This window comes from Stigmatopora nigra, chromosome 16 (assembly GCF_051989575.1).
Source record: "Stigmatopora nigra isolate UIUO_SnigA chromosome 16, RoL_Snig_1.1, whole genome shotgun sequence".
In the NCBI taxonomy this organism is placed as follows: Eukaryota; Metazoa; Chordata; class Actinopteri; order Syngnathiformes; family Syngnathidae; genus Stigmatopora; species Stigmatopora nigra.
In genome coordinates this window covers 11,553,865-11,698,043 of record NC_135523.1, presented here as the reverse complement: position 1 = coordinate 11,698,043, position 144,179 = coordinate 11,553,865, and the positions used below count along the sequence as shown (strand labels likewise).

Here is a 144,179-nt window from a genome sequence, read left to right as displayed (position 1 = left end):
GATTTACAGCAGCTGAACAGCACCCTAGTAGTTTGTCCTTGCTTGGCCTGAATAAAATACTGAAAACATTTTGACTTGAATGCTTTCTCTGGATTGCGTATCTTCCTTGAGGGACAAATTGGGCTGGCACCGGCTTACATCCAGGCTGCAAAGGAAAAAAAGTTGTTTTTCTCTTAAAACAGCCCAACATTAAACTGAGGCTATCATTTGAACTGGGACAGTGGGAAAAAAATGAATGTTTCCTGCCAACCCTCCTCTTGAAACGGATCAGATGTCTATCTTCGTCAGTGGATTAAAAAAGGTCTAATGTCTCACCGTCGTACTGCGTTTGGCCTTGCGGGGTCTGCTGGTTCCCACCGGTGAGGACGAAGCCCGACACGCGGCAGCGTTGAGTGGCAGCTGGACCGGGAAAGGGGAAAAATATAATGTAACTAGTAAATGACTAATAACTATTTGCACTAAAGTAAAGAAATGTCTTGTTTGCGATTGTTTGTTCATGTCATTAGTTTCGAAATAAATGTTGCAGTCGTTTGCGAGTGGTTTGATTTACACCAGCTGAACAGCAGTAGTTTGTCCTTTTTTGGCCTGACTAAAATAACGAATACATTTTGACTTGAATGCTTCCTCTGGCTTGCGTATCTTACTCGATGAGGGACAAATTGGGCTGGCACCGGCTTATATCCACTCTGCAATGGAACACATTTTTTTTCCTCTTAAAAAAAGCCCAACATTAAACCGAGGTTATGTTGAGTATTGAAAAGTGTGTGTCAGACCATGTACACCTTATCCAGTGTGAGCCCTTGATTGGCCTTGGGTCTAATGGCCCAGTAGAAACCCTCTCGTTGGGCGACATCCTTCGCAGGAACATTGTGCCTCGTGAGAGTCTGCGACGGATGGATTTCTGCCACAAACAAAAAAATGTCACTGAGGGTTTGTATTCAACGTAATGGAATGTAATGTAAAGAGGTGGTAACCACTTGCCATCTGCGCTTAATTCCATCCCTGAAGAAGTCAAATTTCTCCATGATCGCGGCCATGTCTGGTCTACATTATCCACGATATTCAATGAATTACTGTATCTATCTATATGATGGTATATGCAAACATGATTTTGACAGATTTGACTTTTATTCAACAAAATACTAGGAGATGAAACATATGAACCTAGACAACACAAACTGTAGGACATATTTACCATTGAACTTCATATTCCTTCTTGACTTAAACAGGCCACAAAACGAGCGACTAAATAAAAGTAGCCAATAAGTACAGGGAGGCCGAGAACGGGCTGGGCCAGATCATCTCAGGAATCGAACAGTCAACCAAGAGACGTGATGTGGGGCCATTCACGCGCGAAGACTGAGTCTGGTGATGGGGAAGCACAAACACTAATTGGAGTGACCGCACTGATATGCGTGTGCCGAGGCGTTTACCTAGATTCCACAATGCGTTGAGCGCAGCCATCTTTTTGGCATCATCCAGCCTTGCACATAAGCGGCGAGGTAAAAAGCTGCTGTGTGTTAGCAACATCACCACCTGCTCGCAAACACAAACAAACAGACACACAAAAGTCAATAACAGTAATCACTACATTAAAAAAAAAACGGAATAAAGTAATACCTTGACCTACTCATAGCGAGGGGCAATTTAGAGGTTCTAATCAGCCTACCGTGTATGTTTTTGAAATGTGGGAGGAAACCGGAGTACACGGTGGAAACCCACGCAGGCCGGGGGAGAACATGCAAACTCCACACAAGTGGACCGACCGAGAATTCAACCCAGGATTACAGGGACTTCGAAAATTAACGAATGAATAATAAGTTAAAGTGGTTACCTCGTAGACCAGCCACAACTTCCCGCCCTGATCCGGCAAAGAGTAAAGGTTGTATTGTGGCGGTGGTAAGTTGTGCAGACCACAGTATAACTCCAGCAGGCTGACAGCAGAGGTGATCTGATCACGCTGGAGTTGCGCCAGCCAGGTGTAGGACTTGGTCATGACCGGAAGTACCGATGTCACAGGCAGGTTGCCGTATGCTTTACAGAAATCGAACTACGCTGAAACCAAAAGTACTGAAGAGATAGTTTGTCGGATTGTTCACCTGGGCCTGAAATAGGACGAAAGGTCCACTGGAAAGAAGGTGGATTGGTGGAATCCACACCTTCTACGATGTGCCCGCCAATGGTAGTGCCATAGTTGCCCCCCATCGCACCTGCTCCGACGGGCTCCATCTCCTCCCGCTGCAACGTTTCCGCTGTTGAGCTTGGCGACGGGTTGTAAAGTGCCTGAAAAGCCCACTCGACTTTCACGATAAAAGAATATTGCTGCATCTGCTACTTTTAGCACAATGTTTCTTATGTTGATGTGACAGGGTGAAGTAGGTGATGTTATAAATGAGTGCAGGTGTTAAGTTTAAAAGGGACTCATGCCGCTTAGCATGCGTAGAACACGCAGCGATGACGTAATGGGCACGCGCAAGTCACGCAGCGATGACGTAATGGGCACGCGCAAGACACACAGCGATTACCTAATGGTCATAGACCTTGGTATAGTATAAAAACGGGCTATTCAGACATTTCTCTAAGTTGGTTTGAAATACAACAAAGGACCTGTCTGATTATTTCACCCGTCTTTTAAAGGTATGTTGCTTTGTTTTGAATATCGATTGAGTGTGAGATGTGCAAGAGGCAATAGGAGCATGTGAGAAAGAACGTAATGCTTAGTGATGGTTGTTTACTTTTTTTTATGTGTGTGCGTGAATGTGCGAGTCTCGGGTGCATTGTTTACAGCAGGCTATTTTCGGCCGCCGTTATAACGGTAGCATAATAAGTATGCAAAATATGACGGCCGGAACAAAAGGTAACAAGTTTCTATACATATAAGTTATAATCGTTTTTGCAACAAGTACATTGTTTGGATTATAACGGGTTGTTAATATGTTACTATGTATATATTTGAGTGTTATTGTATATTATGTTTTGTGTGAATTGCTTTGATATAACTGAAGTTGGTTTGAAATGCAACAAAGGACCTGTCTGATTATTTCACCCGTCTTTTAAAGGCGAAATACTGCTACCCATGAAAAATTACGGGTACAACATTGACAACAACTTTTGGACACTGATAATCATGGAATTTACACACGTTCTCCATTCTTTCTGAATAAATCTTTCCAATTCAGCAAGATTTGGCTTACTTGGCCAACATTGGCTTGTGGAATTTCAGCCTCTTTTCTGTCGTTGGGCTTGGCCCAGTTCACCCACAGGGTCTTGCCCCACAGCCTCATTCCTGTGATGCGAAGACAAAAGTTAGAAACGTAATACATCTTCATTCTTAGCACTGCAACTACGGCAGGTTTTGGGGAAAAACAAAAATAAATATTAAAGACAGGAAAGATTTTGTCTGGAATAAAAGCATACATTGCCATACCACCCAAAAAAATGCAATTTTATTTGCCAGCATAAACTCTCCCAATACAAACTTCGATTTATTTCTGTCCGACAAAGCGTTGAAAATGAATCAGTCGGAAAACTCTATCGTTTTGATCAAAACATCTTCCCTAAGACCACATTCGCCAAGTGCAAGATGATGTGTTGCCAATTTCACCAGATCATGGGAAACAATTTTGTATTCTGACTCGTCACACGGTTCATGGTTTTAATCGGGAGTACAAATGTGTTACTTTGAAGATCCGACATCTACCCTATAGTATTAAGGTTGACTGAAGTTGTAATAATTAATCCAACACTTTTTTGTCCTTATTTGCATTTTTGACCTTTTCTCCCAATAATACGCTCACAGAGACTTTACATCACCAACAATTGATGCCCCTGAAACCAAACAACTTCCGGTTCACGTACCGCAAACAAGAAAATGACTTGAATCACGTGCTATTAAGACATTTTCCCTCTTAATATTACTTAACCACCTAACATTACGAAAAGAGCCGTTTTGTGTTCACAAACTTAACGTCGACAAAAGTTGAAGCCGGAAAACCAAAGAGCTTCCGGTTTACTTTACATGAAACCAAGCAACAAAATGACTTCTATGATTTCATATTTCAATTTTAACCTTGTAATAGTTGGATTTTAATCTCTTAATATAGAAATTTCTCTCTTGGATTATGACGATGTTTGACTTCTTGTAATTTCCCATGGCACACTTGAGCATCGCTCACGGCACACCATGGTTGGGAAACACTGCCTTAGAAGGGCAGAGAGCATTAGAAAAGACAATACGCATCCCGGCTCCCACCACTTAAACCTGCTTCCCTCTGGGTAGCGCTACAGAGCTAGAAATGGCAAGACAAACAGACTAAAGGACAGTTTCTTCCCAAGAGCTGTCACCATGCTCAACTCGAGTTCTGCACCTAAGACCTAATCAAGACTACTTATACTTCTTATGTTGACCACTTATTTATGTATTACTATTTTGTGATTATTTATTTATCATTACTGGACTTCACACTGAACAATCCAATAAGATTTCAATAAAGTAGTCTTCACAAAACGAGATTCAAGAATTAGCGTCACTAAAAAAGTCGGACATCTACTTCAAATTAAAAACGATATTGGGATTTACAAACACTCAGTTGAAGCTTAGAACAAAGATGAATTAGCGTTTTAAAATATTCGAGGAATTGTAATTGCAACTGGTGATGAACCCATTACCAATCAATTCCTTGCGAGCAAATGCAGCCTCCTTGTGTGTCGGATACAGAAGAAGGGCAAAACCTCGGTTTTTACTAGTGGCGCTTGGATACACGATGACATCCTGCAGGCCTTCTGTCACCTAGAAGAGAACATGCGATGAGGAAACAGTGCTGCGTTTATTCAAATAAACCCTCGTGTGCACCTTCGTGACCTCCTCCAAGATCTCCTCTTTACTCTTGAGGGTGGGAATGTTCCCAAGTAAGAGGCGGCAATTATTCCGAGAGGGGCACACGGCAAGAAACTTCCCTGGACGAACTTTGCGATGGTGAAGCGTCCGAAAAGCTCGGAGGGCCTCCTCCCTATATCACAGTCGGCATTATGAATGACCTCAAAAAATTGCTCCTCCACAAAAAATAGAAATGCAATTCGATCTAAAATTTCAACTTACTTTTTGGTGTACAGGACAAAGGCATAGCCCCGGTTGTCTCCATTAAACTCCATCATCAGCCTCAGCTCGTAGATGGTTCCAGCTGTGTTGAAGAGGGGGACCAGCTCATCTTCAAACATGTCTCTGGGAATGCGTCCGACAAACACCTCACACTCAATCCCAGGTGCCGGACCTTCCCATTCTGCAAGTTAAGAATTTAGTCTTGAGTAAGTTACTTGCATATAAGCAAATATAAATATAAGAATGTTTTGCGTATAAGGATCCCCTCTGATTCCCAATTTTCACCTCCATATTCATGGTTTTATGAGTACAAATGTGTTACTTTGAACGGAATATCTTAAAAAAATCCTCACAAAGTATTTCTGAGGTACTGTATGAATCAAAAGTACATGATTAGTCAAGTACACTCACCAGGTGGCGGTCCGCCATACTTCCTCTGTCCATTCACCTGCAGAACTTGATGTCCCGTCTTGTCCATGAGCGCTACTAAGGCCATGTGTTTGGAAATTGACTTCTTGTACTCTTCTGTAAGCATCACTGGGTGGTGCACCCCTGAAGATGAAGCCATCTGTCCTGTCAGGTCCGGGTGGCTCCCTGGAAGACCATATTTTTGCAATATACAAATACAGTGGTACCTCAACATACGAGTGCCATGACATACGGACAATTTGAGATACGAGTACAATTTTGGGAAGATATTTATCTTGAGATACGAGACAAATTTTGATATACGAGCATACAGCGAACGTGAGCGGCTGCTCATAAGAACATCACGGCACTGTCTTTCTGGTCTCAACTCCCTCGTGTAATGTCTCTACGAGCACTGGGCGAAGCGTTGCATTTTTTCATTGTTTTTTTTTTCCCCATCACAGTGCGAATTGCATATATACTACCCGTTGGCAAGTGGTCGTGTGTTATCTTATTGTGGGAACATTTGTGTGCATCATTTTCAGAATATTTTGAAGGGAATACAAAAGTAAACAACCCTTGATAGGTTGCATCTGAAAGTCAGGGAAGAGGCGGGGCAAATAGAGCCAACCCGGCCGGGAGGAGAAAAGTATCCAAATTTAAAACAAAATTAGAATTAAGTTTAGTGTAAGGTTAGATTCAACTTATTTTTGAGTGTATCGGCATTGTAATCCAAGTTCATTTAAATTTGTTTATGTTATGTTACGTGCGCATTGCCGTGCAATAAAGTACCCCCCCCCCCCCCCCCCTCTCTCTGTCCGTCTCTCTCTCCCTCCGCGAAATCCGTCTAATTTTAGTAAAATTAAACACATTTTAGTACTATTAAATCACTAGTTGTTTTTTACCTTGTTAATAGATTGGGAATTAGACCAATTCAAAATGTTTTTCCAATCCAATACCCTGTTTTGGGTGTTTTTTCGGGAGGTTGGAAGGAATTCATTTGTTTCTAGTTCATTTCCAAGGGAAGTGTCCATTTCAGCTACGAGTAAATCACCACACGAGCTCAGTTCCGGAACGAATTATGCTCGTATCTTGATCTGTACATGTTTAGGGTTAAATTAATCTTACATGTTCAACTGGACAGATTGGATTAAAAACTTTCAATCCAGTACAGCACACTGAATTTTTTTTTTTATGTAAGAACTAAATTGACATTTTAACCCTATTTTATAACATTAAACATGTTACTGTAACTGTATCTTTAATGAGGTTGGCGAGTAGTAATTCATTAGATCTATGGTCACTATAAACACATAATAAATGGTTTTTATTCCATATTCCGTCCAAAAAAATGTTGCCAACAATCTCTCGGTCGGTATACAACTCAAACAATAGCGTATAAAAGTTCGAATAAAGGTATAGACTTTCATTTAGACTTATGGAGAGTAAAAAAACAAACTTTACCACATCATTAGTTATTCCAGAACGGGTCTTCAATTTCAGTCAGGTGACTCCGGCTATGCTAGCATGCTAACGGTTAGCTAACGGTTAGCAATGTGTTTTTGGTTTGTAAACGATATTTATGAAGACTTACAAAACACTTACCACTGGTGTGTTCCGCCATCAGCACAAACTCCTTTTTACAATCTGAAATTCATTCCAACTCTAGCAAGGAAGCCGTTTAATTTTCTTGAACAAAGAAGACCCCCAGCACTGTTGACCAATCAAATGATTTATTTTACTGACATAATGTGGGCGAATCAGAACAAGCGTCGAACCAGCATCCGTTTAGAATAATTTCGATATTGAAAAAAATAATAATAATAATAACACACATAATCCTTGGGGAGTAAATTAAATTATATATATATATATATATATATATATATATATATATATATATATATATATATATATATATATATATATATATATATATATATATATATATATATATATATATATATATATATATATATATATATATATATATATATATATATATATATATATATATATATATATATATATATATATATATATATATATATATATATATATATATATATATATATATATATATATATATATATATATATATATATATATATATATATATATATATATATATATATTCATTCTAAATACATTCTTAACAAAATAACTGCTAGCTCGTTAACTCATTCATTTTCTGTTCTTTTCATGTTTCTCAAACATTCTGAGTGTATGCGACCGTGTGAGATGTCGATGCTTCTCAAAAGAATTGAAAGTCTTTGTAGCCAGCTGCAACTAGCTTCGAGTAGTTTTGGTTACTTAAATGCGAGCATTACTCTTGCAAGAGATTTAAAATGCTAGTAAAGCAAATCATTTTTCATTGTGAGCAAATATATAACAAATGTGAGACTAATGACCCTAACATTGCCACCTGTTATTATATATTCGTAAGTAATTGCATAATCTGTTTTTATTTATGACAAATACAAATACACTTTGGAAGTCAGTTGTCTCGATCTTTACCAGAATTCACCTTACTTGCATATGTGACCTGAAAAAAGGAAGAACAAAAGCATTTTCGTTCAACTCTTTCATAATTTGCATAATCCTGGACATCAATGTTATCACCAGTAGGCTGTCCAATAAGCATATACAATCCTTGCTATTAGGAATTTGTTAGAGCAATTGCGCCAGCCATAAGTCGGTCTAGTAAAGAGCGTAAGCAGGGGATAAGCAAATACCCACACATTGTCAAAGTATTGGCCAAAATAGCTATTGATATCACCTCGGTAAAGGCCATTTTTTACATGTGACGAAGGGCTTATCCCACCAGTCTGCCAGAAGGTGGACTGTTCCAATCCAGAGTGCCTCTTCGTTTCCGTTTCAGGGTCTGCAGGCCTTCAACGGCTCTAGTTAGGGATCCATTGAGGGACGTGTTGTTGAGTGCAACATTTTCAAACATTGCATAAGCTCCCTGCTTCCTCAAGAGCACATCAACCGTCAGAAGCATATCAACCGCTGTGCGGTCTTAGAAAGTAATGAGACTGGTGGCTGCCAACTTCATTGCACATCCAATTTCTTTTTTCAACATAGTTCAAACTATTGATATTTTTATTTGGCGTAATCCAAAGAAAAATAGACTCCTGCTGCAATTTGTCAAACCAACCCATAACTCGCCATCCCTCGATGAGGCTCAATGTCGTCGAGGGAGCACAGCTGCTACACTGAAATTCCGAGTTGCCAATTGCAACCCCTCACTCTAAAACAGACATTGGTAAAAACAGTGAAACCAAAACACATCGTCCTGTTTCTTTTTTGACATGAGTTATATTATATATTTGCCCCACTTCACCACCATAAGCCAACATGTGGAATCAGTGTCGCAGTTTGTCTTGGACAATGGGCATACTCCAGTGAGGCAACACCAAAGAGGTCTGGAGGAGTTTGAGGACCATCTCGGGCCATGGAAGCAACAGTGAAAGAGACCCGGAGACAGGGAGTGGGCCAATGAACTGAACAGTTCTTTAACAGATTCAGTCCTGCCCCCATTCCCTTGACTCCCCAGACCAGAAGCAACTATCCCCCCTCGTCCCCCCCGCCCCCTTCCACCGATCTCTGCATCACTGTCGATCAGGTGATAAAACCGTTAAAGAAGATCGAGGCAAGGAAGGTTACCGGTCCAGATGGCCTCAGCTCCAGACTACTGAGAGAGTGTGCGGATCAGCTTGGAAAAGTGATTCTGCATATTTTCAACCTCAGCCTCAGTGTGCAGAATGTCCCCACCTTGTGGAAAACTTCCTATGAGGTCCCAGTTCCAAAGACTATAAACCCCAGGGAGCCAAACCACTTCAAGCCGGTAGCATCAACCTCTCACCTGATCAAGATATTGGAGAGTATCATCCTCAATTACCTCAGCCCCCTCAAAAATGCAGAGCTGGAGACTGCAGTTCGCCTATCATCCAGGCATTGATGAGGAAGATGCTACCACCTACCTGATGCACAGGTCTCTTTCACATGACATTGGAAGCACGGTGAGAATGATGTTTTTTACCTCTCCAGTGCGTTCAACACCATTCAACCGGTCCTACTGAGAGGGAAACTGGAAGAGGCTGTAGTAAGGAACCACCGAGCCGCATGGATCATCGACTTCCTCCCTGACATTTCACAATATGTGAGACCCCAGGACTGTACGTCTGATGTGGTAGCTTGCAGTACGGGGATCCAGACTTCAGACATAATACAGACACCAACCACCTCCAGAAGTTCTCTGACAATATCGCTATTGTTGGACAAGTGACAGACAGGAACGACCTGGAGTACAGGGGAGTCATCACAGCCTTTGCTTACTGGTGTAGGCAAAACCACCTCTACATCAACACCAGTAAGACAAAGGAAATGGTCATCGACTTTCGGAGAAATCCTCAACAGACCACTCAGCTGAACATCCAAGATACAGACATTGAAATCGTGGAGAATTTTAAGTACTTGGGTGTTCACCTCAACAACAAACTAGACTGGTCCACAAACACAGATGCCCTGTATAAAAGGAGCCATAGCCACTTCTATCTACTGAGGAGTCTACGGTCCTTTGGAGTGTGCAGGACACTGCTTGGGACTTGCTACAACACTGTGGTGGCATCCACAGTGTTTTATGCAGTGGTCTGTTGGGATGCAGGAGCACGGAAAGAGACATGAACTTATTTAAAATTAAAATATATTTAAAAGGTATATATTTCTACATATCTCGAACTCCAAAGAGTTATCAATTAAACAACTACTACAAGTTCAAATATGGTGCTGGTGCTTAATAAAAATATTTCTGAATACTCTTCCCATGACAAAAGTATTCAGGAATATTTTTATTAAGCAGCAGCACCATATTTGAACTTATAGTAGTTGTTTAATTGATAACTCTTTGGAGTTCGAGATATGTAGAAATACATACCTTTTAAATAATATTTAAATAATTTCCCAATATTTTAGGAAATATATATTCAAAATGATTTGCTGAGAACCTTAATTCAAAGATTAATCTCAATGTGATCTATTCTGTTGTAAATTACAGTATCTACTGTTATATCTCCCTTTGTTCCTCTGTCATTATAGTACTCAATGTTGTCTATTCTGGTGTAAATTCCAGCATCTACTGTTATAACTCCTTTTTTTCGTCTGTTATCTATAACTTGTTATTCTAAGTGAATGTTGTTATCTGTAACTTTTTATTCTAAATGAATGTTGTTATCTGTAACTTTTTATTCTAAATGAATGTTGTTGCCACGGGCCGAGGTTGAAAAACTTGTACACACACACACACACGACCGGGGGCGGGGCGAGCGCGTTGGCTAGATAGTCGACAAATAGTCATTCAGCTAATTCTACGTTTGGCCAGATGGTCTTTCGGGGAGTTGGCTGTCGGCCAGATGTCAGTCGGCTAAATGTCTTTCGACAAGTAGACCGGCCACGGTCCAGATTATAATAAAAAAAAAACGCAGGTTGGCAACCCTGCAAAACATTTAACTGGCCGTTTTGTATTTCTTTTCGTCTTTTGACCACCATATTCCCATTAGCGGACAGGATCAAAGTCACACTAAGCTGCAATAGGCCATCTCATCCCAGAAAATTGACAGTATATTCAGGTACTACTAACACAGATATTTTATACGTCTCTCCATTCGGATCTCTTATCCTGACCGGAATTGTTTCCAAAAAATGTTCCCCTTCAGCTGAGGAGGCCCCGCTATCCTTTTAATTTTTTCATTCTTTTACACAACGGACCTGTCTTATCAGCCAGCAAACCCATTTTTGTTCATCCATAAGTTTAGGTCTTTAACCCTTGAAGCGCTTTGATTTTCAACAAATTTCAAATCTTTACATGGCAGACACTGTTTTGGATTATCTCTACCCGCCTTATTATTCAAGCTCCCCATGTTGAAGTGAGTTGGTGTGCAATAAGGTAATAACTTCCTTTTCCGCCTTCGTTTGTTTTCCCTTTGGTTATCACTACACACGCAACACACAAGTATACCCTCCCGCCTGATATACTTTCGGAGTTTAAGTACCTACCGGACCTCAGTACAGGACACCGAATGCTCAAATTTTTATAGACTCATGCTATGTCTCTCAACTGTGAAGGACTAGTATTCACAGGGTTTTAATAGTCGCCGTGCCCAGGACGCGAGTCTCATTTCTCAAAATGGACTTTCACATTGCATTTGGCAACCGTCAACAAATGCAAACATTCATGTGGCTCACCAGAGATGTCTCTTTTAGTGGGATTAGTCTTCAACCGTTGTGAATCCAGGCGCTCCGCCGAAAATCCTGCCTGTAAAGGGTTTTAGACGCCGTGACCACGGTCTTTCCCAGAGGTTTCGACCAAGCGCCCGGACTCCTCCGATATGTTGACCCGCAGGCTCGAAGGACCAAAAATAATAGCTTCACCAATGGGCATTTCCAAATACATGCCGTAGAAAAACAGACATCTGACTCATAACCGGGTTCTTGCAAGAGAGAATCGATCCACACCCGTCTTCGGTCAAGGTCATTGTCTTGAATCGAATCTCCTCTTGGTCATTTATTGCATAAGATTAACAACAAACATCTCAGTATTCAAAACAATTGAAGGTCTGTCGGATCTTCAGAAGTCAAAACGATTGCAATTCCTCCGGAACTTCGATGTGAGCGACCGTGTCAGAGGTCGATGTTTCTCAAAACAATTGAAAGCCCTCAGAGCCAGCTGCAAAAGGGATTGGCCTAAGTTTCGGTTACTTAGGAGCGAGCATTACTCTGGCAAAAGATGTATTAAAAAAGACTTTTTTTAATTTTAATAAGCTAAGTAAAGCAAAGCATTCTTCATTGCAAGCAAATATATAATAAATGTGAGACTAATGTCCCTTGCACTTCCCATACTGAAGATAAGAAATGCTACTCTAATGCTAGAGAGTCCAATCTGCCCCGCGGCATTTTTCTCACTGACAGGCAGTTTGAAGTTTGTTTATTCAATCAAATGCTTTTATTTTTTGACACAAGTGTTGAGAAACACAAATTTTGTGAGTTGTTCGATCCCGCACTTTACTCAATTTTCTGTCCGGTGTCACATTGGTTAATTTGCTCCTGCAGTCAAAATGGCGGCATCAATGGTGGCCAAAGAGTAAACAAGAAATCCTTAAAATGTCCCAAACCTAATAGGAAGTAGCTTGAAAATGACCCCCAAAAATCGTCAAACAAACAAGAAGCATCTCACAAACTCCCTCAAAATCAATAGAAAATTGTCCAAAATTTAAACGAAGTGACCTGTATGTACCCTAAAATGGCACGGAGGTGATGCAAAATGAATTTGTTTGACCCTCACAACAAAAGGAATCATGATTGAAATGTGATGGCGAGCAATTTGAATGACCTCGTGTTGAGCAGATGACAAGATAAAAATGATTACAAAATGGTCCTGGGGAAATATTACAAAAAGTGGTGAATCATTTTGGGTTCACATGATTGCAATTACAGATACATAAAATTTTGTTCCTGTGTTTCAGATGCCAGTAAAGTGCATCATCCTGAACGCCAGGAATCTGCTCCAATGGTAGCAGAAGAAAATGAAGAATTAGTACGGATTAAAGAGGAACAACATGAGTATTTTATTACAGTTGGGAAAATCCACATTGAGGAGCAGCAGCGTCTCCTCATAAAGGTAGAGCAAGTCCCTCTGTCCGTTAAAGAGGAGGGGATAGTTGTCCCCATGTGCACTGTTGAGCCCTTGAGGAGTAAAGATAAAGGTCCGAGTGAGGCTAGCAGAGGGGCAGAGACTCCGAGTTGCAGCAGCTCAAAAGCAAGTTTGCAGGCACACAGCCTCGTGGCTCCACCACCAGTTAGCCGCGGCGCCACATCACACTTGCAGTTATGTGAGTATCAAGTCACCAACATAGCGAGGACCCTCAAGCACTTCAATAAACTCGAACACAGGAACACACACTGAGGCAGATAGAATGGAAGTTAAGGCCGCGTGTGCAGAGGCGGGGGATGAAACAATTCAGATGCCGGAGAGTGTGACTACTCTCCGAACTCCTCAAAGCTATTTCCCGCCGAAAAGATGCTTCAGCAGTGTTTTTAATAGAGATAAGACAAGTCATAAAAATGGGAGGCAAAAAGCTGCTTCAGCAGTGTTTTTAATAGAGATAAGACAAGTCATAAAAATGGGAGGCGTTAATAAAAATGAAGGAGGTGGAGTACAAAAGGTGTAGTGCACAGTTCTATTAAACAATTTAATAATATTAAACTTTGTGAATAGATAGCGATTAGACATAAAATAAATTCCAATCCAATATTCTGTTTTAGTGTTTTTTTCAGAGGGTTGGAACGAATTAATTTGTTTTTAGATCATTTCAATGGGAAACGTTCTTTCGAGTTGCGAGAATATCGACATATGAGCTCGGTCCCGGAACGAATTAAGCTCGTACATCGAGGTACCACTGTATATGCAATCGGAAAACTCTACTAACAACTTTAGCTTCGCTGCGTGTTTTGTAGAGGAGACCTTTCACCCAATTTCACTGTTTGTTCCTCTATTTCAGTGGTTTTCAAAGTGGGCGGTACCGCCCCTCGGGGGGTGGTGTGAACTTTCAGGGGGGCGCTGACGAATAAACAGGCGAATGGGGGGCGTTGAAATAGTGAAGGGGGCGATGGAGCAATTACAGTAAAATGTGACGTTGGTGTTTGTAGAAAGACCGGAAAAATTGATTGTCTGTCATAAAAAGTCGACAAAAAACAAGCTTTATTGAAACAAGAAACGTTGTCTGCTCGAGCGCTCACGAGCAGCGCGCATATACCGTATATCACTAATTGTCGCGAGTTTATCGTCGATGCAGGCGACTGGGGAAACCACCACCATCCAGTCAGCCGCAGAGGAGCACACAATAGCGCGCCGGCAACGCTTAACCACAGACGTATGCGCACAGCGACCGGCTTAATGCATCAGCTATCAATTTTTATGATTCGAGGTGAACTGCGCATTGGTCTATTAAAAGAAACGAAATTAGCGAATAATATCTGAGGCGCCTGTCTTCTATTTATTTAAGCTTCGTTCGTTGGAAAGGGGTAAAGAGGGGGGCGTTGGCATTTTGGCCCGGCGGTGAAGGGGGCGGTGGCCAAAAAAGTTTGAAAATCACTGCTCTATTTGCACACACTCCGACAGCCATTCCATCTTAAAAGAACCGGATTGCTTGTTTTACTTTGCCTTGTTGAGTGGCTCTGCCGCAGCTCGGTCGTTTCGCCGTAATTAAGGCTTGACAGCAGCTCAGACAAACTGTTAGCTAAATACTAACCTGAAATACAGGCAAAATGTGTAAATGTGAAATATATTTGTATTCTTATATTTAGTCTTGCACCCTTTTCACTATGATGTATTAAAAGTTACTAGAATAGAATTTAACTTACACCTATTGGTTAAAATGTGCACTACACCTTCTGCACTCCACCTCCTTCATTTGTATTAACGCCTCCCATTTTTATGACTTGTCTTATCTCTAATAAAACCACCGTTGAAGCAGCTTTTCGGCGGGAGACAGCTTCGAGGAGCTTGGAGAGTAGTCACACTCTCGGGCCTCAGGATGGTCCACTCCCCCGCCTCTGCAGACGCTGCCTTCAACTTTCATTCCATCTGCCTCAGTGTGTGTTCCTGTGTTCGAGTTTATTTAAGTGTTGGCCAGTAGCCCCAACAGTAAATAACGCAGCCAATTAATTTCATTAACATTTACTCATGCTGTGAAAGAAAACACACAGGAAGCTAATCATATCATTGGCTAGATCAGACATGGGCAAACTACGGCCCGCGGGCCGTATACGGCCCGTTAGACAATTTAATCCGGCCCGTCGAGCTTGTCCAATAAATAAAATAATAATGCTTCATAAATCATTCATTACATCTTGTCCATGCAATACCGTGTTTCACCAATAAATGGCGCGCTGAATATTTAGGCCTTTGTTGAGTCGCGCCTTTCTCTTTATTTATCCCTCTTTAATTTTCTCATTGTCATTTGAGCCCTTCTGTAAAAATGAGCGGACCAAAGAAAAGGAAAGTGGACAGTGAGTGTCGTGTATTTAATAAAGAGTGGACAACTAAATATTTCTTCACTGAAGTCCGATCAACAGCTGTATGTCTGATATGCCAAGAAACTATTGCTGTTTTCAAAGAGTACAATATCAGCCGTCACTTTGCCACGAAGCATGCAAACTACGCTAGCAAGCAATCAACACAACAACGAGCGGCTACTGCTCAGAGATTGGTGGCTAATTTGCAGAGTCAGCAGAATTTTTTTCACCGCCAAACTGCAATTCAAGAGGCAAGCACAAAGACAAGCTTTTTGCTGGCCTTCAAACTGGCAAAGGCTAGCAAGCCTTTCTCCGAAGGCGAGTTTTTGAAAGAATGCATGATAGAGACAGCTGGTGTTTTGTGTCCGGAGAGCAAAGGCAAGTTCGAAAAAATCAGCTTATCACGCAGGACAATAACTTGCCGTGTGGAACTCATTGATGAAGATATAGTGAGCGAGTTAAACAAAAAAGCGGCAACCTTTGAGTTATTTTCATTAGCGCTTGATGAAAGTACGGACATTAAAGACACTGCTCAGCTCCTCATTTTTATCCGCGGGATAAACAAAAGTTTTGAGATAACTGAGGAACTTTTGAGCATGGAGCCGCTGAAGGGGAAAACGCGAGGCGAGGACTTATATGAACATTTGTCTGCTGTCGTTGAGAGAATGAAACTACCATGGAATAAACTTGCCAATGTCACCACAGATGGATCGCCAAATTTAACTGGAAAAAACGTCGGACTGCTGAAAAGAATCCAGGATAAGGTGAAAGAACAAAACCCTGGGCAGGATCTTATCTTCCTTCATTGCATAATTCATCAGGAGTCTCTGTGTAAGTCTGTATTGCAGCTTAATCATGTCGTGGATCCAGTTGTAAAACTTGTTAATTTCATACGCGCACGAGGACTTAATCACCGTCAGTTCATTACGTTCTTGGAGGAAACTGATGCGGATCACCAGGACTTACTCTACCATTCCCGTGTCCGCTGGTTAAGTTTGGGCAAAGTGCTACAACGAGTATGGGAGCTCGAAGAGGAGATCATCTCCTTTTTGGAGTTAATTGGGAAATCCGAAGAGTTTCCCGAGCTGAGAGACGTGAACTGGTTGTGTGACTTTGCTTTTTCTGTTGACATTTTTTCGCACATGAATGAGCTGAACGTGAAACTACAGGGGAAAGATCAATTTGTACACAACATGTACACAAATGTGCGAGCCTTCAAATCGAAGCTGATTTTATTCTCCAGACAAATGTCAAACAAATCGTTCTCTCATTTTCCCACTCTAGCCACGCTAAAAGAGGCCACCCGAAACATAAAGAAATACTGCAAAACACTGGACGACCTGCACAGAGAATTCTGCCGTCGGTTCTCAGATTTTGAAAAAATTGAGAAGTCACTTCTGTTGGTCTCCTGTCCATTATCACAAGACCCTGAAACAGCGCCACTGGAGTTGCAATTGGAACTGATCGATCTTCAGTCCGATTCCACTTCAAAGGAGAAGTTTAACTCTTCTAAACTGGATGACTTTTACGCTTCACTTAATGAAGCCATGTTTCCAAACCTGCGGAGGATGGCACAGAAGATGCTGGTTTGTTTGTTTGTTTGTTTTGCACTACAAGCGCCTGAGGATTGCCCTCAGATAGCGCTAGAGCTGCCACTGGAACGCGGATTATTTCATCCGGGGGGTAGTCGGAGGTGGGGGCAGTCAAATGTCTCCGGCTGGATGAAAAACGTAGGGTGCCACGGTCCTTGTTGGCAGCTCTGAGTGGTATTAGTTGGAATTCGCAGGCCGCGGCGAGCGGCCTCTCAGGAGACACCACGTGAAGGTTTCCAACTTTGTCTCCCAGAAGATGCTGGTGTTGTTTGGCTCGACCTACGTTTGTGAGCAGACGTTCAGCATCATGAACATCAACAAAGCCCGTCACAGATCCAAGTTAACTGACCAACACCTCCGATCTATCCTGAGACTTTCCACAACAAAACTAACACCAAACTTTGATGCACTGGCAAAAAAGGGAGACCAACAACACTGTTCCCACTAAAAGTTCGAGTTTTTCTACTATGATAAAAAAATTGAAAGTTTGAAAGGGTGCATCTTTTAATTACGCACTGCAGCGGGACAGAAAGGATTGAGGTTAGTCGCCTATGTTGTTGGGTAGTAATGTTTTGAATGTTGAAAGTTATATTCATCAAGATTTCAATAAATTTTGATATTTGTTTTACTTGGTGCCTTCAATTGAATTGTATTAAAAACAGATGCAATCTCCAGGGCTGATAGATCACAGTTTTCTATTCTAATCTATTTGGCCTACTATTTCTCTTGTACATTTGGAAAATGCAGTCCTCAATGTTAGTAAAACGTGTTGAACATTTATTTGCATGTGCTTGCTGTACTATGAGGTTTGGATACTACAAGCAACGCTTTATTATATTTGGCCCAGCAGTCAATGTACTGCTGTGGCCCCTTGTTCAAATTTTATAACCCATAGTGGCCCGCAAGTCAAAAAGTTTGCCCATCCCTGGGCTAGGACCTCAAGCCCAGGGTTAGGTAAACATTAAATACTATTTACAATTTTCTGTCTGTCCGTCCGTCCATCCATACATACATATATACGTACATACGTACATACATAGAGCTAAAGTGAGAGTGAACTATATAATTTTGTAAGATTATACCATAATGTAACCTATGGAATTGATGCAGGTGTTTTTGTACAGGAACACAAGTGAATGTTTTGGTGTGGGCTGCACGGCACAGTAGAAGACTGCTGAATCTTTTCGATTTAAGCGGTTGACATGCAAAGGAGCTTGCAAGGCAGTCACATTTATGCTGGAGTAAAATCTGTCATATTTATCCCCCTTTTTGCCACGGCCGATCGTAAAGACGCTCAAAACAAAGCTGGGTGCTGCATTTCCTTCCTGTTTGTACCAGAAGATATAATCGTTGCTCTGGGAAATATTGTAGCTACAGTCCAACATAATTGTCGCACTCTCCACAGCGTGGACATCCTCTTTTGGCTGGTGCACCCTTTGTTCGCCATTTCCTGTAAGAAAGAAAATAAGGTTTCAGACAAAACGAGAAATTAGTAAATACCTCAAATGACCTTACCAAGGCTCAAAGCAGCCATTAGCACCCATGGTAAGTGTGAAGAATTCATCTTTCTACTCACAGTCATTGTGAATGTTTACATGAAGCTGAATGGGCGTGGCTATGACTTCCTGTTGCAATGACGGCGGGCTCGCGGTTTTGCCGGTCCCGCCTGCTTGTTTAGAACCAAAAGACATGTGTTGCGCTATTGAAAAAAACTCTTTAGAAAAATGGGTGTTCAACAAAAAATAGATTGAGTTTAAACAGGTGGAGAAATGCATTCAGCCTGCCATACATGTTTTTTTTTGAATATGGGGGGAAACTGGACTACCTGTATGAAACCCATGCAGGCCTGGGGAGAACATGCAAACTCGACACAAATGGACATGACATGGATTTGAACACGGACCCCAGAGCAGTGAGGCCGACGCGCTAACCACTCTCTTCATCGGGCCACCCACTTTTCACCAATCATGCCGAAAAAGAGGAGTATTAATTTTTATCGAGTTGCGAAAGGCGTAAACAATTGAAGCACACCAAGAAGGCAGACAAATGAACTGTTGGAGACACAAAAAATAAAAATGTAAAATTGTCCAATTAAAGTAAATTATTTATTAGGCATCATTCCAAGTGATAGAAATTAAGTTTTATTGAAAATTATCATACTTGGCCAAACTGTGCTTTTAAGCGCATAAAAAGCACACTTTGACCATAATAACTGAAATTGTCCCATATATTAGGATCTGATATCTGTTTCTGGCCACGATAAAATATTTCCACTCTACGATGCACGGTTTGGGCAAACGTAGTGAGAGAATTTTAACATTGACACAACCGTGCATGTATCACGCTTCATAAAGATTATAGATGAAAGCCGAGGTCAAAGCTTAACCACCACTTTGGAATGAAGGAGATTGTGCTGCCATCTTGTTTCCGCCTTTCCCAACTCTATAGTGACTGAGTGCTTGAGAGTGAGCGAGTGAGCGAGTAAGTGAATAAGTTTTAGCGCATAAAAAGCACGATTTGACCGAGTATGATAATTTTCATTAAAACTTAATTTCTCCCTCTTGGAATGATGCCAAATGAATAATTTACTTGAATTGGACAATTTTACAAAATGTACATTGAAGATTTATGTCTCCGACAGTTTGTTTGCAGAGGACAGCTTCAGGTAATATGGCCATAGCCTCTCATGCGCTGAAAAGCATGATTTGGCCAAGTATGATCCTTTTCATTAAACGTGAATTTCTATCACTTGGAATGATGCCAAATGAATAACTTACTTGAATTGGAACATTTTAAACTATATACATTGTAGATTTGTGTCTCCGACAGTTCATTTGTTTGCAAGGGACAGTTTTAGTTATTTTGGTCAGTGTGCTTTTCATGCACTGAAAAACATGATTTGGCCAATTACGATGGTTTTTATTGAAACTTAATTTCTATCACTTGGAATGATGCCAAATGAAACACTTCCTTGAATTGGACAATTTTACACTATATACATTGTAGATTTGTTTCTCTGACAGTCTGTTTGTTTGCAGGGGACAATTTCAGTTATTATGGCCAAAGTGTGCTTTTCCTGCGCTGAAAAGCACACTTTGACCGAGTATGATAGTTTTCATTAAAAATTCATTTATATCACATGGAATGTTGCAAAAATAAATAACTTACTTAAATTGGACATTTTTACACTATATACATTGCAGATTTGTGTCTCTGACAGCTGATTTGTTTGCAGGGACAATTTCAGTTATAATGGCCCGATGTGTGCTTTTCATGCACTGAAAAGCACGATTTGGCCCAAAATGATAATTTTCATGAAAACTTCATTTCTATCACTCTGAATGATGCCAAATGAATTACTTAACTTGATTTGGACAATTTCACTTTTTTTTTTAATTGTAGATTTATGTCTTTGACAGCTACTTTGTTTGCAGGGTCAATTTCATTTATTATCGCCAAAGTGTGCTTTTCGTGCGCTGAAAACCACGATTTGGCCGACAATGATAATTTTCATTGAAACTCAATTTCTATCACTTGGAATGATGCCAAATGAATAACTTGCTTGAATTGGAAAATTTTACTCTATATACATTGTAGATTTGTGTCGACAGGATTTTTGTTTGCAGGGGACAATTTCAGTTATTATGGCCAAAGTGTGCTTTTCATGCGCTGAAAAGCACGTTTTGGCCGAGTATGATAGTTTTCCTTAAAACTTAATTTCTATGACTTCGAATGATGCCAAATGAATAACTTACATGAATTGGACAATTGTTGTTTGGTTGTTTCCTGGGGACAATTTAAGTTTTTTGGCCAAAGTGTGCTTTTAATGCAATGTAAAGCAAGATTCGGCCGACTATGATAATTTTCATTAAATCTCAATTTCTATCACTTGGAATGATTTGTTTTTAAAATCATATCTATATTTTAGCATGTTTTAATGTTTTAGTGTGATTTTCTTTACTTCGCTTGCTTGTGTGATTTTGTAATTCTATGGCACTCATTACATTTTTTTTTAATTATGGCACTGAAAACCTTATAAAACATTTAGCACTTGCTGGATGGGGCACGAGCTTTTCCCTAGACACCTGTTTCTCATTTTTAATTGAACATGTTTTCTATGGTGTTTCCTTTTTAAAACTAATAAGGTTTGTAGTTTTATGAAGAGGCATCAGTTATGGCCTCCCCAGGGGATATGCAATTGACACACCTGTCCGTCTAAATCCTTTATGAACAGAATAACAATAAAAATGACCCCATTGGCCCAATACTGGCCTCTTGGCCTACATGATTTGCCCCCTTTGTCTTGGCATTCGTAAGGCTAGTGGTTAGAATTAGGGTTAGTGGATACTGGTTAAGGTTAGGGTCAGGGGTTAAGCCCGACAACGAAATGTCCGTCGACGAAATGTCCGGCGACGAACTGCCCGTCGACAAACTGTCCGTCGACAAAGTTTCCGGGTAACTCCCTATCCGGGACCATATATTAAATTAATTTTTGGAACTGAGAGATGGAAAAGGGTGCTCGATTCACTCCATGCATCCACTTGATTTTGCAGTACCTCAAGGAAAGGTGCTCCCCCCTCTGTTTACTAAATGTATAAAACCCAGTGAGTTCTAAGACTGACCTCGACTGTCAATTTACTCAGATCTTAAATCTGATTACTTCCCGTATGAATGACCTAAATATGAAGGACTAATTCTTCCCCACCCTCTGAAAATACACCATAAAACCGGATATTACAACGGAATACAGTAATCCCTCGCTTATCGCGGTTAATGCGGACCGGGACCCCTCGCAATAAGTGGATTCAGCGAAGTAGGCAGGCGCCATCAAAAACGCTTATAGAAACGTATAACACGTGCACAAAACCACCACCAGGCTAATATGCTGTTCATTCAGGTGTTTTATTCCACATTAGAATGCAGGTGTTATGTTGGTGCATACAAAAGAATCACTGCAAATGTAATAAATGTAAACTTTTATTCAGAAAACTCAGAAATTCAAAAACATCATAGCAGAAATTCAAAAACAGCATTCCGGATGGATCTCCCGCAGTTCTTTGGCGCATAAGAAACATTGTTATGGGGAGTTGGGAACGTTGTTTTTTTTGGTCGATGAGGATGCGCCTGTAAACAGCCATGACCTCATCGATGCGATTGCTGAACTGGACTGCCCTCACCATGTTATCGTCCATTTCTTTGGCCTTTCTTTGGAGGTCTTTGGCAGTATTAAAGAGGTGCTGCAAATTATGCAAAGTAAGGCCACCTTCGTCAGCTTCGTCACCCTTGTCGTTGGCAGCAGGCTCCTCTTCCTCCTCACTCGCCAACTTGGTCATCTCCTGTAGGTCCTCCTCTGTCAGTGGGTCTGAGTGACAGTCGATGAGATTTGTAATCTCATCAGCCGTCATATCCGAGAAGCCTTCAGTCTGCACCAACCGAGCCAGCCTGACAGCCTTATCAACGGCAGAGTGATGGCATCACGAAGGGCTTCACAAAACTTTTGCGCTTAACTTGGCGAGAAGCGTACTGTACAGCACGAGATAAGCGTGGACTGAGAATGGGCATCGGGAGAAGCTTGGGCTTCCGTGGTGAATGGGCCAATGGGGAGTCGAGTACATTCAGTGAGCAATCAGCTTGCGCGCTTATGCCCGTGATGCGGCTGTGGTGCGGGCGTGATGCGGCCGTGATCCCCCATGATGCTTTGCGCATACGTGCATTTTTTGTGTTTTAAAATTTATAAAATGATGAAATTACTAATTCTAATTGAATATTTTGTTTCCACTTCTTGTAAGACGATGTAATTTATAATTTTAATTTGATATCTTTTAAAAGAAAAATCCTGAAAAAAATCTGCGAAGCTCTGAGTCCGCAATAGCTGAAGCGCGAAGTAGCGAGGGATTACTGTAACATCTTTTTATTGTTTCTATTTCACCACCTACTCACAGAGTAACGAATACCTATTTAGTGGTTATGATCTTCAATCCTAAAATGTGACATTCTCACTCACTACAGACTGATGAGAGAAAAGGCAGTGAGAGAAAAGGGACAGGAGAGAAACTTGATGGACGCGCTCGTAACATAATATGAATGTTAAATTTAACTTAAAATAACTTATATTAAATACATGCACTTCAAAATAAGTTACACTAAATTTAAACCTTCTTGTGCAAGTACCGAGGCAAAGAGGTCAATTTATTCCACCTCGGCCTCACAGCTTCGGGGTCTTGGGTTTAAATCCATGTCGGTCCTGTGTGGAGTTTGTACGTACTTCACGGTCCTGCATTGGTTGTCGCCCGGCGGGCGAAGGCTGCGAGTCTGGTTCTTGAATCTTTATTAGAATCGTCCAAGAGACAGGTAAAAGCACAAGAGGGGATAGCGTACGCGAGTCGTTAGTCGAAGAAGGAACGTCGGTAGCCGTGAAGTCCAGAGTGTAGGGTACAAAGGTCGAAGCGAAGTCGTTGTCCGTGGTCGTGGAGCCTGGCGTGGTCGGAAACCTGGGAGCAAAACAAGAGGTCGTAGATCAGTGAAGGGAGGCAAGGTGAAAATGCAAAAGGGTACCTAACAGTAAACTGATAAGATGATCTAGTGGCGTGGTCATGTTCCTGGTGGCTTTAAATACTCTTCACTGTCGAATGACTCACACCTGGAAGTGCTTGAGTCAGTAGGGGCTGGGCCTGGGATTGGACGGCAGGAACAACCAGCCACCAGTCTGGTCTGGGGCCTGACAGGATACTCTAAAATTTCCCAAGGTGTAAGCGTGAATGACCCCCAATTCAGTGTGTCCCCTGCCTCTGGCCTGAAGTCAGCTGGGATAGGCTTAACACCCCTCCGTGAGGATAATAAAGCTGTGCAGAAAATTAAAGAATGAATTAATGTGTAATAAATCAAGTGTTTGTCATGGGCAAACATGGAGGGCTTTTCAAGCAAATGTGAGGGAAAAAAATGGTTTAAAGATAATGCATTTAGTAAAGAACTAATTAGGAGTCTGCACCATGTTTTTTTAATTTTCTTATGTCCTGAGATGAAAAATGTGTTTGAACTGATATACTGTAACGTAGACTTTTGAAATGCAGTGTTATTTTTTTGGTAATAGTAAGAAAAATCTCTGGGCGGCCCGGTGACATGAATGGTTAGCGCGCCGGCCTAACTTTGGGTGACCTGGGTTAAAATCTAGGTCGGTCCACCTGTGTGGAGTTTGCATGTTCTCCCCAGACTTGCATGATTTTTCTCCAGATACTCCTTTTTTCACCTACATTCCAAAGACATGGATTGTAGGCTGATCGGACACTAAATTTCCCTTGGGTATGAGTGTGAGCGTGAATGTTTTTTTTGGATCCCTGGAATTGTCTGGCTACTGATTTAGGGTGTCCCCTGTTTCTGGGCCAAAGTCAGCTGGGATTGACTCCAGCACCCCGCGTGACCCTAGTGAAGATAAAGCGGTTCAGAAAACGATATGAGATGGTTTACTTAATCATGGGTAAATTCTCTAAAGCAGGCTAGCTCTGTGTAAGCCAGTGGTCTCAAACCGGTCCTCAAAGGGCCGCAGTGGGTGCAGGTTTTCATTCCAACTCAACAAGGATACCTTTTGCAAGTGCAATCAGTTAATTAGAGCCAGGTGTTACTTATTTTAAAGACACCTGATTGGTTAAAATGTCGGCACTGGATCGGTTGGAACAAAAACCAGGACCCACTGCGGCCCTATGGGGAACCGGTTTGAGACCACTGGTGTAAGCTATTAATGAACGACAGAGCTAAAGCTGAGACAAAATCATGAGCAACTTGGTAAAATGTATGAGAAATACAATTCTGCAGTCAACAATCTGAGGCTGCTTTGGGTAAAATACACTCGCTACTCTGAGAATGTCCTCTGTTTCAAGAAATGAGGCAAAGCTGAAAAAATAAACACAGAGCTCTCTAAATGTTGATGTGTTGATTTGGTCTTCCGTGGAGCGAGTATATTTTCAACACCGCCACATCATATATGTTAACATATATGTGGGTTATTTAGATCATATTTATAAGTGCGCTTGTTGGGTTTATTCTGTATTACTATTATAAATATAGTTGTATTAAGTCATTTCTTTGTTAAATTATTCTCTTATTATTCTCAAAGTGTTGCGAGGTCACGAATAACCACCAAGTCATCTTTAACCTGGACTGCCTGTTCCAGGATGTTTATACAAACAATTCACCCAATCTGGGTCTTCGAGATTCGGTGGTCCCTTTTGTAACGATGTCAGGGTCATTTGGCCAATAACAAGAATGTTGTTTCTGCCACGTCCATAACATTCGTGACGCACTTCGGGCTTCTTTATGTAATTGTTATATGATTGTTAGGTCAAATGAAGGCGTGATTGTTTTTGTTATAATGCCTTAAAGCTGTACGCAAAATACTGTTCGGGAGGGATACTTTGGAAGATCGCCTCCCTTAAGGTTACTTATCTGTGATCCAATCTATTTAATTAAATGTCAATAATTGAATAAGATGTCTGCCTGCAGTTATTGATAATTACAAAGGGTAATTATTAATGAACCTAACAGCGCTTCCTTGACATATCCCATGCAAACGCTGCTTCTGGCGATCTTGCCTTTTACTGGGGAAAGAACAAGCGATATTTTAAAGTACTTTTAGTTGACAATATATATTCAGTCCATAATACTATGTAGTCTTTTAAGAGAATTAAGAAAGCCGGGCTAGTGTCTGCGTATGTTGATTTAGTGGGCTTGAATAGCAGAGAATAGACTCCACATTAAAGAGAAGATTCGTTCTTTTGAACTAATCATTTGTGAGCGACCAAACACTTGCTCGTGCATGCGGAGTAGCTGATCACAAACATGGACGGACATCCAGCAAAAATGCACAATTCAAGCGTGGAAAATGTTCAGAAGACCAACACCGGCTGCAGTAAAGTCCCAGGAGGAACTTTGTGGGGTAAAAGATGTCATCAAAACTTGACCGGATGCAAATGTTCGAAGACTGGAAGCTTGGTTCACTTTTTTGTATTAAGTGCTACTTTGAAATGCTACATATATTTTTGGGGGAATTCGTGATAAGTGAAGTCAATATAATCAATTGAATTAAATGCCTTTATTGTTTTTATAATTTGTTATTTATTTATTATATTTGTCTGTTTGTTTGTTGTTATTTGTTTTGTGCTCTATGTGGTGAAATCTTTAAATGTCATTATACTTGTATATTGAAAAAAAGCAATCGATTCCATGAAAGTCAAGTGGATTTCAATTAAATTATACAAGTATGTAACCGTCACGCCGCGTCGTCGTGGCACGACGGGGGGTTGTTAGACCCATTCACGGGGATGCTGGATGGAACGAGACGGGCTGTTCTCATGATGGTAGATTTTAATGACTCAAACAAGGTTTACAAATAAACAAGGTCTTGAATATCCCAAAAGTAACTGTAAGGTAAGACATAAGTAAGTTCATATTGTATCAGTTTTTGTAAGTATAACAGCATCGTAATCATCCTTATGGCTGGCATGTCAGCATAAACACCCAACTGTCTGACTGAATTATAAATCTTAGTCTTGTGACAACTCTCAAGGCAATGAACGACCCAAACGCGGAACAAGGCAAACAGGAAGATATCCATTCGAGGTTCTGAACATGGATTTCACACAACTGAACCAAAGTGGCACATACAAGTACCGTCTTGTGATCATTGACACACCAAGTGGATTGAGATATGCCCGTCAAATAAAAGCTCACCCACGTCACCTGCGCCCCTGAAACCAAAACAGCAGTTGACAGAATGAGGTGGTGGTGCTCAACCTGCATCCAACCACATATCACACACACAGACAATATCTGTGATAACAGAAAGGCCCAACTCCCCCCCTGCTCTCAACCCCACCTAACCATTGTGCAGTGGAACTGTGACTCACTTGCAGGAAAAATCACCGAACTAAGCGCCCTAGCAAGAAGGCTGGAATGTGATGTCCTTCTGCTACAAGAAACAAAACTGGGCTAAGAGGATCCCACCCCGTCCATTCCTGGCTACGACGCCGTCCGACAGGATCGGTCCTTCAGTGGAACGAAAAACCATCGTGGGGGTGGTCAACTCACATTCGTCCGTCAAGGCATCCCGTATTCTCTGGCACCGCCAGTCAACTCGGGCCCGGCGGAGATACAACGCATCTTCACTCCCACTGCAAGACGATCACAGCTCTCACTCACAAACTTTTATGTCCCCCAGTTACATCCTCTCTTGCGGGCCCGCCGAACAGCCATACAACATGGCTACCGTGTCTATCCACAAGTCGTGGACTTATCTGCGGAGACTTCAATGCCCACCACTCTGCCTGGGACGACTTAGTGCAAACTGACCCCAGGGGGCAAGCCATCCACGACTGGCTTGAAGATCAAGGCAGAAATCTCCTAAATGACGGCACACCCACGCGAGTATCCCGACACCTGGACCCCCATCGTCGAACTCTCTTCAGACCACCTTCCAATTCTGGTCAAGTGGAAAGAGGAGATCAAGAGAGAGGCAGAAAAGCGAAGAGTGACTCCAAACTTCAAGAAAGGGGGAAATATAAGAAGGCTGTCATCCGAGAGATCCCTGGTGTAGATCCGCCTACAGAACCGAAAATGCTTCTCCAAGCATTCACCGATATCCTCAAAAGGGCGATGACGGAAGCCGTCCCCAAAAAAGTTTTTCGTCCCAACAACATCCCATGGATGAATGACGCACTAAAACAACTAATAAAGGAGAGGAATCGATTAAGAAGAAACTTGAATGTGTCTACCCGATCCCAATACCTGCAACTCTGCAAAGAGGTAGCAGAGAAGTCATCTGAGGCGAAACGTGCGGCTTGGCATCTCCACCTCCAAAAAATTTCGGAAACCAGGGACTCCAAACAAGCATGGGCGGTGGTCAAATCCCTGACGAGACCACAATCGAGCAAAGGAAGCAAGACGCTCATCTACAACGATCGCGAGTACGCCTCTGACAAGGCCAAGGCAACGGCATTCGTCATTGAATACGCGAAGGTGAGTGGGCGCAAGAGTGATAAGTCGAGTAGGAGGACCGTACGAGAGCTTCGAAGAGATGCTCGTAGACTACAGGGTTCCCCTCGGCAATTACCCGAGTGTCCATTTTCCGAAGATAAACTCCGCTGAGCTCTCAACCAATTGAAACCAGGCAAAGCTGCTGGCCCAGATGGAATCGCCCCAGAGATGCTGAAGTACCTCCCCCCTGAAGCACCCAATGGTGTCCCCAATCCTGGTGCTCGGCGGAGATCATCCCGTTCCACAAAAAAGGCAAGGACCCTCAATTAGTCGGAAGTTACTGCCCAATCGCCCTTACTTCCACCATTAGCAAGACCCTGGAAAGACTCATAGTAAACCGCCTGTCCAACTGGGTGGAGGAGAAGGGTATTCTTAGTCCGTGGCAGGCGGGTTTCCGTAAGGGCCGCTCCACCGCCGACCAAGGCCTACGGCTGTCCCAATTTGTCATGGATGGGTTCCAGTCTAAACCGCGTTCCATTGCTGCTTTCTTCGACTTCAGCAAAGCGTACGACAAGGTGTGGCGTGCCAACCTACTCCAGAAGATGCTGGCGATCGGTGTTCCTCTCCGGTATGTTGAGTGGATCAAAACCTGGTTCACCAACCGAACGGCACGCGTGAGGGTCAACGGTAATACAGGACGCTGCCGCATGTTCAAGGAAGGCCTCCCCCAAGGTTCGGTGTTGTCGCCGCTTCTCTTTACCATCTAAATCAGTGGTTTTCAAAGTGGGCGGTACCGCCCCTCGGGGGGTGGTGTGAACTTTCAGGGGGGCGCTGACGAATAAACAGGCGAATGGGGGGCGTTGAAATAGTGAAGGGGGCGATGGAGCAATTACAGTAAAATGTGACGTTGGTGTTTGTAGAAAGACCGGAAAAATTGATTGTCTGTAATAAAAAGTCGACAAAAAACAAGCTTTATTGAAACAAGAAACGTTGTCTGCTCGAGCGCTCACGAGCAGCGCGCATATACCGTATATCACTAATTGTCGCGAGTTTATCGTCGATGCAGGCGACTGGGGAAACCACCACCATCCAGTCAGCCGCAGAGGAGCACACAATAGCGCGCCGGCAACGCTTAACCACAGACGTATGCGCACAGCGACCGGCTTAATGCATCAGCTATCAATATTTATGATTCGAGGTGAACTGCGCATTGGTCTATTAAAAGAAACGAAATTAGCGAATAATATCTGACTGCTCCTGACAAACCTTCATCCTGATGTTGACAGTCTGATTGCAATGCACCAAGCCCACCCATATCATTAGGCAGGACAGTTGTTAATGGTTACTCGTTCAGTTTTACAATTTATTTCAAGTTCAGTTCAAGGTGTTGTAATTGAAGAATAAATGATAACCATTTTAGTTTATTAAAATTGTTTTTTTTAGTCTTCAAACTGTTTGTGATTGAAGAATCAACCAATTCTTGTGACATTTAGCAATATAGTCGTTCTAGCGTTCGTTGGAAAGGGGTAAAGAGGGGGGCGTTGGCATTTTGGCCCGGCGGTGAAGGGGGCGGTGGCCAAAAAAGTTTGAAAATCACTGATCTAAATCAACGACCTGCTTAACTCCTTTGAGTCTACCACCCTCGTCTCCGGCTACGCTGATGACTTGGCGCTGGTCTGTAGTGGTAACGAGATTAGAATCCGAGGCCGCCAAAGTCCACCAATGGTCTGCGAATAACCACCTCACCCTCAATACGTCCAAGTCGGAGGTTGCCTTCTTTACAATGGACGCTGCCGAATCCTCATGGTGCCCAAACATCACCATCGGGGGTGCCAGACTGAAGCTCAATCCAACCCCTACCTTCCTAGGAGTCCGGTATGACCGCCGTCTCACATTCAACGAACACATACGGCACTTGAGTCAAATCATGAGGCAATGCACCAACATATTGCGACAACTGACGGGGACGTCTTGGGGATGGCGACCTATGGACATGCGGACGATCTACATCGCAACAATCAGATCGCTCGCAGAATATGCAGCACCTGCGTGGGCACCATGGGCCTCTTCAACCAACATCCAGAAGCTAGAGAGGGCACAGTCGGACGCGGCACAGACCGTTACGGGTCAACTACGCACGACACCCATTGATGCCGTCCTCCACGAGGCCCAGCTCCCACCTCTATCCAATCGCCTACGACTAGCCAGTCTGAAAAAGGCGGACGACTGGTCCCCCCCCCAACGATGACAGGAGAGTGTTCTTCGAAACGCCCTGCCCTAAACGCCTTGACTGGCGAACTCTTACCACCCCTACACTCACCAACCTCAACCTCATCCCGGCAGGCGCGGAGACCGTATACAACCCTAATATCCCGTGGCCACAGCCTCTCCCTCCACCTATTCATTTTACACCCATACAGAAATCCTCATCCTCCACCCAACAATTAGACGCAGCCACCAAAACTATTGCGGCACTAGATAAAACTGACTTATACATCTACACCGACGGCTCCACCCACAACGGTACGGAGAATGGAGGAGCTGGAGTAGCAGTCTTCCGAGGCGACTCCCTGATCCACTCCTGGCACGCACCAACGGGGTCCCTTAGCAGCTCTTACCAAGACGAAAAGACTGCACTGAACGCAGCCATTGACTGGCTCGGGCAGAATGAAGACTGGACCTCGGCCTCCATCATCACGGATTGCAAATCTCTTCTCCTAGCCCTCAATAACCTGAACAACCTTGACCCCCCCACCATTGCCCTAAACTCCAAATTTGCGGCCTTTCCCCCATCCAAAAAGATCCAGCTAATCTGGGTCCCCGGTCACTGCAATCTCACAGGCAATGACATAGCAGATGAGCAGGCGAAACTTGGCTCCACCCTCCCCCAACCAACGGCTCCGCTAGAACAACAAACACGCCTAGCTATTATTCACAGGAGCTGCAAACCCCCCTCATCAACCCATGCCCGCGTCATTTCCCCTCACATACTCCCGTCCCAATCTGGAGGAAGAGTCCCAGCTATCCAAGAAAGACCTTCATGACCTTATCCGATTCCGGTCCGGCCACCATCCCTCCCTCCGAAGATGGCAACATTTGACGGGGAAGTGCGAAAATGATCAGTGCCGTCTCTGCCGTGAAGAAGAAGAATCGGCCGAGCATCTCTGGCTCCGGTGCCCAGCACTTCAGAATGCCCGTTACCACCGCCGGCTGGGACTCTCTTTCGGAGAACTACGGAGCCTCCCACACACGAGTCTAGCGCTTCTGAGGATTATCCTCAGGCGCCTCGGGTGATTCAACAACAACAACGGCAGTATGGCCCACCACAGCAACAACGGCCTATGCGCGGTGGAGGGCGAGGCACTGGCAGACCATGGCAGCCCAGGCAAACGGATCAGTCACCTGGACAATATTACCAGGACGGAGATGATCCCTATGGTCCATGGGATCCTACATGCTCCGAATTGGGGTGCCCGAGAGGATCAAGAAGCAGTGGTACGGCAGACCCAATGCTTCACATGAAAGTCAACGGCGTACCAACATCAGCTTTGGTGGGCAACGCACTCATCTTTGAACATCCCGCTCGCCCCCGTTGTCTCTCCTCTTCCGCCGTGACTTTGGTCGGCTTCTCAGGTTCTCCTCAAGCTCTGCCTATTAACCAACCTCTCCGAACTGAAATGCCACACCCGAAATAGACTCTTCCATTCCTACTTTCATTCACCCCGAAAGCCTGTGAATTTGATGGGAAGAGACTTGTTGATGTTTATTGGAGCTACCATCCTATATGGGCCGAATGGCCTCACACTGACTTTACCAAATGGCGCAAAGATTCCATGTTCACAACCAGTACGAACAGGTGGACAATGGTTGATGTGTCCTTTGCAACAAGATTAGAAGGTAGCAACAGTCTATCGGTCACGTCTTGAGCCTGAAACTCCGGCCACTGGGCGACTGTTGTCTGTTTATTACCTGTGGAAAACATTCATTGACTCATTCCGACCTTACCATTCGCCCAAGGATGATTTTCATTGTACGTTATTTTATGATACAGAAGATGACTTAATCTATCAAGACCGTTTTCAGAAGATTCTTGGAACACCTTGGCAGTTGAAATCCACCAATTTTTTTGTGGGTCCGGAAGGTGTAGCGTCATATGTTGATTTCAAATCTTGACTCGAGAACATGGCAGGGAATTGACTGATCATCACCAGACAGAGGACCAGAAGGTACTGTTCTTTTAGAGTATGTGGATGACCTTTGTATTGCGTCAACTACTTCTGAAATCTGTCTGGAGGTCACTGGGCAAACTTCATCGTTGGAAAAGAGTAAACCGATGCAGCCTATGTGTCTCTGGTCCAAGAACTGGCCTTGGCGGCTGCCCTGGGCAATCTTGATTTTCTACAACGCCAAACTGACCCGTAAACTAAGACCTGGTGATTTTCATCCAGTCCTGTGGCCAGGAGCTGAGATGAGATCACCATTGACTTCACGGACATGATACGAGTAAACGGGAAAAGATACCTTCTGGTTATTGTAGACTCATTCTCATTGGCCGGAAGCGTACTGTGTGCTAGGGAGGATTCGACAGCAGTCATTATTTTGGCTCCAAGCTCTCCCATTGGCTTTACTTGAGGGGTTCCATTACTCGATCTCTCACATTCAGCATATTTGTCTCAACTGCATTCTCTTGTATGTAGAATTTCTTCACAGGTACAGGAGGCTGCTGCAGCTGCACGTGATCCCCCAAAGGTGGCCTTTGATTCTCATGGGGAGAGGTCACATACATCTTGACATGACACATAGTTCCTGGACATGGTTCCCAGTCCAAGAGAGGGAGGTGGGGTACAGGATTTTTTGCTTCTAATTGTTCTCCTTATTTTTTGAAGGAGCATGTGTATGTCATACTCCTGTTGGGCGATCTCCAATCAGATGGATGTGGCTCCAATGACACCGCAATCTCTAACAAATGAGACACCACTGGCTTCCTGACCCTGTGTGTGGTCCTCTGGTCCGTATAATCCATGATGACCAATCAGTGGACGATTGGTTTGGGATGACTACAGGCATTATTACAGTAGTACAGTACAGTTACAGTAGTATCTAACAATTGGCTGTTAATGGCGGAGCAAGATGCCAGCGACCTACTAAAGGTAAGTATTCTCAGTCGCCCCAAACTGACCACTCTACACCTCCGCTGAACACGTGAGTATGGATCTTCTTACAAACCTGCATGCTATTTGTTGGTGTGGTCTCTTCAGAGACCAAGAGAGGGAATGAAGACTGGGACATTTTAATCTTGTTTTTGGTTCATTACAGTGAAGCTTGGGTGTCCCAGAACTGACCCCTCTGCACTCCCGCTGAGCCTACAAATCATCGCAGTGAAGTGGGGCTACGCATCGCTTCTTTGATTACACGCGCGAGGAAAGTTTTTCTTTGATGTATGTTGGACACGTCCACCTGTGCATGCGCAATACATACACGAGCACAGGGTTGCCGGGACATATGGACGGTCGCTGGAGAGGGCGGAGCCCTGGGACCATCGCGGACCATCAAGCATGTAAAAGGCTGTCTAACTTGTGTGGGGTTGTTCTTTTGACCCAGAGCTGTGGTGGGGAGCAGCACTGAATTTGATTTATATGATGGGAATAAATATTCTGTGGAGAAACCCTGGGACATCTTGGTCGTCTCTTCGAATTTTGAACATGTCCTTTGTTAGGACGACAAGCCCGTTATAGTTTAATATAGATAAAAAATGTTATAGTCAGGTAGAGTCAGATACCAGGGCTTGTAGTCTAACAGTAGGAACAGCGAAGAACACCCTACGTCTGGAAACCATTTACTAGATTCCAGGCCTACGTCAATGCATCAGTCCGACTACAACGAGCCCGAGAGATCCAAATAACTACCATGACCCAGATGATTATCCAGAACTGCCTTGCCCTCGACAGAATAACCACAAAGCAGTGAGACAAAGTCTCTTTGCAATTGCTTGTTCATATTGTATCAGTTTTTGTAAGTATAACAGCATCGTCGTCATCCTTATGGCTGACATGTCACCATAAACACCCAACTGTCTGACTGAATAATCAATCTTAGTCTTGTGATTGGGTTGACATGTCAGCACGAATATTCAACTGTCCGACACTGTTCAATTACTGTTGGGTTGAAATGTCAGCACAAATACTCAACTGTACGACACTGATCAATTACTTTTTGCCCTGCAAATGACTGAATCGTATCTGTCCAAAGTCCTACTGACGACTGACAATCTGCGCCAGCCCATGAAAAGAAGAGGGGGGGGGGGGGGGGGGGGGGTCGGTGTGAAGTATGAATGTATTTTATGCTTGTTATTGTGTCTTTTCGGTTTATATAGTGTAGTCACTAGAATAGAATTTTGCATGACCTAGTGGAAACTTCCATCATGACACCTTTTAGTTAGGGGGGTGTAATCTGAAACAACACCCCCATTTCTTTGTTCACTTCTTCCCGCCTTAAGTTTGTACCTAGGTCACATGACCCTTTGTTAATAAAACTAGCTCAACTGTTGGACGTAGGTAGGGATTCGAACTGGTCAGGCTGGGGGATGGACATTCTCCCAGCGCTGGCTTCTCTGACCCCTCCTTCAGCTGAAGTCTTTGAAAATCTCATCAAGCCGACTCTGCGTGTGCTACCTCTGATCCGAAGTTATTGAATGTATATGATTCTAAACCTGACATTTTCTGGTGCCGAGAAACCCGGGAATTCATTTCTGAATTACTCGGACTGCAGTGGACTGAAAGCCAAGATTTCTGACGTCAGCTACTCTTACTTTGAAAGAGAGGGCATTTTCGGTTGATCGTGGCCCGTTTGAAGAAGGAACCTGGCCGGAGAGAGGATGCACGCACAAGAGACGGTAGGGCTGTTTAAAATTAATGTATAACAAGGCTGGTAAAAATCCCATTTTTCCTCTCGTGAAAAAGTCGAAGAAAAACGTAGGAAATATTTGCATATCGTTGGGGAGTATGTATGTCAAAAAATAAAGGGGAATACACAAGATCTGCAGCGAATGTACACTTCGGCCATAGGTGACGTTCGTAAGGAAAACTGGTGACGCGGTTTAGACTAGGGGGTGAAAGAATCCCCCGTAAAGGATTTTTGGAGATTGTTAAAAATAAGGGAAACCTTCCAAAAATACAGCACCTAATGAGTAAAAGAGCGCTCGATAAAAGTAATCTTCATATGAAGTATATATATATCAACTGGAAGGGTATATATATAAATGAACCTGAAATATGCCATGACGCGTTCATAAATCTCGACGATTGCCGCGCAAAATAAGAGTATAAACGACTATCTAGGCGGGTAAATAAGATAATAAATTAGTTGGGACGTCCCTAAAAATCCTAGAGAAATATATTAATAGCGTAACATTTGACCATTGTTTGAAAATTGTTCAAAACCAAAGAACGAGAGAAAAAAAGCATCCAAAATGGGCTCTGGGAATAGTAAAGAATATCCAAATGATGTGAAATTCATGCAGAGACATTTTCCTGACAATTGTGCTCAATAGGAGATTGGACCAAAAAGAACCATGTAAATGGTTGGGGGGATTGTTAGTGGAACCTTTGCAAACTATTCAAAGGAATTTAGAAGTAAAAAGCTGTAAACAAAGGGAAAAAGCAAGAAAAAAAATGTATTTAAGAGATGGCGGATCGGGACGGGACATCCCGAGAGAGAACAAGATAAGGGTGGGGGGCTGAAAAGGGCAAAGCACACGTGAAGAAAAAATGGCTAAGCTGAGAAACAAAGGAAAAATGGCTGCCATTGAGGGAAAAATGCCTTTTTCCCTAGCCCATCTCCTACTAACCCATCCCAAAAAATCACCAGCATAACAGCTTTGATTGATACTGGGCCTGCTAAGAGACAGTGGCCCCCTCCTATGCCCCCTCTTCGTACAGGCTCGTACCAGGCACCTTTTACAAACAAAGGACACAAGGGGGGATGCGGGGGCTCCTGGAATGCCCAGGCAAGAGACATCTCAAGTTACCTCGCACCAAGGAAGAGCAGAGAGAGATAAGGATTTAGAGGCAGAGGAGACAGAAATGGCATTCATCCAAATTATTAATGATATCAAACAAGAAGAAAACAACGCAAAAATGGCATTGATCCAAATTATTAGGTAAATTGTACCTGACGAGTTTAGATAACATAATTAATTTAGGATGAGCATGATTTCTATAGGATGGAATACGATGAATATGTTTAGTGCACGAAACATGATTCATTGTACTTTCCATCACTAGATGAAGTATGCTTTAGCGCAGGGATGGGCAAACTTTTTGACTTGCGGGCCACTATGGGTTATAAAATTTGAACAAGGGGCCACAGCAGTACATTGACTGCTGGGCCAAATATAATAAAGCGTTGCTTGTAGTATCCAAACCTCATAGTACAGCAAGCACATGCAAATAAATGTTCAACACGTTTTACTAACATTGAGGACTGCATTTTCCAAATGTACAAGAGAAATAGTAGGCCAAATAGATTAGAATAGAAAACTGTGATCTATCAGCCCTGGAGATTGCATCTGTTTTTAATACAATTCAATTGAAGGCACCAAGTAAAACAAATATCAAAATTTATTGAAATCTTGATGAATATAACTTTCAACATTCAAAACATTACTACCCAACAACATAGGCGACTAACCTCAATCCTTTCTGTCCCGCTGCAGTGCGTAATTAAAAGATGCGCCCTTTCAAACTTTCAATTTTTTTATCATAGTAGAAAAACTCGAACTTTTAGTGGGAACAGTGTTGTTGGTCTCCCTTTTTTGCCAGTGCATCAAAGTTTGGTGTTAGTTTTGTTGTGGAAAGTCTCAGGATAGATCGGAGGTGTTGGTCAGTTAACTTGGATCTGTGACGGGCTTTGTTGATGTTCATGATGCTGAACGTCTGCTCACAAACGTAGGTCGAGCCAAACAACACCAGCATCTTCTGTGCCATCCTCCGCAGGTTTGGAAACATGGCTTCATTAAGTGAAGCGTAAAAGTCATCCAGTTTAGAAGAGTTAAACTTCTCCTTTGAAGTGGAATCGGACTGAAGATCGATCAGTTCCAATTGCAACTCCAGTGGCGCTGTTTCAGGGTCTTGTGATAATGGACAGGAGACCAACAGAAGTGACTTCTCAATTTTTTCAAAATCTGAGAACCGACGGCAGAATTCTCTGTGCAGGTCGTCCAGTGTTTTGCAGTATTTCTTTATGTTTCGGGTGGCCTCTTTTAGCGTGGCTAGAGTGGGAAAATGAGAGAACGATTTGTTTGACATTTGTCTGGAGAATAAAATCAGCTTCGATTTGAAGGCTCGCACATTTGTGTACATGTTGTGTACAAATTGATCTTTCCCCTGTAGTTTCACGTTCAGCTCATTCATGTGCGAAAAAATGTCAACAGAAAAAGCAAAGTCACACAACCAGTTCACGTCTCTCAGCTCGGGAAACTCTTCGGATTTCCCAATTAACTCCAAAAAGGAGATGATCTCCTCTTCGAGCTCCCATACTCGTTGTAGCACTTTGCCCAAACTTAACCAGCGGACACGGGAATGGTAGAGTAAGTCCTGGTGATCCGCATCAGTTTCCTCCAAGAACGTAATGAACTGACGGTGATTAAGTCCTCGTGCGCGTATGAAATTAACAAGTTTTACAACTGGATCCACGACATGATTAAGCTGCAATACAGACTTACACAGAGCCTCCTGATGAATTATGCAATGAAGGAAGATAAGATCCTGCCCAGGGTTTTGTTCTTTCACCTTATCCTGGATTCTTTTCAGCAGTCCGACGTTTTTTCCAGTTAAATTTGGCGATCCATCTGTGGTGACATTGGCAAGTTTATTCCATGGTAGTTTCATTCTCTCAACGACAGCAGACAAATGTTCATATAAGTCCTCGCCTCGCGTTTTCCCCTTCAGCGGCTCCATGCTCAAAAGTTCCTCAGTTATCTCAAAACTTTTGTTTATCCCGCGGATAAAAATGAGGAGCTGAGCAGTGTCTTTAATGTCCGTACTTTCATCAAGCGCTAATGAAAATAACTCAAAGGTTGCCGCTTTTTTGTTTAACTCGCTCACTATATCTTCATCAATGAGTTCCACACGGCAAGTTATTGTCCTGCGTGATAAGCTGATTTTTTCGAACTTGCCTTTGCTCTCCGGACACAAAACACCAGCTGTCTCTATCATGCATTCTTTCAAAAACTCGCCTTCGGAGAAAGGCTTGCTAGCCTTTGCCAGTTTGAAGGCCAGCAAAAAGCTTGTCTTTGTGCTTGCCTCTTGAATTGCAGTTTGGCGGTGAAAAAAATTCTGCTGACTCTGCAAATTAGCCACCAATCTCTGGGCAGTAGCCGCTCGTTGTTGTGTTGATTGCTTGCTAGCGTAGTTTGCATGCTTCGTGGCAAAGTGACGGCTGATATTGTACTCTTTGAAAACAGCAATAGTTTCTTGGCATATCAGACATACAGCTGTTGATCGGACTTCAGTGAAGAAATATTTAGTTGTCCACTCTTTATTAAATACACGACACTCACTGTCCACTTTCCTTTTCTTTGGTCCGCTCATTTTTACAGAAGGGCTCAAATGACAATGAGAAAATTAAAGAGGGATAAATAAAGAGAAAGGCGCGACTCAACAAAGGCCTAAATATTCAGCGCGCCATTTATTGGTGAAACACGGTATTGCATGGACAAGATGTAATGAATGATTTATGAAGCATTATTATTTTATTTATTGGACAAGCTCGACGGGCCGGATTAAATTGTCTAACGGGCCGTATACGGCCCGCGGGCCGTAGTTTGCCCATGTCTGCTTTAGCGTGAGTCATATTAATTAAAATTACCATTAAAATATTACGGATTGCATTAGCATCAAACAATTGATGGCAACGAAATGCCATTAACCTAGTTCTTTTGAGAACGATTAGTGCTGATAGGACAGCAAAAGGTGGTTAGCTGCCAAGAAGCCCCTCTCCACTAGTGACAAAAATTGCAGACCACTGATGTCTGATTATGAATGAGTGTGAGCGTGAATGGTTGTTTGTCTTTTTGTGTTTTTGATTGGCCATCCACCAAGATATAATCAATCCGTTAGATATCAAGGTGGAAAAGGATTTAGCAAATTGGAATCGATTTCTGAAACCGCCAAGCCCTTTTCAGGGATGGCAGCGAAGGATTGGAAATTTGAAATCAATTTCTGAAATTGCCAATAGGCCTTTTTGGATGGCGATGAAAAATCAAGGAAAATTGTTTAGTCCAAAGAATTTTTATGATGATAATGCATTGAATTTGAGGAACAAATCTGCAATGCGAAATTTTGAAGCACTGAAATGAAAAAACAAAAACAGTGCATCATATGAAATTCCAAAGTACCATTGATTTATAGGGGTAATGGCATCCAAATTGTGTTAACAGATTAATTGACAGAATTGACAAAATTTTCCATATTTCGTTATGAAATCTTTGCGCCTACATAACGAGGTCAACCGGACAACTAAATATGGAAAGCTTATTTAGTAGACCATACCAAATGCCATTATTCACTACATGATTGGAGCTGGATGATTAGACCAATCTGGCTATCTGCGTAAAAGAAAGAAAAAAACTTTAAAGAAATGCATTGAATTTGGGTAGCAGAAGGAGACTGTGCTTCTCAACAGGAAACATGGAGAAGACACACGAGCAACCCCAAATGAGAACGTCCGTACAACTGTTGCTGACCAAACAGCAGACATGAAAATAGCTGAAAAGGAGGATGCAGATCCATCTTTGCACTGTAAGGAGGTTCTCACAGTTGAAACGTTTGAAGAGACAGGTAATATAAGCTTATTGACGCGATCAGACGTAATGGAAAGCATCCAATATTGATTGGAAAGCTCCATTGAGAAAAAGAACCGTTGGAGCTTTACATCAGATAACATGGGCGATGAACTGTGGGTGTCGGCACCTGGGTATCATGACTTAACTGTGCTGGCAGCTGAGAGAAGGGTGGGTGTAAAGGTGGGTGGAGGACCAGAATTCCCTCGTAGCTGAGATTCCTCTGCTGCAAGGACGTCCCCGAGGTGCCCACACCACGGCGTGTCCATTATAAACTCCGTAAACGATTTCGAGGGGGTTTTCATTGAATCCATGTGATCTGGGGGCTTCGAGGAGGATGGTTGGCGTCAACGAGTGCGTCGGCGCGAGCGTAGGTGGCGTCCCGCTGGGTCCATGAAGGTCTCTTATGGTCGCGCCACGATGACACAGCGCGACCCTAACAGAACGGTCGCCGCTGTTTTGGTCCTCGTTGCTCGCCGTTAGGGTTGGGGTTAAGGTTTAATATCTAAGTACATTTGACAACCATAACCCTAACGGCGACCAAAAGACTGGCGACTAATGGGGACCAAAGACCGGCGACCAAACGTCCGAGCATTGTTATATGGTTGTAAGAAAAAACAGGATGTTTTTTTTTGTATTTTAAAAAGAATCATTAGTGGGAAAAATTGCATAACAAGAGTGTTAAATTTTTTATTCTTTATGATAAAATGACACCTATCGGGTTAAGGTCAATTTAAACCTGCATTAACATCAATAAAAGACACAAAAATGTTTTTTTAATAACATAACTTTATTACCACTTCCTAAAAAAACACAACGCAATTCAGATTCTACTGTTACGATCGCCGCCGCGTAATGCGACGCGATCGGAGGGGAAGTTGAACCCAGATGCAGAGTCCCCGAAGGAATGGAAAGGTGAGGCAGATCTGTAGCTCTTGTAGGTTGATTTAATAAACGGGGTAACATAACTTAAACAACTTGGCTTGTCCACTCATTACAAACGAAAGTACATGCGGCGTGGCGTCAAATGGAAACAGCAATTACTACCAGGATTAACAGGAAACGAAACCAGAACTTAACCAGTACTACACCAGACGATCCAACAGCGTCCACAGAAAATAACAATGCTTAAATACCAAAAATAATCTAATCACGAAATTAGTCACAGCTGATAATTATCGTGACGTCATGTCAGGAGAGGCAATCCAGCGACTCCTGACAGTACACCCCCTCTAAGGGACGGATTCTAGACGTCCCAAGGTCAATTACAACATGAGAAACGGGAACAAGCAGGGAGGGTGGGTGGGAGATCTAGAATTGTCCGGTGGTCTTCCACACCAACCCAAGAACAGACGGAGAGGTCGCTCCAGCGGGCGTCCGCGCCAGCCAGACACGAGACAAGTCAGTGGCAGGTCTGGCGGGCGTCCGTGCCGGTCGGAAACAAGACGGGGCAGAGGCAAGTCTGGCGGGCGTCCGTGTCGGCCAGAAACCAAACGAGGCTGTGGTCGATCCGGCGGGCGTCCGCGTCGGCCGGAAATGAGACGAGGCTGAGGTCGATCCGGCGGGCGTCCGCGCCGGCCAGAAACGAGACGAGGCTGTGGTCGATCCGGTGGGCGTCCGCGCCGGCCAGAAACGAGACGAGTCAGTGGCAGGTCTGGCGGGCGTCCGCGCCGGCCAGAAACGAGACGAGGCTGAGGTCGATCCGGCGGGCGTCCGCGCCGGCCAGAAACGAGACGAGGCTGTGGTCGATCCGGCGGGCGTCCGCGCCGGCCAAGAACGTTACGAGGCTGTGGTCGATCCGGCGGGCGTCCGCGCAGGCCGGATACGAGACGAGGCTGAGGTCGGTCCGGCAGGCATCCCAGCTGGTCCCTTAAGTCTTTGCCAAACTGCCTGCCTTCAGGAAATATTTAAAGTTTAGTACGGTCGGGCACCTTACCCTGTTTGCTCGGGGGGTGGACAGCCCTCCTCTCCCAGGAACCCGGATCATTGCTTCTCTGGACGTCGCCGGCCCCGTCCTCCAGGGGCACCGTCGAATTGCCACTCTCGACGTCGCCGGCTTCTTCATCCAGGGACTCCGGCGAATTACCACATTTGACGTCGCCAGTCCCTTCCTCCAGGAGCACCGGCGAATTGGCACTCTCGACGTCGCCAGCCCCTTCCTCCAGGGACTCCGGCAAATTGCCTCTCTCGACATCACCGGCTTCTTCCTCCAGGGGCACCGGCGAATTGGCACTCTCGACGTCGCCAGCCCCTTCCTCCAGGGACTCCGGCGAATTGCCTCTCTCGACGTCGCCAGTCCCTTCTTCCAGGGACTCCGGCGAATTACCACTCTTGACCTCGCCAGCCCCTACTGCCAGGGACTCCGGCGCATTACCACTCTTGACGTCGCCAGCCCCTTCATCCAGGGACTCCGGCGAATTGCCACTCTCGACGTCACCGGCTTCTTCCTCCAGGGGCACCGGCGAATTGGCACTCTCGACATCGCCAGCCCCTTCCTCCAGGGACTCCGGCGAATTGCCTCTCTCGATGTCACCAGTCCCATCTTCCAGGGACTCCGGCGAAATACCACTCTCGACGTCGCCGGCCCCGTCTTCATCGAGCGCCGGAGCATCGTCGCCACTTCTGGGCGGGCAGGCGCTGGACGGGCAGGCGCTTGGGAGAGCGGTGCTTGGGAGAGCGGTGCTTGGGAGAGCGGTGCTAGGGAGAGCGGTGCTAGGGAGAGCGGTGCTAGGGAGAGCGGTGCTAGGGAGAGCGGTGCTTGGGAGAGCGGTGCTTGGGAGAGCGGTGCTTGGGAGAGCGGTGCTAGAATGGCCGTCCGTCACCAGAAACCTGATCCGTGGCTTCGGTACGGGTGCGACCGGCGACCCCAAAGGCAACGGGAGTAATTTGCGTGGCCTTGGCACAGGAGCTTGGGGCACTTGAAACGGCGCGCTGGGCCGAGTAACTTCGGCCACTTGGACAGGCGTGGTCGGCCGAGTGACTTCGGGCACTTGGAACGGGGAGGGCTGCATAGTCCTTAGGAGCTGCTGGTACAGCGGGGTCGGCCGAGTAACTTCGGGCACTTGGAAAAGCGTGGTCGGCCGAGTGACTTCGGCCACTTGGAACGGGGAGGGCTGCATAGTCCTTAGGAGCTGCTGGTACAGCGGGGTTGGCCGAGTAACTTCGGGCACTTGGAAAGGCGTGGTCGGCCGAGTAACTTCGGGCACTTGGAAAGGCGTGGTGGTGGTCGGAAAAGGAGCTTGGAGGGACGTGGTCGGAAAAGGAGCTTGGAGGGACGTGGTCGGAAAAGGAGCTTGGAAGGACGTGGGCGGGCGCGTAACTTGGACAGTGGTTAGTGTGTCCAGGCATTGCTTTCGCTTCGCTCTACGGCGTGGCGCTCGGCGCCTCCTCTGGGAGGATTGCACAGCACCCCCGCCATCACGTCGTGCCCCATAATTGGTGGTTAGCCCACTCTGTAATTGCTGGTCGGGGTATTTGTAATAGGAATTATCGGGGGAACAATCGGGATAATCCTCCTCCAGTGGAAGGTCTCGGGGTCCGAATTGGTCAAAGAATTCATCATCGGATTCCGAAACGCCAGCGAAAAAATCAATTTCCTCAATGATGTCCTCCTCACCAGAATCTTCAGGCTCCCTCCATGGTGAATCAATTCCTCTGGGCATAGGCATAAGATAACTTGGGCGCTCTCTGGTGGTTGTACGCACCTGGGCATCATGATGAAACGGTAAAGGCTTCCCAGGGCGACGTGCATAGCAGTGGTGGGGCGTATGAGTACGCTGCGGCTCTAACTTTCCTACCAGCTGTCGCTCATCTCTAGCAATGATGTGCCTGAGAGCCCCGCACCACGGTGTGTCCATTACAAAATTCCTAAACGATTCTGAGGGGTTTCTTATACATTCCAAGCAGTCCGGTGTCTTCGAGGTGGATGGTTTGCGGCGTCGCCGAGTGCGTCGCCGCGAGCGTGGGTGGCGCTCCGCTGGGTCCATAATGGTTGGATCGTGCTGTTACGATCGCCGCCGCGTAATGCGACGCGAACGGAGGGGAAGTTGAACCCAGATGCAGAGTCGCCGAAGGAATGGAAAGGTGAGGCAGATCTGTAGCTCTTGTAGGTTGATTTAATAAACGGGGTAACATAACTTAAACAACTTGGCTTGTCCACTCATTACAAACGAAAGTACATGCGGCGTGGCGTCAAATGGAAACAGCAATTACTACCAGGATTAACAGGAAACGAAACCAGAACTTAACCAGTACTACACCAGACGATCCAACAGCGTCCACAGAAAATAACAATGCTTAAATACCAAAAATAATCTAATCACGAAATTAGTCACAGCTGATAATTATCGTGACGTCATGTCAGGAGAGGCAATCCAGCGACTCCTGACATCTACAGTACATCAGTTACAAAAAAACAATATTCTTCTTATTACCTAACAATAAAAACACAATTACTGAAAGTTATTTCTTGACCAAATCCAAATGCTACCCGACCAAATTTTCCCTAGCGTTTGTTTGAAAAAGGTTTCGAGACTTGCCCATGACAAATGTTTGATTTAATACATTCTCATTAAATTATTTTATTATTTTCCTGTATTATATGCCTCATTCAAATCCAAGTTCAGAAAATTCTAATTATAGGTAAATAATTTAATCAATGTATGCTCAGTATATATAAAAGTGTTTTTTTTTTTTACTGGACAGCATTTTCTTGGGTCCTTTTCTAAATTTCAGATGAGTTGTGCAACTTGTACTATAACTCGATATAAAAACCGAATATTCTGAAGGATATGTAATTACACTTTTCATTTTACCCTTAATTGGCTCCTGGTTCTTGTTCTTAGTAAGGCAAGTCTCCATTCACCATTTTTTTTTGTCCCAGCGCACAAACCCGCTAAAACTCTTCTGTGTAGACATTTGACCCCAAAGTGAGCAGGGAAAAGGTTTCTCACCAGTGCGGCTTGTTAGGGGGATTTTTAGGCATTCCTTTCCAGAAAAAGATGTACCACAAACTGAGCAGAAAAAAGTATTCTCATGAGTGTGTGTTTTAAGTTTTGCTTTAAAGAGGTGGCTTGATGACAAACTGAGCAGGAACAGAGTTTTCACCTGTGTTAGTTCCTAAATGGCTTTTTGGATGTCCATTCTGTGTGAATTTTTGACCACAATCTCAGCATGACCGTGTTTCTTACAAGTGTAGGTTCTTGTGTGTATTTTAAAACCACCTAGGACCTGGCGTCCACATATGTGGACATCACATTTTTGGTTGTCCCAAGACTACAATGTTCAATTTTAGACAAAGGCCTGGCATCCACTTATGATGTGGAGATCATTTTTCTCAGAATATACATCACGTAGAAAGATAATTAGTTGTTTTTACACCCATCAGGTCCCAATTAGCCAAAATATCAATAATCGAATTAAAAATGCATGCCTTGTAAGAGTCTTAAGAGGTTAAAGGATCTCATTTCTATAAAGATTTGGCCACAAACTGAGCACCAAAATTAATTCTCAGCAGTTAGTGCTCGAAAATGGTTTTTCACCAGTGTGGGTTCTCACACGTAATTTTAAGTATTCCTGTCAAAAGCTTCACCACAAATTGGACACGTAAATGGTTTTTCCCCAGTGTGGATTCTTGTGTGTTAAGCCTTACTTCCGAGTGAATGTTTGACCACAAATCGAGCACGAAAATGGTTTTTCACCAGTGTGGGTTGTCGCGCGTAATTTTAAGTATTCCTGTCTATTAAAAGCTTGACCACAAATTGGACACGAAAATGTTTTTTCCCAGTGTGGATTCTTGTGTATCTTGTAAAGCCTAACTTCCGAGTGAATGTTTGACTACAAATTGAGCACGAAAAGGGTTTTTCACCAGTGTGAGTTTTTGTGTTTGTGAAAGTTTATCTCGTCTCTGATTTTTTTCTTACCACAAATTGAGCACAAAAATGGTTTTTCGCCAGTTTGGATTCTTGTGTGTATTTTTAAATGCTCCCGTGTAAAGAAAGCTTGGCCACAAACTGATCACAAAAATGTTTTTTCACCTGAGTGAGTTCTTGTATGTCTCGTTAAGTTAGACTTATGAGTGAATGTTTGGCTACAAATTGAGCACGAAAATGGTTTTTCACCAGTGTGAGTTCTGGTGTGTTTGTGTAAGTTTGGCTTGAGGCTGAATGTTTGACCACAAATCGAGCACGAAAATGGTTTTTCACCAGTGTGGGTTCTCGCGTGTAATTTTAAATATTCCTGTCTATTAAAAGCTTGACCACAAATTGGACACGAAAATGGTTTTTCCCCAGTGTGGATTCTTGTGTGTCTTGTTAAGCCTAACTTCCGAGTGAATGTTTGACTACAAATTGAGCACGAAAAGGGTTTTTCACCAGTGTGAGTTCTTGCGTGTCTTCCGAAATGGTACTTTTTAGCAAATGTTTGGCCACACTGAGAGCATTTGAAGAGACTGTCACCACAGTGAACTTCCTTATGATCTTTAGCATCACCATCATTGAAAAACAAGTGTGATGCAATGTCGTCACGATCTGGTGGACGTGCAATGAAGTGGTATCCTTCTGCCTCTGTTCTAGCTATGTCGAGACCACCGTTACTTTTCAAAGGTTCAGCAGTTGTTCTGGTGATATCTTCCTCTTTCACGACTGGCAGATCTTCTGCTTCCTCCTTTTGGATTGGAAGTTGCTCTTCACTCTTATGCTGTTGAAGGAGCTCTGACTCCTCCTGCTTGATTTGGTGGAGCTCAACCTCCTCTTTAATGTCAGGAGTGTCTGGTTCCTCACACTCAGGACCAACATATTTTCTGAAATCTGCAAGACACAAGACCAATGATATTGGTTATGCCAGCGAGGTTAGATTGCTGAGTGTGCATGTTGAATTCAATGTGATGTGCACCAACGTTCCCTCTAAACTGCGCATGTATGCAATTGTGCACTACTCTCGTGCTCTGTGCAAGCAAAAATATACAGCACACAAAATAAAATCCAACTTGAATTGACAAAAATAAACATTACAATTTTTTTCGGCACCATTTTTCAAAGCAAGAGATTGACGGCTTGTCACAGACTAATGCCAAGAAACGGTAATTTCAGATAAAACTATGACTAACACTATCTAGCCGCTAGATAGTGTTAGTCATAGTTTTATCTGAAATTACCGTCTAGTGACTAGACCAACAAGCCTGGTGTGCCCATACATGAGAAAAAAGTGTCATTGTATGGGCATCCTTAGCTCGTTGGTCTCGTGGTATGATTCTCGCTATAAGTGCGAGAGGTCCCGGGCCCAACTCCCAGATGACCTCTTATTTTGTCGAATTGTGATCTATGATGGGGTGATATGGGAGATTAGCCATTTTACGACTCCCCTTGATGGTAAGATATACCAGGGAGTCGCAACTACCACAGCAGAAGGGTTCAGTCAAGGATGAGTCAGACAAATACTGCAAGTAGCCTTCAGTGATCATTTATTTACAACAAAGTCCACCAAAACCGGGACTACGGGATAGCATAGGGGAAGCAAAAGATATTAAAGTGGCACCCTCAAACACGGTAAAACCACCCTCCCAGACAGATGTTCAAATGAACACCCACAAAATACAGGAAATAAGGCCAAAGGGGGGCCACTGTCAGAACTGATGTAATCAAAGTCTAGACAGGGGAATAAACTACGTGTATAAATGCAACAAACTATATGCATACCCCGGGGTGTCTAAACTTATCTCAAGTCCCCCTATGCACCCCAAAATCTTTGTCAACATAAATACTAAATATAACAAGGAGTAACGTACTCACAATATCAGGTGAAGCTGGGGCATTCAAACTTTACTCAACACTAAACAATGTGCTTTCTAAAGAAAGAAATGACTCCACTGCCTCAGCATTTACAATCACAGGCAGCCCATTGAGTCAAAGTCAAGAATCAAGAATGAACTGACAAATAAAAGGGTTTAAATAAGGACAAGAAGTGAATCTTGATTGGAGATAGGATGATGGGGAAGTAGTCACAGCTGTGTTGGCCTGGGCAGGGCTTTGTCACAGGGGTGCAGCCACAGTTCCATGTACCTGCAGATGAAAAGAAACCACACACCCTATTACATAGTGTGTGTCCAGGCTGACAGCCGTAACACCTCCCCCCTCAAGAGTCAACCTGTTGACGAAATTGAACCACCAACCTGGCTTAATCAACCAATACAAGCCTGATACAACTCTCCTACTAAACCCGAGACAGGGCATCAGCCATAACACTTTCTGAGCTTTTTTGTGATTAATACTCAAATTATAATTTTGAAGGACAAGCGCCCAGCGCATCAACCGCTGATGGTGGTTAAACATTTTATCCAGATTGTACACCTCGATTGGAGTTGAAGTAGATCCTACATAAACATCCAAGAATTGGAGCGCTAATAGCAGAGCAAGCGTCTCCTGTTCAATTGTAGAATATCGTTTTTGACTAGCATTAAACTTCTTAGAGAAGTACGCAACGGGATGGACTAAACCATCTGGGTCCTGCAGTCCTTACAGTTCTCGAATGCAGACTGGCGCTCAGTCGACCATAAAAATGGCACGGAGTGACTTATCAGGTCAGTCAGGGGAGCGGAGACAGACGAGAAATTTCGGCAGAAACCCCGGTGGTAACCAGTCATGCCGAAAATTATTCATAGTTCTCGCCTGTTGGTAGGAGGTGGAAAAGCCTGGATACCAGCCACTTTTCTCTCTAAGGGGCGGTTCTCGCCACCACCCACCACCTTACCCAAATATTTAACCTTGGCTTTTCCAAATTCGCATTTTGCCAAGTTCAGAGTGAGAGAGGTATCAGCCCATCGTTGGAACACAGTTTGCAGCAAATATCCCGACATGAAATGTGTCCCTTGATCTGTCTGCACATTCCGTGGAAGACCAAAAATAGAGAAAAACTTGATTAGGGCCTTCACTACAGATGGAGATGTGATCTTTCGCAACAGAATGGCTTCGGGATAGCGCATGGCCATACACATAATAGTCAGTCAGCAAGTATTGGTTGCCAGATTTGGTTTGTGGAAGGGGACCAACACAATTTACTAGAATGTGTTCAAAGGGTTCCCCCATGATGGGTATTGGACGTAAAGGAGCAGGTGAGATTGTGTGATTAGGCTTGCCAGTCATTTGACACACGTGACAAGTGCGGCTAAATGTGGACAAATCTTTCTTAAGGCCTTGCCAAAAGAAATGCTTGATTAGGCACGAATAGGTTTTAGTAACTCCTAAATGACCAGTCCAGAAATTGTCATGGGCCAAAGACAGTACTGACTGGCGAAATAGTTTGTGCACTACTATTTAACAGGCCTCATTCCTTCCATCACCACCCTCCTTCTGCAGAGACCCCCCACGAATGTGCAATCCATCCATCGCAACTTTGGGTGGTACAGTATATTCAAAACACTTGTTTAGGGTACTATCTTCAATCTGAGTAGCAATTAGAGCGTCACAAATCATATGAACTGCCTTCTCAGAGGCTAGAGCCGCAGCGGACTTTGTGGTGAAGTTACCAGCCCTATCAAAGAACTCAGGTGGAAACACGCTGTCTGATAAATCTACTTGTTTTTTTTCGAACCTGCGCTCGAGTGGCGACACTTACAAGGAATACATCAGGAAAACCTTTGGAAAGCACATTGGGACATGACATAACAGGCTGCTTTAGCACCTCCACTCCAGGCACTACTCTGTCTCTCCCCCTGATAATGTCGTTCCCCAAAAGAATATCCACCCCTGCCACTAGCAAACTTGAGGTTACCCCTACTTTGTATGTACCTGTGATTAACTCACACTTTAATTGGATTTGATGTAAGTGGGCGGATATATAACCGCAACCTACTCCCGTTACCAACACATTGGATTCAGACTCGGCAGAAAAAAGATATGATACCAGACAACATCAAAGACTGGTTTGCGCCGGTTTCCCGTAATGTACGGACTGAGCAAGCTTGTTGTAAATCTGAAGGGAGAGACCACTATACAAATAGGGCGTGTACCCATTATCGACTACGTCCATCGAGTCACCTGACGATTTAACATCAGAAACTGTAGAACAGTGGTCTCCCACCAGTCCTCAAAGAGCCGCAGTGGGTGCAGGTTTTCATTCCAACTCAACAAGGATACCTTTTGCAAGGGCATTCAGTTAATTAGAGTCAGGTGCTACTTATTTTAAAGACACCTGATTGGTTAAAATCTCGGCACTGGATCCGTTGGAACAAAAACCAGGACCCACTTCCGAAGTGGAACCGGTTTGAGACCACTGCTGTAGACTGAAGCAACAGTGTCTGAACCATTCCTGTCTCTTTCACATTCAAATCCTTCACCTGGTCCTTTTTCTGATGGTTTTTCCAGGAAAAAAAATCCACTAAGATGCCCAATTCTTTGGCAAAAATTACACATGCGTGTCTAGCGCTCCGTGACAGAGTTTCGACGACAAGTGGGCGTTACTGTCTTAACGGGAATTGCAGCCTGACTAACCGGATTTGAGTGAGTAGAGCCCCGGTTATCAGATCGAGTAGACCCAAACAAGCTTTTGTGAGTCAGCAAGTAGTTATCGGCGAGAACAGTGGCTTCTGACATCATTTCAAACTCGCGCTCATTTAAGTGGGCTACTATGCGTTCTGGTAGACAATATTTCAATTCCTCGATAAGAAGTAACTCAGTAAGTGTTTCAAAATTGGAAACTTATTTATTTTATTTATTTATTTTTTTAATTTATTTTATTGGCACATAAAAGCGGGGGCAAGGTGTTATGATCACGCCGCGTAGTGCGACGCGATCGGAGGGGAAGTTGAACCCAGATGCAGAGTCGCCGAAGTAATGGAAAGGTGAGGCAGATCTGTAGCTCTTGTAGGTTGATTTAATAAACGTGGTAACATAACATAACAACTTAGCTTGATCTCTCGTGACAAACGAAATGAACATGCGGCATGGCGTCAATGGAACGGCGATGACTAAGAGGAAAAACAGGAAACGAAACCAGGACGAAACCAGAACGATCCGACGGCGTCCACAGAAAATCATAATGCTTAAATACCAAAAATAATCTAATCACGTAATTAGTGACAGCTGATAGTTATCGTGACGTCATGCCAGGAAAGGCAATCCAGCCACTCCTGACACAAGGCCATGTAAGGGACAGGGTGGGGGATATTTACAGGTGTTCGGACATTCAGACGACAATATCCTCCCAATTCCGGTCGATCACCGTCTTGAACTGCGTCATTGAAGTGCTTTGGATGGCAGCTTCGGGAAGCCGGTTCCACGGAGTCACGACCCGGACCGCAAAGGCACCTCGTCTGCGATTGAGCCGAAAGCGAGTGGGGTAGATCTTCTGTGAGTGCCCACGAAGCCCTCTCTCTGGAGCCGGTGTGAAGAAGAGGTCTCGGGGCAGGTCGCAGTACCCGTGCATGATGTTGTACGCCAAGATGAGATCACCACGACGCCGACGCCTCTCCAACGAGTACAGGTACAGTGCTTCCAAACGCTGCTCGTAGGACATCTCACGGAGACCATCGATCATGCGAGTCGCCAGTCTTTGCACCCGCTCAAGATGGTTGATGTCTTTAATGAGGTAGGGGCTGGATGCTTGTATGGCATATTCGAGGATGGGCCGCACCAGGGTCATGTACAAGGGGAGGAAGATTTCTTGCGTCAGGGAGACGAAGGAGCGCTTTATCAGGAACAGGATGCTGCGTGCTTTGTTGGCGGCTGCGATGCACTGCACTGATGGTGTGAAAGAAGAATCCACGGCGACGCCAAGATCCTGAGCTCTTTCCGTCATCTCCACGAACAGTCTGCCTGGTTCGAAATCCAACTGGACTGGGGGTGGCTGGCCTACTGATAAGTGACTGCATTTGGTGACGTTCAAACTCAAGTCCCATTCATGCGACCATCTCCATACATGGTGGAGGCATCGACGAAGGTCTTCAATCTCGCTACGAGGGGCGATAATCTTGACATCGTCGGCAAATAGAAGGGAGCGTTGGGTGATTATCTAAGGGAGATCGTTTACATACACCAGGAACAGTAGGGGACCAAGTACAGACCCCTGGGGCACACCACTGGTAGCTGAGGATAGATGAGACAAGCAACCGTTTACTCGGACACGGAAGGACCGATTTGCAAGAAAGGCGCCAACCCACTGCACGATCTTTGGATGAAACGAGTATGCGCTCAGCTTGACTTGAAGAAGACGATGGTTCACTGAGTCAAAAGCTTTTGCGAAGTCCAGAAAGACAATGTCAGTTGGCTGACCCTCGTCCATGAGTTTTGTCACCCACTCTTCCCTCACCAGAAGGTTTGACAAGCAAGATCTCTTCGGTACGAAACCGTGTTGGGAGTCGGAGATTGCTGCTGTGGCTTGGAGGTGGGCGAACATTGTTCCCTTTAGCAGGGTCTCAAGCATTTTGCAGATGATGGAAGTGAGCGAGACGGGTCTGTAGTTCAGTGGGTCTTCATGGCTTCCCTTCTTATAGATAGGACAGATGATCGCCATCCTCCAGTCTTCAGGAACCTCACCCGTTTCAAGTGACATATTGAAGAGGCGAGTAAGGGGCTCGGTGGTGAACACAGTGAGAGCTTTGATAACGCCAGGATGAAGACCGTCTGGACCATGACCTTTTGATGCATCAAGAGCGAGAAGAGCTGACTTCAACTTCGAGGATTCTAAGTTGAGGCATCTCAGGAATATCTCTGAAGAACTGAGGTGCAGGTCTGCCGTCATCTTGCTTGAAGACCTTCGAGAAAGCTTCGGCAAACAGGTCACTCTGCTGCTTTGGGTTGTTCACAGCAGCACCATCTTTGTCTCGGAGTTTCACAATCGTATTGGTCAGTCTCGAGTTTCGCTGCACATGCTTGAAGAAGATCTTTGGATGAGAGCTGGCATTTAAAGCAATTTTGTTTTCATAGCGGAATCTGGATCGTCTTTCGAGCTGCGCGGCTTTGTTCCGCTGCTTCTTGTAAACATCGAACGCAAACGGAGTTCTGACGCTCATATAGTTCCTCCAAGCGGTATTTCGGAGGTGGCGCTCATTTTTCACAGCTCCAAGGTTTCAGCTTCAATGCTTTTGGTGGTCTAACTGGAACAGCTTGGTCGGTAAGCCAGAGAAGGTACTGCTTGAGGACACACCAAAGCTCATTCACGGTGTTGCATTCGGTGAGGGATTGCCAGTCTAGTGAACAGGCGGCATCATACAATATTTGATGGTCAAGCGCAGAGTACACCCTTCGTGACAGAGGAGGAACTTGTGGAGGGGCAATCTTCGTGAGCAACTTGAATTTCAAAACAGCGTGGTCACTCTTGGCTAGCGGCGCGTGAACACCAAGTGCATCAATAGAGCTTGGGTAGCAGGTAAAAACCAGGTCTAGCGTGGAAAAGTTCTGCCCAGCTCTGAAGCGTGTCTCTTCCCCCACATGTTGCACAAGAAATCTCTTCAGTCACGTCGAGAAGGGCTGAGTCAAAACTCGGAGAATCAGCACAGGTTGAGGCGGGCCAGTTTATTTGAGGCGCGTTAAAGTCACCAACGATGAGGCACTCTTCTCCTGAGGATGCAACATATTTCAGGGATTCGAGGAGGTGGATGTCATCGGCTGGAGCTGCCCCGGGTGAGCGGTAAACAACCAATATGGGAAGGCTGACACCGTTTTCAGAAATGCTGCAATAGACTACGTCGAAGTTGGCGGTTTGCGGGGCAATTGAGGGCAGGTCGTGCACTGAAGGCTTCAGCAAAGACTTGATATAAACAGCGACGCCTCCTCCCCGCCTTCTTTCTCGGTCACATCTGAAGAGGGTGTAGCCATCAAGAAAGACTTCAGCGTCGGTGAACGAGGAATGAAGCCACGAGGGAATGGAGCTCGCTGAACTTTGAAGTGAGGGAGCAAGTATTTGTGTAGACAATGTTGAGACTTTGCGGTACTGCTGGCTGGACTTGGGTTAACGTGGGTGGAATATCAGCAACTTGGTTGGAGAGCACTGGTTCATCAGGGAGGCAATTTCTGCCTATAACTGACCCAATGTCTTGCCGGATATGACAACTGGTTTGGCCCAGAGATAGGTCTTCACGACCTGGCCATCTTTGATCTTCAGACCTGTTTCGCCATTCTTCTTTCTTTGAATTAACTCTACGACGAGCGTTCTCCAGCGAATTCTCTCTCTCATAGAGTATTCCTCGCGAAAACCCAACTTAGAGTCGGACCACTTATGGGCTTTCGCTCGGTGAAGGAACGTCGACGCTTCTTCAACAGTTGATAAACTTGGCTTACCTCACACCAACTTTTGTAGTACGCTTCTTTTTCGTGGCAAACTCAGCCACTGCCTGTCCGGGCTTTAATTTGGGATATCTGAACTTTTAGCGATATACCTCAGGCACCGGTTCATACACGTGCAGCACTGCTGCTTTTACCTTATCATATACAAGGCTGTCTTCTACCGGCATTGTACTTCATGCTTTGAGACCTTTACCAGAGAGTTTACTTTGCAAGACTAGTGCCCAGCCTTCTGTTGGCCATTTATGTGACTTTGCTATGTGTTCAAATTCACTAAACCAGACCTCGACGTCTGTGTCACGGAACTGCGGTACAAGAGGAAGGCTTTTACTGACATTAAACCCCCTACTCTCTACCCTCTACCCTACTGGAACTCCTTGCAAGTTCAACCTCCAGCCTTTTAAATTAAATCTCCTCCTCCAACTCCTTTTTATTGAGGGGTACCTGATGGGCATACTCCCTATCCTTGGCCTTGTATTGCAAATGCAACATCTTCAGAGCAATATGGGGATCTTCTTCAACCAGTAATGTACAATTTTCCTCTCGTTTACCCTTTAAACCAACCGTGGGATTAGAGACCCTGATTCTGGCGCCAACTAGTGGTGAAGGATCGCCATCCCTAGATAGATCCCTCACATTAGAGGTGACACCATCCCTGCCTACCTCATCTTTCTCCACCCTGTCTAATTCCACAGAATCTATCAAAGACTGAGAGGAAACATCTGCAGATGCTCCACCTGTGGTTCCTAAGTACTGCTCTGCTATTAAAATCTGGATAACCTCCTGACTCAAATCAGCTAGCCTGATAGTCATGGACATAGTGAACCCTAGATGAGCAGCTAGATCTACCAGATCTTGCTTGTTACACTGGTCAAGCTGATCTACAGTGCCAAGTTGAAAAAGGAACTGCTCCGCATCAAAGTCCACCCTGAGCTAGTTACAACACTACACTATATTGAATGATAGCTAATAAATGTGCCTACTTCAGCACTGCTTACCCAGCCTTGACCGACCTACTGTACATGCAGTCCACACCGCCATTGACCAAACTGCTGCAGTGATAACAGATCTTAAAGCTCCCGGACGAGCCCCCACTTTGTTACGACTCCCCCTGATGGTAAGATATATCTGGGAGTCGCAACTACCACAGCAGAATGATTCAGTCAATGATGAACCAGACACATACTGCAAGTAGCTTTCAATGATAATTTGTTAACAACAAAGTCCACCAAAACCTGGATTACAGGACAACATAGGGGAAGCAAAAGATACTCAAGTCGCACTCTCAAATAAAAACGATCAAAAACCACCCTCTCAGACAGTTGTTCGAATGAACACAAAAATACAGGAAATAAGGCCTAAGGGTGCCACTGTCAAAACTGATGTGTTGAAAGTCTAGACAGGGGAATAAACTACGTGTGTAAATGCAACAAACTATATGTATACCCCGGGGTGTCTAAACTTATCTCAAGTTTCCCTACGCAGCCCAAAATAATTAACTTTATCAACATAAATACTCAATATAACAATGAGTAGCATACTTACAATACCAGGTGAAGTTGGGCCAATCAAAACTTACCTAACTCTAGTCAATAAGTGCTCTCTTAGAGAAAGTAAGGACTCTGTTGCCTCAGCATATACAATCACAGGCAGTCAAAGTCAAGTGCTAACTGAAAAATAAAAGGATTTTAATAAGAACAGGAAGTGGATCTGGGTTTGGAGCGGTGATTGGGAAGTAGTCACAGCTGTGTTGGCTTCTGCAGAGCTTTGCCACAGGGGGGGAGCCACAGCTCCATCCATGTACGTGCAGAAGAAAAAGAAACCCCACGCAAAATAACACACCCTACTATATCGTGTGCACCCAGGCTGACAGCCATAACACCACGGGAGAGCGGTGTCTAAATAAGAGACTGATTCCTGCGAGTTCAAACCATTTCAATTAAGGACTACTTCTCCCATGATGACAATCGGTGAAACAGCAACAGCACCAATATCATTTATCGAGGATTTTTTTCTGCGCATTCGCTTTTTGCGTTGCCTCCTGTTGAGACGCGATATTTGTGATTTATGTTTAATTCAATTTTCAATTTAATTCAAACCTGCGCAATAATCTTTGCTAAAACCATGTCAGACCATTTGATGAATATTTATTTCCCAGATCCGACTCCTTTGCATTTCTAAAACGAATGCTATCGAAAGAAGTGACGCTAGAACCGCACTTGCGCAATATTCGTCACATAACTCAACCTATGCGTCGCTGAGGTGTCTAGCATTAGCTACTTTACGCCTTAATTAACAGTCAAAATTATTTTCAAGACCTCGTTGAAGCTTTACGGCCTAATTTCAATTAGCATGCTACCATGTATTGATGGAACAAGTCTTCTGGTTGTCAAAGAACTTTGAAGCTTTGTGCCCTACTTTAGCTTCGAAAATGTTGATTTTGTTAACAAAAAGACCCAAAAAGTATCTTTCACCAAAAAGAGCTTTATTGGAACTACCAAAAAGATGAAAAGTTAAATCGGTTTAAAAAATATGATTCATCTTGTAATATGACAAAAGCATATGGACATTTTACTACTTATATATTTTGAGCAAATTCACTGCCTTCACACCATATTTCTACTGTTTCTTGGATCCTACATTCAATATATCAACTATTTTCATTATAATGTTTTATGTTGGAATAACACTCAATATCCTTATTGGATTTGCTAGCAAATTAAATAGACAAAAACTGGCATTTTTCAAATTTCCTAGGCATGTCTTTAACTGTGAGAACATTTTCCATATTATTTAGATCATATTTTTGATTATTTACTTTGTAATTTCCTAGTTTAGGGTCTACTTTTTCAGATAGAATTGTGACGTAAATCAAATCTTCAACGACACTCAATTTTCTTATACAGTAATACCTTGACATAAGTGTTCCAACATATGAGAAATTTGAGATACGAGACAAATTTGAGATATGAGCATACCAGAATTGTGAGTCGGTAGTAAATTAAAACAAATGTTGGTGGTTTTTTAGGATGGAAATAGATTAATTTGTATAATTAACATAGTAGTAAATTGACATACTAGCTCTCTGGCAAGAAGATGAGCAGGAAAAGGGTTTCTGATCGTTTTGGGTAATTGTGTTTTTAAGATATTCCTGCCACAAATTGAGCAAAAAAGGGGCTTTTCTCCTGTGCAGGTTGTTAAGTCTTCTTTTCAGGCATTACAATTGTGTAGCTTTTTAATTGGGCTGTTGTCGTGCATCTGTGGTCACAGACTGAGCAGGAAAACATTGTTCTCCAGTGTTGGTTAATAAGTGTTCATTCAAGCTTCTCCTTTGGGAAAATGTTCGACCACAAACTGAGCACGCAAATGGTTTTTCACCAGTGTGGGTTCTCGTGTGAAGATTTAAGTGTCCCATCTGTGTGAATGATTGTCCACAATCTGAGCAGGGAAATGGTTTTTCGCCTGTGTGGATTCTTGTGTGGGTTTTTAAGTTTCCCTTGCGTGTGAATGCTTGACAACAAACTAAGCAGGAAAATGGTTTTTACCACTGTGGGTTCTTGTGTGGATTTTTACGTTTCCATTCTGTGTGAATGTTTGACTGCAAACTGAGCAGGAAAATTGTTTTTTGCCAGTGTCAGTTCTTCTGTGTCTTTGTAAATGTTGCCTTTGGGAAAAAGCTTTACCGCGAACTGAACATGAAAATGGTTTTTCACCAGTGTAGATTCTTTCGTGACGATTTAAGTGTCCCATCTGTGTGAATGATTGTCCACAACTGAGCAGGAAAATAGTTTTTTGCCTGTGTGGGTTTTTAAATTTCCCTTGTGTGTGAATGCTTGACCACAAACTGAGCACAAAAATGTTTTTTCAACTGTGTGCTCTTATGTGGGTTTTTAACTTTCCGTATTGTGCAATTGTCTGAACACAAACTGAGCAGGAAAATGGTTTTTCACCAGTGTGGTTTCTTGTGTGTCTTTGTAAACTTCGCTTCTCTGGAAAGGTTTCACCACAAACTGAGCATGAAAAGGGTTTCTCCCCAATGTGAATCGCCATGTATCTATTCAAAGTAAACATTTTCCAAAATGGTTTCCCACACTGGGTGCACTTGTAGAGTTTGTCACCACTGGGATTTTCCTTAAAACTTTCATCGTTAACGTCGTCGTGAAGCAAGTCGTCACTATCTGATAAAGGAGCAATTAAACTTTCTGCTCGCCATCCTTCTGTTGACCTGCCGTTCAGAGGCCCCGCCCCCTCGCTGGCCACGCCCAGATCGTCTTCACTCTTGAAAGGCTCACCAGTACACCCAATGACGTCTTGCTCCTCCTTTTTGTTTGGCGGCTGCTTTTCTCCTGGCTCCTCCTCTTTATTTTTGGGCCATGTTGAGATGGTTGTAGGCTCTGCCCCTTCGCTGGCCCCACACAGATCATCTTCCCACTTCGAGGACTCACCAGTTGACCAGGTGACATCTTCCTCCTTTTTGATTGGAAGTTGCTCTTCTCCCATTTGTTGTTGAGGCAACTCCTCCTCTTTGATTTGGGGGAGCTCCACTTCCTTTTTAAGTCCAACAAACTCTTGCCCATCAGGACCAAAATATTCTCTGAAACCTGCAAAATACAAAGATAATATGCGTTGCTACATGTAGTCAAAAATGGGGAAACTTTTTTTTCTTACTTTAGTTTATGTACTTCAGTTAGTTAATTATCACAGCATGGTTGATTATTTCGCAAGGATATATGCCAGAAAAGTCACCTTTCAGGTTCAATCCCATCATCCGCTACACAATTTAAAGCCAAAATAGTGGTGAATCCAGAATTTAAATATTATCATTTATAATTTTGTGGTCATGTTCTTGAAACGTTGCAAAAATCTACAACTTGTTATATCGGATTAACACGGGTTAAGTTCATCCAACTTTTTCTTTTATTTTAATATTTTTTAATGCACATGTGTGAGGTAAATTTACATTGTTTCTTTTTGGGAGGCTGAAAATAATCTGCTTGCAAATGGTGATGTCTTCAGTTGATTATTTTATTTATTTCGTATTACAGCAACTTTTGATTTGAAGGTAAATTTAGAGAAATAAAGACGCCTGTAGGTTTTATTCTTCACTTTTCATAGTGTAAGAAACAGGTTGATTCATCAGAGAAGGCCTTGAAGGCCCTGACGGCCCATTTTCCTCCCACATTCCTAAAAAAACATGCATGGTGGGCCGATTGGACACTAGATTGCCCCTAGGTATGAATGTGCGCGTGAATGGTTGTCTCCTTGTGCCCTGCGATCGTCTGGTCACTGATTCAGGGTGTCCCCTGCCTCTGGCCTGAAGTCAGCTGAAACAAACTACAGCAGGGGTGGCCAACCCGCGGCTCCCGAGCCGCATGCGGCTTATTTGCCTGGTTTCATGCGGCTCTTACGTCCATATCAAAGTTTGTATTTGTGTTTTATTTTTATTTGCGTGTGCGCTTCGCTTGAGTTCAATACGGTATTTTCGTCCAATGCGCATGTGCTTGGGATGAAAATACCTCAAAGTTTCCCAGTAGGAGCAAGGTCATTTGAGTAAGTCACTTGAGTGGGAGAGCTCCCGTGAACCAGAAGCGACAATGAACGGCGTCGCGCACACAAAAAGTATCCCAAAGATCGAGCGTCGGCTGAAAAAGCCACACCCCCTGCGAGGCAGACCAAGGCGAGAGTGCTCAGCCGGGAGCAGCCAATAGGAGAGCGAGGTGTACACCCACGTGGTGGGCGCGCTAGTTAAAAGCCATTCATAATAAATGACAGCTCACAAGGAGCGAATGTTGCGCAAAAATAGGCTCTGATTTTATGACAGAAGTCCCACTAAGTAACATGCATAGTAAAAGAAAAACGCTATTGTAAATTATTATATTTTTGTTTGTGGACTTGGTTGAACTGAGAGTTTGTCTGTGTGAGACAGTGCACACAATGTTCATTGTTGATAATGACTGGCCTGTGCTGTTAGTACTGTAGGAGTCAATTTATGTCATTACTATGCTGGTGTGTGACATTTACAATAAATCTGGCTGAGCAAAGGTATGTGTGATGTGGCTCTTTGCGGTAACACAGTAAAACATGTGGCTCTTTGCGGTAACACAGTAAAAAATGTGGCTCTTTGCGGTAACACAGTAAAAAATGTGGCTCTTGGTCTCTGACTGGTTGGCCACCCCTGAACTACAGCATAACCCTAGTGAGGATAAAGCAGTTCAGAAAATGGAAATTATGAATGTTGTTTGTGCAACGTTTTACAGCATTTGAGAGGCTCACCTCGTATGAAGCCGTGCACTTGACTCAGCGGTTGCACTCCAAAAATCAGAGCTTTGTAGTATTTTTTTTCATTTTAGATTCATAAAATTAAAACACGTTTTTTGATTCTTGACTTTATTTTTTTTAAACCTACAAATGTGTCAGATCATTTTAGCCTAACCCTTATGGATCATTTTGTTTCTTTCTATCTTAACTCATTATCTGCCAGAGCAAGTGATCCTATTTCACTCCCATTGACGACGAGAGGCATCCAATCCAATTTGACCGGAGGGATTGCAGTCAAAATGGATTGGACATCTCTACCTGTCAATGGCAGCTAATGACGCTCACACTTAGTTGCAATTTAGAATGTCCAATCAGCCTAACATGCATGTTGTTGGAATGTGGGAGGAGACCGGATTATCTGGCGGAAACCCACGCAGGCCTGGGAAGAACATGCAAACTCCACACAGGTGGACCGACTTTTTCTTGAACCCAGAACCCCAGAGCTGTGAGGCCACCCGCACCACCGCCCCACCCCCCCAAATGTCATTCAGTACATCAAAAAAAATCTTGTTTTAACCCGATTCCAATAATCTGAAAATGACGCGATCGGGCCCGATTTCTGCTAAATTCTGATACGATTTTCGATCGGTGGGCAATCCTTATGAAGAATGTGAAGTGAGTTATTAATTTACAGAATTAATAAATGTCAAGATCGGATTTTTGATCAGAAGAATATGAGGTGAGAAAAGGTAACTTTTGCTGAATTCCTAATTTTCAAGAACATTTTTTCACAGCAACTGCAACACTTTAAAGTGAGGTATTTTGCTTCTGCATAAATGAATACAAGTAGCAGAGAATGGTATCGATCCATTGACTTCTCAGTTATGGGACCAGCACACTTCCGCTGCGCCACTCTGCTTCTTCTCAACAGTGAAATGACAAGCTGGCTCACAAATCCAGTCAATCAGACTAATCCAAGCAGACATACAGAGGCACGTGACGATTCCCACCTGCTGCTGGAGCTCCTGAGGACCACCAGCACAAGCACCTCGGTCTCGACTGTGGACTGTCACATCCACGGTGAATTCTGCAATTTACAAAGTCATCCCCTTTGCAGTTAAAAACTTCCATTTCAATGAAAAACATAAATACGAGACATTCTGCGGCGCAATTAACAAAATCAAGATGTTCTTGTGATTGAATGTTTGACACACACTGGGCAGGGAAAAGTTTTTTCCTTCGTGGATTCTTTCTGTGACGCTTTAAATTGGCCTTCCAAGTGAATGTTTAACTACAAATTGACAACGAAAATATGTTTAACCTGCCTGGGTTCTTTCGTGTGATTTTAAGGTGTTTTGGCAACTTAATTTTTGACTAAAGACTGAGCATGATAAAGGTTTTTCACCTGTTTGGGTTCTTGTGTATTTTCGATATTATAAAAACATAGTTAATCTCACCACATATCAGAAAGGTGTAACAAGCATACTGCCAGGGTGCATTTTCTCAAATTAAAACTTTCTATAAACGTTACAAATGCATGCCTTACAATGTTTGCAGTTGTTTAAATATATAGATATTATCTAACCTTTTTAGTTAGTCTGATAAGAGTCGTGCATTTTGGAATAAATCAGTCCTGGGATGTCATTGGGCTGCCAGTCAATTACTTTAAGAAGTTTCTCGGTCGGGTAATAGACAGAGCTCGAGGAGAACCCAAGAAGCTAACCAAAGTCACGGCGGAAGAGGAGAGACAACTGGGGGCGAGCGGGATGTTCAAAGATGAGTGCGTTGCCCCCGTGTCCACCAAAGCTGATGTTGGTACGTCGTTGACTTTCATGTGAAGCATTGGGTCTGCCGTACCACAGCTTCTTGATCCTCTCGGGCACCCCTATTCGGAGCTTGTAGGATCCCATGGACAATAGGGATCATCTCCATCCTGGTAATATTGTCCAGATGACTGGGCCGTTTGCTGGGGCTGCCATGGACTGCCAGTGCCTCGTCCTCCACCTCGCATAGGCCATTGTTGCTGTGGTGGGCCATACTGCTGTGCCAGTGGTTGCTGTAGGAACGGTTGCTGCTGTTGCTGCTGCTGGCTGGGGCAATCACCTGCCCAGTGACCAATACCGCCACACACAAAACAGTTGCCCTGTTGGCCTTGTCCCAAGTACCCTGTTCCCCGGCCACCAGAGAAACCGCGCCCGCGACCACCGTATCCACCATAGAACTGACCATCATCTCGGGCCTCATCATAACCCTGGAACATCTGGGCATATTGCCCCGTCTTTTTCTGTTTGGTGTAATTTAGAAAGTTGGAGTTTTAACAGGGCAGAGGTCAAATTTTGTGATTCGTTTTTTTCTTTGACCTTTTCTTCATCATAAATCTTACAATGGTGAGTCAGGTGATGTTTAAATCTAGGTTCGTCACCTGTCAACAAGTCTGGGTCCTTCTTCAATTCCTTTTTCACAGGTTCCGGAAGACCCTCGACAACAGCTGTTCTGAACAAGGTTTCACTCTCAAATATGCCAGATGGATGGAAGCCGGTGCTTTCTATCCAGTTTTTAACACATTGTTCATAGTGCTCCAGCTCCATCGGTGTGTGGAAACAATCATGAGGTCTTGGGAAGGCATTTTAAATTGCCTTAAATAAGGTGTCTGGTACCTGGGTCAATGGAATTTCATGAGGATGTCTAGTAGTTCCTGCCTCTTCTTCTATCATTTATTGCTGATGTTAAGTGCAGGAAGCTGTCATGGCCTGTCTCAGGTCACCAAGCGCACAATTCTGTCTACTCATTGAGGCCAAGAATTTCATGAGCCATAGACTTCCTCCCCTAGCCAGAGGAGGGAGTTGTTCAGTCTATGCCACCAGATCTCTATGAACAAGAGGGTCATATGTATCGCTTTTTTGTCAAATTGTGTTGTGTTTTGTTTTCATTCATTTGAAAAAGAAAAAAAACTTGAGAGCATAAAAAATTGCTTGTCCCAACACATCTAAATGCAGGTATCTAGTTGGATGTTTCCCATACCGGGATTTGAACCAACGCCACCTAAGTGAAAACCAGTAATCCTGACCGCCAGACCACATGGGATATTTCATGGGGAAGCCGATCCAGATCATATAGAAGCATGAAGCTTGGATGATAGACTCAATAAATCATTAGCAACAGAGATCACCAGAGAAAGTATAGCGATCCGATGTAAGAAAGTTTCCAATACTGGGAGTTGAACCGGGGGCACCCAGGTGAGAACCAGGAATCCTTACTACGAGACCACAAGGGATATTTTATAGAAACCTGATCCAAATCAAGTAGAAGTATGAAGCTTTGATTATAGACTCATTACATCAGCACATCATTAGCAACAGACATGTACTCGGTTAGAAGTGGGAAAGGCTTGTGGAAAACAATAGGGATTTGTTTCTGAAAATTATAGAAGTTCTCACTCCATCCACACAGTTTGAAGTTGCCCATATCGGGAGTCGAACCCGGGCCACCTAGGTGAAAACCAGGAATCCTGACAGGTTGACCACATGGGATATTTCATGGGGAAGCCAATCCAGATCATATAGAAGCATGCAGTTTGGATGATAGACTCATGAAATTACATTGGGACCTCGTTACTTCGCGGTTCCACCATCGCGGCTTCAGAGCTTTGCGTTTTTTTTTAATGAAAAAAAATAATAATAATGAAAAATATTAAATTAAAATTATTAAACATTATTTTACAAAATTTAAAAATAAATATTCAATTAGAATTAGTAATTGCATCATTTTACACATTTTTCAAACACAAAGAATGCACGTATGCGCAAAGCATCACGGGCATAAACACAAGCTGAATGGCCAGCTGAATACTCGCTGAACTACAATACTCCCCATTAGCCCATTCACTACAGTAACCCAAGCTTCTCACGATGCCCATTCTCAGTCCACGCTTATCTCGTGCTATACAGCACGCTTCTCGCCAAGTTAAGTGTAAAAGTTTTGTGAAGCCCTTAGTGATGCCTCCCAAGCGCTCTTTGTCCCTTGGTGCATTCTAGTGAACCGAAGAAAAAGTGAAAGTCCAAGAGAGTTCAGCAATCGCATTGATGACGTCATGGCTGTTTATAGGCGCATCTTCATCGACCAAAAAAAAACAATGTTCACAACTCCCAATAACGATGTTTCTGTTACGATCCTGTCGGGTATGCGACGCGATGGGGGGGGGGGCGGGGGGGAAGGGGGGGATAGGTGAAACCAGGTGCGGAGACGCCGATGGAAAAGGGGAGGCAGTTGCGTTGCATTTGTTGTTTGGTTCAATTAACGGAAAAACTTAACATAACAACTTGGCAACTTAACATAAACAACTTGGCTTGAAAACTTACTAATACAGAAATGAAAATGCAGCGTGGCGTGGCGTCAAGAGAACGGCATGACAAACGTAGAAACTCAGGGGAACAAACCAGACGATCCGACAAACCTTCAACAAACTCATTATGCTTAAATAGCCAGGAAAACATAATCACCTAATTGCCACGGCTGATAACAATCATGACATCATGCCAGGAGGGGCAACCAAGCCATTCCTGACAGTTTCTTACGTGCAAAAAAACAGCAGAAGATCCTCCTGCATCCCTTACGCCACCTCCTATAGCCACTACGCCACCTCCTGCATCCATTACAACACCTCCTGCTGCCACTATGCCGCCTCCTGCATCTTCTCCTGCATCGTCTGCGGCGTCATCCGAGGAGCAGTAAAGCTCTTCATGCCCCTGTGCAGTCATTCATCGTCATTACCTCATCGTTCTGCACAGGTCTTTTCATCAACTACGCTTAGAAGAACTTATTGTAAGAGGTAATTTAAATGTTGCTTGATTGTTTAACTCGAATCTCTCTCTCTACACCCATTTTCTATATGGTATGGTACAATTTTATTCATGTGCGGGTATTACTGTAATCTTAAACCCCCAGAAATAGAAATTATAATTAGCTAAATTAGCTAATCGTAGTGTTTGCTTGTTTTTGAAAGCTGAATAACAATAATTGGTTGTTCGAAAGTAAATAGTTTGGTAGAACAGCGTTTTAGACCCTCAATTGTTATTGTAAACAGACAACATATTTTAGTTTTTTTTATTATAACATGAATTTCACTCTCTCTCTACCCGTATACTATATGGTGTACTGTATACAGAGGGGGTATACTGTATACCTGTACAGTGTTCCCTCGCTACTTCGCGCTTCAGCTATCGCGGACTCAGAGCTTCGCGGATATTTTTCAGGATTTTTTTTTTTAAGATATTAAATTAAAATTATAAATTACATCATTTTACAAGAGGTAGAAACAAAATATTCAATAAGAATTAGTAATCGCATCAAAAAAGGCCAAAGAAATGGTCAATAACATGGTGAGAGTTCAGGAATCGCATTGATGACGTCATGGCTGTTTACAGGCGCATCTTCACTGCCCAAAAAAAAACGGTTCAAAACTCCCAAAAACGATGTTTCTTACGTGCAAAAAACTGCAGAAGATCCTCCATCCGGACTACTATGATGTTTTTGCTTGGTGGTGCTTTTGTGCACGTGTTACACGTTTCTTTCAGCATTTTTGAAGGGGCCCGCCTACTTCGCGGAAACGCAGCTATTGCGGGGGGGGGGGTCCCTGTCCCCATTAACCGCAATAAGCGAGGGAACACTGTATATGCATGTGAGCAGTCATTCTCACGTTTTAAAAACATCAAGTCCAACCTACGATCATGTATAACGGATGAAAGCCTCAACGCTTGCATGAAGCTTAACCTCACCAAGTACCAACCCGAAAAATCCATGCAGCACCAGGGGTCGCATTAATGGTGAGCGTTATAACAACATTATTTAAAAGAATACATTCAGAGGCTTATTATACTGACATTTAGTTGAATTCATTTTTAAAATATATAATATGGCTCTCACTGAAATAAATTTCCTATTTTTTTTTCTTTCATGGCTCTCTGAGTCAAAAAGGTCCCCGACCCTTGGATTAGGTGGACACGAATTAAAAAATGGGGCGGGATTAAAGACGTGAAGGGGCTGGGCGTTGTCTTACCCATCATGCGATGCATGTAGAATATGAAAGACTATCAAACGTAACGGTTTTCTATTTACGCAATTTCCTCTTTGTGCGCTCGCCCTTTCGTCTTTATCCATTCACTTTCCATCGTGACTTACTCGGACATCAGTACGTCCATTTTCGAGTTATCTCGGAACTCGTTGAAGTGTTGCGACCTAGCCTGGTGGGTGGCTAACCAAGGAAATGGCGAGAATAACACAGACTGCGGAAAACTTCCAGGAGGGACTTTGTGTCGTCAAATTGGAGCCTTCGCATCACTCGACTCTTGGCAAAATCATGCATGCCAAAGTTGTTCTTCGCAGACTAGAAGGTTAGTTGACTTTTGGTGATCATTTATTTGTATAACATATACTGTGCGTGACGGATTTATTTCTGTATAGTACTGCTTTGGATATGTTTTTCACGTGTATACTATGCGCATTCACTTGATGCACGGGGTCCTAGCGCAGCGAGGGTTGCCAGATTGGGCGCGCTCCTGCCTTTCCCCCGAAAAGGCTTGGGGTGAGAGAAAAATGAATCTGGTGGTGGGAGACGGGATCTATACGTAGTACTTGGAAATCGGGACACTAAATAAGTGTGTGACTCCAATGTATATTTCACGTTTGTATCTTATATGGGTATTCATTTAATAATCGGGATTCGTAAAAGCCAATTAGGGTTTGGAGCCTGAGGATACTCAGGCGTAACAACTTGGATCCTAAAATTCTGGTAACCTTCTATAGAGCCACTGTGGAGAGCAGTCTGGCATACTGCATTACAGTGTGGTACGCTGCAAGATCGGCAGCAGACAAAAAAGCCATGCAGAGTGATTAACACCACCCAGAAAATCATGGACTGCACTCCATGCCCTCACTGGATGACATTGCCAGCCCTCGCTACCTCAACATTGTTAGGGACCCCTACCCCCCTGGTCACAACCTGTTCCAGCTGTTGCCCTCTGGCAGACGCTACAGGTCTAACAAAACACGGACAAATTGACTCGGGTCGGGGACAGCTTTTCCCCCCTGAACTTGCACGAGCACAACACACAATTCCTTCTCTGCAATAACTTAGGGGTGTGCAATACATTGTGCAATATCTTATATTATGCAATATTTTAGAATTAACTTGCACAGACGTGACTTTTTATATTACTTAATTTGTTTTTACTGGGAAACACACACTTAGTGGAGTAGCACCACCAATTGCATTATATGCAGCTTTTGTATAACGAGAAAGGCTTTTGATTTGATTTAAGTGAATGTGGATTCCCAGTGCCATTGATGGCGCGAGACGTCCAACCTGTTCGGGTTGACAGACATCTGGCGTTGACAATGGCGGCCAGTAAAATCACTTTTTTTGGCCCAAAATGTCCTGTTCCAGCCCGCATGAGGTCCAGTTGGCAGGAATCTGGCCCGCAAACCAAACTGAGTTTGACACCATTGATTTAGAGTGCGGTGGTCACTCAGTTGACAGCAGAAAAGTCTAAATAAACATTGCATCTTCTTTTTTCCCATGATAAAAAAAACAAAAAATCTTTCCATTATTATAACACTTACTCATTACAATCACTTACTCACCGTGTGATAGGGCACAGTCTCATTTGCGGGTATATTTTCGTTTTTTTGTCAATACATTCGACGCCTCGTCTGATAAGGCCCTAAAATGACACTTGTCTAGTGTATATTATTTTAGTCGATAGCGTACCTATGTTATGCTAGATGCTAACATATTTAATGCTAGCTGCTAGCGTGGTTTTTTTGTTGAATCATTTTGGGGACACAAGACTTCAAATAAAGAAATAAGATTTGATCTTTGCGTTTCAGATGTTAGTAAAGTGCATCAAACTGAGCACCAAGAGTCGGCTCCCATGAAAGATGAAGACAATGAACAATTCAAATGCATTAAAGTGCAGCAAATGGAGCATTTCATTACTGTAGGGAAACTCCGCATTGAGGAGCAGCAGCATCCCCTCATAAAGATGGAGGAAGAACCTCTATATGTTAAAGAGGAGGCGATGGACGTCCCTATGGGGGCTGTTGAGCTCCTAGGTAGCGAATATAAAGGTCCAAGTGAAGCCAGTGGATGGGCGGAGCCTTTGAGTGGCAGCAGCTCAACGGAAGAATCCCTAGCAGACAACCTCATGGCTACACCATCAGCTAGCTACGATGCCTCATCACTCTTGCAAATCTGAGTATCAATTCACTTACTTAGGGAGGAGGCTAGGGTTGGACAATTTCAATAACAATATTTAAAAAATATATGTACGGCCTACGTCATTACAAATGCACCATTAAAAAAAAAACAGGCTTAGGCCGGCGAATATGGGACTTGCGCGGTCAAACAGCGGTATCGTGCAGCCAAGCACAGTTACTGCTTTTTCACTGCCCTGAAGAGACTAGATCACCTCCTTAAAAAGCATCCATGACTCAAGTTATCTGCTTTTTCCTGTCAATGCAATACATTTGTGTCATTAATTATATGGTAAAATAACAGAAAGCTCTGACTGAATGATGCCGGAATCAAGGTTGGCACGCTAAAGGAGAACGAGAGCTAGCTTGTGCATGGTAGCGGCCACCGGCCTGATACATTTGGCGGACACCAATGCTGGCTCTTCGTGGGGTTGTTTCAAAAAATATTCCTGATATGTGATATTACGTAGTATCAATTCATTTTTAAACCAGCTCAACCACTAATATTTCACAAAGTTTATTTTAAACCACCAATTAAAATTTGCTAAATAGTATTTCTTAAAATGAGTGATAGAAAACAAATCAGTGCATAACATGCAGAGCTGCCAACTTCTCAGGAATTTCTGGCGTTTACCCGTAAAAGCAATTAATGTAAAACATGATATTAACAGTTTGACTTAAATTGTCCTACTTTATAATTTTTTACACATTATTTTGATTTTACTTGAATCACATTCAATCCGTAAAAACTCCAGAAATGGGACAAGGGTACAAGGGGTTGACGGAGGTCGACAGCTTTGAGGTAAGCAGGGCTTTTTAAACTCCAACTTATCTTCAAGCATTTCAGTGTTTCCAATAATTTGAGATGGCAGAGAAGTTTGTCGGGACTGAGCTCATATTTCAATATTCTCGTAATTCGAACGAACGTTTCCCATGCAAATTACCTAAAAACAAATTAATTTGTTACTACTAAGCAGGATATTGGCTTGGAAAAATGTTTTATTTCTTCTAATTTACCATCTATTACCAAAGAAACAAATAATTAGTGGTTTAATATTACTAAAATGTGTTAAATAGTAAAAACTATACAGATTTCGAAGAGGGGGAGTAAGAGACGGACAGATAGAGTAGGACGGAGGAAGGCGGCGCTTTTTCGCTCGGCAACATGCTCGTTTCATAACATAAGCAAATTCAAATGAATTTGGATTACGATGCTGACACACTCAATAATACGTTTAATCTAACCATACACTAAACTTAATTCTATTCTTTTATTAAAGTTTGATACCCTGGTTGCCTATTTGCCCCGCCTCCACCATGACTTTCACTATCGATAGGCTGCTTGCTTTTGTATTCCCTTCAAAATATTCCCAATGCACACAAATGTCCTCACAATAGGTTAACGCATGACCACTTGCCAATGAGAAGTAATATATACTCGTAGCGATCACTCCACCATTCGCGCTGAGTGGCAGAAAAAAAACACTGAAAAAGATGCAATGCTCTGCCTGCCCAGTGCTCGTAGATATCTGTTATACACGAAAGAGATGAGGCTAAAAAGACAGTGCGCTAAAATCATAAACAGCCTCACATGTTTTGGCCACCTGGCTTTTGTGTATCTCAAAATGTGTCTCGTATCTCCAGATAATTATTTGCTTGAAATTTTATTTGTATCTCGAATTGCTCGTATGTCGAGGTACCACTGTATATGTATACCCCGGCGTGTCTGAACTTACTTAAAGTCCCCCTCTGCACGGCAAAATAATTAACTATCATTGAATTAACTCTATCAAAACATATACAGTGGGACCTCGCTAATTCACGGTTCCACCATCGCGGCTTCAGAGCTTTGCAGGTTTTTTTTGGGAAAAAAATAAAAATAAAGAAAAATATTACATTGAAATTCACCGGGGCTTTCGCTCCGAGCCGATCGTTGGACCGTGCACCACATCGGACTTATTTTTATGAGACACCGCCGTTTGACATAGTCTCTTTTTCATCCTATTTTTCTGAGAACCAGGAAATTCCCCGGGCCTTTTCCACCGAGCCTATCCGAGTATACTGCATGCTTCGGACTGAACCATTCTGACGCCCCGCCGTTTGACTTAGAAAAGGTTTTGGACATAGAACATTTTCGATAACCAGGAAATTCAGCGGAACATTCGCCCGAGTCTATCCGAGGACAGTGCATCTTCGGATACATTTCTCTGAGACACCGCCGTTTGACCTAGTCGTTTTTTCGACATTTTACATGAGAACCAGGAAATCCACTTTAAATACACATTCACGTTTTATGGAGGTCTATTCCAATACACTTTGACCTTTTATGGAGGTCTATTTTAATACAGTAAATTGTTTGATATAACTGTTGTAGACCCTCAATTGTTATTGTAAACAGACAACATATTTTAGTTTTTTTTTGTTATAACATGTATTTCACTCTCTCTACCCGTATTCCATATGGTCTACTGTATATGGGGGGGGGGGGGGATTAAGTATTTTTGAAGGGGCACCCCGACTTCGCGGAAATTCACTTATCGCGAGTGGTCCCAGTCCCCATTAACCGCGATAACCGAGGTCCCACTGTACCCTATAGAACAATGAATATAGTACTCACAAATAAGGTGAAGCTGCGGCAAACAAAACTTACTTAACTGGACAAGGGTGTCTTCTAAAGCAAATAAAGACTCCACTGCCTTAGCACCTGCATACCAGATAGTCCAGCCCAGAACTGCACAAAATAGGAGGGTTTAAGTAAGGGCAGGATATGACCGTGATTGGAGGAGGGATGACAACCCACAACATAATGTATACTCAGGCTGACAGCTGTAACAGTGTCGAAATGAATGTATGGCGTGGCCAGCGAAGGGGCAGAGCCTGGAAACACATCAGCATGGCCCACAATTAAAAAGGAGGAGGAGCTAGAGTTCCTTCAAGAGCATAAGAGAGAAGAGCAATCTCCAATAAAAAACGAGGAATGTGTCAAATGTTCAACTGGTGAGCCTTTCCAGAATGAAGACGATCTGGGCGTGACCAACAGAGGGGCGGGGATTCTGAACGGCAACTCAACAGAAGGATGGCGAGCAGAAAATGTAATTGCTCCTTTATCAGATGGTAACGACTTGCTTTTTGACGATGATGATGTTGATGATGTTAAGAAATATCCTTGTGGCGACAAATTCTGCAAATGCTTTGAGTGTGGGAAAACTTTTGGGAAAAAGTCTCATTTGAAAATCCATATGAAGAGCCACACCGATGAGAAACCCTCATCATGTTCAGTTTGTGGTAAAACATTTACACACAAGGGAACATTTAAAATGCACAAAAGAGCCCACACAGGTGAAAAACCATTTGCGTGCTCAGTTTGTGGTAAAAGGTTTACAGAGAAGAGAGGCTTAAAAATACACACAAGAACCCACACTGGTGAAAAAGCATTTGGGTGCTTAGTTTGTGGTAAAAGATTTACAGGGAAGAGACGCTTAAAAATACATACAAGAACCCACACTGGTGAAAAACCATTTTCGTGTTCTGTTTGCAGTAAAACCTATTCTAAAAATGAACAGTTAAAAATCCACATAAGAACCCACTCTGGTGAAAAACCAGTTTCGTGTTCAGTTTGCGGTAAAGCCTATTCTGAAAATGGAAACTTAAAAATCCACATTAGAAGCCACACTGGTGAAAAAACATTTTCGTGTTCAGTTTGCGGTAAAGCCTATTCTGAAAAAGGACACTTAAAAATCCACATAAGAACTCACACTGGTGAAAAACCATTTGCATGTTCAGTTTGCGGTAAAGCCTTTTCTCTAAAGCACCATTTAGAATGCCACACAAGAACCCACACTGGCGGGAAAAAAAAATCGTGTTCAGTTTGTGGTAAAACATTTACACAAAAGGGAACACTTAAAATGCATACAATAACCCACACAGGTGAAAAACAATTTGCGTGCTCGGTTTGTGGTAAAACATTCACACAGAAGGGACACTTAAAAACCCATACAAGAACCCACACAGGCGAAAAACCATTTTCCTGCTCACTTTGTGGTAAAAACTATTCTCTAAAGTAACATTTAAAAAAACACACAAGTACCCACACTGGACAACGTTTTCCTGTTCAGTCTGTGGACACAGATTCGCTACAACAGCCCAATTAAAAAGCTACACATTTAGAAAAACCTGAAAAGAAGACTTAACATCCCGCACAGGAGAAAAGCCCGATTTTGCTCAATTCGGCAGGAATATCTTAAAAACACAACTACCCACAATGATTTGAAACCCTTTTCCTGCTCAACTTCTTGCCAAAGATTTAGTCGTAAGGATAGACTTAAAAGATGCAAATGAGGTGTGATAAGCAGTGGCCAATCACGGCTTTAACCGCTTTATCAATTTCTGTATGAAAGATCATTGTAATCGAAGTATAATTGTATTTTGCATTCTGAAAATCATGTTTACACTTTTTAATGTGTCGATCGGACGTTTCGCCGGGCGGACGTTTCGCCGGGCGGACGTTTCGCCGGGCGGACGTTTCGCCGGGCGGACGTTTCGCCGGGCGGACGTTTCGCCGGGCGGACGTTTCGCCGGGCGGACGTTTCGCCGGGCGGACGTTTCGCCGGGCGGACGTTTCGCCGGGCGGACATTTCGCTGAGCGGAAATTTCTGGGAACTCTGAAGTTTAGGAAGGTGATCTGGACTCTCGGAGATTGTGTTGCATTCTCGAAGAAATTCCTGGAAATCCAGAGTAGTTGGCAGTCCTGAGATATAGCGAGGCACGTGGCTTTTCCCACCCGCTGCTGGAGCTTTTCAGGATCACCGGTGAAAGAACCTTGGTATTGGCTGGGGACCATCATAGCACGGTTAGTCCTGCTATTCAAAGTCATCCATTTTGCATTCAAAAACTTCCATTCCAAAGAAACACGTACGAGACATTCTAAACCAGACCAATATCCTTTAATGATCCAATTGGAATATTGTACTAGTAAGCCATGAGTGAATTTTCGGTCCAAGTTGGTTGTTGTCTTTATCAATGAGCCCTAAGTAGCTCAGTTCAACCCCGGGTTTCGGCAGCACATTGGACTTTTGCAAACCCACCCTTAATCAGCTGGCAGTCAGTTTGCTAACTGTTTCCTTGTAAGCCGTGAGTCATTTTGCAGTCAAGTTTGACTCTTGTCACCAACATAACCCGAATTGGATAGGGAATGTTGGAGAGCGTTCCCTGAATCGACCTTGGGCTTTGTGTGTCCATTGGACTATCAGTTTAATGCATCAATTGGTATATTGTGCTAGTAAGCCATGAGACAATTTGCAGTCCTAGTTGATTTTCTTTTTATTCAGTCAGCCGAAGTAGCTCAGTTGGGAGCGCGCTAGACTGAAGATCTAAAGGTCCCTGGTTCAACCCCGGGTTTCGGCATTGCATTGGACTTTTCTCACATACGCTAATTTGGCTGGTACTCAGTTTGGCGACTGTTTTCGTGTAAGCCATGAGTCATTTTGCAGTCAAGTTTGATTCTTGTTACCTACATGACGTGAATTGGCTCAGATAGAGAATGTTGAAAATTTACGACAATATGCAAGTAATCATGAAAGCTGTTCGGATAGTGATCCCCCTGCATCAGCATCTTCTTAAGCGTCCTTCTCGGTCTGCATTCTGGGGTAAAGGTCCAGTAACCAGTCCTTAGAACGAGGACCCGGTGACCTGTTACAATCGCGAGTTCTCCTTAGACAAATTGAAGAAGCTTTCGTACAATCTCATTTAGGCAGAGCGTGGTGCCGAAAATGCCAAAGTCGTGGGTTCGACCGCCCAATGGGCACGGCCTCTCTTGAACACAGGTGTCAAAAAGGCAGCCCGGGGAACAAATCTGGCCTGCTGCATCATTTTGTGCGGTTTTATGGCCATTTTGCACATGGCTGGTTGGCTTAGTTGGTCAGAGTGCTGCTAATAATGCCAAAGGCCGTGGGTGTGACCTCCATGTGGGCCATGACCTCTCCAAAGTCAAATACAATTACCTAGTCCAAATTCTTTTGCCGTAACATAAGTATTTAGCTAGTTGACGTGTTGCATTTGCGTCATGATGCAAATACCTGAGCTTTGTGGGACATGGCCTGTTAACTCAGTTGGTCAGAGTGTGGTGCTGATAACGCAGAAGTTGTGGGTTCAACCCCCTCAGTGGTCCAGATGTCTCTGCAGTACTTGAAAATGCCTGATACAACTTATTTTTTCATTACATAATCTCTTGTCTTGATATTTCCTCAGTTTCTGTGATCTGGTAATTTCTCTGCTCCACAAGACAGAAGATGCCACCGAGGATGTGAATCATCTCAGTGAGGGAATATTAGCTAGGTTTGTTCCCACCACATTTCTCTTCTTCCCAAATTGTTGTGAAATTATATTTGTCTTCATACTCAAGCGGTCAGAACAGTGTTTTTCAACTTTGCTTAGCCTCCAATGAGGAAGCCTGTAGAAAAGAGCTACCTTGCTAACGCTAGTGGGCTAACGTTCTGAACCTTAGCTTTTCATGCTAATGGCTAGCATGCGCAACCACGAGATGGGACACAATTGACGTATGTTCTATCAATATTAGAATACAACAACACATCACTAAATATTTATAGTTGAGGATTGTGGGTCACATTTTTCACTCATTCATGGATATCTTTTTAACTTTAAGCAAAAAGCTAAGCTAACCACAAATGCCATAGAACCCTTCTTGAGAGAGTAATTACTTGCCCAAGATGCTAAACAAAAACTGCGTAAGCTGATGACAACACTTTTTCAAAATTGAATGTAATTTCTACAAATGGAAGTATAGTTTCTGTAATCATAAATACATAATTAAATCTTAAATGGCCATACAGAAAAATGTATCACATTTCCCTTCCCAATACGTGTATGAGACCAACGAAAACGGCGACCATATTGAAGCATTTAACCAATCACATTTCAGCCGTTATTTGTTGCCAGGATCAGAAATCGTCCTCAAGGCCGTCACAATCAGTTCTGCAGGCTCTGCTGCAATATACAAGCATCAATAAGACTGTTGCTCTAACCAATCAGAATTCGATTTGGTGACACCAAGGCCATTTCGTAGGCGGAGGGATACGTCATCGCTTTCGCCAATTATGATTGGCTGGTAGGCAGACCAAAGCCTAAGTGTGCCAGCCACAGATCGTAAACCCCACCCACAATGGCAGACGGAGGAAAACAAATGGATTTGGTTGCAGATTATCTCACAAAGCTATTTTCCAGACAGACTTTTCCAGAAAAAAATGGACATTAAGAAAGGACGGTCAACTCCATAGCTAACAAGCTTTGGAGTTGTCGGACCATTCTTAATGATGTCCAGCTTTTCTTGAAAAGTCCGACTTGAAAATGGCTTTGACAGTAAATCTGCAATCAAATCCATTACGAGATCATCTTCACCCTTGAAAAGCTCACCAGATGACCAGGTGACATCTTCCTCCTTTTTGATTGGCGATTGATCTTCTCTCTTTTGCTGTTGAGGCGGCTCTGCTTCCTCTTCAATATGGGGCCATGCAGAGGTGTTTGCAGACTCCGCCCCTCCACTGGCCCTGCCCAGATCCTCTTCTATTTTAAAAGACTCCTCACCAGTTCACCAGGTGACATCTTCTTCCTCCATTTTTATTTCAAGTTGCTCTTCTCTCTTTTGGTCTGGAGAAAACTCGGGCTCCTCCCCTTCGAATTGGGGTTGCTGATTTCTGAAACTTTCAAAGACACAAAGATAAATTATGTAGTCATAATTCTGACAAAATTAATTGGCTCCTGAACTTTTTTCGTAACTTGAAATATTTGTAAAAAGAGGTTTACTATACATATATAAATTCTCAATTTTTTTTACACGGTCCTCACACAACTGCTGACTAAACCCTTCAAAATTGGTAGTAGCATCCCAATTTTGTATTAAAGATGTGAGCAAACAAGCGATGAGAGAAATGAGGAAAAGATTTATTAATGTTTAATAAAAAAAAGTGTAAATGTGTCCTGCGCTGCTGAATTAGTTCCCTCCGCGGCCGTTATTATGGAAGACGTAATACTCGTGTCCGTCTGCCAGATGGCGGCAAGAGCATTTCCTACCAGAGCCAAAAGCTGTCCACTTGTACTACATTTTACACTTTTACCTGTGCCCTGTGTGTATGTGAATATATGAGCCACGTTGCCACGTTTATATGGTATTTAATCGCTTAATAGGGGGAATTGCAGTCGTTAAAAAGGGGAGCATTTAGTTGAGGTGGACAGGTAAGAGTCTTGAAACATGGACAGTGGTAGTTCTGAGGCAGCCAATTCAATTGAATGCTTTTATTGTGATTATAGAAGATAGAATGAGAGCGATGGAATGAAAGCCGAGTAGAAGGTAAATATGTTCTAAAGTGAGAATCAATGCATCCACGACAATATACATAATATAAATGAACATATAAGGAGATCCATTTGGCGGGATTTCATAACCTGGATCTTCTTCGTATAACTCGAGTCACTCATTTGCATATAATAATTTCATAACCTGAAAATGTCATACCTAGAGGCATTCGTAAGTAGAGGTATGACTATTTTATAAACTGTCAATCCAACTGGAAATCCTGGAGATCCTTAGACTGGGACCAATGTTCCCTCTAATTTTCCGTTGTTTTGGGCAGAAAGACAACCTCCCTGAGCGCACTGAGTACCAGGGTGAGCGACATCATCATTGATCGCTATGGACAGACCAGTATCACACCGGCCATAAGCAGTTGCATGCCAATGTTCCCTCTAATTTTATATAAAACATGCTGTAAAACACAAAAAAAACATAGAAGTGGACAGAACTACTGCTAATTAATCGCTGCCGCGTAAACCGTGCCATCATGGGGAATGGGCAAATGGGCATATATTTTTTTATCGTTTGGATTTTATTTACTGCGCGCCATATGATTGCTGCTGCGCAGAGAAGATGAGAGTAGTGCGCAATTGCGCAGCTTCGAGGGAACGTTGACTGGGACTCTATAGTCTTATATTGGCAGTGGAAGAATTTACTCATACAGTCGATGTGAAGTATGAATGTATTTTATGCTTATTATTATGTCTTTTGGTTTATATAGTGTAGTCACTGGAATAGAATTTTGCACGACCTAATGGTAACTCCCGTCACGACCTCTTTTAGTTAGGGGGGGGGGGTTATCTATCACGACACCCCCATTCCTTTGTGTACTTTCCCGCCTTAAGTTTGTCTCTGTCACATGATCCTGTGCTAATAAAACCAGGTTGTTTGTAGGGAGTTGCCAGGAATTCCAATCGGTCATTCGGGAAGATAGGACATCTTCTTGCACTGGCTTTTCTGGCTTCCTTCTTCATATGAAGTGGTTTAAATTTTCATCACGACTGGCTGTGTGTTTCCTCTGCTCCGATATTATTGAATGTATATGGTCTTAAACCTGACATTTTCTGGTGCCGAAAATCCCGGAGATTCATTTCTGAATTTCTCGGACCGCGGTGGACTGAAAGCCGAGAATTACTGCCGTCAGCCCTCTTACTTTGAAAGAGGGGGCCTTTTCGGTCGATCGCGGCCCGGTTGAAGAAAGGAACCCGGCGGAGAAAGAGGAGGCAGGCAGACGGTAAGTGCATTTAAAAATTTATATATAACATGGCTGTGAAAATCCCGTTTTTCCATTTGTGAAAGAGTCGAAGAAAAACGCTCCATTAGTGGGAGATAATAATAAATAAATAAATAAATAATAATAATAAATAGATAATAATAAATAATAATAGTAAAGAATATCCAAATGATGTGAAATTCATGCAAAGACATTTTCCTGACAATTGCGCCCATATAGGAGAATGGACCAAAAAGAACCATGCAAATGGTTGGGGGGGGGGGGGTGGGATTGATAGTGGAACCTTTGCAAACTATTCAAAGGAATTTAGAAGTAAAAAAAGCTGTAAACAAAGAAAAAAGCAAGAAAAAATATGTAAGCAGCTAGAAGATATTAAAGTTTGGATAGAACAAGCTACTAAATGAGTTAAATTAAAAGGGCTGAACAAAGGAACACAATGGCCGTCGTGGTTGTTGGGCCCGGTGAAGAAACAACAGCAAGAAGTCCACTTTACGACCAGCCCCCCTTCACAGACACTCCACACCCAACATTCCAAGCACCCCTGGTGCGGACAAAAAGAGGGGGGTCACCCAGTGTTCCTACTGCTCCTTTCACACCTCTCACACCCAGTGTTCCTACTGCTCCTTTCACACCTCTCAAGGAACAAAGCATATGGCATGGAAAACTACCCCAAGATGGAGTTGGAAAAGAGGACCCTGAGCATGCAAATGCCACTACAGGTATGAACCGAAATGACTTGGGTCCGATTGTCTCCCCACAGATGCAGACAAGAGCACAAAGAGGAAGAAGGACAACTCTACCCTTCACTGGTGGCATTCCAAGAACCTCACTCCTACCCACCACAATGGGCACCACCAGGTCAGGTATATCCCATGGTTGATGTGGCAAATCCACATTTTCAGGTGAATGGAGATCAATGTAGAACCATTCTCGTCCACCGTCCATGGACCGAGTCTGATTACACTGAAGCATGCAGAGGACTGGGAGACCCAATCAAGAACCCAACTGAATGGTCTAATAATTTTGAACAACTGAGACAAACCTTCCACCTGAATGGAGCAGAGACAAAAAGAGCGTTCATCATAAGTCTGAGACACAACTTTTCCAGAGTGAGGGGGGAAATTTTGATGAAAGAGATAAACAAGGGAAAGTTTACCCGCACGACTCAGATGAACTAACGCAGTCAGTAGAAGGAGTTCTGGCCCGAGTGCGAGAGACCTGGCGCCCAACGTCATGTTATGATAAAATCAGGGCCACAAGACAAGAACCAGGAGAAGGAGTTCATAAATTTAGAGCAAGATTTGAGGAAGTTTTCAAAACCCATAGTGGGATTACAGAAGACCAGAATGAGCAAGGGGTGTACCAAGCCCAACTAAGACAAGCATTTCTGGAAGGGCTCCAGCCCGAAATCAAAGGTTTCGTACAAAAATACTGTATCACATACCGTACCTCGCCCATGAATCAACTCATGGAGTGGGTGATTCATGATGAAGAGAGATACCGCCAAAAACAGGCAAGCTCAGGAATTAATGCTCTGACCCAAGCCATGGCCTCATTGGTGGACCAAGACTCATCACAAGTGTTCTACCAACGAGGGCGTGGGAAGGGAAGAAGTCGAGGAAGACTAGGCCCATCAAAATGGACATATAAAGATGACAGGTGTTACAACTGTGGTAAAAAGGGACATTTTAGTAGAGGATGCAAGGCTCCACCCAGCGGGAACATGAGACCTCCACGATATAACCCTGAAAACCAATATCAAGAATGACGCCAGAAGAAAGAGGGACAGAAGCCTGACACTGAAGAGGAAACTGAAGAAAGCGATAGGGAGGACGAAGAAACCCCCTGCTCGCCAGCAGAAGTGTTAGACTTAACCAAAATCATGTCCACCCTATGGGAAAAAGACAACAAACCAGGACAAACACAAACACCAGTAAAATTTTTATGCGACACTGGAGCAGATAAATCAGTTATCAAAGATAAAGTACCTGGATTGATACCAGGGAAGGAGTGGATCACTGTGATAGGAGCAGGAGGACACACGGAGCTGTTGAGGAAGTCAAGAAAAACAAATGTAACAGATGAAAATGGGCGAAACCATGAAGCAAAGTTCGTCCTGAGTAAGAACTGTCCTGTGAACCTCCTGGGAAGAGATCTTCTCCGTAAACTGGAAATTAGCCTTATTCCCACAGACGATGGCATGAAACCAGTCCACAGGTGGGAGGAAGCAGGGATTCAAGTGGTTGAAGGTCAAGAGGAGCCTCATACGTTCTACTCTCTGGATTTAACAACACAAGAGCCCTCATCTGTAGTCAAACATTTGAAATCCAAAGTTGAAAATGTGGATGGACAAGCACAAACCCACTGGCCATTACACATCACTGTGAAATTTGGGAAAGCTAGAACGGGATTTGTTAAACAATTCGAGCGACTGGGACCACAACCAGTTCGACTGGAGTAGCTGTATTCAACAGCAGATGGAGACCCAGCCGCCACGGTAGACTTGCCAGCTCAAGTAAAAAAACTGCTACAGTTTGATATAACACCCCATGTGTCCATAAAGAGGAAACCTCACAGGCCCTGGAAGGACCTGGGATGCATGGTGCAGTTCCTGGAGAGCAGAAGTGAGGAGTCGTGGTCGCATCAGACTCCCACAATCAGCATACTAACAAACACCTCATATGGGACAGTCACAAGACAGAAGTTGAAGTGGATGACTCGAGCAAATCCAAGAACATACTTGACTGCGTGACAAGGTTGCCATTGGAGAGCGTGTCAGAAGAGAGCAGGAACTACAACAACTTCAACACCTGCCTCGCGTGCAACTACCAGCTGCTATGCAGCTGCAAAGTCTCCAGATCCCCCCTCTCCTACAAGGAAGGGGGTCAAGTGTTCCAGACCAGACAAAATATCTACTCTTCACCTTAAACATTTAGGTGACAAAGGACTACAATATTTAACCGACATTTTTAACCTGTCCCTGAAAACAAGTTCGATTCCTGCAATCTGGAAGTCCTCAATCATTATTCCTCTTCTTAAACCTGGTAAACCTGCAAATGAATCCTCATCATACCGTCCCGTCTCTCTTCTATGTCCCAGCATAAAGATCCTAGAACGAGTTATTCTACCAACCCTCACAGAACATCTACCAGTCCCTGACATCCAGCATGGCTTCATGTCAAACCTCTCCACTGTCACAGCTCTGCACGAGTTTACAGAATCAGTGGCAGGCGGCTTTAATGAGAATAAACCGGCAAACCGTACCCTGCTAGTCCAAATCGACCTTAGCAAGGCATTTGATATGGTCTCTCATGAAAAGCTACTCAAAGACCTGAATTTGACCACCCTACCAAGCTGTATAAAGAGATGGCTCAACTGCTACCTGTCAGGAAGACAATCAAGAGTAAATTTCAGGAATGCTACATCCAGCTCGCGCAATGTCAGGACAGGGGTGCCGCAAGGAGCGGTTACCTCACCAATACTATTCAACTTCTACCTCTTTAACCTTCCTGCAATACCTGAAGATGTCTTTCTAATACAATATGCGGACGATATTTCAATCTTCGTTAAAGGTACGAACGTCGAATCTCTCTCTGCTAAAGCCAACAACTTCTTGGAGAAGCTGGCAGATTTTTTAGAAGAACGACAGCTGGTTGTGTCCCCGGAGAAATCCACAGTGACCTGGTTTACCCCAGCCACTGCTGAAGCTAACCTCCATCCCAAGATCACCATCAAAGGGGTATCAGTAAAACTGGAAAAAACGCCAAAACTACTTGGCGTCACATTTGATACTATGTTTTGTTTTGGCCCGCACATCAAGCAGACAGTTGCAAAGGCAAAGAAAAAGCTGAACCTACTTAAATCACTAGCAGGCTCCAGCTGGGGTTGTGAAAAAGAAACACTACTCCTAACATACAAATCTATCGTCCGCTCTGTCCTTGAATATGCGAGCCCAGTATGGTCGCCAATAATTAAAGACACACACTGGAACCGGCTTCAATCAATTCAAAACCAAGCACTCAGGATAGCATCCGGATGTCTCTCTATGTCAGCCATAGACCACCTGCATGCTGAGTGTGCAGTTATGCTTCTGAAGGAGCACTGTGAAATGATCGGAAAGCAGTACCTGGCGGCATGCCATCTTGAAGGCCATCCAGGTCGCAGACTTCTTCAAGCAAACCAGAAACCAAGAAAGATGAAAAAGACCATCATCACACAGCATGGCAAGGAAATAGAAAAAGAATACGACAAGCCAAATCCTACCAAAGAAGACTACAAACAATGCGTCAAATCCATTCACACCAAAGAAGTTCAAAACATCCTCAACAAGGCAAAACCCAACAAAGTCCTCAATGCCCTACCACCTCTAATAAACCAAGAAGAAAAACTGCTGAGCAGGAAGGTGAGATCCAAGCTTGCCAGGCTCAGATCAGGCTACAGCAGGAAACTAAACAGCTACCTGTCCAGGATCGATCCAGGAATACAAGATGCCTGCCCAAAATGCAACTTTTCCCCCCACAATACTGAGCATCTTTTTTCGTGTACAAATGACCCCACAAATCTAACTATCCAAGACCTCTGGACAAGACCAAAGTTGGTCGCAGAATTTTTAAAACTAGACGACTAAAAGAGAACATTTGTAACCTGTTTTTCTATCACTCCGACATTTAATACAGAACAAAAAGAAGCTTGACCCCCAGAATTTAGTACCAGAGAGGCTAATCAATCAATCAATCAACTGCGTGACAAGATTACATACTCCTACAAGCTGAAGATTTCCCTACAGTCCCAAGTACACTGTGGGCCAAATCAAAAGCAGACGTAGGAAAAATGAACACAGCAAAAGAGGTAAGAATTCAACCCAAGACTTCATTCCGACCAAGAGCCAAACAATATGCCCTCAAACCAGATGCTGGAGATGGCATCAGACCAGTAATTAAAGAAATGCTCGAAGCAGGTATTCTAATTGAAAGTCCAACAAGCGAATGCAACACTCCCATCTTTCCCGTGAAGAAAGCAGAGACGGGTAAATGGAGATTGGTCCAAGATTTAAGACAGGTCAATACAGCAGTGCAAACAAGAGCACCCTGTGTTCCAGACCCACATACACTGTTGAATGAGTTAAAACCACATTAAAAATTCTTTACAGTAATTGACCTAAGCAATGCATTTTTCTCTATTCCATTACACAAAACGGCCCAAGGCTGGTTTGGTTTCACGTTTGAGGGAATCAAATACACATACACAAGGCTGCCACAGGGGTTCTGTGACAGCCCTACAATATTCTCACAAGAGATCGCAGCATGCTTCAGTCAACATGAACATAAAGACACCACACAGATCCTAGTATATGTAGACGATATACTGGTAGCCAGTCCCACAGAAGAAGAGAATAAAGAAGAATCCATCAGATTATTCAAGCATTTAGAGCGAACTGGCAACAAGGCGTCACTGACAAAACTGCAGTACTGCCAGGAGTCAGTCACCTTCCTGGGACAATGAGGGATCCAGTAACATGGACTGAAGAAGGGAATCGAACATTCCTAGAAGTAAAACAGCAAATTTTGGAATCAGGAGTCCTAGCACTTCCTGACTACGAGAAACCATTCACCCAAACGGTGACTTGCAAAGAGACTTTCATGACATCAGTGTTATTACAACCATATGGAAAAAAGATGAGACCAGTAGCGTTCTACTCAAAACGACTGGACCCAGTTGCAGCTGCTCTACCTTCGTGTGTACGAGCAGTGTGTGTAGCAGCATTAGCCGTCCAGATGACAGCTGAACTTGTGCTGTTTCATCCACTCACACTCCTAGTCCCCCATGAAGTGGATCTACTGATAACACAAACTAAAATGTCATTTCTGTCACCAGCAAGACACCTAGCCATAACAGCTACACTGTTATCGCAACCCCATCTCACCATCAAGCGATGCAATACCTTGAACCCAGCAACACTGATACCAACTGAAGAAGACGGAGATCCACACCAATGTGATGAAAGGACCAGCGAAAGCTGCAAACCTAGACCAGATCTTAAAGACACTCCTATTCCAGACAGCACCTATGTATATGTAGATGGATCAGCATCCAAATCAGAACAAGGAAAAAATCAAGTAGGATTCGCAGTCGTCACAGACAACAAAGTCCTATGTGCAGAAAAACTGCCATTTAATCTCTCAGCTCAAGCTGCAGAAATTATAGCGTTAACAAAGGCATGCACATTGTTTTAAAGTAAAAAGGTCACAATTTATACAGACAGCCAATATGCACACTCCACTCTACATGTATTTGCTGCACAATGGAAGAGGAGAGGGATGAAAACATCTACAGGCAAATCAGTAGAACATGCTGAACTGCTAAAACAAATGCTTAATGCAGTACTACTTCCCAGCCATATAGCTGTATGCAAATGTAAGGCACATACTAGAGGCAACGACAGAATTAGTAAAGGGAATGCCAGAGCAGATACAGCAGCTAAAGAAGCAGCACAAACACTTACTGCACAGTATACACAACAACAAAAGAATGAGTCAATCCCAAAAACAGTATTAATTGATATGCAAAACATTGCACCACAAAAAGAAAAAGATGCATGGATAGATGAAGGTGCAGAACAGTCTGCCGATGGTCTATACACAACAAAAGGCCTACCATGCTTACCAAAGAATTTATTCCAAATGGTAGCAAAACTGAGCCATGGGAAATCTCATGTCTCAACAGGGGGGGATGATGGACATGGTACAGCGTGTGTTCCATGTGCCAACAGGTCTAAATACCTACTTTAATTTTTTTTGTAGGAACTGTTTAATTTGTTGCAGACATAACGTGCAAGGTAACCTCAGACCCAAACGGGGCCAATGCCCAAAAGGTACGTACCCTATTGAAATTATACACATGGATTTTATTGAATTATCCAAAAGCAAACACTATAAATACTGTTTAGTCTTGATTGACTCGTTCTCTAAATGGACTGAAATAGTCCCAGCCAGATCACCAGATGCATTAACGGTGGCGAAAGTCATCTGTAAACACATAATCCCAGAACATGGGATCCCCAGAATCATCTGGAGGGATAATGGCGCTCATTTTGTATACAACATAGTCCAACAAATGGCAAACCATCTAGGAATAAGTTTAAAAAACCACTGCTCGTACCATCCGCAGAGTGCAGGACTGGTAGAGAGAACGAATGGTACGATAAAATTAAGACTTAAGAAAACCATGGAAGAAACAAAAAAGCCATGGCCAGAATGCCTACCAATTGTTAAAACATATATGCGGATAGTACCAACTAGCTCGGGATTAACACCTTTTGAAATAGTTCATGGGAGACCATTCCAACTCCCCCTATGGGAAGGTGAACCATGGCAGGAAACAAAGGGCGAGGCGGATCCACTCACAGAGTGGATGGTAAAGATGTTTAGAGAAAAACTCGTCCAAGATACATGTAAGCTACCATTATCCCCTTTGTCCCCCTTGCAGGAGGTGGTGAAGCCTGGTGACCAAATCCTGATCCGAGCCATAAAAAGAAAATCCTGGTCTTCTGCGCGCTGGGAAGGTCCGTTCGTGGTCCAACTCACCACCCCTACAGCGGTAAAGATTGCTGAGAGGTCTACGTGGATTCACCAATCTCAGGTCAAGGTGGTTCGAAACATAGGGGACTGTGAGTAGACTGCAAGCCGGACGGTACCAAAACCCTTGTCCGTGGAACATCATCAGACGTCTACTCACCTGCCCCAAACGCCCCCCGTTTTAACTTTGACATTTCGTAGACTTTGCATTCCCGCGCAGAAACCAAAATGAAAGCTGCCGCCACCCTCATCACAGCGACTGTACTATCAGCCGCAACTTGGGCGTGGCTGGATGCCCTGCCCACTGAGACTCGAGCAGGAAATCAAGATGGTCCCATGCTACTGTCGAAAAAAAGAGTGAAGTGGTATGAAAAGAACAATCCAAAAAATCATTTTGAAGAAAATATGTGGTATAATTTCATGGTATTTCAGAAAAACAAACTGGTGTGAAAGAAAGTTGTTATGTGTGCAGTCGTATGCCTTATTCCACAGGTGCCCCACCAGTGTATCCCAAGCCAATCGACCCCTATACCTATAACACCTACACACCTCTATGGTATCCCGACATACTGAGATCACGGTATCTAGAAGGTGTATTAAGATCTTTAGTTCTCGAGGTTGATGCCACTGTACCACCTTTAACAGGTAGAAAATTCACAAGGCTTTTGAACTATAATTGGACAGATCTAGTTATGTTAAACAACATCCCATACCCACGTAATTTTAAGGCAGTGTGTTTCTCTAGTAATATGACATTCTGGGGTAGGTCCAGACCAGTAGGAGAAGTCCCCATGAAGTACTGCAGTCAGGTAATTACCCCGTGCACACGAAACACCACTAACAAAGATCAGTTCAATGCCACAGGAGCGCCCCCGGGTGCCATCTGCAGGGACTATTACACTCTCCCTGATGTAATGGGCATTGATCCCCAAGATGATGGGTATTGGATGTGTGGGTAAACAGTGTATTTGCGTTTGCCCACAGCATGGAATGGTCGCTGTGCAATGGTGCAGATGGTTCAAGATGCATTATTTTAAGGGGAGTCAAAATACCAGTAAGATATAAGAGATTTACACCTGTACAATTTAAACCACATGATTCAATTTGGGATAGTGATGTCCCTGATGATCACAAATTATGGTCCACCTCCGAGAAAGTCATACTGTCACTACTTCCACAGATTGGAATGGGTAAAGTTATACTCCGTGTAGAAACATTGAATTATCGGATGGGACTGTTCATTAACCAAACTGTCAAGGCTCTACAGGGCATAGCAGATGAATTACAAGCCCTTAGAGAAATGGAGCTCCAAGACCGTATGGTCTTGGATTTGATAACAGCCAAGGATGGAGGTGTGTGCGCCATAGTCGGAGAACACTGTTGTACTTTCATCCCAGATGAAACCGGTGACGAAGGTAACATTACTCATGCAATAGCGGAAATGAAAGCCTTGGCCAACGCTATGCCCCAAGGTCACTCTCAGCCATAGGTGCATCACTTTGGTCGTGGTTAATATCCGGGTCGTGGTTCGCGATTCTGGTTAAATTTTTAACACCATTACTTGCAATTATGTTACTCTTCTGTATTTTTTCAATGTGTATAATCCCTTGTATGAAAACTATGGTTCGAAATACTATCCAGCATACGCTGGTAGCTTACAGCGACATACAGTATCACAGCGTGACATGCCGTAATGAAGATTCTCCCATCATTTTGAAGTGCGACGAGTGACGGTATGTCGAGTCATCCGGGTAATTGTACATGTCTTAACTTCAAAACTGTGTTCGCTCATAAAGAGGGACACAGAGTAATTTTCTTCACAAATGACGTTATTTTCTTATATAACCATACAACTTCCTCACGTTTTTCACCTCTGCCTTCAGAAATGACTATATTGTTTTCCATACTCTTTGATAAGTAACTGCTGATGATGTTTATATTCTAGTACCTAGGTAGGAGGGATATAAATTGATGTTAAATGAAAATTCTTTCAAAGTTACTAAAGGGGGCAAATGTGAAGTATGAATGTATTTTATGCTTATTATTATTATGTCTTTTCGTTTATATAGTGTAGTCACTGGAATAGAATTTTGCACGACCTTGATGTAACTCCCATCACGACTCTTTTTAGTTAGGGGGGGGGGCTGTTATCTATCACAACACCCCCATTTCTTTGTTCACCTTCCCGCCTAAAGTTTGTCTCTGTCACATGATCCTGTGTTAACAAAACCAGTTTGTCTGTGGGGAGTTGCCAGGAATTCAAATTGGTCATTCTGGAAGATAGACACATTTTCCAGCACTGGCTATTCTGGCTTCCTCCTTCATATGAAGTGAGTTAAATTCTCATCACGACTGGCTGTGTGTTTCCTCTGCTCAGATATTATTGAATGCATATGGTCTTAAACCTGACAACTAGTATTACAGAATAAACCCAACAATTACCCTTAAAAGTTATGAATCTCATCTGCACAACTGCAGATTTAAGTGTGACGTCTAGACCGAGTGAATTCCGGATGTCAGGATACCACACATCTTCTTAATAGTAGTTCTCCAGATTGTTCTTTTCATACCACTTCCCTCTCCTTTGTGATAGGAGTATGTCACCATCTTGTTTTACACCTCGAGTCTCTGTGGGCGGGGCATTCAGACACGCCCAGCTTGTGCAACCAGGGGGAAAGGAAGCTAACAGACAATTTGGAATTATTTAATAAGTATTGGAGGACAAAACATAATATTTGATTCAGATATTTCTTAGGCCAGCAGAGAAGGCCTGACGGCCCACCACTGTCGTAGAAGTATAATGAGATTTAATGCTTTCACCATGTAGTGCACAAATAACAACAACAAACAGACAAATAAATAATCAATACATAAGAACTAAGTAGCAGCCCAGTGATGCGAGTGGATAGCGCGTCGACCTCACAGCTCTGGAGTCCTGGGTTCAAATCCAGGTCGGTAACTGCATGTTCTCCCCAGGCTTGCGTGGGTTTTCTCAGGGAACCAATAGTATTCCAATACTCTGAAAATGACGCATTGACACTCTTGATGCTTTTTCTTACACTCTCACTGACAAGCTAATACACAAATGTAACTAATCAGACTAATCCAAGCAGACATACAGAGGCATGTGACGATTCTCACCTGCTGCCGGAGCTCCTGAGGACCACCATCACAAGCACCTCGGTCTCGACTATGAATTGTCACATCCACGGCGAGTTCTGCAATTTACAGAGTCATCCATTTTGCAGTTAAAAACTTCCATTTCAATGAAAAACACAAATACAAGACGTTCGGCGGCGCAATTAACAAAATCAAGATACCATGTCGAATTTAAACTGGCACTTAGCTAATGGTACTATATAATTCGAGCAGGAATATTTTTATTGTTTTACCAGGCCACCTTCGTCAGCTTCGTCACCTTCGTCAGTAGCAGACTCGTCTTCCTCCTCACTCGCCGATATGGTCATTTCCTGTAGGTCCTCCTCTGTCAGTGGGTTTGAGTGGCAGTCGATGAGGTATGTAATTTCATCAGCCTTCAGTCTGCACCAACCGAACCAGCCTGACAGCCTTATCAATGACAGAGTGATGGATTTCGTTAGGCGTGAAACCTTCACAGTCTTGAGTGATTTTGTATGGCACAATTTCTTCCAGCTGGAGATGAGTGTCTGTGCTTTCATGTCCTTTAGGGCATTCTGAATATTAGTCAGACACATAAATATGTTGTAGTCCTTCCAATAAGATTTATTGCTGAAGGTCTCGTCCGGTTCTTCGATGGAGGAGATGAGACCCTCCATTGTCGACCAAATTTTCGGGCTACGCTCGCGTAGCTATTTCCTGCTCTCAACCTGTCCAATAAACTCACCTTTTCTTTAATTGTTAACATCTTTCGCTTTTTCTTCGGTTCACTAGATGCACCAAGGGATAAAGAGCGTTTGGGAGGCATCACGAAGGGCTTCACAAAACTTTTACACTTAAGTTGGCGAGAAGCGTACTGTATAGCACAAGATAAGCGTGGACTGAAAATGGGGACCGGGAGCAGCTTGAGCTACTGGAGTGAATGGGCCAATGGGGAGTCGAGTATTCAGTGAGTATTCAGTTGGCCAATCAGCTTGCGTTTATGCCTGTGATGCTTGGCGCATACGTACATCCAATATTTTAAAAAAAATGTAAAATGATGCGATTACTATTTCTAATTTTGTTTTCACATTTTGTAAAATAATGTAATTTCTAATTTTAATTTAATATTTTTCATTATTTTTTTTTCGTTAAAAAAACCCCTCAAAGCTCTGAAGCCGCGATGGTGGAACCGCAAAGTAGCGATTTTCCAATGTAATTTCATGAGTCTATCATCCAAACTTCATGCTTCTACTTGATCTGGATCAGCATCTCATGATATATCGCATATGGTCTAGTGGTCAGGATTTCTGGTTTTCACCCAAGTGGCGTGGGTTCGACTCTCACGGTATGGCAAACTTCAAATTAGATGGATGGATTGAGAACTATTGAACTTCTATAATTTCTGGAAACAAATCCCCTTGTCTTCCACAAGCCTTTCCCACATCCAACTGAGTGGATGTCTGTTGCTAATGATGTGGTAATTTAATGAGTCTATCATCCACGCTTCATGCTTCTAAATGATCTGGATCTCCATCCAATGGTATATCCCATATGGTCTAGCAGTCAGGATTCCTGGTGTTTACCCAGGTCGCCTGGGTTTGGCTCCCAGTATGGGGAACTTTGAATTAAATCTCTGTATTAAGAAATATTGGACCTCTATACCTTCCGGGAATAAATGCCAATTGGTTGCCATAAGCCTTTCCCGGTTCTAACCAAGTAGGTGTCTGTTGCTAATGATGTGGTTATTTATTGAGTCTATCATCCAAGCTTCTTGCTCCTAAATGCTAAATGATCTGGATCTTTTTCATATCAAATATCTCATATGGTCTAGCGCTCGGGATTCCTGGTTTTCACCCAGGTGGCCCGGGTTCGACTCCTGGTATGGGAACTTCCAACTAGACAGCTGTATTTAGATGTGTTGGGACAAGTAATTTTTTATGGTCTCAAGTTTTTTTCCTTTTTCAAATGAATGACAACAAAACACAACACAATTTGACAAAAAGAGATACATATGACCCTTTTGTACGTAAAGCTGTGGTGTCATTGACTGAACAACTCCCTCCTCTGGCTAGCGGAGGAAGTCCATGGCTCAAGAAATTCTTGGCCTTAATGAGTGGACAGAATTGTGCGCTTGTTGACCTGAGACAGGCCATGTCAGCTTCCTGCACTCAACATCAGCTACGAATGGTAGAAGAAGAGGCAGGAACTACTAGACATCCTTATGAAATTCCATTGACCTAAGTAATTAAAAATGCCTTCCCAAGATCTCATGATTTGGCCCCAACCATGTTTCCACACACCGATGGAGCTGGAGGTCCGGTGCACTATGAACAATGTGTTTAAAACTGGATAGAAGGCACCAGCTGCCATCCATCTGGCATATTTGAGAGTGAAACCTTGTTCGGAACAGCTGTTGTCGAGGGTCTTCCGTAACCTGTGAAAAAGGAATTGAAGAAGGACACAGACTTCTTGACAGGTGACGAAACTAGATTTAAATGTCACCTGACTCACCATTGTAAGATGTATGATGAAGAAAAGGTAAAAAAAAAAAGGAATCACAAAATTTGACCTCTGCCCTGTCAAAACTCCAACTTTCTAAATTACACTTAAGAGAAGAAGACAGGGCAATCTGCCCAGATGTTCCAGGGTTATGATGAGGCCCAAGATGATGGTCAGTTTTATGGTAGATACGGTGGTCGCGGGCACGGTTTCTCCGGTTGCCGGGGAAGAGGGTACTTGGGACAAGGAAGACAGGGCAACTGTTTTGTGTGTGGCGGTATTGGTCACTGGCCACGTGATTGCCCCAGCCAGCAGCAGCAACAGCAGCAACCGGGAGACAAAGTTGGAAACCTTCACGTGGTGTCTCCTGAGAGGCCGCTCGCCGCGGCCTGCGAATTCCAACAAATACCACTCAGAGCTGCCAACAAGGAACGTGGCACCCTACGTTTTTCATCCAGCCGGAGATATTTGACTGCCCCTCACCTCCGACTACCCCCCGGATGAACTAATCCGCGTTCCAGTGGCAGCTCTAGCGCTGTCTGAGGGTAATCCTCAGGCGCTCGTAGTGACTCAACAACAACAACAACAGCAGCAACCTGGCTGTAGAAGAAGGGCATTCTTAGTCCGTGGCAGGCAGGTTTCCGTAAGGGCCGCTCCACCACCGACCAATGCCTACGGCTGTCCCAATTCGTCATGGATGGGTTCCATTCTAAGCAGCGTCATCGCTCTATTGCTGCTTTCTTCGACTTCAGCAAAGCGTACGACAAGGTGTGGCGTGCCAACCTACTCCAGAAAATGCTGGCGATCGGTGTTCCTCTCCGGTATGTTGAGTGGATCAAAACATGGTTCACCAACCGAACGGCACGCGTGAGGGTCAACGGTACTACAGGACGCTGCCGCACGTTCAAGGAAGGCCTTCCCCAAGGATCGGTGTTGTCACTGCTTCCCTTTACCATCTACAATACATCAACGACCTGCTTAACTCCATTGAGCCTACCACCCTCGTCCCCGGCTTGGCGCTGGTCTGTAGCGGCCGTAACAAAGAAGAAGTGGCAACACGATTAGAATCCGAGGCCGCCAAAGTCCACCAATGGTCTGCGAATAACCACCTCACCCTCAATACGTCCAAGTCGGAGGTTGCCTTCTTTACAATGGACGCTGCCGAATCCTCTTGGTGCCCAAACATCACCGTCGGGGGTGCCAGACTCAAGCCCAACCGAACCCCTACCTTCCTAGGGGTCCGGTATGACCGCCGTCTCACATTCAACGAACACATACGGCACTTGAGTCAAGTCATGAGGCAACGCACCAACATATTGCGCCAACTGACGGGGACTTCTTGGGGATGGCTTCCTATGGACATGCGGACGATCATGCAGCCACCATAACTATTGCGGCACTAGATAAAACTGACTTATACATCTACACTGACGGCTCCACCCACAAGGGTACGGAGAATGGAGGAGCTGGAGTAGCAGTCTTCCGAGGCGACTCCCTGATCCACTCCTGACACGCACCAACGGGGTCCTTTAGCAGCTCTTACCAAGCCGAAAAGACTGCACTGAACGCAGCCATTGACTGGCTCGGGCAGAATGACGACTGGACCTCGCCCTCCATCATCACGGATTGCAAATCTCTCCTCCTAGCCCTCAATAATCTGAACAACCTTGACCCCCCACCATTGCCCTAAACTCCAAATTTGCAGCCTTTCCCCCATCCAAAAAGATCCAGCTAATCTGGGTCCCCGGTCACTGCAATCTCACAGGCAATGACATAGCAGATGAGCAGGCGAAACTTGGCTCCACCCTCCCCCAACCAACAGCTCCGCTAGAACAACAAACACGCCTAGCTATTATTCACAGGAACTGCAAACATCCCTCATCAACCCATCCCCGCGTCATTTCCCTCACATCCTCACGTCCCAATCCAGAGGAAGAGTCCCAGCTATCCAAGAAAGACCTTCATGACCTTATCCGATTCCGGTCCGGACACCATCCCTCCCTCCGAAGATGGCAAAATTTGACGGGGAAGTGCGAAAATGATCGGTGCCGTTTCTGCGGTGAAGAAGAATCCGCCGAGCATATCTGGCTTTGGTGCCCAGCACTTCAGAATGCCCGTTACCACCGCCGGCTGGGACTCTCTTTCGGAGAACTACGGAGCCTCCCACACGCGATTCTAGCGCTTCTGAGGATTATCCTCAGGCGACTCCGGTGATTCAAAAACAACAACATCAGGGTCAGCTTGGGATATGGGTTGTTGCATGGGCATACGAGTTAGCATTAGCTGGGTTTACATAATCATTGTACGTTCGAATGTGGCATTAATGGTACATTTGGTCAAAGCTGAGAAGCGGGGTAACAGTTACAAATGATACTAGGGCATTCAAAAGTGGCTGTTTCAATGAGCCTGAAAGGAACCAGTCAAGCCATCCTCGTTGTGGAACCGAATCTCCGGTCACAGCGCTCTGCATGTTCCTCATAGCCTGCAGGGCATCATGGACCGAACAGGACGTGCCGTCAGGGATGAAGGGGCAGCACGATTCTCCCACCGTAACACACACCTCCCCGCTGGATGGCCACTCCGTCAAGAGCAGGGCGGCCCTGGAAAATCACCTCGGCCATGGCGGCTACCCAGGCCTTTCGGCCTTGCTGCAGCCTGACTGATGCGCCGACACAGGCCCATAACCTGCCGTCAGTGGTCTCCAGATGCAGGGCCTTCCTAGACGCTCCCACTCATGGGAACAGAGCCATTAGGATTTTGGATTAGACTGACCAGTATTTGTGTTAGAGGGACACATCCGCGCCACACACCGGATAATGGTCGTGCGCTCCGTCAATAAAGTGCCCAAATGGAGGTCATTGATTCAGGCATAACAGAACTCCTGAATATCCCAGATGATTATTTTTGTACATAATAATCAAAGATACATCCCCATCATCATTGGATACAATTTTCGGGTAAATACACCAACCAGAACCGACTGGGCCTGGTTCTAATAGAACCACTATTTTAATCGCAAAATACCTGTTTTGGACACTGTTTATGGTGGGAAATAGCTCCAGAACCAACCTGGATCATTATTGATAGGTTCATTAATAATTAACCTTCTGGTGTAATTATCAATCACTGCAGGCAGACATCTTATTCAATTATTGACATTTAATTAAAAAGATTGCATCATGGATAAGGACTAAGATACCGCAAAGCAACAAGACTTCCCGTTGTCTTCACGGTATCCTCTCGAACCATAATTCTCGTACGGCTTTAAGGCCATAAATCAAAACAATTACAAGGTTGTTGATTAATCCATAATGCGTAAGCAAAAACAACATCTGTAACTATAATAACAATCAAGGTATTTTAACAATAACAAAACAGGAGACTAAAACCGACAACATTTGGATTAAAACAATCACGCCATCATTTGACCTAACAATCATATAACAATTACATCAAGAAGACCGAAGTGCGTCACGAGGTATGGCCACAATGCTGGAAATGGCAGATATCCGTCTTTGTTATTAGCCAGTGACCCTGGCTCCGTTGCAAAAGAGAACAACCGATCTCAAAGCCCCAGATTGGGTGAGTTGCTGGATAAACAATCCTTGAAAAAAGTTCACGTGGGAGAGGACCAGACGATTGTTTATGACCTCGAGTACTTTCGGAATAATAGGAAGAATGATTTAAGAAAGAAATGGATTACTACACATATATGTATAATAGTAATATAGAATAAACCCAACACGTACCTACGTACCTATGTACCTACGTAAAGCAAAAACAACATCTGTAACTATAATAATCAAGGTATTTTAACAATAACATAACAGGCAATTAAAACCAACCCTCATTTGGATTAAAACAATCTCGCATTCATTTGACCTAACAATCATATAACAATTACATAAAGAAGCCCGAAATGCGTCACGAGGTATGCAGACGATACGCGTGTTATGGAGGTGGCAGATATCGCGAGTCCTTGCTGCCTCCCGATCAACAGCCCTCAGAGCCCGATACTGGGTGAGATGTAGGATAAACAATCCTTGGATAAGAAGTCCACGTGAGAGTGGACCAGGCGGTAGTTTATGACCTCGAGCCGAACAACAGGAAGAATGATTTAACAAAGAAATGAATTACAACACATATATGTAAAATAGTAATACAGAATAAACCCAACATTCCCCCATTTTTATAATATGTATGTTATTAATCATTTCTTAGTAATCACAAATGGAAATGTTGGGTGACTGCGATTTTATCCGCCTACTCCTTACTCACATGGCTGGTCTGAAAAAGAAAGAACATGATCATTTTTGTCCAATTCGTCCTTGGAACTGTCAGGAGTGGCTGGATTGCCTTTCCTGGCATGACGTCACGATAACTATCAGCTGTCACTAATTACGTGATTAGATTATTTTTGGTATTTAAGCATACTGATTTTCTGTGGACGCCGTCGGATCGTCCTGGTTTCGTCCTGGTTTCGTTTCCTGTTTTTCCTGTTAGTCATTGCCGTTTCCATTGACGCCACGCCGCTTGTTCTTTTCGTTTGTAATGAGTGGTCAAGCCAAGTTGTTTAAGTTATGTTACCCCGTTTATTAAATCAACCTACAAGAGCTACAGATCTGCCTCACCTTTCCATTTACTTCGGCGACTCTGCATCTGGGTTCAACTTCTCCACCGATCCAGTCGCCCTACGCGGCGAGATCGTAACAGGAACTACCGTACTCCTGGACTTCACTGCTTTCCCTGGTACGTTTCATAATCAGGGATATAATTCGTGTAATTTAGAATTTGTAGGGGTAATTGCAGTAGTTATAAGTCGGCTTAGCAAGGAGCGCAAACAGGGGATAAGACAACACCCGTACAATGTCAAGGGTAGTAGCATATATGGCTACAGAAAACACAACAGATTGGGCCAAATCCTTACATTTTCCAAAGGTCTTATACCACCAGTCTGTGAAGCAGGCAATTCTACTCCAGACTGCTTTTTCATATTGCGGTTTTAGGGTCTGCAGGCCACTAATGACCCTGGTTAGGGACCCATCGGGTGACGTGTTGTTCAGTATGAAGGTGCAACATTGTTTTCCAAACATTTTGCACACGCCCCTTTGCTCCGTAAGGAGCATCTCCACCGCTATGTGATCCTGGAATGCCATCAGACTGGTAGCTGCCAGTTGCTCTTTATGGCCACGGATCCCTGTTCAGTATAATTTCCAAGTTTTTGGACATTGTAATGCAGGTAATTTATCCCATCTACATTTTTGTTTGGGGACTCCCATCCTGCTGCGATCTGATTAGCCAGCTTATACTCATCTGGGACGCCCCGGGGGATGCCAATCGCATCAATGTATGTTGGATCTCCTTCCCTCCATGCCGCTCGACGATGTTGTTGTTGTTGCACTACAAGCGCCTGAGGATTACCCTCAGACAGCGAAAGAGCTGCCACTGGAACGCGGATTATTTAATCCGGGGGGTAGTCGGAGATGAGGGGCAGTCAAATATCTCCGGCTGGATGAAAAACGTAGGGTGCCACGTTCCTTGTTGCAGGCCGCGGCGAGCGGCCTCTCAGGAGACACCACGTGAAGGTCGGGAGGGACCCTTCACCACACCAGATTTCTGAGCAGCCAATTGTATCTCCTCCGCTGTAGATGGAAAAACAGACACAGGTAAGAGCAGTGAGACCAAAGCACCTAGTCCTGCCGCGTTTCGGCAGGAGTCGTATAATTTATCTCCACCACACCACCACCATAGGTCAGAACGTGGTATCAGGGGTGTAGTTTGTTTTAGAACGCCGGCACACCACGTCTCATTTATCGCCCCCAGCTTCAGACCATGCCCTGTAAGGTTTAAGCAGGTAAAATGATTAAACAGTGGAAAAATTGACTTCCCATTTACTGCGTAACAGGATAGACACTGTTTCAATATTTTTTCTGTACAAGTAGGACACGTTTTTTCATTCGTAAAAACACTTTCCCCAAAGAATGGTGATTGAGGGTTGTTATATCCGATCGTATTTTTCCTTGTCTGGCAATTTGTTTTAATCCTTTGTAAGATGGTTTAGTCTCAATTGAAACCCTTTCCTATATGGAGACGTCAAACCCAATATAGTTCCCTATAGTTTTATGGTATTGCATGCTGAGCAATAATCTTTCCAATCAATATTGGTGTTTCCCGTATCTTATTAAGTCAGAAAGTTTATCTTACCCGTCCCCTCAATGTTTCAATTGAGACCACCCTTTTACAAAAGTAGCTCCACATAGTGCTTGCCCCTCTTCTTTACACTCCATTAACAGCTACGCACCTATGCACCTACGTACCTAGGTACCTAGGTACCTACGTAGATACGTAGGTACGTACCGAGGTACCTAGTTACCCAGGTACCTAGGTACCTAGTTACCTAGGTACCTAAGTACCTAGGTACCTAGGTACCTAGGTAGCTAGGTACCTAGGTACCTAGGTACCTAGGTACCTAAGTACGTAGGTACGTAGTGTTGGAATTATATATTAAAATTATGCAACTTACTAATACATTAATAACTAAGCAAATGAAACTAAGGCTGAACCACTATATATGTTTAATAGTGTTTTTACGACTTCACTATGTGGAACATAGCCGCTTGATGAACCCTGTATGATTTATTGCGTAAATAATGAGCTATCTATACTTTATGGCGTAGACGCTGAAGTTACTTTCAGTTCTGTTATCTTAGAATGACCAATGTGTGAACCCTAGTTTCTCACTCCTTTTTCCAGTTTTGTTTGTGTTACCAGAAGTTATGGCCCTGTCGGCTCAGAGAAAGAGAAGTTACTGCCGACAGACATGAGCTAAAGGACACCCATGTGTGGAGTCATAGGGGGCTTTTCACACACACATCCTCAGAGGGGCGGAGATCATTGCTATATATGTGCTTTGTAAAATGTATTGAGTGACCTTTCTAACTCTTGCTTCTGTATGAGGTGTTGGGTCCAGATCGATCTGTTATATAAAGCCACGCCTTTTGAACGAGACTCTGCTGACTTTTTCCATTTATGAATCAAAAGATTTTGTGGAAGTAGAAACAGGCTAATATTAAAATTAGCTAACAGCAACAACAAATTTTCTACTTCAGTAGGTAGGTAGGTAGGTAGGTACGTAGGTAGGTACCTAGGCACCTAGGTACCTACCTACCTAACTACCTACCTACCTACGTACGTACCTACCTAGCTACGTACCCAGGTACCCACGTACCCACGTACAGACATACCTAGGTAACGAGGTACCTAGGTACCTACCTATCTACCTAACTACCTACCTACCTACCTACCTACCTACCTACCTACCTACCTACCTACCTACCTACGTACCTACGTACCTACGTACCTACCTACTGTGAAATATATTTGTATTCTTATATTTAGTCTTGCACCCTTTTCACTATGATGTATTAAAAGTTACTAGAATAGAATTTAACTTACACCTATTGGTTAAAATGTGCACTACACCTTTTGCACTCCACCTCCTTCATTTGTATTAACGCCTCCCATTTTTATGACTTGTCTTATCTCTAATAAAACCACAGTTGAAGCAGCTTTTCGGGGGGAAACAGCCTTGAGTAGCTTGGAGAGTAGTCGCACTCTCGGGCCTCTGATTTGTCCACTCCCCCGCCTCTGCAGACGCGGCCTTTAACTTTCATTCCATCCGCCTCAGTGTGTGTTCCTGTGTTCGAGTTTATTTAAGTGTTGGCTAGTAGCCCCAACATTCTGGTGCCGAAACTCCGGGAGGTTTGGCCTCCTGATTTTGGATCGCGAAAAATTAGTCCAAAAATCTGACGTCAGCTGTCTCCCCATTGAGGAGAAGGGTGATCGATTTTCCGCTATCCAGAAGAAGGAAGCAAATCCATACCACCGGACGCAGAGCACATCTGAGCGGTAAGGCACTTTTAAAATTAATTTGTAGAATCCAATCCAGTATTGAGACCCCGTCTTTCTAGAGAAGAAAGATGCTCCGTGTGTCGGAGAAAAATGTTTCGTATGCCGCTCCCCGTAAGTTAGGGGAAGTGTTCTCGGGATTAGAGATGTTAGGAAACGTATACGGGAGATCAAGTAGGATCTCGAGATTTCTGGAAGAGTTCAAACTGAGTGAATCACCAGACAAAGAGGAGGAGGTCGCAACTCTCCGCCAGGGACTCCGAGGATTGCGTTAAAGATATAGAAAAATATTATTATACTGTGCCAAGAGAATGAAAGCTCAAAATAAAGAAAATATATATATATATATATATATATATATATAGAATAATACATATAAAACTTGCAAGTAATCTCCCTAAGGAGAAATTTAAACCAGAGCACTTGTGACACGCTCGTACATCACGTCGTTTGCCGCGCAAAATAAGAGTATAAACGACTATCTAGGCGGGAAAATAAGATAGTAAATTAAACGGGACGTCCCTAGAGAAGGTGAGTAAACACTAAATAAAAACTAATAAATACATTATAAGAATAACGGAATATATCAATATAATTTTTGAATAAGAAAAAATCTTCAAACAAAAGAAAAGTTGCAAAAATTGGTTTAACAAACAGCAAAGAACTCTCAACCGACATGCAGTTTATGCTGAAGCATTTTCCTGGATAATTGCACATCTTTGAAAGAATGGAGGAAGAATAAAGACAGAGAGAGGAGTGGGGTGGGAGAATGTTGGAGGAGCCATTACAGGCCATAAAGCGTAAATTACAAGTTGAAAAGGCTATTGAAAGAAAAAAAAAGGAGAAGATATGTAGAGAACTTCAATATATTCAAGTTTAGATCGTTCAGGCCCAATTAAGCATAAAATATGTATTTAAGAGAGGGCGGATTGGGACGGGATATCCCGAGAGAGAACAAGATAAGGGCGGGGGGAGAAAAGGGCAAAGCACATGTGAAGAAAAAATGGCTGAGCCGAGGACAAAGGAAAAATGGCGGCCAAATGGGGTGAAAAAAGCCTTCTTTCCCTAACCCATCCCAAAACTCGCCACCATGACAGGTTTGATTGATGCCAGGCCTCCTCCTATCCCCCCTCTCAAACCAGGCACGGGGGGGGGGGGGGGCGTTTGCTCCTGGAATGCCAGACAAGATGTCTCAGGTTACCTCGCATCAACAAGAGCAGAGGGAGATAAGAATTTAGAAGCAGAGGAGACAGAAATGGCATTCATCCAAATTATTAATGATATCAAACGAGAAGAAAACAATGCAGAAATGGCATTGATCCAAATTATTAGGAAAAGTTTAGATAAAAGTTTAGATAAAATAATTAATTTAAGAAAAGCATGATTTCTCTGGGATTATGTGAGCATCATAGATCATTCAGTGCACGGAATGATGTGTCTCGCTCGCCTATCAACAGATGAGATATGCTTTAGCGCAAGTCATATTAATGACTATTAGAATATAACGGATTGCATAGGCTTCAAACAATTGATGTCAATCAAATGCCATTAACCTAGTTCTTTTGAGAATGATTAGTGCTGATAGGACAGCAAAAGGTGGTTAGCTGCCAATAAGCCCTTTTCAGGGATGGCGCTCTCCACTAGTGATAAAAAAAATGCAGACCACTGATGTCTGATTATGAATGCGTGTGAGCGTGAATGGTTGTTTGTCTTTTTGTGTTTTTGTGTTTTTGATTGGCCATCCACCAAGATATAATTGATCAGTTAGATATCAAGGTGGAAAAGGATTTAGCAAATTGGAATCAATTTCTGAAACTGCCAATAAGCCCTTTTCAGGGATGGCAGCGAAGGATTGGAAATTTGAAATCAATTTCTGAAATCACCAATAAGCCTTTTTGGATGGCGATGAAAAATCAAGGAAAATTGTTTAGTCCAAAGAAATTTTTTGATGATAATGCATTGGATTGGAGGAACAAATCTGCAATGCGAAATTTTGAAGCACTGAGAAAAACAAAAACAGTGGATCATATGAAATTCCAGAGTACCATTGATGCATAGGGATAATGGCATCCAAATTGTGTTCACAGATTAATTGACTGAATTGACAAAATGTTCCATATTTCGTTACCATACCAAACACCATTATTCACTACACGATTGGAGCTGAAGGATGACTCTAATCTGGCTATCTGTATAAAAGAAAAACTTTAAAGAAACGCACTAATTTTGAGTTAGCAGAAGAAGACTGTGTTTTTCAACAGGAAACATGGAGAAGACGCACGAGCAACCCAAAATGAGAACGTCCGTACAACTCTTGGTGACCAAACAGCAGACATGAAAATAGCGGAGGATGCAGATACACCTTTGCACTGTAAGGAGGTTCTCTCAGTTGAAACGTTTGAGGAGACAGGTAAGATAAGCTTATTGACGAGATCAGACGTAATGGAAAGCATCCAATATTGATTGGAAAGATTATTGCTCGAGGAGTAATGCGATAAACCATAAGGAACTTTTATATTGGTTTTATTGTCTCCATAAAAAGTGAAAGCGTTTCAATTGAGAACAAACCTTCTTACAGATTCTTAAAAGTAAACAATTAGAGAGAAAAAGAGACTACAATGAATAGATATGTAACTAAATTTCAATTTTATGCCTGACTATTGGAAATTGTTGATTAAGAAAGTTTTAAAGGAGATGATTGGCAAACTCCAAAGACAATGGAATGTTACATTTGATAAAAAAAGACTACTAGTTTGGGATATTTTAGAATTTTCAAACAGCTGAGATAAATGTGCAACGCAATACACATTGTTAATTGAATTGGGACTTGATCAGTATGCAATTCATAAGTAATGAGTTTTAATGGCTCTAAAAGACAATTATGCTAGAAAATATTAACCCTAATAAACAAGGGGTGGTTACAGTTTAGTGGGTTCAATTCTTTTCAGAATTATAAATGTCTACATTTGTTTCTGGATATTAATTGATGTGAATGTAACTGTTGCAGAGAGCGGGAAAGCTGTTTTCCTGAGGAGAAGGCAGCCTGGTTTGCTCTATGTATTCTTCATATTTTTAGCATGATTAGTTAATTTGTGTAATTGCAGGAATGGAAAAATCAAATATAGTTATTGATCTTAACAAGGAAGCAGCAATCACAATAGAATAACAGCTAGTATATCTACTTTTGACCTATAAGGCATATAGTTAGAAATTAAGTAAGATTGTTATGATTTTTGTTAATTGGGATTTTAAGCCCAACCACATAGCGGTAAGAAAATGTTAAGCACACGCTGAAGACAACGACAGAATACAGCAGGGAAAGCAGCAGCAGAAAACACCAAACAGCATACACAACAACAAAAACTGAGTCGATCTAAAAACTGTGTTAATTGATTTAAAAACACTGCACCATAGAAAGAAAAGATGCATAGATACATGAAGAAGCAGAACAGTCAGCCTATTCACAGCTAAAGGCCTACCGTGCCTACCAAAGAATTTATTCCAAAATTAAACCATGGAAGGAGCCATGTCTCAACAGGGGGGAAGATGGATATGGCAGAGCATGTGTTCCATGTCCCAGAGGTCTAAATACCTACTTTAAAATTTTTTGTAGGAACTGTTTAATTTGTTACAGAGGGTGTGCGGGATAGCCTCAGGCCCAAGCAGGTGCAACGGGGAGACAAAGTTGGAACCTTCACGAGGTGTCTCCTGAGAGGCCGCCCGTCGCCACCTTCGAATTCGACTACTACACACCTTCGGCTAGCCCCCGGATGAACTAATGTGACTGAGGGTAACCCCTAGACGCCTGGATGGCCTAACAACAACAATAACAACAACAAGTGCAACGTCCAAAAGAGCGTGGGACTTGAAGAGCGAACAAATGGTACAATAAGACCAAGAAACCGATAAACTTGTCCAAAGAACATGTAAGCTGCCGTGATCTTTTTGTCTATCCTGCAGGAGGTGGTGAAGTCTGGTGACCAGAGCCTGATTTGAGTCATAAATAGAAAGTCCTGGTCCTCTCCACGTTGGGAAGGCCCCTTCGTGGTTTAACTCACCACCCCCACCGCAGTAAAGATTGCTGAGAGGTCGACGAGGATTCACCAATCCCAAATCAAAGTAGTTCGAGACAACGGTGACTCTGAGTAGACTGGAAATCGGGCGGTCCTAAAACCCTTGTCCGTGAAAAAATCATCTGACGTCTACTCACCTGCCACGAGCACCTTTCACGTAACCTTGACCTCTCATAGTTTTTACACCCTCACACAGAAGCCAAAATGAAATCAGTTGCCACCCCCATCACTGTGACTGTACTATCAGTGGCAGCCTGAGTGTGGCTGAATGCCCCGCCCCCAGAGATTCGAGTCGAAAAACGAGACAATGCCGTGCTGCTGTCACAGAGGAAAGTGAAGTGGTATGAAAAGAGCAATCCAAATAACCACTTTGAAGAAAATATGTGGTATCATTTTATGGCATTTCAGACAAAAACTAACTGGTGTGAATGAAAGTTGTTATGTGTGTAGCCATTTCCACAGGTATCCTGATATCCTGAATTCACTGGTTCTAGGTGTCACATTTAGATCTGCAGTGATGTTCCTGGTGACCATAAGTTGTGGTCCACCCCCCCAGAAAATCATTCTGTCACTAACTTCCCAACTTGGACATTGAATTGTTACATGAGTGTTCATTAACCAAACTTTTAAAGCCCTACATGGTATAGCAGATGAATTAAAAGCCCTTAGAGAAATGGAGTTGCAAGACCGGACGGTCCTAGATTTCATAACAGCCAAGGATGGAGGTGAGTGTGCCATAGTTGGAGAGCACTGTTGCACCTTCATCCAAGATGGAACCGGTGACAAAGGTAACATAACTCGTGCCATAGCTGAAATGAAAATCTTAGCCAACACTATGGCCCAAGATCACTCAGCCGTAATTGGGTATCACTGTGGTCGTGGTTACCAACCGGATCATGGTTCTCTATTCAGATTAAATTTGCAACTCCCTTTCTTGCGGTTTTACTTCTATACTGTATCTTTTCAATGTGTGTAATCCTTGGTATGAAAGTTATGATTCAAAAACCTAACCAGCACACGCTGGTAGCTTACAGCGACATACAGTATCACCGCGTGACATGCCGTGATGAAGATTCTCCCATCATTTTACGAGTGCCGGTATGTCGAGTCCTCCGGGTAATTGTACATGTCTTAACTTCAAAACTGTGTTCGCTCATAAAGAGGGACGCAGAGGAATTTTTTTAGATAACCTTGAATTACCTCACGTTTTTCACCTTTGCCTTCACAAGTGATTTTGTTATTTTCCATACCCTGTTGAGTGACTATTGATGATATTTGTTTTCTAAAACCTGCAGAGGAGGGATATAGATTGATGAAAATGCAAATTCTTTCAAAGTAACTTCAGGGGGGAAATGTGAAATATATTTGTATTCTTATATATAGTCTTGCACCCTTTTCACTATGATGTATTAAAAGTTACTAGAATAGAATTTAACTTACTCCTATTGGTTAAAATGTGCACTACATCTTTTGCACTCCACCTCCTTCATTTGTATTAACGCCTCCCATTTTTATGACTTGTCTTATCTCTAATAAAACCACCGTTGAAGCAGCTTTTCGGGGGGAAACAGCCTGGAGTAGCTTGGAGAGTAGTCACACTCTCGGGCCTCTGATTTGTCCACTCCCCCGCCTCTGCAGACGCGGCCTTTAACTTTCATTCCATCCGCCTCAGTGTGTGTTCCTGTGTTCGAGTTTATTTAAGTGTTGGCTGGTAGCCCCAACACCTACCTACCTACGTACCTACCTAGCTACGTACCCAGGTACCCACGCACCCACGTACCCACGTACCCAGGTACCCACGTACTCACGTACCCACGCACCCACGCACCCAGGTATCCACGTACTCACGTACTCACGTACCCACGTACAGACGTACCCACGTACCTAGGTAACTAGGTACCTAGGTACCTAGGTACCTAGGTACCTAGGTACCTACCTACCTACCTAACTATCTACCTAACTACCTACCTACATACCTACCTACGTACCCGGGTACTCACGTACCCACGTACCCAGGTACCCGCGTACCCGTGTAACCGCGTACAGACGTACCTGCGTACCCGTGTACCTAAGTACCTGCGTACCCGCGTAACCGCGTACAGACGTACCCGCGCAACCCACCCACCCACGCACCCGCGCACCTACGCACCTGCGCACCAAAGTACCTACATACCTATGCACCTACGCACCTACGTACATACGTACCTATGTACCTACGTACAGTGGGACAAATGAGTATTTAGTCAACCACCAATTGTGCAAGTTGTCCTACTTGAAAAGATTACATAGGCCTGTTATTGTCAACATGGGTAAACCTCAACCATAAGAGGCAGCATGTGGAAAAATAAAAGAAAATCACATTGTTAGATTTTTGAAGAATTTATTTGCAAATCCTAGTGGAAAATAAGTACATGGTCAATACCAAAAGTTCATCTCAATAATTTGTTGCACATCACGGACAGGTTCTCCTTGTCTCACAACACAACGCCAGTGGTAAAGAAGGCCCAGAAACCATTTCCTGAGGGTATTCAGGAGGAACAACTTGGACACTAAGCTTCTGGTAACCTTCTATAGAGCCACTGTGGAGAGCATCCTGCCATACTGCATTACAGTGTGGTACACTAGAAGCACGGCAGCAGACAGAAAAGCGATATTGGCACACAGGGCTCTGTAAATGTAAATATTGCCGTTTAATGTTGATACCTAAGCCTCTTGCAAATTCTGCATTCACTTGCTCCTCTACAGTCAATCACACTAGTACTTTGATCAGAACTAAGTACACTTCCAAGCATACTTAGTGAAATGGGCTATTTTTTGCCCTAACACATTTGTAATGCTGATGTGACTTTAAAGGGAGAGGCACACTGCACACAAAACATTTATGTACACATTTTTCCGCAAACAAAATAAGGAACTAGGTCGGAGTGTTTTCTTATATACGAAGCTAAGTGATCAATGTTTCAGATCGTGTCTTTATTCGAATCAGTACAAACAACAGCGCAAAGCATTCTGGGTCAAACTGAGAACATGTTTAAGTGATGACCCACTAGATCAGGGGTCTCAAACTCAATTTACCTGAGGGCTGCAAGAGGCAGAGTCTGGGGGAGACTGGGCCGCATCAGGATTTCCACAAGAAAAACGCTGATAAAACATTCAAATATCTTTATTTTTAACTAAAAATAATGGATTAAATAAATTAACTTAAAGATTAATAAAAAATAAATCAATAAGTAATAAAAAAAATTAAAAATAATGAGATATACAGTGGCTGGCTAAGTAGAGAAAATTAATTATTTTTATTCCGTTTCAAGTGTCTGTATTAACAGCTCTTTAAATTTTAACTTTCTGAACTTGAATGGAACATTGAACATGAAATATTCTGGACACAGCTTCTCTTGTCTACTTTTTGCTGCTGGAGACCTGGCAGCGCTTCTTCTCAAATAGCTGAGTCACATTTGGTTTGAGGGAGGAAGCAGTGGAGACCCTCAATAAAGCTTCAAGATGCTCATCAGTAAGTCTGGACCTATACTTGGACTTATTGAAGTTCAAGGTGGACAAGAGTTTCTCACACAAGTATGTGCTCCCAAAAAGGCACATGATCCGCTTGAACATTTGGGAAAGTTCAGGGAAACTGGGGGTAAACTCTCTCAAAAATTGCCCAAGCTTGTCTGCTTCTCCACTCACCTCCCTGAACTTGGCTTTGAGTGCAGAGTTGCACTGCAGGTCAATGAGCTCCATTTGAAGCTCAGGAGGGGCATCTTGCACATCAAAGGAGAAGGGGTCCGCAAAAATTTGAAATGTGGCTTTGTGTGTCTTGAAGTCTGCAAATCTGTGATCAAATTCCTCCTACAGCTTCGAAACACATTTCTCACCACTGTATGGTGTGCCTGCATCCACAAGAGCCTTGCATGCTGGTAAATGGAAAAGGTTTGTCTGAGAGAGCTGGGCTTTCCATAACAAAAGTTTAGTGCAGAATGCTCTCATGTTGTCATAGGCAGCACTGACAAGTTGCCCCTGGCCTTGGAGCTTCTTGTTCACTAAGTACAATAAGCTCATGTGTGATATCAACAAGAAAAGCTAAGTCCATGAGCCATTTGGGATCACTTAGCACAGGAACAGCAACCCCATCTATCTCCATGAAGTCTTTTACTTCTGCTCTCAACTCAAAAAATCTCTTCAATACATTTCCCCTGCTTCCTTTCTTTGGATTACTGTTCTGTAACTTTAAACAATCCTTGTAACAAAATGACATATTTTGGAATACCACGAGTCATTTGGAGTGATAATGGTCCTCACTTTGTGAAATGAAATGAAAATGAAAATGAAAATGAAAATCAGACATAGGCATTGTCGTCATCATTGACTTGACAAAAAGCCTAGTAGTCATCATACCCTCAGCAGCGTATGACGAAATTGTATAGTGCTTCTCCACAAGTTCGTCTTCCCAGGCCAGACACATTCAGACACATTTATGACATTTATTTATGACATATTCATACTTGTTAGCTCTCCGCCTTGAGCGCCATTTTCCGGCGACTACAAGTTGCCTCACCGATGCCACAACGGGATACAAACTATGGGACAACATCTTGGAATCAACCTGAAATATCATTGTGCCTACCACCCTCAAAGTGCTGGACTCATTGAAAGAACCAATGGAAAAGAATACCTAAGCCTGGTGGAAACATACATGAGAATCATTCCGACAGCACACGGGTGCACCCCATTTGAGGGAGTGAACGGCAGACCCTTCCAATTACCAATGTGGGAAAAAGATCTGGTGGTAGAAGAGAAAGGAGAAACAGATCCCCTCACTCAGTGGTTATGCAAAATGTTCCATGAAAGAACTGTGATGAATGCAAATGAAAAGTCGACATCTTCTTTGTCTTCCACAGAGGAGATCCTGTCCGCAGGAGACCTGGTACTCGTCAAGGTGATAAAAAGAAAGTGCTGGTCCTCTCCACGTTGGGACAGACCTCACCGTGTGATTTTGGCCACCGCCGTCAAAATCGAAAGAAGGGACACCTGGATACATCAATCCCACTGTAAACAGGGTACAAGAATGAAGTGGTTAGTCATCATCATCACCACTCTGTGTTCCACCACATGGGGGGACCTACCGAACTTTGGTACACTCCCACCGGAGGAGAATGCCCCACTAGCTGGTTCCGGAAACGATCGGGGGCCCTCCAGATCTGCAACCCGTTAACCAAGACACCCATCATCGTCCAAGTTCCGTTGATCATCCTACAGCTTACTCACATGTCGATACATGGGACCGACTCCAATTATGATTATTGGTAACTACAAGCCCCCAGGATCCGAGGAGTCTGGCCAGACACCTGGGACCAAATCCTCCTCCACACAGGCTACTGAACCATCACATGGCCCCTTTCCAAAGAAGCTACCACCATGACCGCTAACTTTACCAAGTTGGCCACCACCGTCAAAGCTAATGAAAAAGTGTTGGAGCTCACGACCAATATCCAACAAATAGGCTGTACCGACCTATACCTCCAACCAGACCGACTAGGAAAAGACCCCCTCTTTGCTATCACCATCTGCACTACTAGTCCAGCCACGGCCCCCCAACTTATTGGTGTGAACATCTTTGTAAGACGATCAGCACCATGCCTACTCAAAATCCGTTCGGGAGGAACACCTAAGCCTGAGGAGCCACACCCAATCCTCGCCCATGTCCAAACCCAAGAAGAAAACGACCACCACCCCATGATGAGGAATAGTTGGTACAGATATGACGCACTCACAGCCCGCGCCACAACCAATGAGAGTTGTTGTGTCTGTTCCCTCATGCCCACTGCTGTAGCCCAACCACAGCTATAGGCCAACCTCCAGACCAAAGAACACTCCAACCACACATACAACTGTATCCTGGGTAATCCGAAAGAATCCTGTCCGGCAAAGTTCGACCTCCTACAAACAATGGTCGCGGTGCCATTAGCAGCTACGGTCAATCCTGCAACGTACGTCCGGTGCAACAATCGGACAGACTGTTATCCATCCTGTTTCAAATTCAGTGGACCAGATCCCAAAAGTCCTTGAGAGGAAGTTTACGTCACCAGGTGCGCCGAGATCAGACTAGTGTCTTCCCAATCACCGACAGTACTAGAAAGACTATGGTGGCTCTGCGGATGGCAAGTGTATATGATCATCCCCGCCAATTCAACTGGCCTCTGTATCCCTACATCTGTCTCCGACCACACATACATCCTTACAAAGGAGTCAATCCCCACAGTCGACGCCAACCCATGTCAACGCCGGAGCCTCAACTTTTTCCCCCATGATCCAGTGTGGGGCTCAGATGTCCCCCTCGAACACAAACACTGGTCAAACTCTGCCAAAATCCTGATAGCTCTGTGCCTTTCGGTAGGAACAGCAAAGAATACCCTACGTCCGGAAATCATCGACTAAAGATTCCAGGCCTTTGTCAACGTATAAATCCGACTACAACAAGGCTGAGAAGCCCAAATAACTGCCATGACCCAAATGATTATCCAGAACCGCCTTGCTCTTGACAAAATAACCGCCCAGCAGGGTGGTGTGTGTGCCATGGTAGGAGACTCATGCTGCACCTTCTTCCCTGCCAACGCGTCCTACTCAGTCCATGGTGCCCTACAAACCACGGAGAACATACAGAATGCTATGACCAAAGATCCGGTTCCACAACGAGGATGGCTTGACTGGTTCCTCTCAGGCTCATGGACACAACTCTTTTGAAAGCCCTGGTACCATTTGTAACTGTTATTGCTCTCGTGCTTGTTATCCTAACCTGTTGTTTACCCTGCTTCTCAGCTTTGATCAAACGTACCATTAATGCCACAGTCGAACGTACCATGAGTTTTGAAACCCAGCTAATGCTAACACGTATACACCTGCAACAATCCATACCCCAATCTAACACTGATGTTGCGCTACTATTTAACACTAATATGTCTTTCCTATTCTGAGACACCAGATCATGCAGCGATCGTCCCCAGCGGGAGGTCAAGGGAGCAATTTTCCCTCAACTGCGTGAAGGTTTTTCGCCCCCTTCTGGTCGGTCTAAACTCCAGTTTGAAGTATTTGTGAAAAATTTCATTTAAAAGTAACGTCGCTACCAAACGAAATTCCGATGTTAAGCAAAACTGGTTTTACAATTGTTTGTTAAGACAGTGTATTGTAGGATAGGCCAACTAGCTGGCCTTGCAATTGTTTGTTCAGATTGTAGAATATAAGATAGACTGGCCAAACTAATTTTATTAGTGTTTGTTAAGATTGTAGAATTCAAGATAGGCCAACGAGCTAGCCTTGCAATTGTTTGTTCGAATCACGCGATGTAAGATGGGCTACGGCATTTTGTGTGAGGTATAAAAAATATAGTGTTTGTATTCAACTTAGCCGTGCAAATGTCTAACCAAATCAGCCTAAAGTTTATTTACATAAACTTTGTCCTACACCGCTGTCTTAGAAATACTACCCTGTTTTCCTATATAAAGATGGACACACTGTTCATTCAGAGAGAGTTGAAGGAACATCGCGCTGAACAGCACTCCACTGTTAGAGCTCTAACTCTCCACTTTGCAGTTTGGTAATAAACCTCATTTTCCTATTAAATTGATCTCACTCTTTCTTAACCTGCTCCTAAAGTGTATTTTCAGACCTACCAGCTTTTACCCAGAATTAGTGTGAATTGTGTGGGTGGATGTATTTTCACTATTCTGTGTAAAAATAAAGATCCAGGAATGTCCTGGGACTATTTCCGTAAACAGTGTCAAAAACAGGCGATTTGAAATTAAAATAGTGATTGTATTAGAACCAGGCCCAGTCTGTTCTGGTCGGTATATTTACCCAAAAATTGTGTCCAATGAAGATGGAGATGTATTTTTGATTATTCTGTATAAAAAATCATCTAGGGATGTTCAGAAGTTCTGTTTTGCCCAAATCAATGACCTCAATTTGGGCACTTTATTTACAAGTGGTGGTTTAAAACCAGGCCCAGTTGGTTCTGGTTGGTTCTTTTACCCAGAATTAGTGTTGATTGTGTGGGTGGATGTATTTTCACTATTATGTGTAAAAATAAAGATCCAGTGTCAGGTTCATTAATAATTACCTTCGTCCGTAATTATCAATAACTGCAGGAAGACATCTTATTCAATTATTGACATTTAATTAAATAGAAATGGATACAACAGGTAAAAGCCTCCGGAAGGGAGCGTTACAGCAAGTGTCCCTTACAACTTCCGAACGTCTCCTCGAATAGACGTTTTCGTCCCATTCTTATGGTCACAAGTTACAGAGTTGTTGATCATTCCATCACGTATGAGTAAAAACAACATCTGGGACTACAATAACAATCAAAGTATTTTACTAATAACAAAAACAGGGACTAGACCTAACAACATTTAGATTAGAGTAATTATACAACCTCCTTGACCTAAGAATCATATAATATAATCATAATCATATAATCGTTACATACAGAAAAACCCGAAGTGTACGGTTACATAACGATAACAATATTCTTGTTATTGTCCGAATAGCCCTGTCCTCGTCACCAAGGGCCCACCAAATCTCAAGGACCCAGATTGGGTGGATTGTTTGTATAACCATCCTGGAACAGGCTGTCTAGGTTAAAGATGACTTGGTGTGACCTCAAGACTTTTGAAAAACAGAAAGAGAATGATTTAACAAAGTAATGAATTAATACAAAGAAAAGAAAGAGATTGATTTAATAAAGAAATGAATTAATATAACTATTATAATAATAAAACAGAATAAACCCAACATTCCCCCGTTTTTATAATATGTATGTTATTAGTCATTTCTTAGTAATCACTAAATGGAAATGTCGGTGACTGCGATTTTATCCGCCTACTCCTTACTCCCATGGCTGGTCTGAAAGAGAAAAAACATAATTATATTCGTCCAATTGGTCCTCGGATTTACCGTACTCCTGGACCTCACTGCTTTCCCCAAACCGTCCCATAAGATACAACTCATGTACTTTAGAATTTGTAGGGGCAATTTCAGTAGTTATAAGTCGGCTTAGTAAGGAGCGCAAACAGGGGATACTACATCACCCACACAATGTTAGGATAGCGGTAATTGTGCCTATAGTCCAAATCTTTAGATTTTCCAAAGGTCTTATCCCACCAATCTGACAATGCGGACGTATCTACTCCAGAGTGCTTGCATATTGCGGTTCAGTGTTTGCAGGCCAGTAATGGCCCTGGTGAGAGATCCACTGGGTGACGCGTTGTTCGGTATGAAGGTGCAACATTGTTTTCCAAACATTGCACACACGCCCCCTGTTTCAAGGATCATATCCACCGCTATGCGATTCTGGAACGCCATCAGACTGGTAGCTGCCAGTTGTTCCTTCATGGCCACAAATCCCTGTTCAGTATAATTTCCAAGTTTTGAACATTGTAATGTAAGTAATTTATTCTATCCACATTTTTGTTTGGGGTGATTAGAAGGAAGATAGACTCCCAACCTGCTGCGATCTGATTAGCCAGCTTATACTCATCTGGTACGCCCCGGGGGATGCCAATCGCATCAATGTATGTTGGATCTCCTTCCCTCCATGCCTCTCGACGATGTCGGGAGGGTCGACCCTTCACCTCCGAATTATGAGCCGCCAATTGTATCTCCTCCACTGTGGATGGAAAAACAGACACCGGTAAGAGCAGTGAGACCAAAGTACCTAGTCCTGCCGCGTTTCGGCAGGAGTCGTATAATTTATCTACCACCCCGCCACCATAGGCCAGAACATGGTATCAGGGGTGTAGTTTGTTTTAGAACGCCGGTACACCACGTCTCATTTATCGCCCCCAGCTTCAGACCATGCCCTGTAAGGTTTAAGCAGGTAAAATGATTAAACAGTGGAAAAATTGACTTCCTATTTACCGCGTAACAGGATAAACACTGCTTCAATATTTTTTCTTGCCAAGTAGGACACGTTTTTTCATTTGTAAAAACACTTTTCCCCAAATGAATGGTGATTGAGGGAGTTGTTAGACCCCATCGTATTTTCCCTTGTCTGGTAGGTTATCCTAATCCTTTGTAAGATGGTTTAGTCTCAATTGAAACCATATGGAGACGTCAAACCCAATATAAAAGAGTTCCCTATAGTTTTATGGTATTGCTTGCTGAGCAATAATCTTTTCAATTAATATTGGTGTTTCCCGTATCTTATTAAGTCAGAAAGTTTATCTTACCCGTCCCCTCAATGTTTCAATTGAGACCACCCTTTTACCAAAGTAGCTCCACATAGTGCTTGCCTTCTTTACACTCCATTAACAGCGCCCAATTATCCCCCGTTTGGGAAATCCCTGTTTCAGAAATAAATTTCACAGGTTAATATGTCAGTCCAAGCTTTCCAATCTTGACCAATTTCTGCAACAAGGCTTTTCCCAATCTTTAATTTTTTGCTGTTAATGTACCACACATATTTCCCACCATCTCTTTTTGTATGGCAACCGGGACGTCGCCGAGTCCAAATATATATTTTCAATGTGGAAATTTGATTTAGTAGGTAATGTTAATTAAATGTAAATGTGTATGTTTCTCGGTTTACCCTCCCGTAAGAAGGTGTATCCTCAATTGAAACGCCTCCGCCTTTTTCTCCAACTGGAGAAAACAACCCTACTGTGGAAAGGAATAGAATCACAATCATCATTAATCTCATTGCCCCAAAAGCAATAATTGTTTTCAACATGACTTTTTGTCTTTGTTTAGGGAGTTTTCCTCTTGAAACGTTTCAATTTAGACAACCTTCTTACTGTGGGAAAGGTGCATCCGTGTCCCCTTTCAGTAACAAGGACCCTCCCACTTTGCGTTGCTCCGATGTTTCTTCTTTTATGCTGCTTATCAGCATCCAGTCTTCAAGAATCACCGTCGCTTCGTCCGTTTCCTGTTGAGAAGCAAAATCTCCCTCTGATAGTCTAAATTTGGTGTGTGCGTTTTTTTTTTTCTCTGATAGATTCGCCTCATCATCCAATTGTCATTGTGTAGTGAATAATAACAATTTGTAAGGTCTACCAAACAGGACTTCATTTAAGGTCCGCCAATTGTGGATGGTAGACAACTATTATATTAACAAAATGGGAGCCATTATCACTATAAATAGTTTCTGGAATTCCATATCGTGGAATGATATCCATATGATCTAATAAAAATAAAATAAAATCTATATGTATTTTTTGAAATGGATATGTGGGTATGCATATAGATTTAAACCCTAAGCCTTGTAGTGCCGTTGTAGCAAGGCCACCTCCCCCTTGTCGAGACATAGGTCTTCCCTTGACTCAAGCCCAAATTATTTTCTTTATTGATCTTTTATTGATAGATTATGTCTCGGTGGTCTGCCAATCAAAAAACACAAAAAGACAAACTATCATTCACGCTCACACTCATAAACAGAAGAATTTAGTGTGTTCAACCAGTCTAGCATCCATAATTTCATTTTGTGGGAGTAAACTGGAGTACCCGGAGAAAATCCACAAATTCTCGAGGACGCCATGAATACCCCACATTCCGGAAGGTCTGGATCCACCCCGCATTCATTAGTAGATCCTTTAATATACACACCCCCACTCTAGCATTTTAACCGTTTGTAAAAAATTACCTTCAAGTTTCACACAAAGTTATATCCTTTTTAATGCTATCAGTTTAGCTGTTTGTTCCCCGAATTGAGGTGGGAATAGTTTCACATCTAAGGTTTTTATTTTCACAGCCGCCATGACCTAATGGCTCCCTATCAGGTTTTTTGGAAAATCCCAATTCCCTCTAATAGCATGCCAATCACCTTTTAATGCGGCCATCCAATTTTGTTTCTACTTGTTTCAGGTGATAAGATAATCTCCCCCATTTGTAAAACTAATTCATCCACGCCTATTTTATACAACATGACGCCTATGGCCTTTATTACGTCGCCTTGACTCCAAATTCTATGAACCAAGATAACACGCCTAATTTGTAAGCGAATTTCGCCCATCCCATTTTGTTCATAGACAACCCATCTACCTAAAGCGTCACTTGTTTCATAACATGAAAGGCCCCACTAGAATTCGTGCATCCAGCGCCAAATAGAGCCTATTTACACATTTGTATCAAACTTGTTTTAGATATGGGGTCCCCAATTTCCCAAAATTTCCCAGAATTTATGTACTACCACATCCTGTCAAAAACCCAAAACGACTAACATAACCTGTTTCTAAGCCAGATTCTGGAATTTGGAGAATTTCTCCTTTCCCTCCCTTATCTAAGCTTGTTATTGTCACTCGTTATCACTGTAACATTCAGGCGTATTAACCCCATCGTTGCTAAAGTTCTAACCAATTTGCATGCCCTTAAAGCCGTAAAAGCAACGTTATTTGGTTGTATCAATTGACCAATGCTTATCCAATCCGTAATATCCTTAAAGTCATCAATATGACCTGTGACAAAGCATATTTCCTCCTGCCAGGACAACAGACAATGTTCTTTCAAGTGCACTTTGAAAAACATTCCATGTTACTCCATTCTTAGGGAAAATATGCTCATCCTAAACCAATTATTTTATTTACAATTCACCTAATTATTTGGATGAATGCCATGAATTTTATCATGCCACTATTGCATTGTAAATTTCCCATCTGATGTCGTTAACAGCCAAATAATTCAATACCTACTATACTTTGTAAATCACCTCATATGATGTTTACTTAAGACACGAGTCATTTCCCATAGCCTGTTACCAAAACAAAAATCTACAACAATTAAATGAGACAAATCAACCTTTTGTTAGACAATTCCTAATTACAAACTTTAATGTTTTAAAAACCTTATCGTCACCAATATACCATAATATTGTAAATTTTGTCATCCTGGCCTTTTATTCTTTTAAACAGCCAACCTCCTGGATTAAAGTATTTTGAATAATCAAAAAATTCTGAAATAGTATTAATATTATTTTATCCTCCAAAAGCTAGTTTCCTTTAACTAAGAGCCCTTTGAAATCCACAATTGCTCAAAAATGACTATTTTGGTCTATTTCCCAAATCCAAAGCTTTTTACCAAATCAACCTTTTACTGAACAGATTTTTCTATCCTCTTAATGCATTTCATTTTAAAACCCAAAATATCAATGCGAAAGCATTCGCATAACCTTGCATTTCTTGCAGCCCATGTATTGTTCTTATTCTGAAAAGTCCAAACAGAAAACGCAATTAGCCGTTAACTATGACCTCCACTCTTGCTGCGAAAACAGCATTGTTATCTTATGTTTACAAACCAGCTTTTTCCCTGTGCCCAAATACAACGCTTTTTAGAGAAGACAACCATTAAAACGTCAAATTAACCCCTCTTCCGATATTCAACTACATCACAATATTTTTCCAAGACCCCATATATCCAGAATATGTATGCTGCAAGCACAACAATATGGCAAAAACCCATTTTCTGCCCTCAAGTTTGCTTCAGCACCCCCAAGGCCAATTATTATTATTATAATGTCTTCACGGAAAGGATCACAAAATTTTAGTCGTTTACACGGTCCGAACGCTCCCGAAAGCCCAACACAGTTAAATCGTCTGCCCCGCGGCCCACATGTTTCACTCCCATCTAATCAGCAGCCGCTGCACCAGAAACGCTTCCCCCGCAGTTGACACATTTTTTTGGCAAGTCTAGAGCATAATAAAAACACAGGTGACATTCCCTGCTAAACATTTAAATGATCATTTTGTATATATTCTTTTGTCTTTTTAAACACCATCTTCCCGCTAGCGGACGGGATCAAAAACCAAGCTGCAATAAGCCATCACATTGCTGTAAATTGACAGTACATATAGGTTATATTAACAAAGCACCACCAGCACTTGGAAATAACGATTCTAATTGTTGTTATACAAGCCCAAGCATCACAAAAAAACTCAATTTATTGTAATCACAAAACGTCATACCCGGATTAACCAAATCAAATACCAGTGTCCCCATTAATTTTCTAGCTCCCTTTATTTTTGTTAAACTTCCTCCGCGCCCGTCACCTATCTCGGTAAATATTTTCCCCGTCAGCCGAGGAGGCCCCGCTATTTTTTCCTTACCAAACAGTACTTTCCCGCCGCCACGGTCTTAAATATATCCCCGTTATCCGAGGGAGCCCCCACTATTTTCCCAAAATAGTATTTTTTAACTTCTCCCCGGCCTTATTTCGCCATTAGTGTCTGTGGAACAAGCTGTTACACTTTTATCCACTCACATATTATTTATATATGTATATTACCTCCATTAGTGTCTGTGGAACAAGCTGTTACACTTTTATCCACTCACATATTATTTATATATGTATATTACCTCTATGCATTAGTGCATATATTATCCTGCATTTTATGCATTTTAAGCTGGCCAGCAAACCCATATTTATTTATCCATAAATATAGCTGTGTAATATTTTTAAAGCGCTTTGTCTTTCCAATTTTTTTCCAATCCTTACAAGTTAGACGTATTTTTTTGGATCGTCATCCAAACCCGCCTTACAACACGTGTTTCCCATATTTTACTATTATTTTTTGTAGTGAGTTCGTGTGCCTCACACAGTTAACTCTATTATTTATTATTATTATTAATATTATTATTATCTATTCGACTGTATCGACTGTATCTCCTAGGCCTTTCCTAATTTTACTGCAGAAACCACACAAACACCATACAACGTATATTCGTGCCTACCCTTTAGACACAGGACACTCCCCGGCCCCAATATTGTACCTCTAGTACAATACATTCGTGCCTACCCCTGAGACACAGGACACTTTCCAGCAAAGTGCCCCACCGTACCTGCCATTGACTAGTATAAACACAGGGTTTTATCGCCGTCACCCAGGACGCGAAACCAGCCCAACAATGGGCCTCACATACAATGTCCCTTTAACGCATTTGTAAACACCTTCACAACATGCAGACATTAATGTGGACTTACCCGAGATCCATCAGATGTCTCCCTCCAGCAGGAAAAGTCTTCAACCGCCGAGAATCCAGGCGCCCCCGTCGAAAAACTCCGGCCCACCAAGGGTTTTGAAGACGCCGTGCGCACGGTCACTTACCAGATGTCGAACAGCAGCGCCTGGGTTCTCGCTCCGGTATATTGACCTCCATGGCTCGAAGGACCAAAAATGTCAGGTTCATTAATAATTACCTTCGTCCGTAATTATCAATAACTGCAGGAAGACATCTTATTCAATTATTGACATTTAATTAAATAGAAATGGATACAACAGGTAAAAGCCTCCGGAAGGGAGCGTTACAGCAAGTGTCCCTTACAACTTCCGAACGTCTCCTCGAATAGACGTTTTCGTCCCATTCTTATGGTCACAAGTTACAGAGTTGTTGATCATTCCATCACGTATGAGTAAAAACAACATCTGGGACTACAATAACAATCAAAGTATTTTACTAATAACAAAAACAGGGACTAGACCTAACAACATTTAGATTAGAGTAATTATACAACCTCCTTGACCTAAGAATCATATAATATAATCATAATCATATAATCGTTACATACAGAAAAACCCGAAGTGTACGGTTACATAACGATAACAATATTCTTGTTATTGTCCGAATAGCCCTGTCCTCGTCACCAAGGGCCCACCAAATCTCAAGGACCCAGATTGGGTGGATTGTTTGTATAACCATCCTGGAACAGGCTGTCTAGGTTAAAGATGACTTGGTGTGACCTCAAGACTTTTGAAAAACAGAAAGAGAATGATTTAACAAAGTAATGAATTAATACAAAGAAAAGAAAGAGATTGATTTAATAAAGAAATGAATTAATATAACTATTATAATAATAAAACAGAATAAACCCAACATCCAGGGATGTTCTGGGACTATTTCCCACCATCAATAGTGTCCAAACTATGCATTTTGCGATAAAAATAGTGGTTGGATTGGAACCAGGCCCAGTCGGTTGTGGTAGGTGCAGTCACCCAGAAATTGTGTCCAATGATTATGGGGATGTATTTTTGATTATTCTGTATAAAAATAATCATCTAGGGATGTTCAAAAGTTCTGTTATACCCGAATCAATGACCTCCATTTGGGCACTTGATTTACAAGTGGTGGTTTAGAACCAGGCCCAGTTGGTTCTGGTTGGTGATTTTATCCAGAATTTGTGTTAATTGTGAGGTTGGATGTATTTTCATCATTCTGTCTAAAAATAAAGATCCAGGATGGTTCTGGGGCTATTTTACACCATAAATCTTTTCCAAAACATGCATTTTGTGATAAAAAATAGTGGTTGCAATATAACTGGGTCCAGTCGGTTCTGGTGGGTGTTTGTATTCGGAACCTGTGTCCAATGATGGTAAGGATGTACATTTCACTATTCTGGATAAAAATAATCATCCAGGGTTGATCTGGGACTTTTTTATACAATAATTAATTACATCCATTTGGCCACTTTATTTTACATGGTGGTTGTATTAGAACCTGGCCCAGTCGCTTCTGGTTGGTCTTGTACCCATAATTAGTGTCGATTGTGTAGATGGATGTGCATATTTTCACTATTATGTGTAAAAATAATGATCCAGGATGGTTCTGGAGCTATTTTCCCACCATAAGCAGTGTCCAAAACAGGCATTCTGCTATTAAAATAGTGGTTGTATTAGAACCAGGCCCAGTAGGGCATGGGGACCCTGAGGAGAGGGATTCACTATTGACATCTCGTCAGCTTGGGCCTTCGGGTCGACAGATGTCACTAGCCCACACTCATTCCCAAATCGCGCATGACTGGCTCCACGTGCCATGCCCCGGAAACCGCTTCAGCTGGCGGGCAAAACCTCATTGCGCTTATCGGGCAGAAGGAGCCCGCACCCTCTTTAGGGAAATCCTTCTCGGAGTTTTGCACTCCAATCAAAGCATGAAGGCTCTGGCAGCAGGGAGCTGGATGATGTCCTTGGCAGATGAGTGTGGACCAATGGCACGGGCATCAAGTCGGCGGACAGAAATGGACGGCGACATAGGGCTGTTTACAAGTCAACTGCGGACTGGAGAGGAACGGGCCCCGCCAGTCTTTCATAGCCCCTGTAACACCAGATGAAAAAAATGAACCAAAATAGCACCTCCATACTGGCTCGGTCGTCGCCCAGGATAAAAAGGGCCGCGCTTTCCGTCATGCATTGGGGCGGGAGTGTCAAGTTGGCTATTGATGCGACCATAAATACAAACATAGCAAGAAAAATACGGTCAACAGACCTAATCAGTATTGGCACATGGAATGTCCGGACTCTTGCCCAGGTAGCCAAGATACATGAGCTCACCCACAGCCTTTTAAACTACCACTGGCACATGATTGGACTTTGTGAAGTCAGATGGAAAAATCAAGCTGTGCATCAAACCGAAGATCAACATGTACTCTACTACAGTGGTGAATCGGATGTACACCAGCGTGGCGTTGGCTTCTTAGTTAACAAAAGTGTGAAAAACTCAATTCTTGGTTGCCGACAAATCTCAAGCAGACTTATATCCATCCGCCTGCGAGCATCGCCGTTCAATATGACGGTTATCCAGGTTTATGCTCCCAACAGTGATGCTAGCGATGACATAGCTGAGGAATTTTATTCTCAACTACAGGATACTATCAACTCTACTGACAAGAAAGATATTATCATCATACAAGGGGATTGGAACGCCAAGGTTGGGATAGATGCAATCGAGGACTGGGGAAACCATTGTGGACCCTCCAGTAATTTAACAACTAACGAGCGTGGACTACGCCTACTTGAGTTCGCCAGTCTAAATGACATGGTGCTGGCTAATACCCTTGGCACACACAAGGATTCAAGACGCTGTACGTGGCATGCCCCCAATGGCAAAAGTCACCAAATCGACTATATCCTGGTGCCAAATCACTTCAAATCAGGTATCAATAGAGCCACAACGCGCACTTTCCCAGGTGCAGATGTGGGAAGCGACCACGACCTGGTGCTGCTGAACTTCAGAGTCAGACTGAGGAGGATTGTAAAGGCCAAGAGCCCCAGAATCAAGTTTAATCTGGAACGAATGAAGTCCCCTGACATACTGAAAGCATTTCAAGCAAAAATTGGCGGCAAGTTCTCAGCAATGTTGGAACTTGATGATAGCCTGGAAGGGTTAACCACCAATTTCAACTCTGTGATGGTCGAAAGCGCAACCGATATACTGGGAATTCATCGCAGGAAAAAGAAGCCATGGGTCACAGACGACATTCTAGACCTGTGCGACACATGTAAAGCATTGAAAAGGTCTATCAACACAACAAACGGGGCAACGGAATACAAAGCGGTCAACAGAACGATCAGACTCCACATGATTAAGGCAAAAGAAGATTGGATCAACCAACAGTGTTTGGAAGTCGAATCTAGCCTTAGAGGTAACAATAGCAAGAAGGCTTTCCAAATCGTGAAGGATCTGACCATACGGAAACAGACCAGAGTAAATTCGATCAAGGACAAAAATGGACATTGCCTCACCGAAAGCCAAGATATTCTGAAGCGCTGGACTGAATACTGTTCGGACCTATATAACCATGAGGTTAATGGGGACCCAACCACTCTCACGTGTCAGGTTCCACCAGTTGACGATGATTACCCGATTCTCAAGGACGAAGTTAGATTTGCCATCAAATCACGGAAATCCGGAAAGGCCGCGGGTACCGACAACATACCAGCAGAGCTTCTGAAACACGGAGATCAAGCAGTTATTGACATCTTCACCATCATATGCAACCGGATATGGCAGACCGGTGAATGGCCGTCGACCTGGACACAGTCACTGATCGTATCAATCCCGAAGAAAGGCAATCTGCAACTATGTCAGAACTACAAAACTATCAGTTTGATCAATCATGCTAGCAAAGTAATGCTCAAGGTCATCCTGAATAGACTGCAACCCCAAGCTGAAGCAATTATTGCCGAAGAACAAGCTGGCTTCCGTAAAGGAAGATCCACTGCCGAACAAATCTTCAATCTTCGAGTGCTGTGTGAAAAGTATGATCAACATCAGAGAGATATATACCATGTGTTTATCGACTTCAAGAAAGCGTTCGACAGGGTATGGCATGATGCACTGTGGGCGACAATGAAGAGATACAACATGGGCTCAAAGGTCACCAAGATCATACAGGAACTGTACGCCAAAGCTACCAGCGCAGTACTTGTGCAAGGTTTAATAGGCGACTGGTTCCACACCCAGGTTGGCGTACGACAGGGATGTCTGTTATCCCCCACACTGTTCAACATACTTCTTGAGCAAATCATGACGGATGCACTTGACGACCATGTTGGTTCAGTCAGCATTGGTGGCCGAGTGATCACCAACCTCAGATTTGCAGATGACATCGATTTGATCGCAGGTTCTGAACTCGAACTAGCCGATCTTGTGGCTCGCCTTGACAAAGCAGCAGCAAGATATGGCATGGAGATCAGCGCCGAGAAGACGAAGATCATGACGAACAGTGTTGGGCCTATGATGTGCGGGATTGCAGTGAATGGCTCCCAGTTAGAAACTGTGAAGCAGTTCAAATACCTTGGATCGACCATCAGTAACCAAGGCTCCAAGGCTGAAGTTTTGGCTCGTGCAGCTCAAACTTTGGTAGCACTGGCCAAGCTAAAACCGATATGGAGAGACAAATCCATCAACCTCCGCAGCAAACTCAAGCTGCTGCGTGCCCTCGTCCTGTCAATTTTCCTCTACGCAAGTGAGACGTGGACGTTGACTGCTGAGCTTCAAAGGAGAATACAAGCACTGGAGATGAAATGCTACAGGACGGTTCTCGGTATCACCTACAGAGACCAGGTATCAAACGATGAAATTCGGGGTCTAATTACTGTCCATGTAGATAAGTATGAAGATCTCCTATCAATCGTAAAGAAGAGGAAGCTCAAGTGGTACGGCCACGTCGTCAGGGGTGATGGACTTTCCAAAGTCATCCTCCAAGGAAATGTCAGTGGAAAACGCAGACGAGGTGGCCAGAGGAAATTGTGGACGGACAATATCAAGGAGTGGACGGGATATGGCCTCAACGCAACGCAAGTAGTCGCCCGCGACCGAGAGAAATGGAGACAGTTGGTTCAAGAATCTTCATCACGGTGCCCCTACTACCCTGGTGGGTTACGGGACCCTGACTGACTGACTGACAGTCGGTTCTGGTTGGTGTATTTACCCAAAAAATTTATCCAATGATGATGGGGATGTATCTTTGATTATTATGTACAAAAATAATCATCTAGGGATATTCAGGAGTTCTGTTATGCCCGAAATCAATGACCTCCATTTGGGCACTTCATTGACGGAGCTCTCGACCATTATCCAGTGTGTGGCTCGGATGTGTCCCTCAAACACAAATACTGGTCAGTCTCATCCAAAATCCTAATGGCTCTATTCCCTTGAGTGGGAGCGGCGAGGAACGCCCTGCATCTGGAGACCACTGACGGCAGGTTCCGGGCCTGTGTCGGCGCATCAGTCAGGCTGCAGCAAGGCCGAAAGGCCTTGTGGTGATTGAGGTGATTTTCCAGGGCCCCCCTGCTCTTGATGGAGTGGCCACCCAGCGGGAAGCTGTGTGTGCCATGGTGGGAGAATCATGCTCTTCCCCTTCATCCCTGCCAGCACGTCCTGCTTGGTCCATGATGCCCTGCAGGCTATAAGGAACATGCAGAGCGCTGTGACCAGAGATTCGGTTCCACAACGAGGATGGCTTGACTGGTTCCTCTCAGACTCATTGAAACAGCCACTTTTGAATGCCCTAGTATCATTTGTAACTGTTATTAAACTCGTGCTTGTTACCCTAACCTGTTGTCTACCCCGCTTCTCAGCTTTGACCAAATGTACCATTAATGCCACATTCGAACGTACAATGATTATGTAGACCCAGCTAATGCTAACTCGTATGCCCATGCAACAACCCATATCCCAATCTGACCCTGATGTTGTGCTATGGTGTGACACTGATTAATATGTCTTTCCTATTATTACACGCAAGGCCATGAGGCAATCGTCCAAAGTGGGAGGTCAAAGGGAGGAATATTCCCTCAACTGCATGAGGGTTTTCGCCCCTTTCTGGTGGGTGAAACTCCAGTTTCAAGTGATTTGTGAATAATTTTATTTAAAAGTAGCATCGGTAACGAACAAAGTTTCGATATTTTCACAGTCACAAAAGGAGGGCATTGTGGGATGGACTGGCCAACTGGCTTAATAATAGTTTATTCTTGTCGCACCATGTGGTCAAACTGGTTTTACATTTGTTTGTTAAGATCGTAGAATGTAAGATAGAATAGCCAAACTGGTTTTACAATTGTTTGTTAAGATCGTGGAATGTAAGAAAGGCTATCTAGCTGGCCTTGCAATTGTTTGTTTGCCTCGCGAAATATAAGAAAGGCTGGCTAACAGGGTTGGCAATTGTTTCCTTGTATTGTGCGAAGAAAAAAGGGTCAACTTCAAGTGTACCTATCACTCTCCAGGTCAACCAGGGTCAAGTGCACACTTGAAAACTTTCATATTCGGCCAAAACGTGCTTATCAGCGCATGAAAAGCATATTTTGTGGTACGCGGGAAGAACGGCAGCAGACAAAAAGGCCATCCAGAAAGTGATCGCCACTACGCAGAAGATCGCCGGCTACTCTGCCCTCACTCAAATCTGATTGGTTAAAGCAACAGTATTAACAACGCTTGTTTAATGCAGCAAGTCTGCAGAACTGATTGTCAAGGCCTTGAGGCAGATTTCTGACATTGGCAACAAATAATGGCTGAAATGTGATTGGTTAAATGCTTCAATATGAAAACACACATCTGGAAGCAGTGCACCCAGGTGTTAAGCAATGAAAGGAAGCTAACAGACAATTTGGAATTATTTCATAAGTGTTGATGGAAAAATATAATATATGATTCAGATATTTCTTAGGCCAGCAGAGAAGGCCTTGGAGACCCTGACGGCCGGCCAATGATATATTTTAAGGAATAATCTTTTAAGAAACGTGTAATTGGCATAAAGATTAAACACACAAAGTGTCAAATAGATCATTAATAAAAAAAGAAAAATACCTTTTGAAAACAGTCGTCACTTGATGACGTCATGTTCTGCGTGTGGGTGTCTTTTTTGGGGTCCCCTGCTCGAATTGTGTATTTTGCGTACATTTTGCAACATGGTAGGAAGTGATGGAAAAAATAGGATTTTTCCCAAATTCTCACAAAAAACAGGAAAAGTTAACCTGACACTTTTGGGCTTGATATTTGCTTTTTAAACGAAGCGTTAATTTTGAGTCTTGTTTCCTCTTTGCTAGCAGCTAAAGTCTGATAGGCTAAGATAAGAACGCAAAACATGTCAACGTTCATCCAAACAATTCTAGATTTTATTTTTTGGGGTGTTATCGGATGGATTTTACACACTTTTTATTGGATTACTCCTACGGCTAAGAAGTAATGAAAAAAAATCGCTTTCCAAAAGCGACGGCAGAGACGGCGAGTGGTGATGATGTCATATGACATCATCACCACTCGCCGTCTCTGCCGTCGCTTTTGGAAAGCGATTTTTTTTGTATATGACATATACAAACCGTGAAGAGTTTGCCTTCAGACGGGAAAGACAAAAAAAGAAAGGAAAAAAAGAATAGAGATACAAAACATATTGTGGAAATTTTTGTAAATTATAAACATTATCTCCAATAGAAAAATGATAACCAACTGATCTTTGTTAGTCATTTCGTTTTAAAAACTCATACAATCAATATAACCAAGATAATAACGAAATCCTTTAATTTATGAATGCCATCCGGGTACAAACTCTATTAAAATATATAAAGACACACGTTTTTGCCAGGTTTAACAGTATTAAAATTTAAATATACAAACATCAAATTGATGCTACTAGTATTTGGATTAATGAATATGCCATACGTGTTATCCTTTTAATAAATTCTTTTCATATTTATAAGAAAATACTTGAAGCCAAAGCATATATCTTAACAGGGGTTTGATACTCGTGAACAGCAACATGCATCATATATCAATTTACAAATAGACATTTTTAATAAATCTTATGAATGATAATAACACCATTTTTTATTTCCGTTAAAAAGAACACAACATATCGACAAAAAGCTGCAATTATGACACAATGTGTCTGCAATTATTGTTTTTTCCCCCGAATGTTTTCAAATATAGATTGAATATTACATATTCGTGAAACATCTTATTTTGAACGGAAGGTTGGCATTACGGGAAACTGTCTTTCCCATCGTGCACCGGACCAGAATTGCTAGGGCAAAAAAAGATGGCCGAATAGTCAGCGCTTAGTCTGCGAATATTTGTCTTTTAGCCCGTCTAATTTGTCTTTTAATTTCAGAAGTATTGACGACGTTCATATCATTAGTCAATCTTCGGATTCAAAATTAGTTATCCATCTTAAAATTGGGCGACTTTATTTAGCTTACCTTAGCTTTCGCTTCGCGAGCTAGCTGCTATCAAGGAACAAAGCGTCTCCATCAACAAGTCGACAAAAAAAGCCGAATTCAGGTGTGCGAAATGGCCACCATGAAAACAACAACCACAACAAAGTTCCAGGAGAAGCTTTTTGAAGGAAAAGAGGACCTCAAACGTCGCCACCACCCCATTGAATGCAAATTGATGCAAGCAAAAGTTATTCTTCACAGACGAGAAGGTGGGTTCACTTTTGATGAGCATTTGTTTACAGTACACGGATGATTTATAGTTTCCGTGTCCAAATGATATTCTATTGATGTTGCAAATTGCAATGTATGTGAGACATTTTAGGCAGTGGCGGGCTGTCAGGGCCTCCAAGCCCTTCTCTGCTGGCCTAAGAAATATCTGAATCCTATATTATATTTTGTCCATCAATACTTATTAAATAATTTCAAATTCTCTGTTAGCTTCCTTTTAATTGCTTTCCCCCTGGTTGCACTGCTTCCAGATGTGTGATTTCGTATTGAAGCATTTAACCAATCACATTTCAGCCATTATTTGTTGCCAGGGTCTGAAATCTGCTTCAAGGCCTTCACAATCAGTTCTGCAGTCTCTGCTGCATTCAATAAGCGTTGACTGTTGCTTTAACCAATCAGATTTCAAGTTGGCAACACCACATTGCCTTCTCGCATGCAGATGTAGGGATATGTCATTGCCTTCTCGCATGCAGATGTAGGTATATGTCATTGCCTTCTCGCATGCAGATGTAGGGATATGTCATTGCCTACTCGCATGTGTAGGGATGCGTCATTGACTTCTCGCAGGCGTAGGGATACGTCATTGCCTTCTCGCATGTGTAGGGATATGTCATTGCCTTTTTCCAGAAGGACTTTTCCAGGGAAAAAAAGCTGGACATCATTAAGAAAGGTCGGACACCTCCAAAGCAAGCAAGCCTGTCGCAACCGGGAGCGAACATTTTCACCAGTAAATTGAATAAAAACGAATGCCAGAAATACGACAGGACAGGCTCAACTTTCAGCATTAGCTTCGATGACGATAGAAAAGAAGGAAGAAAGGAGGGTGAATATTGTGTACAGTTAAAAATAATTTTTCATCATTAAGAAAGGGCGGTCAACTCCGAAGCTAGCTAGCCTGTTACAGCCGGGAAAAGGGTGTGTCCGCCACTTTCAGTTCGCTAACTACGAGCGCTCCTCCTGGCTCACGGCCTCTGAGGAAAACTGCAAATTGTATCGCTGGGAGTGCTTGTTATTTGCCACCGATCGACATGGTGTTTGGAGCAACACTGGATTTGCAAATTTGACTCGGTTAACCAAAGCAGCAACGAGACACCAACGGTGCTCTCCAAAACTTTTTGGGAAACCCGAGTTCAGCGAGCGAGGGCGCAGGGAAATGGAGCGCCACAACGAAAAGTTAAAGAAAAATAGGGAAATCTTAAAACGTTTGATAGACTCTGTAAACGTTCAACTCGGGGACACGGGACAAATACATTTATCCAATTCAAATTCCCCAAACAAAGGAAATTATGTGGAACTTCTTTCTCTCATTGCAGAGAAAAACTGATTTACATTACCACCTTGTACTAATAGTATTTAGTGGCACGTTGGGAAAAATACAAAACAACCTGTTCACTGCCATTGCTGAAGTGATGGAGGAAGAGATGAGAAGGGAAATAAAAGAACTTTTTGTCTCTGCAATTGTGAATGATTCTGTGCGGTGTACTGATGGATTTAAAACATCTGGATGATTTTGAATTCTGTAGATTTTTGGTCACTTCCTATTAATTTTGTTGCATTTTTGGGTCACTTGTTAAACTACTCATCATTGAAGAAACATGATTGGACGCCTATCATCCTCAACAGCGTACATTTTGTTAAGTTATGTAATAATCAGATTGGTATCAATCATGTATATGTATGAGCATCCAATTTAAAAAAAAAAATAGCATCGAGGAATATATACATATAAAATCTTTGAAATATTGGCCGCCGATGAGTCTTAATGGATTTGACCCGCAAAAAAAAAAAATTCTGCTTCGAAGAGGTAAACTTTTGAAACCTGGGATAATAAAGCCTTAGGACAAAAATGACAAAACAATCCTACGTAGGTTTTTTTTTTTGCTTCACACATTTAATGGCATTTTTGATCATTCAGACATGCTTTTTTCAATACTACAGATCAACAAACTGGATGTACAGTTTTGTCCTGAGAGAGTAAATTAGTCTTGTGACACAGTAAAGTGCTCGGCAGCCGATCTGAGGAAATCTACGAGGTCACTGAATGAATTGCGGATACTCCAGGCGCACGAAGAGGTCAAGTGCAAGATTCTGGCACGCACTACCACCAACTCCACGACAGGATTCTGGACAATATTACTTGCCAGACGTGAACCGGATTTCAAGAACACGAAAGACTGATGTTTCTATCCCTGCTCGACCCGCAGCAGTTTTGGGAATACAGACGCTCCCCTACTTATGAACATTTGAGTTATGAACAACGGTACATAAAACATGTCTGCACATTGCGTTTTTGTCGAAAAATGTTCGTAAGTTCAATTTTGTATTGCGCGCCTTTTTCTGAGTAGTACTTCTTTCCGTCGCTTATACCGATGCCTGGCGCTGTGAGAGCTCAGCTCACCCAGCATTCACCTTCCTCTGCCCTGTTCGTTGCAGTGTGGAAGTGCTCCACTGTGCATAGAACCATTTTCATTTGTATCATTAAATCTCTCGTGAATCCATTATTTAATATGGTTGGTGGAAAGCGAAAGGCTTCTAATGGAGGTGCAAGGAAGAGGCAAGCCATTTAACTTGAGACGAAAGTGGCAATAATAAAGGAGTTTGATGCGTGTGAGAAAGTGATGAGCATTGCACGGGAATACGACTTGAATCGTTTGACCGTCAGTACCATTTATAAACAGAAAGATCAAGCAGCAGAACCCAAATATTGAACTTTGCACAAAGCTTGCAAATCAATTGAATGATGCCATACGGTGCTACCGCATCATTCATGATGAAAAAAGAAGAAAACTGTGCAATCGTCATTAGATAGCTTCTTTCGGCTAGTGTCTAGTAAATCTCTCTCATGTATGTGTTCAGTACTGTTATGTATTCTCTCCATTTTATTAAATGTTTTTTTCAGTACAAACCAATGCTGGTTATTTATACAAGCCCTAAACATACAAATGCACTTATATAAACCTTCAATATACTTACATAGGCCTTAAACATAAATTATAATACAAAATATAGCACTGAATTAACTTGCAAACAATTTCAACTTATGAACAATCGCTCGTAATTATGGGAGCGTCTGTAACAGAAAACTTTCCCACATGTAGCCATCTCCATCTTAACGCAGAGCCACGACACACTTTTTGATCTGCATTGGTCGGCTAAGAACATGACTGATTGTAATGTAAGCCACGGATGATTTTACAGGAAAAGCCCCAACTGATCTACCTTCAGCAGAAAAAAATCTGAGTGGGAGCATGGGGCAGCTGTACAGTGTATTTGGCAGTGACCGTCCATGTCCACTGCTTCTGTCGAAAGGACATTTTCAGCCCTAAATAGAATCAAAACTGATGCCATAAATACAACAGGACAGAATCGACTTTAAGCATTAGCTTTGATGGTGATAGAAAAGAACTTCTTGATGGACCTGAAATGCACGTATAATCTGTATGACAGAGTAATTGAAATATTCTTGAGGAAAGAACGTAGGATGGATTTTGTGTATAAAAAAATATTTTTTGTTGAATATTTAAACTTTTGAGGTTATTACTGATTATTTTGTGTCACAGCTATAGCTGCAGTAAAGGTTTTATAGACATTAAATGCTAATTAAGGGTTGGATTGATTCACACGTAGCACTACTAAAGGGCCAGGTGTGAAATGCACGGCCCACCATTGATGCGTTCGTTCCTTCTAAAAACTCCCGCTGAAAGTCCGGGTGGAGTCCACCCCGGGGAAGAAAGGTAAAACAAATTAAAACAAGATTAGAATTCAGTTTTGTGTAAAGTTACATTAAACATGTTTGGGTGTGTCTATATATTTACCCATATTAATTTAAATTTGTTTGTTCTGTCACGAGTACCTTGCAGTGGAGAGGAAGTTGAGCTACCCCAAATCAAAGAGGAGGAGCCAAAGTTCCCTCAACAACAAATGAGAGAAGAGCGACTTCCAATCAAGAAGGAAGAAGATGATGTCACCTGGTCAACCTGTGACGCGTTGACGAGGCAAGGTGAACTCGGGCTGGCTAGCGGAGGGGCGGTGCCTGCAAACACCTCAACATGGCCCCAAATTAAAGCGGAGGAGCCAGAGTTCCATCAACAGCAGTACAAGAGAGAAGAGCAATCTCCAATCAAAAAGGAGGAGCAAAATGTCACCAATTCAACTGGTGAGACTTTCAAGAGGGAAGATGATCTGGGCATGGCCAAAAGAGGGGTGAAGTCTCTGAATGCCAGCTCAAGAGAAGGATGGCAAGCAGAAAGTTCAATTTCTCCTTTATCGGATGGTGACGACTTGCTTTATGACAATGATGATGATGAAGATGTTAAGAAAAATCCCAGTGGCGACAAACTCTGCAAATGTGTTCAGGGTGGGAAAACTGATGAGAAAAGGTCTAATTTAAAAATAAATATGACAAGCGACATGGGTGAAAAAACATTTTCGTGTTTAGTTTGCAGACAAAGATTCATCCCCATAATAAAATGCTGCACAGGTGATAAATCATTTTCTTGTTCATTTTGCGGTAAAGAATTTTCTCAAAAGCAAGATTTTCAAAGACATACGAGAACCCACACTGGAGAAAAACCATTTTCATGCTCAGTTTGTGGTAAAACATTCACACACATGGGAAGTTTAAAAGTACACACAAGAACCCATACTGGTGAAAAGCCATTTTCGTGTGCAGTCTGTGGTCAAACCTTTTCTCAACAGCAACATTTAAAAACCCACACAAGAGCCCACCTGGGTGAAAAACCCTTTTCGTGCTCAGTTTGCGGTAAGGCCTTTTCTCAAAAGCACGATTTACAAAGACACACAAGAACCCACACTGGAGAAAAACCATTCATGTGCTCAGTTTGTGGTGAACCATTTACAGAGAAGGGAAGTTTAAAAAGACACATAAAAACCCACACAGGTGAAAAACCATTTTCCTGCTCAGTTTGTGGTCAGACATTCACACGGAATGGAAGCTTAAATAGTCACACAAGAACTCACACTGGTGAAAAACCATTTTCGTGCGCAGTTTGTGGTCAAGCATTTACACAGAAGGGAAGCTTAATGAGACACACAAGAACTCATACTGGTGAAAAACCATTTACCTGCCTAGTTTGTGGTCAAGCATTCGGTTACAAGGAAAGCTTAAAACAACATGTATTAACCCACACTGGAGAACAATGTTTTCCTGATTAGATTGTGGCCACAGATTCGCTACCAACACCCAAATCAAAAGCCACACATGACAACCCACATTGGTGAATAACCTTTTCCCTGCGCAGTTAATGACACAAATGTGGGAAGCAGTGGCCACAGTGTTTCTTTTTTAGTAGAAATATGGTATGAAAGACTGAATTTTCTGTAAAAAAAAAAAAGTACAATGTTTTTATACTTTTGTCATTTTATAAGATGAATAATGTTTTTAAACTGATTTACTGCAATATAAAACATGTTTATTTTTGGTAGTTTCAATAAAGATCTCATTTTGGGAAAAATATTTTTGTGGTCTTTTTTAAGTCAACAAAACATTTAGATTTAACTGTTGAGAGAATGGACAAACAAATTAACTAGGACTAAAATACACAGACTTGGTTTAAAGAGACATTGAAAACAGGTAACACACACAGGTGAAGGCAATGGACAATCACAGGAACGGTAAAAAGCCAAGAATAAATATTTGCAAAATAACACAAACCTCGTGATAGGATAACGCACGACCATGTGTCAAAAGGAAGTAGTATATATTACTCGTATTAGCGATCACCTCGCCATTCGCAATGACTAATGGGAAAAAATGCAACCCAGTGCCCGCGGAGACATTGCAAAGAGTTGCGACCACAGAGAAATTACAAGAGGGAGTTCCGGGGAGAGGGACAGTGGCCATGATCTTATGAGCAGCATTTTGCGTCCACTGTCTGCTCTTACATAAAAATGCGTCTTGTATTTCAATATAAATATCCCGAATTTTTTGCTCGTCTGTCGGGCCACTCGTATGTCGAGGTACCACTGGTACAGGTGTATATACAGTTGTGGTCAAAAGTTTACACACACTTGGGAAGGACTTAATGTCATGGCTCTCTTGAGTTTCCAGTTATTTCTACAACTCTGATTTTTCTCTGATGGTGATTGGAACAGATGCTTCTTTGTCACACAAAAAACAATAAGTTTGGTTCTTTTATGACTTTATTATGGGTTAACAGAAAAAGTGATCAAATCTGCTGGGTCCAAAATATACATACAGCAACACAAATGAGCAATTTTAGTGACTTAGAAAGTAGCGTCAGTGAAATGAGCTTCATAGCATGGCCTCTTGACTACTTGTGACTACAGCTGGTGAGTTCCCTGAGGCCATTTAAATAGGGCTCATTGGATGCAAACGCCCACAAACGTTACAATGGGAATGTCAAATGAGCTCAGCATGGATCTGAAAAAGTGAAACATTGATTTGAACAAGTCAGGAAAGTCATTTGGATCCATTTCAAAGCAGCCAGGTCCCAAGAGCAACAGTGCAAACAATTGTTTGTAAGTATAAAGTGCATGGCACTGTTTTTTCATAGCCACGATCAGGAAGAAAACACAAGCTATCACTTGCTGCTGAGAGAAAATTGGTCGGAAGGGTGAAGATTCAACCGAGAATAGCCAAAAAGCAGATCTGCCAAAAATTACAAGCTGCTGAAACACAGGTGTCAGTGTCCACAGTTGTGGAATATGGAATGTATTCTTATGCTTTTGATTATATCTTTTGGTGTATTTAGTGTAGTAACTAGAATAGAATTTTGCATAGCCTAGTGGCAATTTCCATCATGACACCTATTAGTTAGGGCGCGTCATGTACCATGACACGCCAATTTCTTTGTTCACAATTTCCCGCCAGAGTTTGTACGTGTCACATGATCTTTGTCAAAAAAACTAGCTTGTCTGTCGGGAGTAGTAGCTAGGGATTCGAACTGGTCATGCTGGAGGATTGACACATCTCCCAGCGCTGGCTACTCTGGCTCCCTCCTTCAGCTGAAGTCTGGTATATCGCATCACGGCTGACTGTGTGCTTCATCTGATCCGAAGTTATTGAATGTATATGGATTAGATCCCACATTTTCTGGTGCCAAGAACCCAAGGAGATTCATTTGTGAATTTTTCGGACCGCGGTGGACTGAAAGCTGAGAATTACTGACGTCAGCTACTCTTAGTTTGAAAGAGGGCAGTTTCGGTCGATTGCGGCCCGTTTGAAGAACCATTGAAAAAGAGGAGACACAGGAGACGGTAAGGGGGCTGTTCAAAATTAATGTATAACAAGGCTGGCAAAAATTCTGTTTCTTTACTCTTGGCCAAGGGAAACGCTTCATAAGTGGGTGATAATTTGTGCATACTGTTGAGAAGTACGTAAGTTAAAAAAAAGAGGAAAATAGATACGTAAGGTATGCAACGGAAGTACACTTAGTCGGTCCGGCCAACTAAGTGGCGTTCCAAGAGGTGGGCTGGTGACGCGGCTGTAGAATAATCTTAAGAGTAATCAAAGAATGTTTCAATCTATGAAATAACCTTCAATCCGTGTCCCGGCCATGTCTTAGAGATCTTCCATCCATATCACAACCATCGGTTTCAGAGCCATGCATCTTTGTAATAAAGAATTTGTACGTCCTGTATTTATATGTAGCCTGTAAGATCAGTGTCACCATCATCATTGGTGTCACTGTCCTGCTCCATCTTTGTCATGAAGCCATGCATCTTTGTAATAGAGTTTGTATCTCCCATGTCATAGAGGATTTGTATGTCACAAAATATTGCCCTAATAAAAATAATTAGTGTAGGAGCAGAGATGCCGGATCCATCACCATCTTATTCTGCAGAAACGTCAAAATCTCACTCATCTGTCTTCGTGTGCCTTACAAGAGTTCGACTTTGTGAGCTTTCATAGTTGACCGGACAGGGTGGGAGTTAAAAGTCCCCGAGTTAAAACCACATTAGAAATTCTTAACAGTGATTGATCTAAGCAATGCATTTTTCTCTATTCCATTACACAAAAACGCCCAAGGCTGGTTTGGTTTCACGTTTGAGGGAACCAAATACACATACACAAGGCTGCCACAGGGGCTCTGTGACAGCCCTACAATATTCCCACAAGAGAACGCAGCATGCATAAGTCAACATGAACATAAAGACACCAGACAGATCCTAGTATATGTAGACAATATACTGGTAGCTAGTCCCACAGAAGAAGAGAACAAAGAAGAATCAATCAGATTATTCAAACATCTGGAGCGAACTGGCAACAAGGCGTTGCTGACGAAACTGCAGTACTGCCAGGAGTCAGTCACCTTCCTGGGACATCGGGGCTCACAGTAAAGAAGGAAACTAACAGATGGAAGACGAGAAGCCATTCAACAATGTCCGAAACAGCAGACAAAAAAAGAAAATTATGGCCTTCTTAGGCCTAACTAACTACTGCCGAAGCTGGATTCAAAACTATGCGGAACTAACTCAGCCACTGCTAAGCATGATCTATGCTACTGAGATGACAATGAGGGATCCAGTAACATGGACTGAAGAAGGAAACCGAACATTCCTAGAAGTGAAACAACAAATTTTGGAATCAGGAGTCCTAGCGCTTCCCTGACTATGAGAAACCATTCACCCAAACGGTCATCTGGAGTGATAATGGAGCTCATTTTGTAAACATCATAGTAAAACACATGGCAAGACATCTAGGAATAAGTTTAGAAAAAACTGCTTGTACCATCTGCAGAGCGCAGGACTGGTAGGGAGAACGAATGGTACGATAATATTAAGACTTAAGAAAACCATGGAAGAAACGAAAAAGCCATGGCCAGAATGTCTACCACTTGTTAAAACATATGAGGATAGTGACAACTAGCTCGGGATTAACACCTTTTGAAATAGTTCATGGAAGACCATTCCAACTACTCCTATGGGAAGGTGAACCATGGCAGGAAAGTAAGGGCGAGGCGGATCCACTCACAGAGTGGATGGTAAAAATGTTTAGAGAGAAACTTGTCCAAGATACTTTTAAGATGCCCTTATCTCCTTTGTCTCCCTTTCAGGAGGTGGTGAAGCCTTTTGACCAGATCCTGATCCGAGTCATAAAAAGGAAGTCCTGGTCTTCTGCACGCTGGGATGGTCCATTTGTGGTTCAACTAACCACCCCTGCAGCAGTAAAGATTGCTGAGGTCTACGTGGATTCACCAATCCCAGGTCAAGGTAGTTCGAGACATAGGGGACTCTGAGTAGACTGGAAGTCGGACGGTACCAAAACCCTTGTCCATGAAAAACCCATCTGACGTCTACTCACCTGCCACGAGCACTTTTCACTTAACATTGACATTTCGTAGACTTTGCATTCCTGCACAGAAGCCAAAATGGATGCCCTGCCCACAGAGACTCGAGTTGGAAATCGAGATGGTCCCATAATGCTGTCACAAAAAAGAGTGAAGTCGAATGAAAAGAGTAATCTAAAGAACTACTATGAAGAAAATATGTTGTATAATGTAGAAATTTTAAAAGGCTCTTAGACGATTGGACAGATCTTGCTGTTGAACGACGTCCCATACCCTCATGATTTTAAAGCTGTGTGCTCTGCCAGTGACATGTCACCTTTGAGCCATTCTCTGCTGTTGGGGGAAGTCCCCATGAAGTACTGTAATCAGGTATATACCCCGTGCACACGAAACACCACTAACAAAGACCAGTTCAATGCCACAGGAGCGCCCCCGGGTGTCACCTGCAGGGACTAGTACACTCTCCCTATGTAATGGGCACTGATCCTCAAGATGATGGGTATTGGATATGTGGCCATACAGTGTTTTTGAGTTTGCCCACAGCATGGACAGGTCGGTGTTCAATGGTGCAGATGGTCCAAGATGCTTTCATTTTAAGGGGAGTAAAGGTAAGAGATCAGCGCAATTCAGACCACATGACTCAATTTGGGGCAGTGATGTTCCTGATGACCATAAGTTGTGGTACACCCCCCAAAAAATCATACCGAGTAGAGACATTGAATTATCGCATGGGACTGTTTAATAACCAAACTGTCAAGGCTCTACAGGGCATAGCAGATGAATTAAAAGCCCATAGAGAAATGGAGCTGCAAGACCGGATGGTCTTGTATTTGAAAACAGCCAAGGATGAAGGTGTGTGCCATAGTCAGAGAACACTGTTGCACTTTCATCCCAGATGAAACCGGTGACGAAGCTGAAATGAAAGCCTGGTTTGCAATTCTGTTTAAATGTGCAACCCCCTTACTTGTGATTGTGTTACTATTCTTTATTTTTTCTGTGTATAATCCCTTGTATGAAAGTTATGGTTCGAACTACTATCCAGGACATGCTGGTAGCTTACAGTGACATACAGTATCACCGCATGGCAAATCATAATGGAGATTCTCCCACTCTTTCAAAGTGTGACGAGTATCGGCATGTCAAGTCGGGTAATTGTACTTGTCTTGACTTAAAAAGTGTTCGCTCATAAAGAGGGACACAGAGGAAATTTTCTCGTTTTTTCGCCTCTTACTTAGTAACTGTTGTCTGTATTCTAGAACCTAGATAGGAGGGATATAAATTGGTGTTTAATGAAAATTATTTCAAAGTTACTAAAGGGGGGAAATATGGAGTATGGAATGTATTCTTGTACTTTTTATTATATTTTTTGGTTTATTCAGTATGATCACTAGATAAATAGAATTTTGCACAGTCTAGTGGAAATTTCCATCATGACACCTATTAGTTAGCGGCGCGTCATACATCATGACACGCCCATTTCTTTGTTCGCATTTTCCAGCCTAAAGTTTGTACCCATGTCATATGATATTTTTCAATAAAACTAGCTTATCTGTTGGGGGTAGCTGGGGGTTCGAACTGGTCAGGCTGTAGGGTAGAGACATCTCCCAGCACTGGCTACTCTGGGTCCCTCGTTCAGCTGAAGTCTGGTAAATCTCATCACGACTGACTGTGTGCTTCCTCTGATCTGAAATTATTGAATGTATATGGATTAGATCCCACAGCAGTCGAGCGTGTTTCCATCTGCATGGACTGAGGCTGCCGTGCATGAAGGAAGCGCTTGCTCCAAAAGCCGCACCTTAAGGCTCGACTGAAATTTGCTGCTGATCACATAGACAAAGATAACACCTTCTGCAGGAAAGTTTTGTGGTCAGACGAAACTAAATCGAGCTGTTTAGCCAAAATGCCTAGCAATATGTTTGGAGGATAAAAAATGTTTTTTCACCAGTGTGGGTTGTCGTGTGGCCTTTTAAGTGGTGCTTAAGAGAGAAAGTTTTACCACAAATCGAGCAAGAAAAGGGTTTTTCACCAGTGTGGGTCATCAAGTGTCTTTTTAATATTCGATTCTCTACGAATGTTTCACTACAAACTAAGCAAGAAAATGTTTTTTCACCAGTGCGGGTACTGGTGTGGGATTTTAAGTGGTCCTTTCGAGAGAACACTTGACCACATTGATCCCCGACAATGTTTTTCTCCAGTGTGGGTTTTTATGTGTATAATCAAAATTCTCCTCTGTGTAAAACTTTTACTACAAACTGAGCATGGAAATGGTTTCTCATCAGTGTGAGTCATCATATGCGGTTTTAGAAGATACTTATTGTGAAACGTTTCCCACACTGGGCGCATTTGTAGAGTTTGTCACCAGTTTTTTTTCTTAATACCATCATCCTTATTTGCGAGAATCAAGTCGTCATTGTGTTAAACGACCAATTAAAGACTCTGCTCGCCATCCTTCTGTTGAGCTGCTGCCGTGTGCAGGCTCCGCCCCTCTGCTGGCCACGCCCAGATCATTTTCAGTCTTGAAAGGCTCACCAGTTGACCTGGTGATATTTTGCTTCCCCTTTTTGATTGGAGATTGCTCTTTTTTTGTATGCTGTTGAGGGGACTCTGGCTCCTCCTCCTCTTTAATTGGAGGCCATGTTGAGGCGTTTGGAAGGTCCATCCCTCTACTGGCCTCACCCAGATCATCTTCACTCTTGAAAGGCTCACCAGTTGACCCGAGCATATCTTGTTCCTCCTTTTTAATTGGAGGCTTCTCTTCTCTCATATGCTGCTGTTGTGGGAACCCTGGCTCCTCCTCCTCTTTAATTTGGGGCATTTAGGTGTTTGCTGACTCCGCCCCTCTGCTGGACACGCCCAGATCATCTTCACTCTTTATGGGCTCACCAGTTGACCAGGTGAAATCATTTTCCTCCTTTTTGATTGGAAGTTGTTTCTCTCTTTTGTTGAATATGGAACTCTGGCCCCTCACTTTTGATTTGGGGGAGCTCAAATTTCTTTTCAAAGTCACCAGACCCCTGCCCATCAGCACCAAATCATGAAATTTACCAATGCCTAAGACTAAAGAGCAGAAAAGAGAAGAAATCACAAATTTTCTGATGAAAGATTAGAGTTTGCTCTTGGTATTGGTAAATTCTGTATGACTATAGTCATAGCATAAAGTACTATGTGGGACTTAAATATGATTAGAAATCTTAAAAAAAACTGCTGTCAAAGAATGAGATGGTAAAAAAAACTATAGCTCCACCAGTGTGCAGTTTGCATGTTCTCCCCGGTCGGGCCTGCGTGGGTTTCCTCCGGGTACTCCGGTTTCCTCCCATATTCCAAAAAACATGCATGATAGGCTCATTGGACACTCTAAATTGCCCCTAGGTATGATTAGTTGTCCGTCTCCTTGTGCCCTGCGATTAGCTGGCCACCAATTTGTGGTGTCCCCCGCCTCTGGAGTCAGCTGGGATGGGCTCCAGCACCCCCGTGACCCTAATGAGGACAAAGCAGTTCAAACAAATGAATGAATGAAAAAGATTGAACTCAACTGGGGCTAAATCAGAAATCGAACCAAAAGGTACAACTTTTCGTAAAGAGTTGTTTTGCTCGAATTGTACATTTTGCGTACATTTTACGAAATTTGAGATTTTAGACTGTTAATTCCGCACAACGCCGAAATGTTAATGAAGCTATTTGGATATGACGAAGAGAAAGAGGAAAAATACTTGGTAATGGAAGAGTCTATTCATCGTAGGAATTGGTAGAAAAAAAGGGATTTTTTCAAATTCTCATTTTAAAAAAAGGAAAAGTCAACTCACCTGACATTTCCGGGCTTGGTGTTTGCACGCTAAATGTCAGGTTTAAGACCATATACATTCAATAATATCGGAGCAGAGGAAACACACAGCCAGTCGTGATGAGAATTTAAACCACTTCATATGAAGGAGGACGCCAGTGTAGCCAGAGCAGAAAGATAGTCTATCTTCCTGAATGACCGTTTGGAATTCCTGGCGACTCCCTACAAACAACCTGGTTTTATTAGAGACAAGTCATAAAAATGAGAGGCGTTAATACAAATGAAGGAGGTGGAATGCAAAAGGTGCAGTGCACATTTTAACCAATAGGTGTAAGTTAAATTCTATTCTAGTAACTTAATACATCATAGTGAAAAGGGTGCAAGACTAAATATAAGAATACAAATATATTTCACATTTCCCCCCTGAAGTTACTTTGAAATAATTTTCATTTTCATCAATCTATATCCCTCCTCTGCAGGTTTTAGAAAACAAATATCATCAATAGTCACTCAACAGGGTATGGAAAATAACAAAATCATTTGTGAAGGCAAAGGTGAAAAACGTGAGGTAATTTTAAGGTTATATAAGAAAACAATAAAATCATTTGTGAAGGCAAAGGTGAAAAACGTGAGGTAACTCAAGGTTATCTAAGAAAATTCCTCTGCGTCCCTCTTTATGAGCGAACACAGTTTTGAAGTTAAGACATGTACAATTACCCGGAGGACTCGACATACCGGCACTCGTAAAATAATGGGAGAATCTTCATCACGGCATGCTACACGGTGATACTGTATGTCGCTGTAAGCTACCAGCGTGTGCTGGTTAGGTTTTTGAATCATAACTTTCATACCAAGGGTTACACACATTGAAAAGGTACAGTATAGAAGTAAAACCGCAAGAAAGGGAGTTGCAAATTTAATCTGAATAGAGAACCATGATCCGGTTGGTAACCACGACCACAGTGATACCCAATTACGGTTGAGTGATCTTGGGCCATGGTGTTGGCTAAGATTTTCATTTCAGCTATGGCACGAGTTATGTTACCTTTGTCACCGGTTCCATCTTGGATGAAGATGCAACAGTGCTCTCCAACTATGGCACACTCACCTCCATCCTTGGCTGTTATCAAATCTAGGACCGTCCGGTCTTGCAACTCCATTTCTCTAAGGGCTTTTAATTCATCTGCTATACCATGTAGGGCTTTAAAAGTTTGGTTAATGAACACTCATGTAACAATTCAATGTCCAAGTTGGGAAGTTAGTGACAGAATGATTTTCTGGGGGGGTGGACCACAACTTATGGTCACCAGGAACATCACTGCCCCAGATTGAATCACGTGGTTTGAATTCCACTGACTTTGATCTTATATATCTTACTGTTATGTTCACTCCCCTTCAAAGGAATGCATTTTGGACCACCTGCATCACTGCAGATGTGCTAAATGTGACACCTAGACCCAGTAAATTCAGGATATCAGGATACTTGTGGAAATGGGTGTACGGCTACACACATAACAACTTTCATTCACACCAGTTAGTTTTTGTCTGAAATACCATGAAATGATACCACATATTTTCTTCAAAGTGGTTATTTGGATTGCTCTTTTCATACCACTTCACTTTCCTCTGTGACAGCAGCACGGCATTGTCTCGTTTTTCGACTCGAATCTCTGGGGGCGGGGCGTTCAGCCACACCCAGGCTGCCACTGATAGTACAGTCACAGTGATGGGGGTGGCAACTGATTTCATTTTGGCTTCTGCGTGAGGGTGTAAAAACTATGAGAGGTCAAGGTTAGGTGAAAGGTGCTCGTGGCAGGTGAGTAGACGTCAGATGATTTTTTCACGGACAAGGGTTTTGGAACCGCCCGATTTCCAGTCTACTCAGAGTCATCGTTGTCTAGAACTACTTTGATTTGGGATTGGTGAATCCACGTCGACCTCTCAGCAATCTTTACTGCGGTGGGGGTGGTGAGTTAAACCACGAAGGGGCCTTCCCAACGTGGCGAGGACCAGGACTTTCTATTTATGACTCAAATCAGGCTCTGGTCACCAGACTTCACCACCTCCTGCAGGATTGACAAAAAGATCACGGCAGCTTACATGTTCTTTGGACAAGTTTATCGGTTTCTTGGTCTTATTGTACCATTTGTTCGCTCTTCAAGTCCCCCGCTCTTTTGGACGTTGCACTTGTTGTTGTTATTGTTGTTGTTAGGCCATCCAAGCGTCTAGGGGTTACCCTCAGTCACATTAGTTCATCCGGGGGCTAGCCGAAGGTGTGTAGTCGTCGAATTCGAAGGCGGCGACGGGCGGCCTCTCAGGAGACACCTCGTGAAGGTTCCAACTTTGTCTCCCCGTTGCACCTGCTTGGGCCCGAGGCTATCCCGCACACCCTCTGTAACAAATTAAACAGTATCTACAAAAAATTTTAAAGTAGGTATTTAGACCTCTGGGACATGAAACACATGCTCTGCCATGTCCATCTTCCCCCCTGTTGAGACATGGCTTCTTCCATGGCTCAATTTTGGAATATTTTTTGGTAGGCCCGCTAGGCCTTTAGCTGTGGATAGGCTGACTGTTCTGCTTCTTCATGTATCTATGCATCTTTTCTTTCTATGGTGCAGTGTTTTTAAATCAATTAACGCAGTTTTTAGATCGACTCAGTTTTTGTTGTGTATGCTGTTTGGTGTTTTCTGCTGCTGCTTTAGCTGCTGTATTCTGTCGTTGTCTTCAGCGTGTGCTTAACATTTTCTTACCGCTATGTGGTTGGGCTTAAAATCCCAATGAACAAAAATCATAACAATCTTACTTAATTTCTAACTATATGCCTTATCAGTCAAAATTAAGTATGCTAGCTGGTATTCTATTTTGATCACTGCTTCCTTGTTAAAATCAATAAGTATATTTGTTTTTTCCTTTCCTGCAATTACACAAATTAACTAATCATGCTAAAAATATGAAGAATACATAGAGCAAACCAGGCTGCCTTCTCCTCAGGAAAACAGCTTTCCCGCTCTCTGCAAGTTACATTCACATCAATTAATATCCAGAAACAAATGTAGACATTTATAATTCTGAAAAGAATTGAACCCACTAAACTGTAACCACCCCTTGTTTATTAGGGTTAACATTTTCTAGCATAATTGTCTTTTAGAGCCATTAAAACTCATTACTTATGAATTGCATACTGATCAAGTCCCAATTCAATTAACAATGTGTATCGCGTTGCACATTTATCTCAGCTGTTTGAAAATTCTAAAATATCCCAAACTAGTAGTCTTTTTTATCAAATGTAACATTCCATTGTCTTTGGAGTTTGCCAATCATCTCCTTTAAAACTTTCTTAATCAACAATTTCCAATAGTCAGGCATAAAATTGAAATTTAGTTACATATCTATTCATTGTAGTCTCTTTTTCTCTCTAATTGTTTACTTTTAAAAATCTGTAAGAAGGTTTGTTCTCAATTGAAACGCTTTCACTTTTTATGGAGACAATAAAACCAATATAAAAGTTCCTTATGGTTTATGGCATTGCTCCTCGAGCAATAATCTTTCCAATCAATATTGGATGCTTTCCATTACGTCTGATCGCGTCAATAAGCTTATCTCACCTGTCTCCTCAAACGTTTCAACTGAGAGAACCTCCTTACAGTGCAAAGATGGATCTGCATCCTCCGCTATTTTCATGTCTGCTGTTTGGTCAGCAAGAGTTGTACGGACGTTCTCATTTTGGGTTGCTCGTGCGTCTTCTCCATGTTTCCTGTTGAAAAACACAGTCTTCCTCTGCTAACTCAAAATTAGTGCGTTTCTTTAAAGTTTTTCTTTTATACAGATAGCCAGATTAGACTCATCATTCAGCTCTAATCGTATAGTGAATAATGGCGTTTGGTATGGTAACGAAATATGAACATT

The 144,179-nt window shown here is 42.9% G+C and overlaps 3 protein-coding genes, 1 non-coding gene and 2 pseudogenes across 11 annotated transcripts; 3 read left to right on the top strand and 3 right to left on the bottom strand.

Annotated features, from left to right (window-relative positions):
- Positions 1 to 1,066: 1,066 nt before the first annotated feature.
- Positions 1,067 to 7,253, bottom strand: LOC144209995 (putative RNA-binding protein 46). Of its 3 annotated transcripts, none has more exons than XR_013329297.1 (11): positions 7,112 to 7,253; positions 5,510 to 5,692; positions 5,099 to 5,279; positions 4,853 to 5,009; positions 4,669 to 4,789; positions 3,195 to 3,286; positions 2,100 to 2,283; positions 1,835 to 2,034; positions 1,434 to 1,536; positions 1,196 to 1,365; positions 1,067 to 1,083 (listed from the first exon to the last, which is right to left on the bottom strand). XR_013329297.1 is itself a non-coding variant. In XM_077736590.1 (10 exons), the coding sequence occupies exons 1-10, from the start codon at positions 7,128 to 7,130 to the stop codon at positions 1,319 to 1,321; spliced, it is 1,287 nt and encodes a 428-aa protein (XP_077592716.1). In that variant the 5' UTR covers positions 7,131 to 7,253; the 3' UTR covers positions 1,107 to 1,318. The 3 variants fall into 3 exon arrangements, 1 of the variants encoding a protein (XP_077592716.1); XR_013329298.1 differs by having other exon boundaries at positions 2,100 to 2,238; XM_077736590.1 differs by lacking the exon at positions 1,067 to 1,083 and having other exon boundaries at positions 1,107 to 1,365.
- Positions 7,254 to 16,039: 8,786 nt separating this feature from the next.
- On the top strand, positions 16,040 to 18,339 carry LOC144209445 (general transcription factor II-I repeat domain-containing protein 2A-like). Its single transcript, XM_077735748.1, has 2 exons — positions 16,040 to 17,166; positions 18,283 to 18,339. The coding sequence occupies exons 1-2, from the start codon at positions 16,177 to 16,179 to the stop codon at positions 18,337 to 18,339; spliced, it is 1,047 nt and encodes a 348-aa protein (XP_077591874.1). The 5' UTR covers positions 16,040 to 16,176.
- Positions 18,340 to 32,841: 14,502 nt separating this feature from the next.
- On the bottom strand, positions 32,842 to 38,250 carry LOC144209444 (general transcription factor II-I repeat domain-containing protein 2A pseudogene; annotated as a pseudogene).
- An 18,685-nt stretch (positions 38,251 to 56,935) lies between these two features.
- Positions 56,936 to 126,006, bottom strand: LOC144209878 (uncharacterized). Of its 5 annotated transcripts, none has more exons than XR_013329268.1 (7): positions 125,584 to 126,006; positions 96,178 to 97,383; positions 89,323 to 89,497; positions 89,072 to 89,148; positions 76,186 to 76,472; positions 61,518 to 61,594; positions 56,936 to 58,850 (listed from the first exon to the last, which is right to left on the bottom strand). XR_013329268.1 is itself a non-coding variant. In XM_077736426.1 (5 exons), the coding sequence occupies exons 2-5, from the start codon at positions 96,183 to 96,185 to the stop codon at positions 88,923 to 88,925; spliced, it is 261 nt and encodes an 86-aa protein (XP_077592552.1). In that variant the 5' UTR covers positions 96,186 to 97,383; positions 125,584 to 126,006; the 3' UTR covers positions 88,815 to 88,922. The 5 variants fall into 5 exon arrangements, 1 of the variants encoding a protein (XP_077592552.1); XR_013329267.1 differs by having other exon boundaries at positions 89,349 to 89,497; XR_013329269.1 differs by lacking the exons at positions 56,936 to 58,850; positions 61,518 to 61,594 and adding an exon at positions 73,392 to 73,586.
- Positions 74,088 to 74,160, top strand: trnaf-gaa (transfer RNA phenylalanine (anticodon GAA)). Its single transcript has one exon. It is a non-coding gene; the product is annotated as a tRNA-Phe (tRNA).
- Positions 126,007 to 126,119: 113 nt separating the features above from the next.
- On the top strand, positions 126,120 to 132,693 carry LOC144209877 (uncharacterized; annotated as a pseudogene). Its single transcript, XR_013329266.1, has 2 exons — positions 126,120 to 127,198; positions 131,068 to 132,693. The product of XR_013329266.1 is annotated as an uncharacterized LOC144209877 (transcript).
- Positions 132,694 to 144,179: the final 11,486 nt, after the last annotated feature.

Bases quoted from the DNA above. Each gene is read 5' to 3' on its own strand.
- LOC144209995 (XM_077736590.1), bottom strand. The intron at 3,287-4,668 runs GTAATGGGTTCA...TTCGCATCACAG, and splicing joins TGCTCGCAAGGAATTGATTG to GAATGAGGCTGTGGGGCAAG. The intron at 2,035-2,099 runs GTGAACAATCCG...ATTTCTGTAAAG, and splicing joins TCGTCCTATTTCAGGCCCAG to CATACGGCAACCTGCCTGTG.
- LOC144209878 (XM_077736426.1), bottom strand. The intron at 89,149-89,348 runs GTGACGAAGCTG...TGTAAATTGCAG, and splicing joins CGAGTCTGCTACTGACGAAG to AACTCGCCGTGGATGTGACA. The intron at 88,950-89,071 runs GTGAGAATCGTC...CGTCATTTTCAG, and splicing joins CTCAGGAGCTCCGGCAGCAG to AGTATTGGAATACTATTGGT.
- LOC144209445 (XM_077735748.1), top strand. From the start codon at position 16,177: ATGGAGCCGCTGAAGGGGAAAACGCGAGGCGAGGACTTATATGAACAT. The intron at 17,167-18,282 runs GTTTGTTTGTTT...GAATTGATGCAG, and splicing joins GGATGGCACAGAAGATGCTG to GTGTTTTTGTACAGGAACAC.